The following is a 144,179-nucleotide window of genomic DNA, read 5'->3' as shown; positions in this document are numbered from 1 at the left end:
AAGCAAGTGGTAAGCATGTGTGGGATACCACCATGAACATCTTGATGGTCATGGTGGCAGTTGGTTTTGTGATTTCCTATTTTGGACTATTTGCCTGGAAGAATTGGGATGTTCTGAAGGAAAAGAAGAACCTCGGGCTATAGGACTGCCTGGATAATTATGGGTCGAGCAATGTGATAGGGTGTATGAGGCATTTGTAAGACGGTACCAGGCTGGGCCGGGCTTGTTTCTTCTGCTGCGTCAGTTCGTGCATTTTGCTTTTATAGTTATTTTATGTTTCAATTGGTCTTGCTGGTACTTGTGAATCTGTTGCTTCATATTAAATACTGGTTCGTTCCGGTTTCCAAGGCTCCTGAAATTCCGAGCAATTTGGAAGAAATTTGTTTGGTAGTTACCGCTTTAGGGTGTTTGTTTATTTAGTGGAATCGTGCAGAGCTCACTGCAGTATCGACCCAGTTTATAGATGTGATATTCTTCTTAGTCTTTCAATGTAATATGTAGTCATTAGGTTCTTGGGCTTTCAATGTGATATATAGCCATTAGATTTGATAGTCAAGTACTACTTCTGTTCTGGCTATTCGGCTAGGCGGATCTTAGGATTTCAATGTAATATATAGTCATTAGGTTTGATAGTCAAGTATTATATCCGTGCCTGATATTCAGGTACCAGATCAGATCATCTTCAAGTTGTTTCCATAAGGTTTTTAAAGTAGTTTTTTAATGGAAACTTGTTCGAGTGAAAAAAAAAAACTTCAGCTCATTCGTAGCTACTTTTCGTCTCTTTCACATCTTTTCAACGGTCAAAATCTTTTGGGCATCGTCAACATGGATCCAAGATATGAGAAGATTTAAATCCCTAGGACTTGAGGATTTCTGAGGGTACTTGAAGATAGAGTTTTTGTTATCAGCCAAGGAAGGGGATTCTACAACACAATCTCTTAGGGTTTACAGTTCCTGCGCATGAACAAAATTGTAGTTGCCTATTCCATAAAATAGTTCGAATTCTCACTACCATAATATGTCCACTTCGAACTCGAATACGCGTGGATCTTTGGTGATGCACAACTAAACATTAAGATGATTGATCTCATTCGGGCAATTTTGAAAGGTGAGACATTTCCGTTCCAGGAAGTCCTTAGCAAATCTATCTACCTTCTGCATTGGTGCTCAACTATTTCTGCTTTTAAATATCTGGAGTATCTTGAGCATATTATACTTGATGTAGTCAATGACACTGCCATAAATTCTTTGAAGCTACTAGCCACATTCCTATTGCAAGCTAAAGGATCCTTTTTCTTTTTCTTATTTGGAGATTGGAAATCACATATACATTGAATCTATGGCATGTGTATCTTGTTGGAAAAATGGTTAATAAACCATTTAAAACCAAATTTTAATTGATTACATATGTAACTCATATATGTTATGATCTTTTGATTTCTATAACAGCCATCTTATTCATTGCTGATTGCAAATCCTCACTGTATAAATAACCACCATCATTTCTTTGTAAAATCATCTATTCGAAACACAATCTGCTCTCCACTCTCAAAGTTCTTAGCTGGTCTCTGGTGATAGAAAGAGGTACCTTTCGAGTTCATTGAGGGTTCTAGTTAGTAGTGCAACTTCCTAGAATTGTTTAGTTGTTATATCCTGGGAGACAAGCGCCGAGCATCCTTGCAACGGTAGAGGAGACGTAAACGTCTTAAGGACAGTGTGGTATCACACACGTCTCGACTAGTTCTTCCATCACCAAGCGTTCGGTATTTTGGTCGAATTTCTTTTTCGTGTTCTTCGTTATTAGAGTTACATGTTTGGTTTCTGCTTTATAATTATTTATAATTCAGTTTATTAAATTATATATGCAATATATCACTGTATTTTCTAACAATCTTAAGACGTTTAATTTTGATATTGCTTATATAATTTGTATTCGATATGTTTCTACAAATTTTCAAGAAAACTTACACCTTGTGTGTGTGTTTCAGTTTCCGAAAATAACTAACGGAGAAAATTTTGGAAATGACAAGGGACCTTTGGTGCCAACTGTGCATGTTGTTTCCGCTGTACCTGTCTCAGTATCCCATGGGGAAAAGCCTGAGAAGTTCAACGGTTTGTATTTCAAGAGGAAGCAACAAAAGATGATGTTTTATCTGACCACTTTGATCTGGCAAGATTTTTGACGGAGAATGCTCCTGAGTTCAAGGAAGATGACCAAGGCGATTAAGCAAAGATTGCTGCTGTGAATGCATGGAATAATTATGACTACTTACGTAGGAATTATATCATGAATGGTCTAGCCAACTCATTGTACAATGTGTACATTAGTATGGGAACGACAAAGGAGCTATGGAAATCCTTGGAGAAAAAATATAAGACCGAGGATGCCGGCGCCAAGAAGCTTATCGTGGGCCGCTTCCTTGATTATAAAATGGTGGATTCCAAGACTGTGATGAGTCAATTCTCTGAGATTCAGCTAATCTTGCATGAGATTCACGCTGAAGGAATGCAGCTAGGTGAAATTTTTCAAGTGGCATGTGCTATTGAAAAGTTACCACCTGCTTGGAAGGACTTCAAGATTTATTTGAAGCACAAGCGAAAGGAAATGACCATGGAGGATCTAGAGATTAGGCTTCGCATTGAGGAAGACAACCGAGGATCCGAAAAGAAAGCATGGATCAATGGTGTCTCTGTCAAGGAAAACATGATGGAACATGGTCAAGGTTCCAAAAACAAGAAAGGAAAGTATCAAGGGTCCAAGCTGGGGCCGAAAGGAGGCATCTCCAAAAAGCCAAGGTTTGAAGGCAAGTGCTACAACTGTGACAAGACTGGTCACAAGTCTGTCGACTGCAACAAACCGAAGAAGAATAAAAAGAAGGAGGCAAACTTGATTGAAGCTGTCACTCAGGATGTTGCGGACATGAACCTCTGTTGCATGATATCTGAGATGAACATGGCGGATTCAAACCCCAAGGAATAGTGGATGGACACTGGAGCCACCAAGCATGTCTGTGCTGACAAGAAGATGTTCTCCACCTTCGAACCATCTGAGGAAGGGGAGATTCTGTACATGGGGAACTCTGCTACCTCCGCCATTAAGGGGAAATGAAATGTGATTATGAAGATGACCTCTGGAAAGGAGTTTACTCTGAACAATGTCATGTATGTTCCGGAGATCCGTAAGAACTTGATTTCTGATGCACTGCTAAACTCTCATGGGTTCCGCATAGTGATAGAGTCTGATAAACTTGTTTTATCCAAGAATGGAATGTTTGTGGGTGAGGGCTATGTATCGGGTGGGATGATCAAAATCAATGTAATGACTATGATCAAGAAAATGAATAAAGCTTCTACTTCCACCTACATGATTGAGTCTTCCAATTTATGGCATGGTAAACTAGGACATGTTAATTATGATACTTTGCGAAAGTTAATTAACATGGAACACTTACCAAAATTCCAAATTGATTCAAAACATAAGTGTGAAACTTGTGTAGAGGCAAAACTGACTAGATCATCTTTCCAAAGTGTTGAAAGAAACAGTGAACCCCTTGATCTGATTCATACAGATGTGTGTGATTTAAAATCAACGTTATCTAGAAGGAATAATAAATACTTTATTACCTTCATAGATGATAGCACAAAATATTGCTATGTGTATTTGCTAAAATGCAAAAGTGAGGCTATAGAGAAGTTCATTTTCTATAAAAATGAGGTTGAGAACCAACTCAACAAGAAAATTAAGGCACTAAGAAGTGACCGAGGGGTGAGTATGAATCGCCATTTGCTGAGATTTGTGCTCAGAATGGGATTATACATCAAAGGACTGCTTCATACTCACCACAATCCAATGGTGTAGTAGAACGCAAAAATCGTACTATAAAGGATATGATGAATGCTATGCTACTCAGTCCACCCAACATGTGGGGAGACGCGATTCTCACGGAAAATTACCTTTTAAATAAGGTACCCAAAAAGAAAGAAGAGAAAACTCCATATGAGTTATGGAAAGGGAGAAAACCATCCTACAAATACTTAAAAGAATTGGGATGTTTGGAAAAAGTGAAAATTCCTAAACCTAAAAAGGTGAAGAATGGGCCTAAAACAGTTGATTGCATCTTTATTGGATATGCACATAACAGTTCGGCTTATCGATTCCTAGTCCACGATTCGAATATTCCTGAAATCCATAAGGATACGATAATGAAATCGAGAAATGCATCCTTCTTTGAAAATGTATTTCCACTGAAGTTTAGAGAGGAATTTAATTCTTCTAAACGGGCATGAGAAGACAACCGAGCTGAAACTGATGATGCTCAGGATCAAGAATCTGAGTCGGAGTCTGAATCTAAGTCTGAGGCTGAGGTTGAACCTAGACGAAGTAAAAGGGCAAGGACCTCAAAAACTTATGGACCTGACTTCCTATCTTATATGGTTGAAGGTGATCCCTGTACCTTCAAAGAGGCAGTAAGCTCTACTGATGGTCCTATGTGGAAAGAAGCAATCAAAAGTGAGGTTGACTCTATCATGCAAAATCACACTTGCGAATTAGTGGATTTTCCACCTAGGTGTAAGCTTTTGACTTCAAATTGGATTTTCAAAAAGAAATTAAAAGCTGATGGGTCAATAGACAAATACAAGGTTAGACTTGTTATTAAAGGCTATAGGCAAAATGAGGGTTTGGATTATTTTGACACTTATTCTCTTGTGACGAGAATAACCTCCATACGGATGGTACTTGCAATTGCAGCGTTGCGCAAACTTGAAGTACACCAAATGGATGTAAAGACGGCTTTCCTAAATAGAGATGTAGAAGAAGAAATCTACATGGAACAACCATAAGGTTTTTCTGCTCCTTCTCAGAGTAAGAAGGTGTGCAGACTGGTTAAGTCATTATATGGCTTAAAACAAGCACCAAAACAATGACATTAGAAATTTGATAATGCCATGATCACCAGTGGATTTAGAATAAATGAAGGTGATAAGTGCGTATATGCCAAAGACACTGAAAATAGATATATCATACTATGTATGTATGTGGATGATATGCTTATCGTTGGGAGCAACGATAAGATGATCAAGTCCACTAAATACATGCTAAATTCTAAGTTTGACATGAAAGACTTGGGACTTGCTGATGTCATTTTAGGAATTAAAATTACGAGAACATCAGAAGGGCTTGTGTTGAATCAAACACACTATGTGGACAATATTCTTGGGAAATTTGACAAAGAAGGTTATGGAATTGTCAGAACTCCTATAGATATGAATCTACATTTGTCCAAGAATAAAGGTGAAAGTGTTTCACAATTAGAGTATTCAAGAATAATAGGGAGTCTAATGTACTTAACAAGTTGTACAAGACCAGATCTAGCTTATGCAGTTCATAAGCTAAGTAGGTACACGAGTAATCCTGGAGCTATGCATTGACAAGCGATTGGAAGAGTACTCAAATACCTAAGGTATACTCGTACCTATGGGCTGCACTACACATCATACCCAGCTGTTATAGAAGGATTCACTGATGCGAACTGGATATCTGACATGAAAGACTCAAAGTCTACTAGCGGATATGTATTTACGCTAGGTGGTGCAGCTGTGTCCTGGAAGTCCTCAAAACAAACAGTTGTAACTAGATCCATAATGGAGTCTGAGTTTGTAGAACTAGACAAATGTAGGGAGGAAGCAGAATGGTTACGCTAGTTCATAGAGGACATTCCTAAATGGACAAAACCTGTACCTGCGATTGGTATACATTGTGATAGTCAATATGCAATTAGCAGGGCACAGAGCAAGATGTATAATGGTAAGACAAGACACATTCGTCAAAGACATAATACCATTAGACAACTACTCTCAACTGGAGTTATCTCTATAGACTATGTAAAGTCTAAAGATAATATTGCTGATCCTTTAACCAAAGGGTTAAACAGAGAGTTAGTTGAAAAATAATCGAAGGGAATGGGACTAAAGCCCATTGGAAATTAAAAATCACTACAGTGGATATCCAACCTAGCTGACTGGAGATCCCAAGATCAAGGTTCAAAAGGAAAAACTAAATTGTGGAGATTAGTTCGGATTACTGTGGGGAGTTCCCCAAGTCCATTCCTATGATGAAAAACAGTGATACCCGTAAGGATGAGGTTAAGCTAAAACTTTTAATGATTCTTATGCGTCGAGAAATCGAGCAGAGTAATGCTGGTCACTCTTAATTAATAGATCACATATGCAAGAGAGAAGTGGGGCCGCTTCTAGGGGAGTTAATGAGGGCATAACTCTTATCAAACTACTTGCAGAACCAGGCGTGTGTTCCATGGCCAAAATGGGCACAAAAATGAGAACCGAAGTGTACCAGGGAGACTCCTGTGTGAAGTATGTCATCATTTACACAAATGACGAATAGTTCAAAGACATCGTATCTACTATTTAGTTAGTAAAGTAAGCATACTTTTATAAGGGAAGGTTCAAAGGGTCAAATATACCTATCCTATGCAGGTTTCAACCGTAGAAATCTATCACCAAATTCTATCGAGTCTTTAGTGACCAATTTCATTCATGTGGGGAATTGTTGGAAAAATGGTTAATAAACCATTTAAAACCAAATTTTAATTGATTAATTAAATTAAGTTAAATTTATAATTAATCAAAGATGAACATAGATTTGAGTTCTCCATAATGAGGGTTACAAGATCATATGTTTGTTTGTGTAATTTGGTTTGTGGGTGAATAAGAAATTGTCACTCAAAGATGGCTATTTAGAATGAGGGAAAAGTGTTTGTCCCACATTGGAAAAGAGAAGTGTTGAAAAGACTTTATATAGAATCCATTGTGTATGGATTGTAAAGTGTGTAAGCCCCCTTATACCCTCTCGCGCATGCGCATGTGGGGGGTGCAAATCTCAGGTTACAAGGGAAACTCGTATATGCCCGTGCGACCTGCGGACACGAATGTAACACCGAATTGAGGGTCGGAAGCAGATTCTTTTTGCATTTCCGAAAATTCGTTTTGGACGTTTCAAATTCTCTTGACTGTTCAAATTTTTCTTTTGTAACAACTGTGTTATTGTGTGTTATGGAGAATTATAACAAATTAAAATCAGTGCTTGTTACATATGTAACTCATATATGTTATGATCTTTTGATTTCTATAACAGCCATCTTATTCATTGCTGATTGCAAATCCTCACTGTATAAATAGCCACCATCCTTTCTTTGTAAAATCATTCATTCGAAACACAATCTGCTCTCCCACTCTCAAAGTTCTTAGCTGTTCTTTGGTGATAGAAAGATGTATCTTTTGAGTTCGTTGAGGGTTCTAGTTAGTAGTGCAACTTCCTAGAATGGTTTAGTCGTTATATCCTGGGAGACAAGCGCCGAGCATCCTTGCACCGGTAGAGGAGGCGTAAACGTCTTAAGGACAGTGTGGTATCACACACGTCTCGACTAGTTCTTCTATCACCAAACGTTCGGTATTTTGGTCGAATTTCTTTTTCGTGTTATTCGTTATTAGAGTTACATGTTTGATTTCTGCTTTATAATTATTTATAATTCAATTTATTAAATTATATATGTAATATATTACAGTATTTTCTAACATATCTCATGTGAATAAGAAGTAGCATTAACATGTTTCATACTTTCTTTAACATCTCCAATAACTTAAGCCATTAGCTATATCCCTCTCACATAGCATGACGATATCGTCTTCATTCTTGATGGTTTTGTTATGATATCCTTTAACACTAGGATGTGACTACAAAAGCAAGCAATAGGAAGAACCAACATTGTACTAGAAGTATTTGTATACAGCTCATAGTTATAGTATTGTACCTGATCATCTTTTTTTTTTTCAACAGTCTAGTAATCATACCTCAACATAAGCATTCTAAATTTCTAGGTTTTTAGCAGTGATTGTAATAATCTTTTTCTCCCCATCCGACACAAGTCCACTATGACCTCTAATGTCTGTTATAATCGCGTAATGTCTTTTCCAACCCTTGAATCTGGTCTTGACATTGTCGTTTGTTATACCAAGTTGTCATTTAGCATTTAGAGTAGGGCTGGGACCGGTACGGTTCGGGATTCGGCCGATACTGATACCGATACCGATAATTTATTCGGTATCGGTATCGGTTCGAGATCGTAAATTTAAAACTTAATACCGAACCGAACCCGTACATATTGATTCGAGATGGGTTCGGTTCGGTAAAATTGTACACTTTTGCATGTATTTTTATCTATTTATAATTATTAGCTAATGTAAATTAACATTCTAAGCCTTTCAAAGTACAATGTAGACCTAAAAAACTAAAAACAATATTGAAAATGCATATATTTAATATATTTTATACATTCGGTACGAATTATACATATACCGAACCGTACCGTTTATAAAATTTCAGTATTAGGTTCGGTACGGGATGAAGATATTTTACCGATTCGTCCCGACCCGTCGGTATTCGGTACGGGACGGTCGGTTTCGGTACCATTTTTTCGGTACCAACTCCCACCCCTAATTTAGAGTATTTACGACTGCTTGATAAACTTGAGGTTTCTGGTCTCCATTAGCAATATGTTATGCAATTATATTGACACATTAATTACATACACATATGAAGATATAATAAAGTAGATTCATAACTACATAAATATCCTTACAAATGCGATCACTTACTCCCCTGTAATATGACTCCCCTCATAGAAGCATATACCAGATATTGAGTTTATTAATTTGGCTGAGATAAAAACAAGAGAAAAAGCTTATTAGCCTAGATTTTAGGAGAATCTTTTCCATTAGTAAAACACAACAAACACAATTGTTTTTCTCCAAAACGGTCTCTAAGTTTTTCTCCAAAACAAACAATTGTGTCTAACCAAAATAACACAATTTTTTGTCTTTATATTTATCGTATATCTCAAGGAATGTTTACTTATTTAGAATGAAAAATAATCATAAGTTAGAGTTATAAAGAGTGAGAGAAGATATGAACATGTATCGTCTCTGGATGGTTAATTAATGAACACATCATCAAATTAATGGATGAACAAAAATTGTATAATATGAACCATATATTTAAGATCATACTCACTATCTGATGTATGAATACTTTAATGGTCTTCAAATTAGATATTTGCAAAGATGATCTACTCACATTATACATGTAAGAGTAACTACATCATTAACTAGATTTATAAGTATGCATAATCATTTGCAAAGAGGTTGTGAACTTATAGCTTGAATTATTAAGTTAGCTTTAGCAATATCAGATATTATGAATGAAAGATCCTATACAGTTGAGTCTGTTAAGAATAGAATTCAAAGTATAGATCATTAAGATATTTGGATTACGACAGCAAATCAGTTGGCAGTTTCTTAATGGAAGAAACTGTCATGTAATTGTAAATGGTAGTTGAAATAAACTGCAACTATTAACCAATTCTGATCTCTTATAGCGCACGTATATAAATCATTCTCATTATGTTATTGTCCCATCAAGCAATAGAGAAATAAAGGTGTAAAACTAGAAGAAGGTCGAAATGGATTATGCAGTAAACAAAACAAGTTAGTATCTATTGTTTTATCCATTGATCTAAATCTCATATAGTTATTTACATAGTTACTTTAATAGTTACAAATGCAGTTTCAAAAATTAGAGCTTACAATGTGATTGTAGATTAATTTATAAATAGAGCATCAAATCAATAGATGAACAAAAATTATCAAACATGATCCATATATTTAAGATCATAATCACTTAATCATATGTATGAATACTTTAATGGTGTTCAAATTAGATGTTATTTGCCATGCGGATGACTATTCTTAGCAACAATGTCAAACTTGACCATCGGAAAGCCTCTAGTAAATATATTATTTTTCTTTCCTTCTCTTTCTTCTTCTTTCTCTTCAAATCTCACCTCTCTCCTTCTTCATAAAATATATATTTGTTTCGACAATTTTGTTGGAGTGAAAATGTCTCAAAATCCACCTCACATGTTAAATTCGAATTTGACAAAAAATTAAATCTTTCATTGGAGATGTTCATAGGGGATGCTGAAGAAGCCATATCAAAGCCTGCCATTTGGACTTATTGATCACCAGTACTTAATGAAGTACTGAATCTAAACTGTTTTCAGTGAATCCCACTAATCTTTCATGTGTAACGACATATTATTGTGTTAGTTAAACTTCATTTTTGGAGATGAGAAATTTGGATGCAACTGCTAAAGCTTGTAAGATTCTGGAGGGTATGATGTTTTAAATTGTTGAAAAAGAGAAATCTCACATCTGAAATGTGATAAATAATATACAATTTATAAGTGGATGGATAATACTCAATTGTACCGATGACTTTTGAGATTAAAACCCAACACCTTAAAGGTGGTTAACTTATGACAATATCGGTGTATTGGTGATCCACGGGCCACGCTTTTCTCTGTGCAACATGGTATCAGAGCGGGTCCATTTTCAATTGCTTTTCCTAACCGTATGGGGATTCCCCAAGCATACTAAGCCTAAATTTGGGTTCATCGAATTCCATACCAAGTGTCCGTAGTGGGCCTTGGACTGTAATGCCAATTTTCGAAATGGGAATTGGAGCAAACCACCAAATCACATATACCGATTTCCGATGTGGAAATTAGACCAAAGGAATTACACGTGTAGACCTAAAAATTAGGTTGCACATGTTAAAGAAGAGAGGTCCTACATCTGAAATGTGACAAATAATTTACAACTTATTATTGGATGATAATACTCAATTGTACCGAGACATTTTGAGATTAAAACCCAACACCTTAAAGGTGATTAAGTTGGGATAGTATCGGTGCATTGGTGATCCACGGGCCACGCTTGTTCCTCTGCAACATAAATAACAATATCCAAACAGACCAAACCGAATAATGGTATTGAACAAAGGGAATTATATGGTGTAAGAAGCTCTTAACTGTTCTTATTCATATTGATCATGCTAGAAACTTGCAATTTGCAAATGATATTTCCTTTTGTTATCTTAAAACGTAACATAATAATATATAAGAATTGCACTGAACTTCTAAGGAATGGCTTGTTTCTCCCTTCTCCCCATTCTCCCTGCCCTAGCCTGCCTCTTTGGTGGCAGTAGGTTCAAGGATAATTATAAAGGCAACGGTCGCATCAGCAAGTTTTGAGGTGAAAGCTTCGACTTGGTTCTAGGGTTGGGGTGGCTTTGGTTATCTATCAAGATTCATAGAGGTAGTAGTCTCCTAGGGTTCTTGGATGGCAACTCGGCAAATTCAATACGCGACGGTTTCACGATCTCGCATGTGGTCAATCGAGGTAGGGGTGTCAAGATTCCTTGTCACTGCTTCCAAGTTCGGCAGGTTTCCTATTGCTTTGAGATTGGCGATTTGGCAAGCCGAGTCTCTTCTTTCTCACACTTCAGATCTTGTGGTCTTAGCGCGGTGTGTGCATGGGTTAGTACTGATGTCAGGTGGTCAAGACCGGTCGTGATTGGATTGACCGCTGTAATCGAGGAGATAACGAGGCCGGCATTGTTGCACTCAAATCCTTGTAAGGCAGCTCTAATGTGTGGGTGCCCAGTACTCTGGGTGCTCTTAGTACATGGTTTTAGGCTAGGGTTTGGTCTCAAATGTTATCCTGGGCTTCACTAGTTGCTGCGATGTAAGTGGATCCTTTGCCTTCAGCAGAACTTATTAATTCGACCAAACATAGGAGTAACCCCGGCGATGTTGTTTTTGCGGTCTCTGTTCAAGGGATCTCCTAGGAGTCGGAAAGTCTCTTTAGATCTTGCTAGGTTACATCCTCTGAGTATGATGGCCCTAGTGGAATAATAAGTATGATGGCCCTAGTGGAATAATAAGTTAATAGATTCTCATTTGGTTCTGGTTCTAGATTCTTGGTTACTTTGTGTATTCTCATTGATGGTTTGGTAGTATAGAGTTAGATATGTATTCCTTATTTGGCTCGCATAGTTCAATTATTTCAAATTCCTAAAGAGTGTTTCTATGTTCATGTTATGTTTCTACGTTAATATATGACTCTATCATCAATTATAAAAAAAATAAAAAAAATTGCACTGAGGGTCTCAATACATGCATGTTAATTATCTGTTTTATATTGCTATGTGTAATTAACTACTCATACCTGTTACCATATTTTAATTGCCTGCGAATCTCCTCAGTAAAGTTAAATTAGTTCTTTCAACTGTCAAAACGGGGTTTGTCTAACAATTATGTTGAAAAATTCTGAACTTTCTCTTAAAGCTGAAGAACTTTTTATGCATTAGATGATTGCCAAATTTTCATTAAAAAGTAATTCCAATTTCATATCAATTAAACTTACTGGAGACAAAAAACAACTCCAAATTGTGTAAAATGGTATATTGAACTCCTTTGAAAGAACTCTATACTGGGAGTTTATAAGCTTTGAGTATTAGAAAATCATGTATTGATAATCTGAGAAGGATCTCAGCCTATCACTTGGGAGCAGTTCTTTCACTTGACTGATGCATCGCCAAATTTCCTTGCATCCAGTTTGTCAACATTTGTAAGGCAGCTTTTGGTTGATCCATTGGAACCATATGACCAGCATTATGGACCTGTTGTTAAAACTTATGTAATTAGAGAAAGATTCCTGGTATAGGTAGGGAACACAAACACACACACACACACAGGGATGGAGAGAAAGAGAAACCTTGAGGAAAGCAAGGGGTCCGTGGATTTTCAGCAGTCCTGCTTCTGCACCACCAACCTTGAAAGGAACAGTTGATGATTCTCCAAATGCTTTCTGACCAGACCATTCCATTGCATGAACCCAATTTGAGTTCCCTACAAAATTTTAGAGAGATATCAGATAATATAAGTGTAGTTAGTTGTAGGCACAAGAGTGACAAGACACATTAGCCTTATGCTGGTCAGGAGGGACTCACCTAGCCAATTGCAGATTAGATCGTACTCTCCGGCATACACTAGCACCCTAATTCCATCTTCAAGAAGAGCAGGAATGCCCACTTCCAGATTTCTCATCCAATCTGTCAGCATAGCTTCATACACTATAGAGCTGCATGAAACGAAGTCTATGTCCCCTACCCCTAGGGCGTCTCTAACTAGTCTTTCGTTCAAGAATGTCTCCAAATTTGAGAAGTCATAACACAGATCTCCTACACATTGTTTTCTGATATCATAATACTGCACGCGAAACAGAAAAAAAAAATTCTCATCATACTTGGATCGATCTCATTCCTTAAATATAACTAAATCGTTCTCAAATATTATGGAAGCTTGCCTTTGCTTACATTTTTATTGCCGATAATATCCATGATCTGGGAAAATATGTCATTACAAACGCTGTATGCATCTAGACATGGTTGTCCACCAGTGGCGCCTGTCACAGTTGTACTTATAAGAACAGTTCATTGTTACATAAATAAGTTAACAACACAAAGAAACGAGTAGGACATACCACAAGTCTTGATTGCTTGTTCACAGGCTGGAATTGACTTTGTAATTTTGTCATAATCAGGTTTTTTAATCAAACTCATCTGTAGTGCATAATCAGGGTATGCCTTGTACTGGAAAGTTGGATTGGTTAGGCCATTACCTATTGCAAATCCCTGTTAGATCATAGAAGTTGGTTAGTTCCTTCATGAATCTATGCAAGTCCCAGTATAAGTATTAATTGGACAGGACATCACATACCTTGAAGTTTATGTGAATCCCCTCCTTTTCTTTGTTTCCTTTGTGAACTCGAGAAGCAAATGCCGGAATGTAGTGGCCAGCATATGATTCTCCAGTGATGTAAAAGTCATTTTTAGCAAATTGAGGATGTTGAGTGAAAAACCCCTGTGATTATTAACAGATGTCAGCTGAATCGAGCCAAGGAAAGACGTATAAGCTTCCAGCGTATTCATTGATAAATTTCGTTTCTAAATGACTAATGACTAAATTGGCATTTCAACACTTGCATTCGGATTACACAAGTTGGTAACAATTAAAGTTCTTTTTAGCAGCTTATGTTAAGTGAGTTTCATATAAGGAATGATTAGGACCTGTAAGAAATCATACAAGTCGTCGCTAACACCTTCTTCATTGTGACGAGTATCACGACTATCTGAACTATAACTGAAACCAGTTCCAACAGGTTGGTCAACAAAGATAAGGTTTGACGCCTGCCAAACAAAACCTAGCTTGTTCAGAAAATCTTATACATGGGAAAAACAATTGCTAAAGAGTTACAAACCATGACAATAGTAGTACCTTGTCCCAGCCATAGTCATTCCAAGTCAGAGACAAGTTATTTGCAATATGGAAAGGACCATTTTCATAAAACACAGCTAGTTCACTGCTGCATCCTGGTCCTCCAGTCAACCAAATCACAACAGGGTCATTCTTGTTAGTCCTTGATTCAAAGAACAAGTAGAACATCCTACACAAACAAACAAAATAGATTAAAAATATGAAAGACTACAACCTTGGTTCCAGTGGTTACATGGAAGTAGCCATTGTCATATTTAATTTGTATTTGATTCTGTGGAGGTTGAAGACATGTTGATTGCTTAACTTGCACAGACAGAAAGATATAAAGCTACAAATATGGACCCATGAAACCACAAAATTAAGAAATAACATTTATTGCTTCTAAGCGTTTCATTTATATATATCAATCATACAAAAGTCCTATTAAATGAGAAATGTTGCAATCAACTCTGTTCATATTGTCTTTTATGCAGCAGTAAATGACAACATTTTGAGGCATGGTTTGTGTCTCTTTGCTCAGTAAGAATGATAATAATTTGCAGATGGTTTACTGGGTTCAGTTTTCCAACCTATGAAGAAAACTTAGATTAATTACCTTGCAGCGTGGGAATGTGGGAGGCGATAATAGCCGGCGTGGTGTCCAAGCTCTTCAACACTAGTTCCATTGGCAGCACCAAGGTAAGGCATCTTGAACCGTTTTTCGACAAGCTTTGGTGAATACAATGAAGAGTTGTGATGAGCTCCGGTGTTAATCTCATCGTTGGGGAACAAGTTGAGGTCCCGGATGAGCTTTTCTGCTTGGAGTTTCGGAAAGAATGCCGGTGAAGACAAGTGAGCAAGCTGGTTAGGCTTAGTGTTGGGATCATATGAGGAAGAGAAGAAGGGTAGGAGAAGCAGCAAGAGAAAAGAGAAGAATGTGTGAGAAGAAGTAGATGCCATTGTTGTTCTTGTTGGTGAAGAAAACAGAGTTGATTTGAGGGATTATATATATAGGTGTTGAATATGAATAAATGATGTGAAAGAAGTCATAGGCCAAGTCTTGGCTGAGAATACAATGATGGAGTATGCAATGTTCAGCCTTATTGTGAGAGGTGAGGTGAGAAAGAAGAGGAAGAAGAAGAAGGTTGTAACTGTCTTTCTTTTAATTCAAATACAATTTGTTTTCTATTCTCTCACGGTTGAAGTTTTGCACCTCTTTTTGTTTTCTACTATGAAGAACAGAAATGGGAAACAAAAAGGGATAAGGCAGTTGAGTTTTGAAACTAATCTTATAGTGGGAAATGAGATCACATTATGCTCCAACTCACTTTTATCTGTTTGTTGTTATACACATAATTTACTAAATTGTAACACAATCATACTCAACTACCTTGCAAGAATGTTAGCGGAGGGGTATGTTAGACCAAAAGTGCAAAACTAGCAATTACCATTTTCTCAAACACTCTTGCAAGGTGGTTTTTGAGGGAAATCGCCAAGGATTTTATAAATCTGAAAAGGTCAGGACAATAAGGCAAGTATAATGTGATTTTATAAATCACCAAGTATTTTTATTACATTGAAGTATTTTTTTCGTAAATGGTATTCGTTGTCAATACCTATTTTTCTTTTCTGCGTTTTACTTTTCGCGTGAAATTCTACATACAATTTCGCATGCATAAAAATACTTCAATGTATTTCAAAGACAGAGTGGACAATAATTCTTGAGGACCTTTATTGAATAGTTATTGATCATATGGTTGGTATAAAATGATTAAGATTTAGCACCTCGGCACCTCGCTCTCCTGCTCTTCGTCTCTTCTTCAAGTCATCCAATAGGCTCATCCAATTTACGAAAAAAAGAAAGATGAATTAGAATTTTAAATGTTTTGTCTTTTTGCAAACTAGGGAGCTTGATGATGTACAATTCAATCATTTACATAGTCGTTTTCTATTAGCTTATTGACAAATTTAGTGGTCCGACAATCTTACAAAAAATTTCCTATAATAGCATTTGAGATATAGAATCTCCTTGAGGTACAACTCACGAGAATTGCAATACTTTGCACTATATGCAAGTAACAAGCGTAATGATATAGATCATTAGCATTTTCTCAGTAGAGTGCAGAGGTTTTTGACGAGTGCTCATAGGACTAACCTCAATTTGAGGAACAAATGGATTTGTTTGGTTCAGGAATTTTCTCTTAGTGGTGAAATTTGGTGCTAGATGAGGATTTGTGTGAATAGCACTCACCATCATTCGAGGGATTATGTTTGTTGGGATATATCTTTTAGTAGCATTGTCCTTTTATACATCATATCACATCAATATTTTCATTAATTTGAGCTGATAGGCCAAAACAAATAGGGAATTATACTTGCGTGCAAGACATTATATTTGCCTTTAGAGCAACGCAATATTTCTGATGTTAATGGAGTTGAGGAAATTCTCAAATAGTTGGAGAAAAGCTTTGAGTACATCGAGATTTGCAAGAGTTGGAGTGACTTAAAAGAGAGAACCATCTTCCTATCATCTTTAGTGATCGAATTGTGCTTAGAAGCGAGGAAATAAAGGGAGATTGGATCACCCACCAACAGTTTAAAATTAAAGCAAGGACTTTAGCAGTTTAGCTTGATGCACGAGGCACATGGTGATCTCAATAATCATTAGGCCACTTTCCAGCAATGTTAAACCTGCGTGAAGAAGATAGTAGTGGTATAGTTTGACTATGGAAGCAGTGCTTCTCCTAGCAGCAGTTTTTAGAAGAAGCAGAAGAGTATTTTCCCAAAAAGAAAAGTGAAGCAGTAACACCACACAACTAAGCAGTTTTTATTTTATTAAGTACTACGGTAATTTGTTGAAGATTAACGAGCACTAATACAATGATATTGCTATGGTATCCGTCCAACATGACCAAAGCAACTCCAAACTTTAAACCCCAAACTGACCTTACTGCTGTTTCCCTTGGATCATTATACTATCATGAGTAACTTTCAACCAATTTGAGTGCTGAGATCCAAAGATCTTAAACATGAACTCGATTGAGAAAGTAAACGATTATTGGCCATGATAGCTGAACGAAAAGAATGTGATAATGATCATCTAGTGCTTTACCCTCTGTATCCCACGTAATAAAACATCAAAATACGTTATGCTATGTTCTCAACTTCTCAAGCTCAGTTACTCGAGATACCACTTTTATGGAAAAGAGCAAATGCAAGGTGCACAACTTGGACTTCATACACATAGAAAGGAGGTTGACAAACTAATCTATTTGCACTATAATATTGCACAATTGCAGCTTACAGTGTAAACTCTTTAACAAGCTGCTTAAATATAATATACAGTAGACAAAACATCTCTGGTGTTCTCTGTCAGTAGTAAATGGGGCCTCAGTTATGCAATCTCAAACTGGTCGAGATGCTACATTCAGGAAGTGCATCTGCCTCGGTTATGTAATGCTTGGGGAAGAGAAAAGGCAGAGAATGAGGCTAAATCTACCTTATGACCTAACTTTGGCAAGTCTGGCTCGTATTTCTTCCAACTCTTCCTCATCATCAGCGCCCTCAGCTATTGCTTCTTCCTGCAGACGTTCCATGACATTAAATGCTCTCCTGACTCTTCTAAAGCCAGGAACTAATGATTGAAACTGGAGTTTATTACATGATAGTTAAGTCACACATACCTCCTGTGCAGTTTGGGCACTAGCAGGTTGCTTCAACTTCTCTTTCCTGACAGCTTCTGGAAGTTGTGCAGCAGTCTCGCCAGCTATAGCAGTCAAAACCTTATCAACTTCCTCCTCTATCTCGTCTTCAATGTCCTCCGAGTCTAGTGCTGTGTCAAGGCTATCATTCACCATCTCTTCAATTACCCCTGCCTGCACATCACAAACTATATATCAGTACTTATTCAGTAGGGGACCTGATGAAGTTCAATAAATTAATGGAACAGCTAGACAAGGCAGCAAGCATAAGCTAGCACACTAAAAAGGTTTCCTATGATGAGCTTTTGCTGCCGAATCAGAAGGTGGGCTTTGGGATTCAAACTCAGCTTTTATAATTCAACATTTGTTGAATGTTTAAGCAGTTGGACTGCTAAGATTTATGCCTATCACTAAGATAATTCAACATTTGTTGAAAGTTTAAGCATTTGGGATAGTATTTGAGAGATCCGCCTTCCCCAAGTCTTATTCTGGAATCGGACAAATTTTCTTAGATATTGAGTACTCTAAGATTATGGATACTTCAAAGTGCATAATATTGGTATAGCCCCTTTACATCCCTCTGGTTTTACAATTGGCATCCTTTTGGGTATTTATCTCCTCTTGCTTGAGGCTAAAGTAATTTTTGAAACCTGTATTTCACATAGAAATGGTACGACATGTTCTAACTAGATGGTCACCGCCCCTCATTCTCTTCTATCTTACTACTTGAAACCTGCATTTCACATAGCAATGGTACGACATGTTCTAACTAGATGGCCACCGCCCCTCATTCTCTTCTATCTTACTACTTGAAATTCATGTACCCATAGACAGCTTGATATCTGGTCCTCGTAGGGATGATAAAATCTGGCAATTGCCCTCTTCTGCCTCTCTCAGGGAGAAGCTCAAAAACTCTGAACCTACACTTTCCTCTCTTCTGTTCCTCTAGATAGCTGGAACTATATATTGCACGCCTTTGTTGTCCTATATATCTTCTCTATATTTCTGATCACTTCTCATATTTGATGTTTACAGGTTCACTTATTTTAATTAGAATCCGGATATGCAGTCCATCACAGCAACTCTAAAAGCACTTCATGTTCATGATGTGAGTTTACTTTTATACGCCATACAAATTGCTTGTTATTTGTTTTAGTATTATGAACTACAGTTTTAGTATCCAGCACCTTTAGCTGATTTACCAATACCAAGCTTTACAGGGAGATCCATTGATGAGAAATTGAGGAGAATATTTCCAATAACTTGATCTAATCATGCAAATTTGAGTAGCAATGGCATAGATAAGTGGCCTCAAACTATCACTACAATGGTTGTTAATTCACTTTTGGGTTAGATTCAGTGAATCCTGCACTGGGTATGTTGTGTTTTTGGCTCATTGATACAATTTGGAACTGTAGGGTTCATTAGGCAAATCTGAGTTTAGAATAGAAAGAGGACAGCACTGTAGCTTTTCTATAAGCTGTAGGAAAGTTGGTCTTTCAGGATTCTATAAGGATTTGTATAATAGACTTGGTCTATTAGGTTTAGGAGTCCAAAACCATGTTGTATCAGCAACCCCTATTGATATAAATAGGAGCTGCAGGGGGTTTTCTAAGGATAAGGCAGAGAGCACAGAAAACCGGGAGCTAAGGGTGATAGAGAGATCTAGCAAGGGGATGGGAGTAGCATAGGGATTCCAATAAGTGCTTGTAATCAAGTTGTTATTCTCCATAGTGCTAGTGATTCTCAAGAGAGATCACACAGAGGACGTAGGCATTGCTGAACCCCTATAAATTTCTGTGTGCTGTGTTTCTGTTTTCAAGTTCATCTGTTAGCTTTGCTTATATCGTAAAGTACCTAGTAAAAGATCCAGGGGAGTCTACACAACAGAGTATACAGAGAGACTCAAATGATGTAAAAAAAAAAAAAAGATAGTGAGGGAGGGAGGGAGGGAGGAAAATGTCTAGCCTAAATCTCTTAAAGGGCATAACAGGGGAAAAAGATTTACTGGAATTTAGGGAGCTCTTTATAGCAAACGTAGAAGTCTAAATAGCACCACCCAACTCTATTTACTTAAAATGATGAGTTGTGTTCTAACTAGATAATCCGGCCCTTCATCCTCGTCTAGCTTGAAAAATGAAATTCATCTCTTCGAGCTGATTGGTACTTAATGGAATCTGGCTTTCACCTGTACAGTGTTATCTCTTCTATAGGCTGACAGAAGGTCAGAATGTCCCAACTGACAATTTATTGGTTGAACTGGGTTTAGTTTGGTAGGATGGAATGGCTTGTGCAGCTTCCAATCAGGGCCGCAGGGATAATAATGAACGGAAAAAATTTCTTTTCTAGGACTTAAAAGAGTTTTGTTATAATGAAGGTAACAATTCATTGGTTAAAGTGGGTTTAGTTTGGTCGGATGGAATGGCTTGTGCAGCTTCCAATCAGGGCCACAAGAGATAATAATGAACAGGAAGATTCTTGTTATAATGAAGGTAACCCTATTTCCATAATTTCTTCAACTCTAAAATAACATAAAAATGGAAAAAAGGTTGTCTGAATAATAAAAACTGTCACAATTTAATTTTTAACTGCACATAAATGAAAATAAAGTTTTTCAACCCAAGTATATTCTATGTCTACATACAATCTGAAGCCAAGAAAACAAAACCAAACAAAGTTATGCTTATTTGTTAGATGAAGGGGTACCTTAGTCATCTCCTTGCTGAATTCTTGCATTGTTACAGCTACTTCAGGAGCCTTCATCAGGTTATTAACCAGCTTCATGACCTCAGCACTTTTGGATAAATGGCCAACAGTACGGGCAATAGCTGCAAATCAACCACACATATGAGACGAATTAAGACAACACTAGAACTGAACATAGGGGGATAATTAACCCCCAAAGAAAAGTGTATAGCAGAAAGATATGCTTGTCCTTGATATTCATTCAATCTAACCCTCATTCTCAACTCACCATTTCATTTTACTCAACTTAACATCCTCATAAAACTTAGGAATTATCTTCACCAGCTATGAAACATTGACTAGCCTTAAAAGAGTTCCAAGATAACTTTGAGTCTTTGACTGTGTTCTAAGGTGCTGGTATAATTCATCAATAAGATGTAAGGTTACATTAGAACCTATTACAGAAGATTCCTCCTCAGTCACTAAAACTTACGAGCGCAACTCTGGAAAAGTAGTATCTTTTAATCGGTTAGTTAGTCGTTAGAGACAAAATAAGCTGCAAAATTACTATACTGTTTGGCCACTGACTAGCATTCTTCAAGTACTGAAAGGAGATTTTAGATTCAAAATCATAAAGTAACCACAAAGCAGGGTGCAATTAATTAACGGACAACACTAGCACCAGTGCAAAAATGTAAAAAGGAAATACAGAACAATGAGCTCAAGTTTCAGAAAATTCATACCAACGCTCTCCCCTAGGTGCATTGATATCGAATTGAGTTGTGCCTTATTTTCATGAAGACGGTTCACTGTCTTTCTAGATCTCACAATTTCTACAGCAAGTGACTGACATAAGGAGATATAAAACATGAATCAGAGATCAAATAAAGCCAATGATCTAATAAATACAACATGATATCAAACAAAGCCACTTGGCAAGGATCAAAATCAAACTAGAGAGCCCCCCTATATTGCACTATCTTCAACCTGTAACAGCTTCAAGTATATCTAAAACTTAGCTCCCAACCAGCCTTTCTAAAGAATTGTTCATGATTGAAGTATGTTTAAAGCTACCTAACATTAAACCTTCAGTAAAGTATACAAACGAAAAGAAGTGCATGTCTTTGGGATACTTCCATTTGTTATAGCATGATAGATATGATTTACTACCTATTTCAACAAAGTTGAGTTTAACCAAAACATACATTCTCATGAAGTCTAAATGTCATTGACACCAATTAGGGAAAAACAATGCTCAAATTTGAGAAATTGTACGTAAAAAAACATGGCTAAGTACCTTTGCAGAACCCATGTCATTTCTCTTGGCAGCATCCTTAATTGCTTTCTGAACACCTTTCTCTTCTCTTTGTATATCTGACGCCAACAAAAACAAACCAAACCAAAATCAATCCAAATTTTCATGATCGATGAATCCGGAAGGAATCAACCAAAGTTTCGATTATTAATGAAAAAAGGAGAGGAACTTGAGAGGGGGGAATTGGGTACCTCGAATTTGGCGTTCGATGTTGCGGCACTCTTGGCGAAGTTTACGCTGCCAATCTCGCAGTTGCTGCTGTGGGTTTGGTTTGGGTTTGATGATGTTCATCACCTTCTCCATTGGAATGTCTTCTGTCTTGTCGGGTCTCTCTCTGTGATATGGTGAGGAAGGAATCCAGATATGTGTTGCTCTCAGCTTTACTTCGTACTTTGCCTTTTGTTCTATGAACATTGATTTTGATCAAAGTTCAGGATAAAACGAAAAGAAGAATGAAATTGATCTGTTATATAGTATTTTGGATCGAAGCTGGAATAGCTCAGTTGGTTAGAGCGTGTGGCTGTTAACCACAAGGTCGGAGGTTCGAACCCTCCTTCTAGCGCAATTTTTGAATTATGATGATAAGATATACTTTTTTTTTTTTTGGTTGGTGGTTCAGAAGTTTGGATTTGCTTGAAACTGATTCATAAACTCCCACAGCCCAAGAGTGTGACGCTATTCATACAGCAAACCCCCAATGTGCAAAACTGCAAATGTCCTTTCTTTCTGATAATTCGAAACTGGAAGAAAGTGAAGAAAGAAAAGAGCGAGTTAACTAGTTGTGATGCATGTAAGGCTGTAACTTTCACAATACATAGAAAGAAGTAAAAATGTCAATTCATTTGAACAAACACATACAGAGACAAGTACAACAACAACAAAACAGCCATACTTGTATGCTACCTTGTGTGGCTCCTCCTGTTGTGGTATTCGGCCTTCCTTTTATTTGGGCCTTGTTGGGTTATGGCAAGTCATAGGTGTTTTTTAAGTTGCAGAAGCAAGAGGCTCAGTAAGATCAATTTTGATTAATTGAAAAATCGATATGTTTTAACTTGTAATAGATTTTTGTTAGGGAAAATTTTGGTAAGAGTACAAGAACTTTGGGCCATTATGAATTTCAATACACCAAATTTTAAAACATGAATTTTGATACATCAGATTTCATGTAAAACCTACAAAAAGTACAAGACGTCATTAAGGCTGTTAATTTAGAAATAGAATGTTGTATATTCAAGGGTAATATGGTCAGCCCATCCCTGATCTTACTAGCGGGGCAGCTTTCTCTTCATATGTCTTTGTTTTCTGCTGCTAGTCCTATTGGTGATAGTGATAGTATTTGTAGCCACATCCCCACAAAGCTTCCATTGGAAGAACACATAGATGAATGGGATGTAGGACGCCTTTTGTAATACCCCGAAAATTAGTAATTAATTTCTAAGGACCTTGCAGAGTTTTTTATGGTCTAATTTCATAGTGCGAGGGTGAAAGTAAAGACGTTCGGGCGATTTATTTCTCGAAAATATTTAATTTAAAGAGGTTAAGAGTTGACTTTTTATTCGTTGGGAATCTAATAAAAAAATTTCATGAAAGTCGTAGAGCTCGTCGATACGAATTCGTAGACACATGACACGCGTAATTTGGAGAATGCATGAAGAAGTTGTTAGTAACAAAAGTTTCAGGTCCCAGAAAATTAAGTTTAAATATGAATTTTCCCCTTTAGGTTTTCATTATTACACATCTCTCTTCCTTTTCTCTTCCTCTCTGTCACGCTTCCTTCAGAGTCAAAATTTTCCTTTTGACCCGACCCTAACCCGGCCGACCCAACCAAGTTTTTCCAGCATTGTCCGGTGATTCCAGAGGCCGGCACTAGTCGAAAATTGTTTGCCTCCTATGTGCGCTCCTCCTTGTAATGGTGACAGACACCAGTTTGAAGGTTAAAAGGTGACCCAACGACCCTGTCATGACCCGGTTTCTGCTCAGCCTTTTCTAGTGAATTACGGCGGTTCTCCGACGTGAAGCTTCCCATTTTTTAACGTTTTCTTCCTTCTAAACACAACCATAGAAGTATTGAAGCCCGATTTGAAGCGTGGAACCTCCGATTTCAAAGTTTTCCTTGGCGGTTGTGTTTGGCGTCGATTCCAACTTAAAGGGTGGTTGTTTCAAGTATGAAAAATGACCCTTGAGTTATGATTTTTGTTTAGGTGTAGTGAGTAGTGCTAAATTTGAAGTAGAAGTAGGGTAGTGTGTGGGACCCACATGCAGCCTCTTGCGGCGGCTTGTGGTGGGGTAGCTGACATTTGAGAGAGTTATTAATACCAATGTTGACTAGTGCTCGTTGGTACGAGCGTTTCGGCATATAAATTGTAGGTTTTGGTTTCCGTTTGAGCAAGTTAGGCTTTTTTGAATTTATTTGTGAACAATTGAATTCGGTGAGTATCGCTATGTTGTTGCTTAGTTAAGTGTCTAGAGATCTTGGGAGGTCTCTGAGGAAGATTTACCTCAAGAGACAATTCTTCAGGTTAGGTTTGAGTGTTGGTCCGTGTAATATCATTTTGTTTCTATTTATTACTAAGTTGTAGTATTGACTCTTACGTGATTGAAACAGATGCATTGTTATATCTTGTGTTGATGAAGATCCAGCCGGAGCTAAGGTGAGTAAATCTTACAATAATCATCATGCTCAAAGTCATTTTATCTTATAGTTGTTAAATCGCTAAATGTGAAATTGTTTTACAAAATAATTTTTGTTTTAACTCATATGAACTTGATCGACTATGATTCATAGATAAGTAAAATAGTATATTATAAAAAATGATTTTGAAAGGTTAGCGATTGTGAACTATAGTTGGTATTAGTGGGTGATTCTTGCGTGAATGCATGTGTGTGTGTGTGTATTTACGTGTAACATATGTATTGATGGTGTGGAATGGTGAGATGTTATAATTGTAATATATGGTGTAATTGTTAATGTTGGCAGATGAGACCGAAAGGGAAGAAAATATACATTCCGGTAATTTTGGTTTACTGACTATGATTACTTGTTAGTGTTGTCGGAAGGGACCGAAAGGAAAAAAATATATCTTCATGTAGATTAGTTTATTGGCATGTTTTTCATGTTTTGTTGTGATAAGAGTCGATTTCTGTTAATGCTGTGATTATACTCTATTTAGTACGCCGTACTCCTCATGGATATGGTACGCCGTACTCCTTGTCTTCTTCCTGCCACAGGTAGCACACGTCGTCAAAGTAGAGACCACGGCGGCGTGGTCTTCGACTCTCCGACGCTTAAGTTAGGGCGATGGTAATTTATGTAGAGTTACGGTAGGGAGTTCAGTGTACTTACCTTGTAAGGTCAAGAGTCTGACCTTTTATTGTTGAGTTGAGGTGGATCGTTTACTTGCCATTCGATGTGGGACGTCGTCCGATTAAGGTACTCTCTGGAGCCTTCTTTGAGATGCGCGTGAGGGCGCGTCCGTAGTCAATTTGGGCCGCGGGGAGGCCCATTGCGTAGCTAGTGCGGCTGATTTGCTATTAGTATTGTCAGACTGTGCTATACACTAGCCTTAATGCGCTGATAGTTTTGCTGATTATGGCGGGCATAAGCCTATGCCAACAATTTCCAACCATATATCATGGTTGGATTGATATGTTGTAGGAAGTTTTTAACGTTGAGTCGTATTAAAAATGTTTTTGTCTTCGAACGACCACACTGGTGACTGTGGTGAATACAACATTATCATGGTTGGGTTGAAATGTATACGAGCAGTTTTTAACGTTGAGTCATGTTAAAAATGTTTTTATTTTCGAACGGTCACCACTGTTGGTTACGATCAGTTAGAGCTATAGTTTGTCTGCCGGAGCACTACATATGGGGTAACATAATAGAATTATCTGCTCATTAGTGCATGTGTTAAAAGAGAATTTATTTATGATATTTTTTTGGTTGTTGAGTTGTACAAAAAAAAACAAGAGTGAGTTGTTTTCTTGGTTTGAATGGGGGTTCTTGATTTCGGGTTGAGGTGTTGATTTTTCTCATTTGTAGCATCTGGTGATGTACTTGTGACAATTCATAAACTATGTTTTCATACAAGAATCACTTATCTTTATCTTGCGTTTTGTTTGAGTGTGATATATGTAGTTTAATGTTGTTGCTTATGTTTGAGAAACATTGAGCATGTATTCTGTAGTTTAATTTACTTATACGAGGTTTAAAACCTTACCGGGTTTGTTCGTTGACAACCCGGTGCACAAATCTATGGTGTAGGGTTATATGTGCAAGTGTTGATCTTCATGCTTACGGTGAAAGAGTTAAGGGAAGTAGTGACAATGATAAAATGATCGTATTTTGAGAGTGATCTTGTAACCAGTTCTTTGTAACAGTTGCATTTACCTTGTAGGTTAAGTTTTGTACAAGGTGTAAATGCATTTATTTGAAATTGATTCGAATTATCACGTGAGTGAATTTGAATTTTTATTGTTCAAAATTCAAGACATGACACCCTTAGTGATCGATGTAAATTTGTCTATATTTTCATAGCATACCTACCTACATTTCATGTTAATTTTCTTATCTTTATCAATTTGACTTACTTTTGTGTTTTAGGTTTCTAAGAGTAAAATAATCAACAAAGAAAGAAAATAAGAGGAGGTGAGGGCATGCAAGGGAAATGTGTCTGAATTGAGCTAGGAAATCATTTTCCTAGTTGAATCAAGAATGCATATGGTAATAGAATAATGGATCTATCTCAAGTATGACTCCAAATAGGAGAAGAAAATGAAATCCAAGTCCAAGAAGGAAACCTCTCTTGCATTAGATTTGTTATGAAGGAGAACGAGATAATTCTAGAAGATGACATGACTTGCACAAGTACTATTAACGTGTGAAGGAGATGGATAAAGCCCAAATTATGACGAGTTTCGATAAGGGCATGGAAAAGGGAGAGAAATTGATTGAATCTAAGTCATACAAGGAGTCCTTATTGCATTAGGAGATAATCAAGTCCTAAAAGAAAGGGGATAAGGATGTTACACACAAAAGATGTTGTTTCCCTTTAGGGTTTGGATTCTACTCTCTTTTGATTGGTTGAAACAATTTGAAGAACAAACAACCTAGGCTTGCCGACTTCTATATATAGAAACCATTGTATATCAATCTAGTCACCACATTAGACACAACCAACGCACAAGAGAAAGACACTCTGCCCTCCTTCCCTTCATCTTTGAAGCTTTGAGTATTCTCAAGAGTTTCAACGGCTAAGAGCTTCACCATCACCGATTCAACATCACCTCATCTCTTATAGTGATTTCGATCAACAAGTTGTATTCTTTATCTTGAACTTCTTGAAATCGATATATTTTTGGTTATCTCATTCAATGAAATTTCTTTTAGATTTTATTCTTTGGTTGTTTCCCATGTCTTCTAGATATATTAAAGTTTAATTAGTTGTTTGTTAATCGATGCTAGCACATTTAGGATTTCTTAGACTATATGTTTTCAATGTATGTATGCTTGTGGTTGATTTTGTGCAACTTCCAATATATTTTTATTGCGTTTATTCTAGAATGCATGTTAAGATTTTTGTGATAGATATGGCTGCTAGTAGTTTGGATGCCATCATCATTGGGTTCGAATTGCATAAATAGATGGATTTCAACTTGAGTAATTAGGGTTTAAAGGTATTAAGGTTGCTTATAATCAATATGTCTTCCACGTTCTTATTGTGTTTGATATGTTTGGATTGTGATGTCACATCTCATTGTTCTATGCATGTTAGATAGATAAAGTTTTCTACACAGGTGATACCATAGCTAATCTTGAAGTTGGAAAGAGAGTTAAGTTCAACGACGAGACATGAGGGCTTATCTTCTGATTGATGGCTTGCATAACATATGTTCTATTTCAAAAACAATAGAATGATCTAAGACTACTTGTGTGCATGTTAATTACTTCTATATCATCCATTCATCTTTTGAAGTTGTGTATTTGCTCTATGTCAGTCAATCCAATTGTAAATCCCTGATTCATTGTATTGTGTAAATTGTATTTGAAATATATTAATACCTAAGAGTACCCTACATCCTAGGGAGTGAACGATAAAACCTGTGTTTACTCTTACTACAATCGATATGGTTTTTCAATTTGTGAGGTCTTGAATACCTTTTGTATCTAGGATGAAACCACTTAGCTTTCTTTTAGTGTCGAGAATAAAACTGGGATCAGTGTTGCACACATAGAAATTCTCCTCCACTTTTGTTGTTGTTTATGGTGACCTAGCAGTGGTGTTGCAACAACCAACACATCAGAACTCATGAGAACTATAAGAAAATCCTAATATTCCTTCCACTAAAACTCGTCTAAATGTAGGGAGCATGGCCTTCATCTAGTAAAAATAACACTGACAATTCTCTACCAAGCTACCCACGAACCCAACAACCCAAAAGTCTCGAGCTTTCAAGAACATGAACAAACCTCACACATCCCAAAAGACTCATAGACCACGATTAACAATGGGTTCACTTTAAATTTCAAAATTCAAACCAATTGAGCTCTTGAAGAAGAGCCCACCCACCCCATAGTGCTAGCTGCATGACAACAAAGAGAGAGAAAATTTGAGGTCCAAGTCTATATATGCTATAAATTGACAACCCAAGTTCTAAGATTTCAGCTAATTAAACACAATACAGTAGACCCAGAAAGCTCGAGCCTCCAATTAGATGTTGCTTCAGATTGAAAGAAGATGCAACTCATGGCGACTGACCTTCTTTGTATGAGGATTGGAGTACCACTTATTGAATTTTACCTATGAGGTTTCTTAAAGTCGGACATGTCGGTTGTAATGTCACCGTGCTATAGACAATAGACTGGTAGATCTCCAAGTTCCAAGGGCAGTGGTGACGAGTTTCAATCTATATCTCCATATATCATTTTGTTAATTAATGTTATAGCCCTTGTTTTCAATTAATCTATAGCCTAAGGTTATAAACGTATATCCACATACATTTTCTCTCTACCTAATTGTTTTCAATTAATTTATAATCTAAGATTATTAACGTATATTCACATACATTTTTCACACACCTATAATTTCTTTTTTTTTTGTCTAATAGTGCCTCTCATAACGTGGAACAGGATATACTAGTGGTCGGTTGGCAATCAGACTATCAAGGTTGGCAATAGATCTCATCATTTAGCCTGCGGAGACCTGCAAGCCCGATGGGCTTTTACCCGGTCCGGCCCGCGAGAAAATCCGCCAAATCTCGTTTCTGTGGGTAGAGAGCCAAGCTCAGTTTAGAGGTATGAAACCCAGCCTGGTCTCCACCAAAATCTCGCAAGTCCCGACCCGTAAAAGCCCTCCAAGATATCAATTATATGTCTTTTTTAGTAATAATTATACATAAAATATTATATATGTTAATAATGCTAGATTTAAAATTTTATATTTATGTTCCGGGAGAATCACTATTTTACCCTTGTGTGTGTCTTAGCCTAATAGGTTTCCCATTAGGAGATAGATTAGCATCTCCGTAATAGATTAGGACTCCGAATCCTACGAGATTGTGGTTTTGTAAATGCCTATATATAGGCCACCATATCATTCAATAATACACAATTATTTCATCCTGAAACACGTTATCAGCACGTTGCTCTAAAACCCTGAACTTTTAAAGCCCTAAACATGTTTTCTCTTCTCCACCGCCGGCCGCCGTCGTCTCCGGCGTTCGGCATCTCCTCGTCGGCGCAGCCCCTGCTCGCCATTTTTGCAGCCCCCCCCCCCCCCCCCCGCAGCCCCGCATCCCTGCACGCAGCCAGCCTTGCTGCCCCTGCAACTTCTGCCTTGCTGCCCTGCAGGCCCTGCTCGCTGCCCCGCGACCTATGCACCCCCCGCATCGCAGCCCCTGCATCACCCCTGTAGCCCCCGCATCGCAAGCCCTGCTCGCTGCCCCTACACGCACACACGCAGCCCCGCACGCAGCCCTGCACGCTGCCCCTGCATCAGCCCTGCACGCACCCCTGCAGCCCCCGCACGCAGCCAGCCCCGCACGCAGATTCTACCCTGCGGCCCTTGCTGCCCCTGCACGCAGCCTCCGCAACCCCGCAGGGTCTCTTCTGCATTCGCTCCGCAAAAACATCTTTTTGCCCCGCAAGACCCCGCATCAGAAGATTCAAAATTGCTCCTCCCGCATATATACGCAAGGAACGCGAACTGCACAAGCAAACTCTTTGCTTAAGAGAAGCTACTCCCTTCTTCTCTACCCTTTTGGGCCTATGGCCTGACGAGCCCGATAGTTTTTTGGGCCTTTAAACTATTTCTCTTTTTTCCTTTTTCTTTTCCTATTGCTTATTAAATCATTTATTTGCACGTTTTCATTTTCTAACTATGTTTCACGTGCTTGCATAGGAAAAGTGATCACTCGTCGTACTATGGTGATGACATTCATGCCGAGATGGACGATACTTGTGTCATCTACATATGATTTTGATCGTATCCTCCCAAGATTTTTATGTCATCGGACGAAGATCGAAAAGGAATTCAACAAGCAACTTCATGCATGACGATCGATTTGCAGAGCAATTTACTTATATGCGGTCTATTTGGCAGACCAACAAGTATGTTTTTCTTAAAGTTGCTGCTTTTGAAGATATATATATAAATTATCGGGCGCTATTAGCCTTTTTCATGTCTTCTTTTCTGGCCTTTCTTATAACGCCGATGAGACCAAAGAGGGATATGATTCCCCTCTTGGTCGACGTTTTTCGTGTGACGGTCCTGGGGGAGTCATGTTATTATTTAAAAAGAAGAAATCGATTTCGTGTGGTTGTCTGAGTACACCGCTGTTTTGGGTGCGATCATGAGAATCGCCGATATGCATCGATTATTTTGTGACCATATACATCACAACCCTTCTAATTCCGGTTACATACTTGTATAGTTTCGATTATTCGAAACCTATACAACCCTCGTTTCTTATGGATACATCGCCATCGCGACTGTTATTTGAATGTTTGAGTTTTCTTAAACTCATGTCTATAAACGATAATCCCAAGGTCTACGTACTCATTTATTTGAATTGATTCATTACTCTGATGCAACACTATTTGCTGACAAAAGATCCCAAAAATAACGAATTCTATGGGACACACTTAAAGTGATTTAATGAACGTCTATGACGTTGTATTATCAGAGTTGACCTTGATGCATACTCCACACCCAAGAAACGCATGCCATTTTTGGCACCTGTATCTATTTATTGAGGGAATTTTGGAGATGGAAAAGTAACATTCTTCCATTCTCAAGTAAGCAAACATTTTTGAGCCTCAGGCTAAGGCTCCGCCCGATCCGATATGCAAGATTTTGTTGCTACGGACTTTTGCTTAGTCAATCTATTTTGACTATGTTTTCTGCTTACTATTTTTCAAGTATGACGTTGGCATTGCCATGATTATTGCTCGACTTTAGCTTAAGTCATCTATTGGAATTGGAAGCTTGTTTGTGTTGTATTAAATATTAGCATATTATATAAAATTTCTCATATTTCTTGTTTACAAAATGGACTCGTGAGAATTTTATCTGCCTTGGCTTAGCATGCATGGTCAACGTTTGCAACTCACGTGGTCTTTAAATTGGCCGCTTTTGGGTTACATAGGACCTCAATAGCACTACATTGTGATTTTGGACTTTGAAATTTGGAAAACGGACCTCGGAACGTTAAAATTGACATCGTTTTTTTTCGGTTACTGTTCCGGCGTTTTCAAAACGTTTTTCGGCGTATTCGCCGCCTTCCGGCCATTTTCCGGTGTTTCTGGCACCGCCATCCGGTTCCGGACAGCTTTCCCTATCGGACCTGAAGTTACGGCCTCCATACCGACCAGGTCCGGCCACCGCCGGCCGGATTTCCGGCAATCGGTGTCGCCGGCTTCCGACGAGTTTTTCCGACCTTTTTTCCGGCATATCTCAGTAGTTCTTGCTGCCATGTTTTCCTAGTCCAAAATTCACCCGGTTTTGAGTTAATTTGACATGGTTTTCCGGTTAATTTTCTGGTTTTCTCCAAGTCGTTTCATAGCTCAAATGATTTTATTATTATTGGTGACCACCCGCACCAATTGGATGGTTTTTACCACCCAAATGTTTTGGTATTCAACTGCTCCAATACCATGTTTTTCTAACTCTTGAGTTGAAGAATGTAGTTCTATTGTCATGTGATACATTCGATGGGATTGCCATTTGTTTCAATCCCCTCTCTTACAATATCCTACGGCGTATTGTGTAGAGAAGTTCACCGCGTCGTTGACTCTCTTAATCTTCATTTTGAGAATGTCCCGCCGTGAAATTGAGTGTCTTGCTAATTGCGTAACCACCCACACTGTCCTACGGCGCAGGTAGTTTTTTTACGGATCTCGTGCGGAGATTGTGTTCTATATCTTCGTGCCTTGCTAAGTTTTATAGGCCATACATGCCAATGATGGATTTTCATCTTGATATTTGTGTTAAGAATTGAGAGGAATAAATCTGTCAGATTTCATTGACAGTATCTTTTTCAAGCTTCGACAGTAGCTTTGTTAGCCTGCAGACATCGTTTTGCTTGCCTGCAGCAGTAGCTTTATGTAACTCAAGATTCTTTGAATCATGGGTTCGGTTTTACTGTCTTCTCGGTTTTGACATGATCGTTTTTGGTCATTTTAAACAAGATATGATGATTCGAGTTCTTTGAAATTCACATTATCATCTCTTTTTCATGTTCACGAAGCGATTGGAGGACCACCTCACCCATGCTCTACACGGTGAGACCAAGCTTGCCTATTTCGGCAGCTCCATGGCATTAAGGTCGTCGGTGGTGGCATCCCCTCCTTCACAGGAGCTTGTGATGCCTCCCGTGTTTTCTAATGCCTCCATGGTAATCTCTGATGCTCATCGCTCATTTTGCAAAGTTTTTCTTTTGCTAGATTTCAAGGAAGTCCTTATTTGCTAATGCTCCAACCGAGAACATTCCATTCTTACGAAGTATTTAAGGTGACATTAGTGGACCCTATCCAACCGAATGCAGACATTTTTCGGTATTTTTATGGTATAGGTTAAGAGCATCGACGCGTTGGTCACACGTCGCTTTGCTTTCCCCAACAAACGCTGCATTCGCTAAAGTTTTTAGTTATGATCATCATCCTAAGGGCTCACCACCTTTCCTATCCTCTCAAATCTATTTGAATGGATACCATTGGAGAGTTCACCCCCACGACTTTGATGATTTAGTTTTTCATATCTACTGGGATCGTCATTGAACATATTATTCCTCATGTTCATTCACTGTACGATCTAGCAGAGCTCGGACTTGGTTATGGGTACTAACCTGCCGATTTTTGCATGGAGATATGTAATGATGTTGCATGCAGCGACACTTATTCGTTTCAGACCCACAACTTGCCAAGCGTTTAGTGCGTACCAGATGGTCACTGGATACGATCCCAACGTTCTTTTCACTAACGCCTATTTGGTTAAAGTTATTTATGTGTCTCTATTGTAGTTATCTCAATGGGTCTACTTGAAACGATTGAGTATTCTGGTTGGTTATGATTTATGAATCACCAACACTTGTCCGCTATTTCCAATCTACAACCGTTGATCTCTATCCTACGATATTAGCAGACGGTCACTTTGATGAGACATATTTCCAATCTACAACCGTTGATCTCTATCGTATGCTGTGGTGTTGTCGGCGCCCGTGGTATTGTACCACAAAACAAGGGCGGCAAACGCAAAGATGGACTAGTAAGGGTCATAGCTTCGGTCTTGGCTCCTGCCTAGATGAGGGGGAGACCATTATTCTCTGGAATCAAAACCAGAAAGAAGCGAAGTGCGTAGGCACAAGTATTTCGCCCATCATCAAGAGATATTCTCTAAACATGTGTATCAACTCAATTTTTGTGGGATGCTACAGACTCCTTTTGTTGATGTTAGAGAATAATAGAAATCTCACGAATTGATCGTATACAGCGCGCGCGCGTGTTTAATGGATTGATCTCCCATGATTGATGATGTATTCGCTTATGCTCTTATTCCGTTGTAAAGCATCAACGATGAGCAACTTGACCGAAGTGGAAAGAATCAATACAGGCTGAACTAGACTTGTTATGTTGGTCGTTGTTCGTAAGTGTAATGAGAAAGATGAAGTCATGCGATATATACGGGACTTATGGCGCAAAGATTGTCTCATTATCCTAGTATTGACTACGATGAGTTATATTCTCTCGTTATGGACATAATTGCTTTCCCCTACTTGATCAGTAGTAGTGTCCATGAAAACTGATTTACAGCATATGATAGTGGTCATACAATATCTGTAAAGGGATCTTGACGCAGCTATGAGAGTGCCCGAGGGACTTTAAATGCCGCTAGACCATGGAGAGCTTATGTAATCAGATTGCGACGTTCGAGAGAACGTAGTACAATCGGTTGCAAGAACTCATACCCATGTGTTTATATGAAGCTAATTCTTGATTCTCTATTCCGTCTAAGTATAGATGATGAAGAGATTCAATGAGCTATACATTCATACATGTTAGTGTTGTTGGGACACTATTGCTTTCATTATGACGTGATTAACTATGCGCCTATGCATTGTCATTGAACTTGCATTGCTTCTTTGACATGAGTTAAGTTCTACACTTAGTGAACCAACACAAATCCTATCCACACCAACGCCGCCAGCCGCTCCAGCAACATCAACGTACGCCTTGGTGTAGCAGTCGACACTGGTAGCGTAGAGGATGCTTACGGTTCAGTCTCGGACCAAAATCAGTCCTTCATTGCTCTATTCCCCCATTCTTTTTGCAAAAGACACATTAAATGTGACAAAACAGAATCTGTCCAGTTTCGTAGGTCAACTTCAACGAGACCTACAAGACAGCTTGCTCGATGAAATATGGTGAAATTGGTACCGTTGGAAAGGTCTATGTGTCTAGATTCCAGGGCTACCAACCATTTGTTCATAGCTATCATATTGAGTGAGTTATGGCCGTTTTGGCAAAATAGGACAGTTCTGTCCGGAAATTTGCAAGTCAGTCAACTTCGACAGAGCATTGTGAATTGCAAGTCAGTCAACATCGGATGAGGTTGTGAACCTTATGCCACTGGAAAGCCACGGGTGTCTATTTTTCAGAATATTTTACGGTTCACTGATACCTATTTTGACGAAGAAGTTATGGCCATTTAAGTGAGTGAAGGTCATTCTATCCGAGAATCTGATTTTCATTGCAAACTCTTGTTTTGAATTGTTATGCAATCTTGTTTCCTAAGATCTAAGTTTGGCTAAGTATAGCATGTATGATCTAAGGATGTGTGGCTAGATTAATGATTAATCATTGGCCCAAGACTACGTTTGAGAAGTATGTAATGAACGTTGTATACGTTGTTCTTTGTACTCTATGATTATGGCACTAATCAAGGGGAGTTGTTTCGTAGACTTCAGGGGGAGTCTAGCTCACATGATTCTATCAAATGTAGACGGTGCGTTGTGCTCTTTTTCCCTTCGATCAAGCCTTTGTTTTTACCCAAGAGGTTTTTATTTTGCTTGACAAGGTTTTTACCGAGGCAACGATGTGTGCACCATGCAACCTAGGCATGCGACACAAGGGGGACTGTTCCGGGAGAATTACTATTCTACCCTTGTGTGTGTCTTAGCCTAATAGGTTTCCCATTAGGAGATAGATTAGCATCTCCGTAATAGATTAGGACTCCGAATCCTACGGGATTGTGGTTTTGTAAATGCCTATATATAGGCCACCATATCATTCAATAATACACAATTATTTCATCCTGAAACAATTTATTTATATTATAAGTTTATACTAGATTTAAAATAAAATTGTAGCATTATGAAGCAACTATATGAAGTATATGAAGTAAACTACCCGGGATTAATCGACACAAACTTATGTTATCGGTACTAATATTTAGTGAGCCTATTAAAACTTCATCTAATTCGGACTTCGTCTCACCGTTAGAATTTTCGGTAAACTGAAAACACTACAAATATGCCCTAAGGGAGGACCCATTACCAAGATGCGAACGTCGAAAGCCGTTTGCATTTATGAAATCATCTCATTTTTGTCACTGATCATGTGCGGTCGCACCGAGAAAACTCATTTGGCAAAGCCCGGTCAATGGGGTGTTAATATGTCAAAATGCCTCTTTTTTTATTTACCGTAGGTACGGACAGTCAAATTATGTCCAAAACTGACGAAATTTTTACGGGGTCCCCAATATATATACTTATCACTTCTGCTGGTGTCGATCTACCGTATTTAGAACCAGAGTTGTCAATCGCCGAAGTGTCCACTAATGTATCATAACCTTTATACTATGTTTAAAATAAAACTATCGCATTATAAAATGACTATATGAAAGAAACTTCTCGGAATTAATCGACACAAGCAAATGTGATCAGTACTTATATTTAGTGACCCTGTAAAAATTTCATCCAATTCGGACTTCGTTTGACAATCGGAATTTCCGGTAAACCAAGAACACCACTAATATGCCCTAAGAGAGGTCTCATTACAAATATGGGAACGCCGAAATCCATTTGCATATCTGAAATCACCTCATTTTTGTTACATATCGTGCGCGGTCACATTGGAAAAACTCATTTGGCAAAGCCCCGGTTAATGGGGTTTCAATATGTCAAAACACATCTTTTTTTATTGACCGTTTGTACAAACGTTCAAACCATGTCCAAAACGGACGAAATTTTTACGGGGTTCCTAAATATATATATCGATCACATCTGCTGGTGTCGATCGACCATATTTCAAACTGGAGCTGTCGATCGCCAAAGTATCCATTAATGTATCATAACATTTATATTAATTTTAGAATAAAACTATCGCATTATGAAGCGACTATATGAAGGAAACTTTTTGGGATCAATCGAAACCAGCCGATGTGATCGGTATGCATATTTAGTGTCCATGTAAAAAATTCATCCAATTCAGACCTCATTTGAACGTCGGAATTTCCGGTAGACCGAAAATACCACTATTATGTCCTAAGGAAAGACCCATTACAAAGATGCGAACGCTGAAAAACGTTTGCATATATGAAATCACCTAATTTTTATTACGTATCGTCTGTGGTCGTATCGAGGAAACTCATTTGGCAAAGCCCCTATCAATAAAGGTTTTAATTTGTCAAAACGCCTATTTATTGGTTGACCGTAGGTACGGACGGTCAAACCATGTTAAAAACGGTCGAAATTTTTACGGGTTCCCTTTATATATATATATATATATATATATAACCAATCACATATGATGGTGTCAATTGACCATATTTCGAAATGGAGTTGTCGATCGCCAAAGTGTCAACTAATGTATCATAACCTTTATATTAGGTTTATAATAAACTATCGCATTATGAAGTGACTATATGAAGGAAACTTCTTGGAATCGATCAACACCATCCAATGTGATCGGTATATATATTTAGTGACCAATTTAAAATTTCATCGATTTCGGACCTCGTTTAACCGTAAGAATTTCCGATAAACCAAAAAACCACTAATATGCCCTAAGGGAAGACCAATTACCAAGATGCGAATGCCGAAAATTGTTTACATATTTAAAATCACCTAATTTTTGTCACTGATCGTGCGTGGTCGTAACGAGGAAACTCATATGGTAAATTCCCGGTCAATTGAGTTTTATTATGTCAAAATGCCTCTTTTTTAGTTGATCGTAGGTACGGACGGTCAAACCATGTTCAAAACGGACGAAATTTTTACAAGGTCCCTAAATATATATATCGATCACATTTATTAGTGTTGATCGACAATATTTCGAAATTAGAATTTATTTGTGAAATTTTTTAGAATGTTTCTAATAATTCTTTTATTGTTCCAAACCCTTAAATAAGAGTATTATGTTTTTTTTTTCAATAAACTCCAGGAAGATCCGGCCCACTAAAGTCCATAAGACCGATTTTAAATGGACGTGGTTGAATCTTCATATTTATGAAAATACCCGGCTCGTTGATAAGGAGAATCATGTTGCTTTTAGATGGTGGGCCCAGTAGGCAGTAGCTGCTAATTCTTCGTTGTGGAACTAGGCCATTCATCGTGGGTGTCGATTCAACAGAAGGTTGGCAGTGTGCGTTTGATGGTGCACTGAAGTTGCTACAAGTGGGTTCATGGGGAAGCTTTTTTGCTCAGGATGGGTTTGCCTGATCTTTGTTAAATGGCTTTCTTTGTCATTTGATATACTGATTGAGAACAAAAGTTGATGCTTCAGCTTGCTTGGACAAGGGGTGAACCTTTATAGTGGCAGTTGCAGTGATTTTGCTTTGGAGAGGACAGCTGCGTCTAGGATGTCTCCTCATGAGGTCCAACGGCTGGGGGTTAGGCCTGGAGTCCCAGCCTAAGTTTGTTATTTAGAGTTTTTTTTTAAATTTATTTCTTACTTGTATCACCAAACTGTGAGTTTCATTTGTACCCAAAAAAAAAGTGAGTTTCATTGTCTCTCGTCTTTGAAGCAAGAGTTTAGGTTCTTGGTTTGGGTTGGGTTGGGTTGGTTTTTTCGTTCTTCCTATTTCAGTTGGGGTTTTGGTAGGTAGGTAGGTAGGTGGTGATTGTGGTGATTGTCACAGCGTGGGGTGTGTGATGACTATTGCGTCGTTTTAAAGACCTTCTTATGTCAGTTAAATCTTGTTGTAAATGTAATAAGGAGGTTTACATGTGTATATATGCTGCTAGTTTTCACTTAGTGTTTGAAAGTGTTATTTCTATTGATTGAGTTTGTCCATGGTAGTTGTTGATCTTTAGGTCAGGAAATGAGTGAGGGTCTTCGATTACCGCTAATATTTCCCTCGAGTTGTAATTTAGTTTAATATATGATAAATATTTTTTCTATAAGAGAAAAAATAAATAAATAAATTAGTGTGTTAAACTGTCACAAAACACATCAATCCCATATTCCTATCTTACATGTTGATCAGCAATTATGGTGTATATAACTTCATAGGATCAATAAAGCAATATAAAGGGGAACTTACTCACTTAGTGGTTGTAGACATCTAAGAGCATCCGCACCGGCGAGCAGTGGAGGAGCTGGTGCTCGAGCAGCGACGGGGACCGATTGGTTTGCTCAAGCAAATCGATTTTCGATCTCGCACCAGACGAGAGGTGCTTGCCTAGTCAATCGGAATGGTTTGCTCGCCCCTCCGCTCGAGCAAAATTTGCTCCGGCGATTGCTCGACCGTCTGGCAGAGCCCACGACATGTGGGTGACATCATGCGTGGGATTAATTTTTTTTCTGTTTAGCGAGCAGTAAAAGATAATAAAAAAAATTTAACGAGCCAATGAATGGCTGACACGTGGCTTACCGAATGGACCAACGGTATAATAGATCTGGGCCTTCCATTTTGAATCAGAAATTTTGATCTAACGGTTAGAATTAATAGGCAACGGTTACTATTTGATCATAACGGATATAAACTCAAAAAATAGTAAACAAATCCCAAAATTTTCAAAACTCTCCCAAAAAGTTGCCTATAAATACTACTTCAATATTTGATCAACTCACACCAATTTGTGCACAACAAATTTCACATCTTCCTCCATCTCCTCTCTCATTTCGTTTAGCATTTTTTTTCCAAAACAATGGGCACTCATTGGCTTCCTTCCGAAGATTTACAAATGTGCATTTTTTTGTCCGTCATAGCATTGATGAATATGACAGTAACAAACAAAAGAGGGAAAAATTGTGAGAGACAATTCATGGCGATTATATGCAAAATTGGGTGCTAGCACCGGGTGAGAAACCTCTGAATGAGCCGAGGACCCGAATTGCGCTCGCTTCTCACTACAATAAGTTCAAGCTAATCTTGCAAAAATGGGGAGAATGTTTGGCGGCGTCACGACAACGTATAGCTAGTGTCACTTCGCTAATGGACGAAGTAAGTACATTATTTTATCATATATTATAAATTTTTATTTGATTATATGAATTAAATTATGTAATTTATATCTAATTTTTTTAAATATGTAGCATTGTTTACATTAATTATTTTGATATATCTAATTTTTTTTACATTATTTGTTTTATCTAATTTTTTTAAATATGTAGCATTGTTTACATTATTTGTTTTAATATATCTAATTTGTTACATTATTTGTTTTATCTAATTTATTTAAATTATGTAATTAAATATGTACCTAATATAAGTTTTTTACATCAGGAACGACAAGTTCAATCATGTTACTATAATGCTAAGAAGAAAAAGTTTACACACTTTGAATGTTGGGAAGTGGTTAAAGATCATCCATATTTCGTTGCGGTGCTACCTACTACTCCATCTCCATATGCAAGTAGTTACCACGGTACTCCTTCCGCAACTGAATCATCTTCAACCATCAATTTGGATGACGACCAATTCAATGAGACACCTCAAAGCAACATGGCAGCTCCATCGAGTCCACCTAGACCAATGGGAACCAAGGAGGCAAAGGAAACTAGGCGCCAAAAGAAACAGGGTAAGACTCCTATTGAGCAACGAGTGGAGGTTTTGCATACCATTGCGAGTGACCAAGCATCATGGCATACCAAGAGGCTAGCTCATAATGAAAGTGAGCTTAATTATTATGCGGAGTACATAGACATTCAAAAGCGGAAAGAAGCAAGGGCAGAAAAAGAGTTACGATTGAAGAAACAAGAGAATGACACAATGTTCATGACAATGGATTTGGAGGCTATGACCCCAATCTCGAAAATCTATTTTACAAAGAGGAAACTAGCAATCCTTAATGAAGGAGAAGCTAGTCAAGATCAACCTACCGATGAAACATATTCGGATTGTTATCACCCAAGTCGCGTGCTTTTTCCATAGTAGTTATAGTATTGTACTAAGAATAAATCTGGGTTTGGCTCGTCATTTTATGTAATTTACATTTTTCGAGAAATAAAATGTAATTTATTTATTAAGTTAAAATTGAAATACTTATTGAATTAAAACACATACTGAAATTAAACACAAGCTTAATAATTAAACACAAACATCATGAAAACACACAATGTAACATATTTAAAGTATTTCACCGGTTTCCACCCTCCAAATGTGTTTCACCAAGTCTCTCTGGAGCTCTCGATGGATGTAAGCGGATTCGAGATCGGAAACACGGTCGTGAAACCGTTGTATATTAGCTTCATCTCTACTGATTGGCTCAAAAGAACTCGATTCCCTTGTGCATTCACCGGCCCATCATAAACCCGGAAAGCCCTTGATGGGTTTTGCAAGTTTTCTTCTTCTTCCTCATCATCATCCTCATCATCCACATATTTTTCCTCAACAATCATGTTATGCAATATAATGTAAGCTAACATGATGGTAGTCATTACCGATTTGTGGTGCAATGTACGACTATGACGTATAATTTCCCATTGAGATTGCAATATGCCAAATGCCCTCTCCACATCTTTCCGATATGCATCTTGTTTCTTTGCGAAGAGCTTATCTTGCGGCGTCTGGGGATTGCAAATTGTTTTGACAAATGTACAGTACCTTGGATATATTCCGTCAGCCAGAGAATAAGCTGTGGTGTACCTCTGTCCGTGGATTTCGTAGACGACAGTTGTGCCTCTTCCAGCAAGGATCTCTGAGAGCACATTCAATAGGTGGAGCACATTAATGTCATTTTTAGCTCCAGGACACCCAAAAACACTGTGTCATATCCACGTATCATATGAGGCCACTGCCTCTAGGATAACCGTTGGGCGACCCTTTCGCCCCGAGTATGCCCCTTGATAGGCAGTTGGGCAATTCTTCCACTCTCAGTGCATGCAGTCGATGCTTCCAATCATGCCTAGAAAATCTCGGCGTTCGCCTTTAGCTAGTAGTCGCGAGAGGTCTGCCGGTGTTAGACTGCGGAGGTATCTTGGACCATAGAGATGATCCACTTCGCTGCAAAACTCCTTCATACATTCCAGGGTAGTCGATTCCCCCATCCTTGTAATTTCAGTACACTAATCTGCGGCTGACCCGTACGCTAGCATTCATAGAGCCCCGGTCATCTTTTGTTGGGGAAGTAGTCCTAGCAAACCAATGTCGTCTTCTCTTTGATGCCAAAACATGTCGTGGTTGCAGAGGTCCGTCATGATAATGTTGAATCGGTCTCTGCTCATCCTGTACCTCCGGCGAAAGTCTTGAGCATTGAAGATTGGACGTTCGATGAAGTAATCTTCCATGAGATTGCGTCCCCTAGATAGCCTCTGACGTGGCTTATTCGGTTTTTTACCGCGACGTGAACCGCTTGGTCGTGTTTATTCATCATCGTGTTGTGCTTCCGCCATGACCACCTGATTCATGAATAATTGCTCCATATTGTCATCCTCTTCTTGTTGACATTGTCTCCGCCTGAAAAAATTGTGGAAGCTGAAAGGATTCATCAGAGTGATGAACAAGGAAATGTTGCTAAGTGTTTAGATTGAATGATGAGTTATATGCTCGGATTCTTCACAATGGTGTGAGTATAAAATGAGTGATATTAGACGTTTTATAGCAAATTGGTCAAAAATCTTACCAGAAATCTGCTCTAATTATTTTACCGACAATGACACGTGGCAGTGACACCTGTCAATTCTCTATTAGTCAAAAATCTTATCGGAAATTTTGGATAATATCGAGTCGATAATGACATGTGGCACATTATTATTGGTTAAAAATATATCTGGTAAAAAAATTAATCATTTCACAACAAAACAAAATTGAATTTCTCAAGCAAATTGTAAATGGGTGTGTGAAAAAATTGATTTGCTTGAGCAAAATATGAAATCGATTTGCTTGAAGCAAAATTTGCTTCTGAGACCACCTTTTGCTTGAGCAAAACCATTTTATGGGTGCGGATGCTCTAAGTGATGACTTGGGAGAGTTGGATCGTACGACCGTCTTACGACCAGGTAGCAGACCCAGCCAAAAGATAAACTTATGGAGAAGTTTTTTTTTTGTTTTTGAGCACGTAAATCGGTTCAAACATCACTCAGGCAGGGCCGGCCATGAGAGTGCAAGGGGTGGCAATAGTACACAATTTCATTCTAACCAATTTATATACTAACCGTACTAAATATATTGGTATACCACCAAATTAGTACATTGTACACTGTACAGTATACCGTATCATACTTCAAAAGATAGTTGGTATGTGATACAAATTTTTCGTGTACCATGGTATGCCGTACCAACCGAAATAGAAATTTTATGAAAAAAATCCTAATATATACATTCATGGTGAGTCAAACTTGGTCTTTTTCCATGCAAGAAGAAGCCAACTACCACTAGGCTATCATTGCAATTACAACAATTCATGCAAAACAATATATATATATATATATATTCTAAAACTATATATATTCATAAATATTTCAGCCGTATATTTAATGAAAAATAAATCTCAACCGTAGATTTTTATTAAATTTATAATTTTTGGATTTTAGAATGTTTAATTTATGACTTTGTACTTGGTAATTTGGTTGAAGTTGTATAAAACTTTGTATTTGTGTTGTTATTTGCTATTACTTATTTTGATTAGACCTTTAAATTTTTAGACCATAAACATATTGGTAGAAGCCCATTACCAACCGAGTACCAACCGTACCAATTAGTTGGTATACCAACGTTATTGGTTGGTTTAAATGGTGGATTTTTCATACCAATTATATGTTGGTTGGTACATGGTATTGGAAAAATGAGGTTTGTATACCTACCAATCCACCCCTAGAGAGTGCCCCTAGTGGTGCGGTAGCACAAAACCCCTTCATTCGGCAAAGGCCCCATAATCAAATTTTACTAAAAATTAAAATTTTAATAAATACTGATTAAAACTATTTTATACATATTATGCAATTCCGTCATGTTGGCAAGAGAGCTTACCTTTTCTTGGCTAAGTTTGCAAACATCTTGGGTTCAAGATCCAACACTCACATTGTTTTAAAATTTTATTTCCTAAATTAGTATATATTGTAATTTTCAATCGATAATTTGATATCCTAATTTAACTTTTGCATAGAAACTAGAAACTGACATAATTACTAATGGCTCACTCATACTAGAAAATATCCACTAAACTCATGAAAAAGAGAAGGATCAATGAACTAATTCATATTTCAAAAGCGGGCTCTTAATGATTTCTTATTAATGAACCACAAAATCTAACCAATGAAGCCACTGATTTAGAGTAAAATTTCAATGAAAAATCGAATACCTACCATCTTTTTCTAATAATTATTTTGGTGTAAGCCTCATTTTAAGTTTCATAGTGGGTCTTCAAATGCTCAAGAACTCGAGTTCTTTATCACGTCGATATAATTCATCGATGAAGTAGACATCGAGAAGGACATAAAATTCTTGTAGTCACCATGTAGATATTAGATATATGCATAGTTACACATCAGTTATAGACTAATAGACAGTCTTCGAAAAAGTACTTGTTTGATTAATTAGTTTTGAACGGAACTAGCTCGAGGGAACTGAATATTCAAAGTTATGAGTCTTTTACAGAGTTCTACCACGCATGTATTGAAGGGCACCGGCGGTTCTAATTGTCGGTAGGGCATTCCCTATTCGAGTATTGACTTGAAGCTGATGGCATAGTGGCATATTATATACACATAGGTAGTCACATCATACATAAAAAAAAGTCATATAAACTCCTTTCGAAGTATAATCAAAGACATGTTGCACATATTTTCTACGTTACATATTGAAATTCGATTCTTAAAAAATTCAATGATCTAGCTCTCTTACGTTCTTGTTAGACTTAGACATGATGATCACATGCCAGCCGACCCTCTCCAAAACCATTGAAAATAACACCAATTTCGGATCATATATACGTCTTGCATGCAAAAATTTATGAATATCATAATTGATTCTAATGATCTAAAATAGTAATAAAATAGTAATGAACATAACCTAAATTATATTATCTTTATTTATTTTTCAGTTGAATATGTCTGTTTATATGTATCCTTATATTGTTTTGAAGCATATATGACATACTGGGCAGGTGGAATGTTATGATCAAGAAATTGTAATATTGATTCGGACTGTGTCGTATGTGTTAAACTCAAATTATCTCATCAAATCATGTTAAGAAACAGATAACGTGAAATGGGGTATTTGACAATAAGCATCGACCTCAATCATACCAGACGAATTTGATGATAATATTATGTGGTAGCTATAGCTAGCGTGCACGGTAGGGTTTTGCTTCATTTGAGTGAGCAAAGAGGGTTTTGGATTCATGCAAATGCGTACCTCGAGTACCATTAATGTGGTTTAAATCGTTACTGTTGTGGGATCCAATTTGGTCTAATAATTTGGAAGGCCGTACAGTATTAGAAAATTCCTCATATATGAGTATATGATTGATTGAATTTGAACCCACCTCAGCAATGAGCGGATAGCAGGCTTGTGTTTGATTAAAGATATATATTGTACTATCAAAAATAATGCATTGTATTGTTTGGCGGACGATCAAACAGCAAATATTAATCATATGTGATGTATGCCATTATCAGCTGCTAGTCACATTTTCTTAATCCAGGATTCTCCATAGAGAAATTATAGATTCGGTTGGGATTGTTGGGGTGAATGTTAGTACTGTTTGGCAATATTGGTTTTTGAAGCAAGATAGATAGACCCGCTCTTTCACTTACCGAAAATGTTTTGGCCGTCAAATCAAACGCCATAATCACATTTGAAATGCCACATCATCATGATACGGCAATAATTAAAATATCATAAAATTTTAATTTTTTAAAAAAAGACAATTATATTTTTATAAAATAATTTAATTTTTTATATTTTATTTATTAAAGATAATTTTAGCAATAATTAAGAGATAGTTAATCACCAAAAAAATGATCTTAACAAAAAAATTTCATCTAAATTGAATTAGTCAATTATCTTTGAATTTGTGTATCCTCTTAATTAAGAATCTTACAAAAAAAATTATTTTTCTGTCACTAAATATGTCAAGATTTATTATTAGATTACAAAAATATAAAAAAATCTTTAACAAAATTATTTATGATACACATGTCTATATTTTAATCGGATGAATTTTTTTTTGAATTTTTTTTGCGTGCGTGCCCGCACACACACACAATATATATATATATATATATATATATATATATATAATTTAACCATACTTTTTATAATGATATAGAGTCATTAGATTAACCAGAATATGATTGCCTTATGCATGTCACATAAAATTATGACGCTAAATCTGACATCATATTGTGGCGTCCTAACAGTGTTCTTTACTTACCATGAAATTAGCATTTAAATATCTTCGGTCTAATTATCATGCCAATTGTTCCTTTTTTATTTTCAATGAAAAAAATAGTACATCGTTCTGTGATTTGTGCATGCATGCATGCATGCGTTGTGGAGAGATAGTGTGCTTCACAAGGAGTCTAGCTCACTTGAAAGTACACATATTGCCCTCCATAATGTTGATGAAGATCCAAAGAAGTGGATGACAAGTCGTTGGAATAAAAGGAAGATTCAGATATGCTAAAACATATATTGATGGAGTTTCCTAGTTGATCTACATACCATAGAGGTAGTTTGAGATATATTTGAAAATGTGTGTTCAAATATATTTTCAGCAAAATAGGGAATAAATTTGAATAGAGATTAATATAGAAAAGGGATTTTGATTAATGGATATATTCCATATTTATGTGGGTTGTTCCTTTTATAGATAATCTAGATGTAGAATGTTGGGAATTCATTCTTTATCTTCTATCTTTAAAAGGTATGTCTAGATATATTTGGAAGGGTGTTTTCAAATTTATTAAGAGATAAATTATGATTAGGGCTAACTACATAAAATGAAATAGATGTAGTGTTGTATCCTTTTATTCATTCGGTTTTGTAAGGATGATTCCTTTCTAGGTGAATGAGCAATAAGAAGGTTGTAACAGGTGAGTGTGAGTTCCTTTCTAGGACAAAGAAGATGAAGGCTCAGCCTATATATATATATATAGGTAGGTGTGTTGCAAAGTGGACGTCGAACATGCATGCAGAAAAGACAAGAAATATTCATTGAGGAGAGAAAAGTTTAGTACAAGGAGATCTTAGTGACTCCATTGAAGAAGACCTTAGTGGCAACATCGACAAGCTTAGTGAAGTCGACATACGTGTGATTACAACGATCTTAGTGAGGTTGTATCGACACTTGAAGCAACGATCTTAATGAGGTTGTTTCATACTTAATTGTTAAGTAAGGAATATTTTTCTTTTAAGAATAATATTATCATAGATTAAGGTGTAATCTTAGAATATGTATTATTCAATAGAAAAGTGAAATTCTTCTACATATTCCGCTGTATTATTCATTCTTGTTATGTCTTGTATTTTCATCACTTCTTCGCTCTTCGCTCCTTCGTGTTTATATGTGCTGCGCAGGAAAAAAGGATGTTCTTTGATCGTCCGCGTAAGTGCTTCCTGTTTAAGAGCTTCTTCAATTATAACCCTAGCTAACTAGGATTTTCCCAAGTCTAACTCCTCTTGATGCATACGAAATACAAAATATACCACTCAAGGACTAGCAAGCTCCTTATCTTCATATATTATAAAATCTGTCAGCTTAGCAACATGCATTATAATAACAATTCCTCACAATAACAACGTACAACATGATGATTAATTAGTAGTTTATATATGAGTCGAATATTAAATAAAATTGCGGATTGGCATTCTACCTCCTATTTAAATTTGTCACAAGTCATAAGCGTGATATATATGAGAAAGAGAAACCCAGCCGCTTCTGGATTTGTCGGTCCTTGGCCCTTGCATTGAATCACGTAGGCCACAGAGGGCAAGACAATCAAACACACACCCTTTTGTTTAATCTCTCATGCAAACCTATAGGACGACAGATATGAATAAAACGTATATATCATGACGATAGATATGAATAACTAATATGTTCAATAGAAACTTGTACGTAGATTTGACTCTATCGTTTGAATCAGACCAGAAGCACACAGTTCGGAAACCGGTGCCGTTAATGAGTTGGACAGGAAATATAATGCACCTTGAGCCCTATATGAGTACACATGCAAATACAAGACTCGTAAACTCCATTCACTTCACTCTTGTTTATTGACTAGGAAAGTGATATATCTGAATTTAACTATCAAACTAATTAAGGATTTTGATTCTATCAACTGGAGTGGATAAGATAAAATCGTCGAATATGCGTGTGCATGGAACAAAAGCCAACTCGAGTATGCATATGTACGTATTCCATGTGCTCTTTGCTAGGAGATCTAGCTACTAAATATTTGTAACAATGACTGCTTTGTTTGCATATGGTAAACTAAAGATATTGGAAGTACTTGGAAAATTTTCAAATAATAGTAGCTATAAGTTAAATTGACGTATCATACACATGAGATGACAACGTAGGATCAAGTAGAAATCAAACTAGTAATTTATAACCACAAAGAGTACGTGCGCTAAAGGGTTTTATTAGCAGAAGTTTGCTAATTCATATATAAGTCATGAAGTCGTAAAGTTAGTTTGCTAATTCTCATATATATGTCATGAAGTTGCAAAGTTAGTTGAGAGTCGAGCTAAACTACCACCAAGTGACCAAACAATATTCGTTTCACTTAAAATACAAGAAGCATCTTTTCTACTATTTGGATTAAGCATTGTTGCTTTGATCAAAGAGACTTACAATTCGACGATATCGGCAAGGTGTTCGGCCATTACGTATTTACGTTATGTGAAGAAAATTAAACTAGATTATTTTCAAAAAAAGAAAAGAAAATTAAACTAGTTAGAAAGTAAAGCCTTGCAAGTCGAAGAAAGAGAAAATATGTGTGTTCTGTAGTCAATGCGTCTTGTCAACAGACAAGGGGTAGGTTGTTCATCAATACTGGTTCATATTATCCAAATTTTAGACTAATTTTTTTTGATAGACTAATTTTGACTGCCCTTGAATTTAGGTTTTTCTTCGAATGAGATTAAAAACAAATGAATAAATGTCTATATCAAATCTTATGAGTTGATTTACATAGAATCTGCACAAATGACTGTTTGGAACAATTTGTATGAATAGTACATAAAATATGGTCCACTACTAATTTCACTACAAAAATTCTAAATCATAAGTTTTAATACTCAAATAATGAAGTTTGACAAAATTACATATATTCCGTTAGAAGGCAATATTGGTTTTGTGTTTCTCAATGCCTTTTCTCTTTACTCTCTGTTCAATCTCCCTCTCGAAATTAGTCTGCAACTCTTGGATACCTCAACCCCCACGCGCGCCCACTAGCTCATCATCTGAAGTTTTTTCATCTTACTGGCCATTACCCATATCTCTTTCCAACTTCAAATCAAAAGACTCTCCTGCAAGAAATTACGATTAGGTTCATTTCAAAATTTCAAATTAATTGAGCTTGAGAAGAGTCGAGTCCAGAGACGAAATTGCCCCTAAAAATTTAACACCGAACAGACACACCGACAACGTTATTAATGTTGTGTGTATTTATTGGGTTGAAGTTGTAATTTGGTACACTGAAGTTCATATTTTATAACTTAGCGTACATAAATTAGTAGTTGACCTAACTTGATGTACCATTCTCAAAATTTTTCCCAAAGAAAATTGCTTTGACAAACTCCGTGGCTTGCTCCGGTCATTGGTATTTGGACATTATGTACTCTAATTTTTCACCTTAGATCAATCTAACAATAAAAAAAGGAATTAAGAAAGAGCATTGTCATTCTCCGTTTAGCTTACTAGGTAAAAACATTATCAGTATTGCGTAAATGGATGTTGAAGAAACAATGTCTTTTTTTTGCTATGAAAGAATATATGGAGAAGCTTTTAGGACAACCACAACAGAGTACAACAAAGAGCAAAGCATTCCTTGCTTGGAACTTGATGATCAAATCAAATCGACTAAATCATTAAAAAAAACTTATGTTTTAATATTATGACTGCATCAACTACAAAATTTACTTCTCAAAAGACATATTTAATATATTTAGCCTCATAAAAGAAACAACTTATTTATGTACATCTGCAAACTTGAATGCTTAGAACACATGATTTAGGCTTTAAATTTGGCAAAACAAACATCATTAGATAATGGATGATTAGCATGATTAGACTTGTTCACCTAAACATGATATACTTATGCAATGCATCCTATAATGAAATGTAGGTACATCAGTAAACTTGATAATAAGTAAAATTATATTTTAGTCTTCCTAACATCAACATCATGACAAGATTAGTATAAAATTATGAAACCTAATCATCTTGATAGTTTCGTTTATTGGCCAAATACAACTAGGGGAAGAAGAAGAAAACACTTGATATCAAAAGTTCAAAACTGGGTTGAAATGAAAAGGCAATTGAAAATTAATCCTACGTTTGATATGATCAAGGGTCTTCAACACTCGTGACATCCTCAAACCCTATTAATCGGACGGTGAAACTATTACTCAAGAACTTGTAGTAGTAACACACCTGAAAGTATATATAGCTCTATTTGCTTGAATCAAATCATGATATCATTTGATCAATTGATGAAAAATAGCTAGCTAGCTAGCCTTAAAAATCAAGCAAGTATAACCCATACTTCCAAATTCCCCAGTTCAATTTCCCTATATTATACTTGCCTTATCCACAAATACCATCCTGCTTGGTCAGGATAATTAGTTACACTAGAAAAATAAAAAATATACACGCACCATATCCAGATCAAATTGATGCAATCTCTGCAATTTTAGCCTTAAAATTAAGAGCTCATGGCCTCATGTTAACAACTTAACGGCCTCTCTTAATTAATTTTTGCTCAAGTAGTTTCCCTTCACGTCTTCACCTGTTACTTTCACAATCAAACCCGAACATGCAGGTTTCTTCACATATTTGGAAGTTAGTTTTCAGTTTTTCATCACAAACCGAAACACCAGAGGGACCCTGGATAAAATCGATCAGAATCCGAAAGTTGTGCAATTTCTTGCTTCACATCTATTCCCTCACAGTAAACTTTGTCTCCATACTTATTTTCCCCATCAACTAACTTATCAACTTTCAGCCGTGGGTTCCCACTCGATCCTTCTATATATACCCGACTGTAATGCCATACTTCTTCATACCATTTACACCTTCAATACTTTCAAAGGAGCAATAATAGTGCTTGCTCTTCTTCTTCTCACTTTCGCTTGTTCATCGTCATGGCTCCTCCTTTTCTCTCATTAATTCTTTTATTCCTGATCAAGATTGCTTCGAGTTCAGCTCAGGGTCCACCCTCACCTGGATACTACCCAAGTTCCAGAATTAGGTCGATGGGGTTTGATCAGGGTTACAGAAACCTTTGGGGACCTCAGCATCAAAACGAAGACCAGGGCGGTTTAAGCATCTGGCTTGACAGAAGCTCAGGTACTTCCTTCTCTTTCATACATACGATCTTAGTTAATCAAGTGAATATATATCTTCTTAATTATATCTCTGGTTCATGCATTAACTTCATATAAACATGCATTTTTGAAATATTTTAGGAAGTGGATTCAAGTCAGTTCGTCAATATAGTTCTGGGTACTTTGGTGCAGCCATCAAGGTTCAGAGTGGTTACACCGCCGGAGTCATTACCTCATTCTACGTAAGCCAGTAAAAATTCTCGATATTTCATTTTTCGAGTGACGAACTGGAAGTGAGAATAACATCGTCACTAATTAATTTGTGAAACAATTTGGTATATATACGTTCTAACTCTCTGACATGTTTGTTCTCATGAAATAGCTCTCGAACGGTGAAGAACACCCAAGCGATCACGACGAGATCGATATCGAGTTCTTGGGCACGACGCTTGATAAGCCCTATGTTCTGCAAACCAATGTGTGGACTAAAGGAAGCGGAGATGGGAATAAACTCATTGGGAGGGAGCACAGGTTCCATCTCTGGTTTAATCCAACACATGACTTTCACAACTATGCTATAGTGTATAATCCCAGCGAGATCATGTGAGTATATAGCAACTACGACCCCTCTTTTATATATGCTCATGAGTTTAATGATCTAATTTGTTTGTTGTGTACTTGTGTATGTTACATGTATGTATATGGGCAAGGTTAACATCAACCCAAACAGTCTAGTACGTGTTTTGTACCCATCGTAGGAAAAATGCGCTAGAGACAATCTTTAAATTTTGATCCCAGAACATAAGTTTCCAATTTTGTTCTATTATGTACGTGGTCTTTGATTTGTTGAGTTGTTACATCAAACTAATTCATAAGAAAACAAATTCCCAAAGATTACTGCCAACTTTTACGTAAGGAAGTAAAGGAACTGAAGTAATTAAATTCAGAGGGCGTCCACAACTCCTCAAAAGTGCGGACATCTTTATTTTCTCAGTCATCACAGTCCGATGTTGGCACCTTTCTTGCCAGACGGCGTCCAGGCCTTTAGCGGAAGCTTCTTCTTGATAATGGAGTGCCAATTACCAGTTTCTAATAAGCCTTCGACCGATTTGAAGCTGTTGGCGCTGGATGTAGCTGAGAAGAAAGACGTCCGCACTTTTTCGGGTATGCGGATGTCCGCTTCCAAACCTTCCTCATTAAACTCATAAACTAACATTAGCGGCACTTCTTTTAAATTATATCTCGGATAAATTAGGAAGTTAGATGAAGTTGTTTCATATATATGTTGCAGCAATCAGTTAATGATATGTCATTTTTATTTTTTTAACAATGATACGAATATTACCGTACGAATAATAATGTGGCGTACGTAACTCCGGGAGAGAATTTTTGCATATATACTATGTAAGAAAGAGTTTGAATTGATTTTTATAAAATAATATTATGCTTCATCCTAAGTCTTAACAACCATATTGATTATTTTATTTCTTACATATGATGTAATAAATTGATGCACAGATTCTTGGTGGATGATGTGCCGATAAGAAGGTACCCAAGGAAGACCGATGCCACATTCCCATTGAGGCCGATGTGGGTGTACGGATCCATATGGGATGCATCATCATGGGCCACAGAAGACGGAAAATACAAAGCCGACTACAACTACCAGCCATTCATTGGTAGGTACAAGGACTTCAAACTAGGCCCGGGCTCCGCTGCCTCTCCCTCCGGCACCACCGGCCTGAGTCGGCAGCAGTACGCCGCCATGGACTGGGTGCAGAGCAATTACAAGGTCTATGACTATTGCACCGACTCCAAGCGAGACCATTCTCAGACACCCGAGTGTTAGGGTTTTTGCTAGCAAACTGGAGTTCGGCAATGCCACTCAGTTATACTAGCTCTGGTTCAAGGGTTAAATACATATATCTCTATACATACACAAAAGAAGATATTGTGATTTGGTTTACAGTTACATGTAAAGTTGTAAAAAGATCGAGGGCATTGAGATGAATCTCACACTTGTTAAAAATAGGTGGCAAGAGTCGTTGAACGTCCAAGCCCTCGATCAGTTTCAGTAGTGTTTGCATTGGCAGAATGCAATGCGTGCCAGCATTTTCAGCGTTGCTTAATTTTGATGTACCAACAAAAGTTAGTGCATCACATAATAAATTTTTGAAGTTTGAGTTTTCGTTATGCTGCTTTAATTTTCATCTTGAAGAACTAGTTAATTTGGAGGAAGTCAAAACTTCAAAATTCGGCAGCTGCTAAAAGTCAAAGAGGATTTGTCGTGCAAACATAGTAGTATTCGGGTGAAGCCTCGGATTTTTCATTGATGAACAGAGTCCAACGCTAGCTTAACCTAACTTTATCGAATAATGAATATACATACACGGATACACCCTACGAATAACAATGTTAATAGGGTCAATATTACAAAATTCACTCTCCACCTCCTCAACAAAATTAGCATAGTTGACTATATTTCTGATTATTAGTGATATACATAAGTTAAGATAGTAGCAGATGAACAAAATAATTATATTACTGAGTACTGTCTGTACTAACCAATTTATACATACTAATTATCAGCTAATTACTATAGGCTGGCTAACACCCTCCTCGATCAGCTTATTAGTAAAGCCTAAGAAACGAGAATCAAGCTGCTGCACATGCAAGTGATTATATTATAGTGAACACAGTGCCTTGACAAAAATATTAGTTGATCTTTTGGAGGAAGCAATTGAATGCTCTAGATGTATGTGAACTTTGATGTGCTTAGCTGTAAACGATTGGTAGCAATAGCCAAGGCCGATGAAATGTACGTAATATTACAATTATATGTGGGTTCCCTCTTTCTCATGTAATAATGGAACCCAGAAAATTTCAGAACTAAAGTTCATTAATGTTCTGTTTTCATTTTAGAGAAAATTAGAGAAAACTTCAAAATATGAGACTTATTTTAAGATAAACTCACACCTTTCATTTATACCGAATTCATATTTTAAACTTTTCATATAGACTATATGTTTGTAATTAATATTTTTACAAAATCTAGTTTGCCCTTTAGACACATAGAAAGCTAAAACTTAGCATCTAATCATTTAAATATGAGATTTTTAACTGAATTTAGATCTTATTAACTCTATTTCAATCAATTTCAACCAACCTGTAAAAATGGACTGGGCTAGCCGGCCCGACCCATGGTTTCTGCCCTAAGTGTAAAATGGACAGGGCAGGGTCAGCCCTATCACAATATGTGAATCACAAGCCCGTCCTATGGACGAATAAAGTTTGTGCTTAAAAAGACCGCCCATAGCCCGGTCTACATTTGGCATGTGATTTTTAAATAATAAAATATTTTAATTTTCATTTGAACAAAATTTGATAGATATATGAGTTGAACTCATGAACTCATTCTTATAAGAATAACACATTTACCAATTGAACCAATATACAATTAATTCTTAATATTTAACATTTTAAATCTAAAGCAAAAAAACATTTATTACTAATATAGGCTGAGAATGGGCGACACTACAAGTCGGCCCTATAATATACCATATGGGCAGGAATTTGGGTTGGTGCAGGGCTTGAAAAAAGTGTTGCCCATACCCTACCCATTCCAAAGCGGACCGAGTAAAATCCGCCCATCAGTTTGGGGCGAGCCAGCCCACAACTCATTTTTTGGGCTAAGTTTGAGTATGTCCATCGACACTAGGCTTAATTTACAGTTCTAATATATACTCATTACAAAACTATTCCATTTGTAACAAAAGTTTGTACTTTTTTTTTTGAATATAAGGTTAGTGCGGTTGCCCTAAAGTCTTCATAAAACCAATGACTAAAATATCCATAATTTCCTCGATATTTTTCGCGAAAGTTTCTATTTTTTGGCATATGAATATATTTATTACATACTAAACATTTTTTGATGGAAATTTTCGATATTTCCTAATATATCTAGAAACTTGCGAAATTTCCTGATATTTTCATAATATCACCACGTATCAGGCTAACTTTAAATAAAATAAAAATTAATGGTTAGAAAAATCGAACATCTGATCCATTCTTTTGCAAGCACAAAGTTATAGCCAACTTTACTACACCAAGTTATTGTTGTATATGACTCTTTTAATTATATATTGTATTCCATGTCTCAACATTCACCTAAAATTGAAATAAAACTGAACTAATTGTTGAGGAGAATCGAACCCCTTTGGTCTATGAGGAAGCAATGATGGACCTTACCCTTATGGGGGAAACTCAACATGCCTTATCCACCATATTTATTCTCTAATGAGATGCAATCAAATGAAAACATATGGACACAATTTGATGCACAATCTTTCCAAAGCTATGATTATGGTCAAAGTCGAGAAATGCTTGATTCAAACGGGAACTACTAGTACCACAACCCACAGTTAATCAGCCACGACCCCTATGGTTGGTATATAAGTCAATATATGTAAAATTAAAAAGGGGATGTATCATTTAATGACTATTTTTCACAATATACTCAGGATTTTACTCAAAACACGATGAAGATAATGAAAATTTTGTAACTCATAGATTCTTTATGTGGTTCCAAAGCACTCATGTAATTTCATATTTAATGTATCATATGTAAATAAGGCGTGATGAGCTAGTCTCCATTTGAGTAAATATATATATATTTTTTTTTAAGTAGATTTTTAATAATGCTCAACGATTATTTCATCTTAAATTACTATAACTCACTATAAACTAATAGTTATATAATATTTTGTTATGACATATAGTAGATAATTAATCAAATAAATATTTCTCAAAGTTTCATTCAAAATTTTCATGTTTTTATATAAATTTCTATGAATTTACTTAATTATGTTTTTTAAATCGAAATTTCCCTTACATTTTCATCGAAATTTCCAATTTTCGGATCCTCGATATCTCCATTCTCGCCAAAATTTTATTCCTTAAATCAAACTATCAAATACAAAGGGGGGACATAAAGCCTAAACCTCTTATTACAAAGATCTGAAATAATATCAGACATCCCTTTAAACAAGTACTCAACAAAGCACCAACTAGCAAATAACATTTCACTAACAGTGACATAATAGAAAGATCAATAAATATGTAACTCCATTACACATTAATGTTCCATAAAGTAGCTTTCCTATTATGTTGCCACCGGAAAAACTCAACGACACTTAGTTTCATCTTGCCACTTAGAGGTTGCACACATTTGACCAAGCAGAACAAGCGTCGCCTACCAAGAGCAAATAAGGCACACAATGTGCATATACCGGCACAAGGCCCTTTTAACCCTACAATGAAACGATAGGGCATTATCCGTGACATAAAGTCACATCTTAGTAAAACTAAATAATAAAATAAAGCATAACTAAATTAAAATATAAAAAATTAATTATAACAAGAGGCCAAACCCAAGTACATGCCTAGCCCAACTCTACCCAACAAGTTGCAGAGGTGCCGACGCACCTCTCCTGTCGATGCCTCTGATGTCGTTCCTAGAGTAAGAATATCATCTCCACCACCTACCCATCATGCCACCTCTCTCTCCCTCACATCTGAACTGAGCTGCCCAAACCAAGTCGGGTAAATCCTACCAAATCTGGATTGTGAGGCTCCTAGTGATATGGCCACATCGTCATCACCCTCCGGCAATCTCAGACACCGCGCCACCGCCTCAAACCTCCCCCCAAGTCATCCTTGTTCCTTTGTAAGGTAGATTGACGCCAACCCAATCTCTACATGTTGCTTGACATCCAAAACCATTGTAGGCACCCGAAGACGCAACATCGTCACCCTTCCTCCAGCCTCTTGAGTTGACCCACCATCATCTGACTCAAGGCCCCTTTTAGCCCGTCCGGTGACGATGGCACAAGGGCATGCCTCCAGACTGGGCATACACTCGTTCAAGGAAGTCAAACGATGCCTCCTAGGTTTTTCCTCTCAGTACAACACGACTCTTTTATGGTATGCCACTTTCTTTCTCCTCTATCCAAATGTTTGTAGTTCTTGTTTTCTTTAGTAGATACATTTTTTCTAATATAGTTGCAGAAGAAAAATTGAGAGATTTTGATATGAAAACGGAGAGATATGCTTTGAAGAAATGATGAGGGCAACTATTAGTGAATTAGGTAGGTTGCAAATTTAATTTCAATGGCAACTTTTATAATATTGAGAGAATAAATTTTTTATGTTGTAGAAAAATTACTCCCCGTAATCTTTCGGTGTATCTTGTCCTAATTAGTACTGTTAGTCTAGATAAGGAATGATATATAATCATTGATTCTATGAGATACTCAATGTAATGCATATATAAAGGTTCCCTTATCAATGAATAAAGATGATGTTTTTTCCTATTCTGATGCGTATTATATTTTTCTGTAACATGTTATCAGCATGTAATTCTAAGCCTAAGTTCCTAGGTCTAGAACCCTAAATTTCTTTTAAAAAAAATTCCTTCTGCCATGAACGAAAAATTATTATGTAGGAAAAAAATTACAGAACAGATGAAAAATAAAAATAAAATCATTTTGAACTGGTGCACCTCGAAAATTAATCTGGGCACCCCCAGTCATCTTGTCCCATCTCTTCCGACGTTAGTCCGCATTTTGCTTCGACGACGCTTCAATATTGAAAGCTTTTCGTTGACGCCGCCTTACAACCCAAAACTCCGGCCTTCGCTTTGTTCTTGGGATTCACCCTTGAATTGGTTCTGGTGTATGACCAGATCGAGATCAAACCAATTGACGCAGATCAGGGTCGCTTGAAGATGGTGAACCTCGCCTGGAAAGATCAACGCAGCTCATCGGTGCCTCGGTCCGTCGACCCAACGTTGCAGTCCTAGCCTAACGCGACCTGGATTCAAGGGATCCAACCCGGGTCTTTGTGGCATGACCTGACACGGTTAAAAAAGGTTTCTACTTCCGGGTAAAAGAGTAATTTTGTAAAAAGCGGTATAGTAATTTTACCCCAGGTAACAATGTTTTTACCACTATAGTTCCAGTAATTTTATATTTATATTAATGTTTTTATTTATGTGATGAATTTAAATTAACCATATGTTTTCATTTTGGTGAAATTTATCACATGATGATACGAAATCGAATGGCAAGAGTTACTTCGTAACATATATTCGTGGATTCAAGCATGACCGTGGAATAAAGCAAGAGCAACTATTACGTTGTTTATTTGGCAACCAACCAAGTATGTTTTAATTAACATTGCTACTTCCATGCAATTTAATTTCCTCTTAATTTTGTCTTTCATCGAGGACTTTCAACTTCCCTTTCCTTTTCAACCTGATTCTTTCGCTTCTTAGGTGGTATACAGTGATATGATTCCTCTGGTACCGAGTTTTAGGAGCGGTGATGAGTGCCACTGTTACCATTCGTAGTCATTGTGTGTAGCTACAAGTTTGAAAAAATAGGACAAACATTGGTTTGCAACGGTAATTGTCGCTTACACCATCGGTTTGTGACTAAAATTATCACGTATACCATTTGTGATATTTGTCCCGGTTTATTAAATTGAGTTATCATACTTTGTGACTTGCCCTACAATTCAGTACTCTGAAGTTGTATCGGCTATTGATACTAATGAATCTTCCATCTTGTTGACCCAACATATGCCTGAAATTTGGCCTATTTGTGTTGGATGTGTTTATGCACTTTGTCCAGATTAATTTCTTTTGGTGCAACATTGTTTTATTGAAAGACAGTATTATGTTCAAAAATCTATAAGAATTAGACATGAGAAGCTCTTGAAACAAGACACCCACTATATGGAAAAACATGAGAATATCTTCTCACAATTACGGATTCTTAAAGCACTCACACTCACACTCACACTCACTATATGTAAGCCCCCCTTAGTTGCCCAGCAACCCCCTCCCTCCCCCCCTCCCGGCCCCCGCATGGCACCTTTGCAACCCCGCGTAGGCACCCCTACCTAGGCCTTGCAACCGAGTCACGATCATGCAGTCCTGCAATCTAATTCATTGTCTTTTGCCGATCATAATTTTTGATCAAATGACAATATGCTTACTGTTTGACACACACTCAAGCTTTATATTGTGATGATTTATATGTCTTGACCTAAGACTACTTATCTCTATATTCTTGTGAATATTTTAAAGCGACGATGAGTGCATAGCTAAAATATAGCTATTAATGTATTTAGTATTATAATTCATTCTTGCTATGATGACTAGGTCATCACATAGAAGCACGAGCGGTTTAAATGCTCAAGTTAATTGTCTTATGATGTTATGATTCACGTCATATGCTAAGATGTTATATTGATCAAAATAATTCATCCAACATAATGGAGATGTAATTTATACGTTGACAAGTGCATAAAACCCATCTCTGATCCTTCATCGACTATGCTGAACATCCGAGCATATTCTTTAGCAAAGTTTAGGAGTAGCACTGTCCATCGCTAAAGAGATTGAGATATAAGATGGAAGCCTAGATTGGCTTATCATGATTCACTTTGAGGATAAAATATATTGTGGTGATATATATATATATCATGGTTAAACTCAAGTCATAACACGTAGATGTAATGGAGCACCCAAAATAATGACAAAAAATTGAAAAAGCCTAAAATTTTAGGATTTCCAAATTGCAGACTTGTCATTGTGAGGACTGGTTAACCTACTTCTAGGTGAGATATTGGGGTGCTACTTGCGACCACTGATTTCTAATACCCAAGGCTACATAATCACAAAATTTGAGCCTATTTGAAGACCTAGAGCATGGTGAACTGCTCGACATAAGTGGTGACTAACCTCCGGCGAGTATTCCGACCAGTTCAATATTTTTCCGGCGGGTTCCAGTAGTGAGGCCAGTGGAATTAAATTCCTAAATTCATGTTTACTTACTCCTGAAATTTGGTAGCATTTAGGGTTTGGAAATTCAGTGAACCATTCAAGGAAGTGTAAAACAAAGGTTTAGTATTGGTTGTTGATGAAAACAAGCTTCCAACAATAAACCTACAATTCGAACGATAAGCAATGGCTCTAAACATGTCTTGTTTTATGGTATCCATGTATACCATCATTATTGACGTTACGGTTGTAACGGTTAGCATGTTAGTGTTTAAATCCTAACGATATGCATGGTTGTTAACAGATTATGTTAACGGGTTATCGTCCACATAGTTTATGTGCTAAATTGCATCTACACAAATCATAATAATGGGTTATTTGATGTTGAATATTGTCTTTAACTAAGACATGAACTTCCACCTATGTCCACTTATATAACAATCTTAACAGGCAATTTCGTTTAGTTACTTTGATGAGCCAGTCTTTATGTCGTTAGGGGGAGAGAAGAACAAGTTTGTTTAAGTTAAACGAGTGAGTTTTGTTGTGGTTTGTCCCAATGTACCTTATCATGTTCACAATAGTCCCATAAATTAAAGTGACGAGATCACATATACATGCTGCAACTGTGCTTGTACGGATTGATGTCCGACAAATGGACATGTAGTCACCCTTTGTTGGTGACGTGGTGACTCCATAAATATGGTAGATGGTGTCACTAGGCCGTGGTTTTTTATAAAAATGTAATGAGACCATTTTGTTCAATAATACTTGTTGAATGCGAGTTATGACACAACTTGATCAATGATCAATGATACTTACTCGTCTGTTTTCTAAGATGATGGTCATCATTAGGGAACGTCTCAATTTTAATACCATTTCAAAGAGAGATATCCACAAATGACGATGTTGAAAGAGTTTGATGCCAAACCATATATACATACTACGTTGAAGCAAAATTCCAACATTGTAGATTGGTCTGCGTGGAAAAGTATTATTTAGCCGGAATAAATGGAGATGACACACCGGTAAATAACCGAGTCGCCTCTTTCGCCACCTGGAAAGCCGTATGATCCAATTTAAATAAAGATATAGGTCATTGGTCAAGTAATGTTAACACCACAAATGAAAATTCTATCAGTTATACCTTTGTTAGGCGTAGTGAGAAAGATAAGAGTTTACACTCATTTTAAGGCGCAAACTGTCTGACAAAATGCCCTGAAATCAAATATAAGAAGGTTTGCTCTCATAATGGATGTCGTTGCACTCCATTGCCTTGTCAGTTAGGTATTTCCAAAACAACTGAATTTGCAGCTTATTGTCACAAATCATCTCTATTGGAACTATTTAATAAATGTAGATAAAGATCATGAATGGACTAGTTTTCACCCAATTCAAGTACCTCCAGACCATGGAGTGCGTTAACCTGATTATGGTAGGGATATTAAAATGAAGCGTGATTGACTCTTGATGAATCAAAAGCCGAATGTTGCATTTTCCGAAGCTCTTTGCTCAAAGCTCAGGGCTCACCACCCTAACCATCCAATCAAATCTTTCTGACTCGATAATGCAGGATAATTCACTTCGAAGACTTTTAATTACTATTGCATGGGATAGATGTAGAACATCCTGTATCCCCATGTTCATTATACAAAATGGATGAGCATGAGCGATAATTATGCAATTACAACTTATAGCTTACGACCTCGTTACACATAAATAATTTACCCATAATTGTCTGGAGATATGAAATATTGCATGCAACTATACTTAAGAATGAAATGATCTTGGAAGTACTAGGTTTCGAAAGTGATGACCGTTATTGATGATGTTATCCATTAGTTGGATAAAGATAACAAATATGTTAAACTAATGCCTACAAGTATCCCATGAATAAGTTGAAGTCATGAGAATACATGTTTCCACCGTATGAGCGATGATAAGTCTTAGGGGATGACACTTTCCATTTAAATACGATATGTGTATGCATGTACTTGTTGTATTATACTTTACTTGACATCTCATTCAGTTTAAAATTCATAAAGACAAGATGATGGCTGAGTGCACCCACACATATGTCAATGTTTGATCACAACACGTTTATGACATCAAATCCTATATTCGAACACAAAAGACACTTTAATGAAGCGATGTCAGAATCTGCATAGATTTATAGGTTAACTTCCACGGAACCTATATGGCAGCTTACTTGTTGGAAAAATAGTGAATTTTGGTACCATTGGAAAGCTTTATGTATTTACTTTCTGGAGATGTCAACCATTTGGCCATATCTATTATATTGAGCGAGTTAAAGCTGTTTTAATCAAGATATGACAGATCTGTCCAAAACCTGCAGCTGAGTCAACTTCGATTGAGCATTGTGGTCAGCTCAAAACGAACTAGATTACATATCATTGGAAAGCCACAGGTGTCTATTTTCCAGAACTTTTAACGTTTTGTTTATACCTATTATATCAAACAAGTTATGACTATAAAACGTGAAAGTCATACCATGCATGAATCTGTTTTTCATTGCAAACTCTTGTTTTGAGTTGTTATGCAATTCTCTTTCTTTTGATTCATGTACGAATAAGTGTACATGTTTAATTAAGAATGTTTGGCTATATTTGATGTTCAAGTCATTGACCTATTGCTAATTTTGAAGAATGTGAAAAACGTTTGTATACGCTTTCTATCTAAACTCCGAGATTGAGTTACTGATCAGAAAGAGTTGTTTTGTAGACTTTTGGGAGAGTCTATATCACATGTTATCTTTAACTGTAGTTGGTGCGTTGTGCTATTTTTTTTCTTTCGACCAAGACTTTTATTTTACCTAAGAGGTTTTTGTTTTGATTGAAAAGGTTTTTACTGAGGTAACAGTATTACACCATGAAAAGGTTTGTATGAGAATTACTCTCCGTAATCTTCTGGTATATTTTGTCCTAATTAGTATAAGTTAGTCTAAATAATTAATAATATATATTTTTTGATTTTACGGAATACTTAATATAATGTTTATATAAAAGTTCTCTTATTGATAAATAAACATGATGTTTATTCATATTTTGATACGTATTACATTCTTCTGTAATATTTTATTATTGATCTTATATGACGTGGAATTATGGATGATCTCATGATTAAGTGCAACTTCATCTTTTTTAGAAAATCAGTGTAATATGACATCAAAGACCTGGTCGAACAGTCCACCACCATCATCTTCACAAAGACATTCAAACCCCGCGCCAGTCTCCATTCTCTTGTCCAATGTCATGCACTGGCTATAGGTGTATATCTCACTGTGAACATCCAGTTTTTGCAGGCTTTCAGAGTTGCAGGTACAGTGAGGTACTTATACGTGTGTAAGAGTTCATATTAGATTCGATGTGATAATCACAAGGATTCTAACAAGCAAGATATCTGACATTGAATCAATGATGTGAGACACTGTTCACACAACCACTAATACATGAAAACCCCAACCCCCCACCAGTTCCCCTTGCCTTATTATAAGTAGGGAGCTCTTGGAAGTCTATTTGTATATCCAACACAGGAATTTGTCTAACACAACCCTTTATTGTGTTTAGTCTCATATCTCTAGCTCTCAATTCTCAACCAGGCAATGTCGAGAGCGCCTGGAACACACTACTGTGGAGTCATCGATTGGGTGCCCTCGAGCTCGAGCAAGAGATCAACTCAGTTCAGTGAGTCCGCACAAATGGAACCTGAGACACACTATCATTACATTGGAGGCATCGATCGGGTGCCCTCGAGCAAGAGATCGTCTCATTTCAATGAGTCCACACAACTGGAGAAGAAAGTTCGAACTAGCTACAAGGACGAGCAACGTGGAGGTTGGAGCAAGTTCACTGAGAGCTACAAGGCGCAAGAGTACGTGGACGAGAAGACTGGAAGCATGGGTTACAAGCAAGAGGCTAAGTATACCTCTACTGACAAGTATGTGGACAAGGAGCAAGGCTACACCACCGAGTATCAAACCCAGGTGAAGATCCAGAAGTCTGTCTACCCCAACAAGAGCTCAACCAGCAAGTCCAAGAACAATAAAAACTGTATCAGCGATTATTAATTTGAAGCCAGCCTTTATTTTCTGAGTAATGAGCAAGTCCATCTGTTTTCATCAACCAGTCTTTGCTAGTCTCAACTCTCAAGTACGCTACAAAGTATATGCTGTAAGATCGATGTTCATCTACTATTGGAATATCGTTATGTTCTCCCAAACTAGGTTAATGAATTTACTTATTTCGATCTCCTTGATTATCATCTGCAATCATAAAACTTGTCTCGAACTTATTTGATGAGGAAAAACCGAAAAACTAATGTTTGGGTAAAGTTCATTAGACCTTGAGTTTTTGGAAATCAAAATGAAAAATTATGAGAAGCAGGACGTAGGCGTTAGGCGTATGATCCAGTTCATCCACAACGACAGGATGTAAACCCAGTTTTATTCTCCGCAGAATAATACGTGGAGCGGACCAGAATCTTATATCTTCAACAAGTTTATTGGATTGTATGTAGAAGTATTTTTAATGCAACTAATTAACTAGAACTTGAGATCATCTTCTAGTTAAAACAATTATGAATTTACCCGTGGGTTTGGTGCAACGGTACCAAGTTGCACGTGCGCGTTGGATGTGATACTCTGGTAATAAAAGGGGATTTGTAAATGAAAAACACTATGAAAATGGTTTACTCTTCGACCAGTCCACTATTTTTGTATTTAAAAATAAAATATTTATAAATTTGAATGATTAATTTTTCTAAAACTAGCTTAGTCGGCTATATATAATTTTAATTCCGCACGTATAAAGAAAAAAGCTAGATTTTTTTAATAGAAAGCTGAAACTAAACGTTCTAATCTAGATTTCCAAACCCTCTCTCTCTCTCTCTCGGAGCGGGGCGGTTGCCCTTCATTGTTTTTAGTTGCTTCTTCTCCTTCAATATTCCAAAACTAAAAACAGAGCTTTACTTCGTTTTGCTTAGTTAATTCTCTCTTTCTCTCTCTTCATTCTCAAGAGAGATTAAAATGGCGAAGCAGTGTATGACTGTATACGTCATTATTTCACAGAGGTTTCCCTCACTTACTGATTTTGATGAATCCAAGAACAACAAGGATAGCGCGAGTTTGCAATTAGCTATTGCTAATCAGGACTGAGAGCCTAGCTCCCCTTTGGTTTCTGAGCAATAATGATCGAAGCCGTCTCTTTTAGTTCAATTCATTAAGTCTTTTGTTAGTGTTAATTATGTGTCCAAGCTTTACCGAGTCTCAAGTACGTACGTAGCAATTTTGTTATGTAACTAATGTTCTCCTCAACTTAATAATGAATTTGCTTAGTTCGATCTCTTGATTTTCATTGCAATAATAATACGTACCTGCCTCTTACTTTTATTGTTCTTAATTGATGCGGGAAAAGCTTATTGGACGAACTATAATGTTAAGATATCGAACTCAAAACTCAAATGCAGAACGAGAGGTCAGAGGTCAATTGGTCGTGACCCAAGAGGTGTTGTTACGAGTGCCAAATCCGGAGGACCTAACTTTTCGTAGTCTTGTATTCCGATATATCAGCTCAGTGGTACCTGCACACAACACGTGTCAAAGTCAAAAGATCAGCGATGTGCCGACATTTGACTCTCTGAAACTTATGTTCGAATCCGGAACGAAATTTAAGTTCAAGAGTTAAGGAGTTAGGAATACATTACATTTTTCTAATGGTCTAGGTAGACATTTTATAAGCGCATTGGGAGAAGTGTTGAGTTCTCCTTCAATGTGGGAATGCGAGCTAGCATAAGATGCTTTTTTATTATTCAGGTGTGTCACCTTGGGCGACGTTAATGGCGAGGTTCAAATTGGAGATATTGCTACATTGCTAGTTGTTACAACTCCCGGCGTTACCATGTTGCCGGTCACCAGTCCGGCGACCGGAATCAGAGGAGATTTGGGTGGGAATGACTCAATTAAGGGGGAGGTTTTAACAAACCCCAAGTTCCGAGTCTAGGAGATTCCTTGGGTTCCCGTCGCAAATATCCGAGTTCAAATTGCTCGGAATCCGGGCCGGCCAGTTGTATGGCGTCGGAGCTCAATATTAGGCTCATGGGTTAACTAACACTCGGAGCGTCTATGTCGGAGAGTCACCTAGGACCTCGGGGCTAGGCTCAGGGGTTATCTAGCCTTCGAAGCGTCCATGGATTCAGAGTGTGACCTAAGATGTCAGGGCTAGGCACGAGGGTTAACTATCCCCCGAAAAATCTATGGATCGAGTGGTCGAGGATCTCCGTATCAGTCGAATGAGTTATCTGAATGATCGAGCATCCTTGCACCTGGAGTGAGGCCTTGGACCTGGAGAGTAGCCTAGGGTCTCAGTGTTAGACACATGGGTTAACTAACAACCGGAGTTAGGCACGCAGGTTAACTAGCCTTTGGTGCACGCATGGACCTGAAGTGACCTATGATCTTGAGGCTAGGCACGTGGGTTTATAACATCTGGAGCATCCATGGATATGGAAATTCGTCTGGGTCGGTGATTTAACTCAATCTGGCGTATCGTGGTGAGTTTCCAAAGTCTCCAGCCGAGGGATGTCCCGAACAAAACACACCGAAACTGGACGGGGCAAGTGGCCAGCGTGCCTCGGGGGATTTGACATTTAATACAAAGGACAAGCGTGTGACCTTTGAGGAAACGAGGCAACGCTGACGTAGGCAGCCATGATGACGTCTGGGGAAGTGTAGCGAGTGGGGGTCAGTTATGGGCACATGGATTTATGTGCCCGCGTGGGGTGTGTTGGTTTGAGAATCGAGGATTTATATGGGTAGTGGGGCACTTAGTGGTCATCTGACTGGTGTTGGCGTTTGGGTTCGATAGCCCCGATGAAATCGAACGTGTATAAATAGAGGGAAAGAAGATTGGATTTTTTATCGTAGTTGTTTAAGAGTGAAAGTAGAGAATAAAATTTGAATTAGGGGAGAAAGAGAATAGGTAGAGATTTCTGGCAATTTTACTCGGAATAGTGGGAAGAAATCGGCATTTGCAACTATCGTCGCCAACGTCAACTCCCAATTAAACCACCATTGGTACACTACCGAACTAATTCTTGGTTGTTTCGTGTTTGGGGTGAGTATTTGGGGATTTGGGCTAATGTATTGATCTCGGGGTTGTAGCAAATGAGGAAGTCGGCCGGAGTGATTTGGAGTGGGGACGATGTTTCATTGAGTGTCCCTGCTTCAAACACGTCGGAGCGGACTATGAGTTGGAAAGAAGGCCACACTTGGAGTTTGTCTTTTGTGAGCGATATGGGGTCGTCTAGTAATCCGCTTGGTAATTTAGTGCATGTAATTGAAGAAATGAAATAAAGGAGAGACACCGAGGCAGGTCCCAGCGGGGCACAAGAACAAGGATTTTGGTTGGAGGACCAACATATAGACCCATATCGAGAGGAGCGCCACAGAGGAGGAGATAACGGCGATGCAGGCGTTATTCAAGATCCTAAAGGAGGTTAGTGTGAGGCTTCTGGCAGAGGGGTAACTGGCACACGATCCGCCATTGGGCACGTGCTACATGTCAGAGCACGCCCTGGTATGCGGGTTATCTTTCCCGCTACCTTGGTGTGTGCAATAATCTAGACACATTTTATTGTGCACGGGTTGTTTCAGCCAATAAGTAAGTGTATCCCTCTATCCATGGAGTTGTTATGTAAGGTAACACGCAGTCAAACACTTGGTTGTGTTTGCAGTTCCAATAAAGACAAGTCTCACGTTACGGATGGAGAAACATCTAACCAGGTGTATGTTGGAATTCCCCCTGGCGAACTAGTCGACCTTCCGGTTATGCAGGCCGCCGGTGTACAATTGCTACTACATCGGCAAATCGCCCGGTTAGTCGTTGTATTCTAGGTCCGGCGTTACTGTTCAAATTTGTATTTGGATCTGATAAGCTATTGTTTTTTGCAGATGTGTCAGTGGAGGCCACGATGCCCCAAAGGAAAAACCCTGATCCATATGACATGCTTACGGATCTTGATGTCCCAGTGGGGCTGGAGGAGTACTGTAAGGAGCAGTGCAAACTGGATGTAGACGTCAAAACCTTGCAGACCTTCACAACTCCGGGACGACAAGGGGTTCTACCAGATGCTGCTGCCAGTGGATGAGTACTTGGAGTTGCGTGAAAATGTGGCGACATATTGGGGAGTAACTCCGGGCGAGGAACCCTTGGGTGGGCCTGAAGGCATGGTGGAGCTTACTGAAGGGTCGGAGGCTGTGAATGGTCATGTCCGGTCGCCAGGTGAGGAGAGAGGTCGTGGAGTTAGAGTCGGATCGCAAGGGAAAATGGGGATTTTGGGGGAGTCACCTATGGAGGAGGTTGTGCCGGAGGAAGCGCTGCCGCTAACACAATTGGAGGGGAGTGAGCAGGATACGGAAGCACCGTGGGTAGTAGTGGAGGATGAGGAGACATGCATCGGTGCCCTAGAGGCGCGCTAGAAGAGGGACCATGGTAATGGGTTGGATCAAGGGGGAAGGAGGACTAAAAAATCAAAGTCATCTAGTGGAGAGATCCGGTCAAATATCCTGGCAGGGCTAGCCGTGGTAGAGGAGCTAGCACCCCACTTTGCCCGCATGGTGGAGCACATGGGGCATAGGTGTCAGGGGCCCACTCTTCGGCACAACGAGAACCCATAGGAGGTTCTAAGAGGCTGAGAAGAACCTGGTCCGGGTATGTCACTGTCCCCCATTTCCTTTGCATATATCTTTGAAAGTTGGTTTTCACTGACTGGTTTTGGCTTAGGCGGCGGGACGAGTCCTTCACGCTAGGGACTTCTTGGAAGCACACGCCTGTGGTGAGGCAGAAGACAAGGAGAGGACTGTTGAGGAGTATGTGGCGGCGAACCAACGGCTCGTGATAAGGGTGAAGGAGTTAGAGGACCGACAAATAGTAGACTTAATGCAGATGGCCGAGGCGAAGGCGGTGGTGGAGGAGCTAAGGGCAGATCTCCAGAAAAACAAGGAGTCCCTTACTGCCAGCGATACGAGGGTGGCAGAGCTGGTTGCGGAGTTATCGAATATGGAGGAAGAGTTGGCGATCACCAAGGCAAAGAGCGACAAAAGGCAGAAGTCGGTCGCCACGATGGAGAGTCGTTTAAAGACGTGGGAGCAGAAGAGGGAACAATGAGAGGAGGAGAAGACATGCGGCGGCGCTGAACGACGAGATCAACCGACTAAAAAGGCAAGTAAAAGCCTCCGCGACGGCCTAGCTGAATATAAGCTTTTTGGCTATATAAGATAAAAAGTAATCATTCATTATAAGATAATTATAATTTTAATTAATTTTAAATTTCATAGTTTTTTGGCTATATAATTATAGAAAATACAAATGATCATGAATACTAATATTTTATAACTATTTAATTTTAATTTATCAAAATAAATTTTAAATTTTCATAATACATTTATTAATTTATAATTAATTAGAGTGAAATTGTAATTAAATGATATTATAGAAATTAAAAGTACAAAACACATAAGTATATTATTCCAACATTTATAAACCCTAGCACAACGCCGCTCTGGTGTTGGTATCCATCTAGGTTGCATTCAGGTGGTTGTCTCCGACGCCATTCTTGATTTCCCACTCCCCTCGTCAACGTCTTATAACGAACCTAGACTCATTTTCCCATAACTTTGCACAACAACTTGCTTTTGCGAGCCAAGATGTGTTTTGACATCACAAACATCCATGATGATGAAGACGACCAGATTGCTGGTCAAGCCTTTCTCCTTGCGCAGCTTGTGACCTCAAAGAAAACCTCGATAATGGCTCTACATACACACTTTCGTTATCTATAGACCCTTGAGGGATCTTTTTAGGTACAAGCATGCCCTCCAGATCGATATCTCTTTACTTTTAATCATGGAAACGATCAAACGATGCTAATAGGGTGATCAATGGCAGACCCTAGTACTTTGCTAGGGCACCAGTTGTACTTCAAGAATATGATAGGATTGTAGATGTTTCTTCTATCCCTATGGATCTCTTATATTTTTGGGTGTATATGAAGAATTTCCCACCAAAGTTTGAGACTCCAAACCGTATCAAATCAGTGGCAATGGTAGCAAGTAATTTCATCCATTGGAATGATAAAGTGGAAAGCCCTTCGCAAAATTAAGGTTAGGGTTTCCCACAGCCTTGGCCGCCCTTTTGTGATGCAAAGGATGATTAAGATCTCATATCAAGTCGAGAAAGAAATTTTATTCTACTATGACAAACTACAAGGGAGATGTAAAATGTGTATCTTGATATGGCATGAGGAAGGGTAATGCTACAAGCCTCCTTTTGTTGAATCGATGAGTATCTCACCAAAAACTAGGTTGCCAAATCTCTCGAGCCTTCTGGCTTATTCGAGGTTGGGTAAGAAGCATGGTCTATTCTGTTTTTTTTGGTACTAATAAGTTACAGTCTGCCCTGAAAATACATCCCATGTTTAACCTTCTTGCTAGTGGTTCGTGTACATTCTTAGGCAGAGCCTCATCATCTCCGCAAACCAGTAGTTCTTCAAAGGAAGAATTTATTCGATGTCCCTGATGATAGCTTGGCCATTGTTCCATCTAACTGTCAGCCTGTAACAGGGGAAAAGGGTAAGGTTGTTATAGATGAAGAGGGGCAAGATAAGTTGTTGCGCACGATTGAGGACTTCTGGTCGAACACTCAACGGAATGCACCACCGAGAAAGTTGAAAATGTCGGAGTTTCCCATGAAATTCACTCCAGGGTCGCTAGGACTGTTTGAAAACCCTAATGGTGTTCTCGTTCAAGCTCATTCTCGGAATACTGTTGTATATCAGAGGATAAAGAATCAAAGACCTAGTCGCCCCATAAGCCAAAAGTATAAGACTCCGGCTCAAGTAAAGAAAGTCATGGGTGATCAAGTCCTAGGGTACCTCTATGACAGCGCACCCCCTCCTGCAAGTTCCAAGGGTAAGGAACCGGTTTGAGGCTTTTGCCTCTCTAATTTTTACTTTTTTTGTTTTGTATTTGTTTTTCGCTTGAACGCTTGATTTTCTTTTGCTTTGGTTTTCTTTAGCCTGCATTGGGTGTCCTTCATGGATAGAATATGGTGCTTACTACGTATCCCTTTGGTTCGGGTTATGTTATATCTACCAGAATGTGGTAGTTGGTTGAGTCATACTACTTGTCTACATTGATGTGGTAGCGGTTGGATGTGTAGGGTATTTAGTCTCATTCGCTTTTTTATTGAATTATTTCCATCATAAAAGAAAGATACAAAACACATTAAAAATTATTATTAAAAGACTATTGTAACACACTTATATTAGAAACGATTAATGTCAAATCGATAAATAGTTTCAATTTAGTATGCCACAATGTAGCCCAAGGGCTACAAATAGTTCTTTGAGTTGGAGAAGACCTTTAATATGATCAATTGCCACAAATTGGAGAAACATTATTTCATCTACATTTCAAGGTGTTTAAATTACCTTTTTCATATGTATTACATTTTGTTGAAACAAACAAGTGCATATCAATTGCTTAGTTTATACGAATATGGCAAATTGGGATTTGATTGCATTGTAAACTTAACATTGTTCGAATTTTGAAAAGAAAAAGATGCACGGATATTTTTTGGCTAATGCATGATTCAAACAGCACATTTTTTGTCTATGATGATAAATATTGGAGTCGCAAAACCTACATCACATTCTTAATTCAGTATACGTTTAGTGTTGTGGTAAAATTTCCACGAAAAGAATGTGAAGAAAGTGTGTGAATCATAGATTATTGAGTGTGAATTATATTCACAGAAATGTTGAGCGAAAACACTTATAATCACGAGTTACCTGCCACACTCAAAAACAAAAAATATAAACATGTAAGATCACATACAAGTGCAATAGATTCCATGTAATCCAAGCATGGCCTAAATTCTGGAAATTAACAACGTCCCAATAATTCCCCGGGAAAAACTAATACATGAACGCGAATAACGCAGCAGAAGCAGCATGGCACAAAAAACGGGTTTGGAGTAGTTGGACATTCTATCCGTGACCACTGACGTCAACCCCACACCATCCCTTAAATTCTTCTTTCCCCCCTCCCCACCTCTGACACCTCCCCGCTGGCACCACTCTGGCACCATTCACTCTCCCTCTCTCTCTCTCCACCCGATTTCATATTCCCGCCTTTTTACACCCCAACGGTGAACTCATTTTTCACTTTTTACTTCACCTTTCACCATTTCCAACACCTCCCCATGTATGAAACCAAATAAAAAGACAACATGACTCTTAAAAATACGAGAGCCTCCGTTGGCCCCGAGATGAATTAATATGTCCAAACCACTCTGGGTCTTGGACTCTTGGCCTCTTGGGTACGTCAAAGCCGAAACTGATCAACAATAATAATTGAGATTAGTTAATTATTAATCAAAGTCCACTTCAAAATTTATTCCACTATAAAATATCGTCAAATTTGGAGTTATTGTTGTCCCAATCTTAAATTAGACCAATTAACAAACATGACACGTTCAACTACAAAGTCTGCAAAAAGAACGAAGAGTACAAATATTGGATTTACATTAAAATGAATAATCCTAATTTAACCTTAATGATTCGAAATCAGAACAGAAATATTCCTAGACGGGATAGGAAATGTGTTATTTTATGATTTATGATTTACATATACCTCTTCAGTAATCACACATGGACATCAAATTTTATGAATCAGTGAAAAAATGGACTCGTCTATTTTTTTTTACAGTATAGCCCTTTAAGAATTGTACAGATCGTATTTATTTGTATTTACTGCCCGAGCGCAGTGCCAGGCAATCACAGCCAGCCACGTCAATCATCGCTCACCGGCGGGCCCCACCCTCACAAATGTAATGCGAAACCCTAGCTGTCTTCCACCTCATATATACACATGCAAAACCAAGAAAGCCAGACCCCTCCGATCCGAAGTCCGAACCTCATTGGCCGGCGGACCCCATTCCCACCTTCTCTCTCCTCCCACAAAAGTTTTCCCAAGTCCCAAAATCCTACGTGGCCCCACCTTACTCGCTGGACACACCATTGCGCCTGTGGGACCTCCCGAGCTTGTTCTCCAGGGCGGACAGCACCTGCCACGTGGCGTCGCCTGGTTGGATACGATCGTGGAAGAGCAGGGCCCGCCTCACGGTCGGGTCCCGTATGTTCTTTTGTATGGCGCTCAGGTTCGTCGCGGCCACGTGTTCGAGTATATTTCCCAGTTTGCCCACGTCTCTCTCCGCCACGGTCAGCGAAATCTCCGCCCACGGAACGGCGTCGTCGAAGGGCAGCCTTATCCCGTCCGCTATTATCACGGGGACACATCCCAGCGCAACCGACTCGACCAGCCTCGGACTCCACGGGGCCCACCCAAGCGGGCACAAGCAGAATACCGACCGTACGATCTCCGACTGATAACCCGCGAAACGGCGCCGTTGGAGGTAGAATTTCCGGTCGCCGTTGTACTTCCGCCATATATTCGTCCTCACCTTCCTGATATAAACAAAAGGGTAAAAAAGTAAGTTCCCAGTGCAATTATGGAAGGGTTTCTGATTATTAGTTAATGAGTATAATAATTGGAACTTCAGATCAGAACTCACTTGCTGTAATATCTTCCGCTGACATTTTTCGGGTGGACCTCCATTTTTCCCCGGAAGAACGCGAAAATGTCCCGCCGGCCGTCCGCCGGAGCTATCTCCAGCGTTTTCCGTATACTTTCCGGCGAAATGTACGGTGGAATAACCACATTCTCAACCTCTTGACACGGGTGCTTGTGCTTCACCCCGAATGTCTGCAAAACTATCGATTCCTTCAGAAATTCCGGCACTCCATCTGCGATGGCTACATTCTCCTGAAAAATGCCCGGAAAAAAACTCAGAAATGCTCTATATTAGAGAAACGCTTTCCGTATTCAAGTTCGGAAGTTCATTTTGTTTTTACCATTGTGTGAAAACAAGAGCCGAAATCGTGGGAGGCGACAAAGACGTGGTCGGAGCCTTGTGTCCGGTCCCAAAACGGGTACCGGGTCCTGATGAGCCGGATGGCGGAGGCTATGAGGGTTCGAGCGTGGCCAATGGCTGGGAAGCCATTGACGGTGCTGAAGTTACAGGACACGTAGACCGGAACGAAAAAGAAGTCGGCTTGGGACGGGTCAACGGTAAAAAAGTCGCTGGTCAACAGCGCGCGGTGAACTGCCACCTCGGCGGCGAACAAGTGGGTTCGGCACCGGTCGTTGGAGAGCCAGTCCGTGTTGTATTTGGCCGGCAAGTCGTACACGAATACCTTCAAGCCTTTGAACAGTTCTGCAAAACGTTAAACAAAGCAAAGTTAGTAAATTTTGAAAGAGTTAAAATTTGTGGACTTCTGAAAATTTGTTCGAAAAAATTATTCACCTTCGTGTTTGAGGAGGCTGGTGGTGTTTTCAATGGCGGATTCGAAAAGGGCACGGGAGGGTAAGGTGGAGAAATGGGTTGCGGAGAGAGAGGTGGTCTGCTTGTTCTGATTTGGGTGATTGCTAATGAGGTAGGAGCTGAAGAAGTATAGGGTTAGGGAGAGCCATAGGACCCATTTGCAATATGTGTAGAATGAGCTTTTGTTGTCCTGAGGCCGGCCGTGTTTGATGTTCTGGAGCTTCATTCTTACATAGAAGCCCCGGCTCTTCGGGGCTCGCTTCTGCTCCAACATCGCATTTAACACCCCCAGAAAGCACAGATTTGAAGGGTCTTTAGTGGTTGCGGGATGGCTTTCGGTTCTAGGTGGGTTTAATTTGTGAAGTGAAATGGAAGGAAAGATTTGAGTTTGTGTTGGGGTTGGTTGGTGTTTCGTTTTAGCTAGCACCAGAAAGCTACAAATCTGAAAGGAAAGCTTGAGTCTTTGGATCTAAAATGGGTGAGATGAAATGAATAGGGGTTGAATAGAGTAATGGAGAAATTGGAGACAAGAGAGTCAGAGAGGTAAGAGCTGGGTTTCAGGCTTCACATGGCGAAGAGCAGAGAGAGAGAGAAAGAGAGAGAATGGACCTCGGCGAAGGTCCCGGTGTGTGTATAAAATGCCTCCCTCCTTTTTTGGTCCCAGCCAGGTCTTTCAGAGGTTTCCGACATTACAAAATGACTAAATCACCCTTATAATCCAGGCCATAAGCAACTGTTTAACTAGTGACATTGTCATTAACTAATAATAGAAGTACACTGTTTGTTTTCTTAACGAGAAAACAACTAGAAAAGCTGTGGGGGAATATGGGAATCACAACGTGGGCACAGAGAAATGGGGCACTAATTAGAAAGTGGCTTTGAACTATGAAGATCTGACGCCCCCTCCTTAAAAATTTAACATAGAAAGTGGCTTTGATGCATGTTTATCAAATCCAAGATTAGATTGATTGGTAATGGTTTCTTAATCTAGGATTAGACTGCCCACTAAGTAGTAAGTACAACCTGATTTGGTTAAAGTTGAACTACACAGTTTAAATCTTTGAATTTTAGTGATATGTGTGGATGAAACTTTAGTAAAAAGTCCAAACAGTGATCCATATAGTTAGATTCTATGTGCTTTGGTAGGTAAGTTTTGGACTTGCCATTTTATATCTATGTTGTAGATTTAAGGGATATTTCCTTGCCTCCCATAACTAACTGAAATTGTTATGGCTTTCTATGGATTTGCTATTTATACCCTTCTTATTTGCTATCTGTAAAGTACTTATTGATAAATCACTTTCATCTCTCTGGTTAGTTTACATGATCTTTAACTTGTACATACAAAATGAAGTTATTATTAGTTATTTTAGTTGTGCTGTGTTCTCTGTCTTCATTCTTCATTAAGGATATTGTATACGCATTATAACATGATCAAACAATAACATCAATTTAATTTGAATTCTCGGGTTGCTAATCAGTCTCATTGAGGATTCTTGTAACGTTGCTAGTGTGCCCGGGAGTTCTAGCCTCATGTCCGCTCCGAAGGTTCGCAATCATATTCATTCAAATAATGAGAGTAGAAGTTAGCTTGTTTTGGGCTGGTTCCTATACCCTTTGGTCTTCAAAAAAGAAAAGAAAAAAGAATCAGTCTTAGCCAACCATAATTACTAATACTCAAATTTAAGATTTAGTTAAGGTATCGGAGGGGAATAGCTAGCACAGCGATAACTCCCATTTGACTGCTGCTTTCCTATTGTCACCAGGAGGACGCCAACCCAAGATTGCAGAATGCCTAATCTAGTACCGCGAGTCCTATATGATTCAATAAAAACAAATAATAAATGGGTAAAATCAATCTCTAATGCTCACCTATAATTAGGCCTCATTATTTAGCCCGCGGACCCGAAAAGCCCAATGAGGCCCGCAAGCCCGACGGGCTTTTACCCAGTCCGGACTGCGAGAAAACCCGCCAAAGCCCGCTTCTGTGGGTAGAGGGCCGGGCTTAAATTAGAGGTCTGAAACATGTCCCGTTCCGTGGGCCCGGCCCGGCCCGTAAAAACCCGCCAAATAATAAAATATTATACATACATATTTTATTAGGTTTAGAATAAAATTATTCCATTATGAAGCAACTATATTAAGGAAACTTCTTGTGATCGATTGACACCTGTAGATATGATCGGTATATATATTTAGTGACCTTGTAAAAATTTCATCCAATTCGGAACTCGTTTGACCATCGGAATTTTCGGTAAACCGAAAACAACACTAATATGTCATAAGGGAAGACTCATTACCAAAATGCGAACACCAAAAGTCGTTTGCATATCTGAAATCACCTAATTTTTTTCAGCGATTGTGTGTGGTCGCATCAAGGAAACCAATTTGGCAAAGCCTCGGTCAATGAGGATTTTAATATGTCAAAACGCCTTTTTCTTTGTTGACCGTAGGTATGGACGATCAAACAATATCCAAAACGGACGAAATTTTAACGGGTTCCCTAATATATATATACCGATCACATCTACTGGTGTCGATCGACCATATTTCGAACTAGAGTTATTGATCGCCGAAGCGTCTACTAATGTATCATAACCTTTATATTAGGTTTATATTAAAACTAACGCATTATGAAGGGACTATATGACATAAACTTGTTGGGATCGATCGACACCAGCCGATGTGATTGGTATATATATTTAGTGACCCTGTAAAAATTTCATCCAATTCGGACTTCGTTTGACCGTCGGAATTTTTGGTAAATCGAAAACACTATTATGCCTTAAGGGATGACCTATTACAAATATGCGAATGCTGAAAGCCGTTTGAATATATGAAATCACCTAATTTTTGTTACCTATCGTGCGCGGTCGAACTGAATAAATCTATTTGACAAAGCCCCGGTCAATGAGGTTTAAATATGTCAAAACACCTCTTTTTTAGTTGACCGTCGGTACGAACGGTCAAACCATGTCCAAAACGGATAAAATTTTTACGGGTTTCCCTAAATATATATACCGATCACATCTACTAGTGTCGATCGACCATATTTTGAATTTGAGTTGTCGATCGCCGAAGAGTTCATTAATGTATTATAACCTTATATTAGGTTTATAATAAAACTATCACATTATGAAACGACTATATGAAGGAAACTTCTCGGAATCGATCGACACCATCCGATGTGATCAATATATATATTTAATGATCATTTTAAAATTTCATCCAATTCGGATCTCGTTTAACCGTCGGAATTTCCGGTAAACCAAAAACAACACTAATATGCTCTAAGGGGGGGGACCAATTACCAAGATGCGAATGTGGAAATTTGTTTATATATTTGAAATCACATAATTTTTATTACCTATCGTGCACGGTCGAACTGAAGAAATCTATTTGGCAAAGCCCCGGTCAATGAGGTTTAAATATGTCAAAATGTCTTTCTATTAGTTGACCGTTGGTACGAACGGTCAAAGCATGTCCAAAACGGATGAAATTTTTACGGGTTCCCTAAATATATATACCGATCACATCTACTGGTGTCGATCGACCATATTTTGAATTTGAGTTGTCGATCGCCGAAGTGTTCACTAATGTATTATAACCTTATATTAGGTTTATAATAAAACAATCACATTATGAAGCGACTATATAAAGGAAACTTCTCGGAATCGATCGACACCATCCGATGTGATCAATATATATATTTAATGATCATTTTAAAATTTCATCCAATTCGGACCTCGTCTAACCGTCGGAATTTCCGGTAAACCAAAAACAACACTAATATGCCCTAAGGGGGGACCAATTACCAAGATGCGAATGTGGAAATTTGTTTACATATTTGAAATCACCTAATTTTTGTTACCTATCGTGCACGGTCGAACTGAAGAAATCTATTTGGTAAAGCTTTGGTTAATGAGGTTTAAATATGTTAAAACGCCTCTTTTTTAGTTGACAGTTGGTACGAACGGTCAAACCATGTCCAAAACTGATGAAATTTTTACGGGTTTCCTAAATATATATACCGATCACATCTACTGGTGTCGATCGACCATATTTTGAATTTGAGTTGTCGATCGCCGAAGTGTTCACTAATGTATTATAACCTTATATTAGCTTTATAATAAAAACAATCATATTATGAAGCGACTATATGAAGTAAACTTATCGGAATCGATCGACACCATCCGATGTGATCAATATATATATATATATATATATATTTAATGATCATTTTAAAATTTCATCCAATTCGGACCTTGTTTAACCGTCGGAATTTCCGGTAAACCAAAAACAATACTAATATGTCCTAAGGGGAGACCAATTACCAAGATGCGAATGTGGAAATTTGTTTACATATTTGAAATCACCTAATTTTTGTTACCTATCGTGCGCGGTCGAACTGAAGAAATCTATTGGGCAAAGCCCCGGTCAATGAGGTTTAAATATGTCAAAACGCATTTCTTTTAGTTGACCGTTGGTACGAACGGTCAAACCATGTTTAAAACGGATGAAATTTTTACGGGTTCCCTAAATATATATACCGATCACATCTACTGGTGTCGATCGACCATATTTTGAATTTGAGTTGTCGATCGCCGAAGTGTTCACTAATGTATTATAACCTTATATTGGGTTTATAATAAAACAATCACATTATGAAGCGACTATATGAAGGAAACTTCTCGGAATCGATCGACACCATCCGATGTGATCAATATATATATTTAATAATCATTTTAAAATTTCATCCAATTCAGACCTCGTTTAACCGTCGGAATTTCCGGTAAACCAAAAACAACAATAATATGCCCTAAGGGGGGACCAATTACCAAGATGCGAATGTGGAAATTTGTTTACATATTTGAAATCACCTAATTTTTGTTACCTATCATGCCGCGGTCGAACGGAAGAAATCTATTTGACAAAGCCCCGGTCAATGAGGTTTAAATATGTCAAAACGCCTCTTTGTTTTGTTGACCGAAAATTCCGACGGTTAAACGAGGTCCGAATTGGATGAAATTTTTACATGGTCCATAAATATATATATCAATCACATATATTGGTGTCGATCGACAATATTTCGAAATTAGAATTTATTTGTGACTTTTGTTTTAGAATGTTTTCTAACAATTCTTTTTTTGTTTCAAACCCTTAAATTAGAGTATTATATTATTTTTCTAATACAAGCCCATAAGGCCCGGCCCGTAAAATCCCGGCCCGCAAAAGCCCACAAGGCCCGCCTTAGGTGGGCGGGATTGGATCTTCATATTTTTAAAAATACCCGGCCCGGCTCGGCCCGCCACTTATTTAAATTTATTAAGGCCCGGGCCCGTCACTCATGGGCCGGGCCGAGCTCGGCCCGGCCCGTTAACGAGCCTTACCTATAATGAAGATTAGCTCGGCCCGGCCCGTTAACGAGCCTTACCTATAATGAAGATTTTACCTTTTTAAAATACGATTTTAGGTATTTTATGGTAATATGGTATTAATTTTACTTGGCTTCTTGCAGTCACGTCTTTACTCCCTTGCCGAAGTAAAAGTATTGTAGCACTAAGCCACTCACTCACGCTCCTAGTTTCGATTGACTCAAGTGTACAACACATTTCTTCCACGGCAACCTATGGTTTTTAACTTGGTTCCTTACAACAGCAAAGCTTTAAAATAAATTAGAATGGTGGATTTGGTAGAAAGCTTGTTCATTATGATATGAAGAATTGAAGATTGCTTGTGTGAGTAACCAAGTGAAGGGCTCCTAATATTTTTAAAGGTGATTTCATTAAACGGTACCCAACTATCGGTCACTATAAATTTTAGTATCTCATTGGTACCTTAAGTCTTCATCTTAGCCTGATTTTGGTTCATTTCGTCAACTAACACCGTTACTGATTTCATCTCACACCAATTTTCAAGGACATTTTCTTCACTTCATTTCATAACAAAATAAATTAACATCTTTCATTTACCACACCTATTACAAATAAGCTAATTAGCTGTTGAGGGGTAATCTTATCGGCATCGTATTAGTTGAGGAGTAAAACGATATATCAGAAATATATTGAGGATATATCAGATTGATTGGATTTGCTTATTTTAATTAGATTTATAATATTTATAAATTTATAATTCAATTGGCACCAAGTAATAAAAGAGGTGTCTAAAAAGGATTGGTTGGGCTCGAAATTCATCATAAACATTTTTTTTAATAGAAGTTAAAATCGGAGAGAAATGAAAGTTGAAATCGGAGGGTAATAAAGTGACTAAAATGCCTTTGAAAATTGGTGTGAGATTAAGCCACTAACGGTGCTAGTTGACGGAATGAATCAAAATTGGGCTAAGATAGAGACTTGACGTACCAATGTAATTGTTTCTAAATGTGAAGTACTAAATGTTAGAATAGTAATAATTTAGTGAAATCTCCATATTTTTAAATGTGCTTCCGTCATGAGTAGTTATCACTTATCTTTCAAGACTTGGTGGTCTACCTATATACCCTATATATATGTGTAGCGATGATGGGAGGATTTATGAGGATTTGGCAGAATACCCAACTCGATCTGTTCGAGAATGAAACACAAAAACACCCAACTCTCAAGGCTTTTGTAAGAAGAACTTGTTAATTTTTTCCGATCTATTGGGACCTAATGTCGAGCTCTTTTCTTTTGAGTTTGAGGTTGTCTAATGTCTTTACTCCTCTGTCTAGCTAGCTCGGTAGTAAAATGAATTATGTGGAATCACTATATATATATGTGTGTGTGTGGGTAGGTAATGCCTCTATGGTTGGTGAAAGTGAAATAGGATGATCTCATTCTGTGAATGAATGATTGGTGAAGAGATTTCTAAAGAAGTAGTCTACATATATGTTATGTAACTTTTGTCTAAGCAGGATTAGGACTTTGGTTCTGATATCTTTTTGTACCACCAATTGATACTCAGATACAACGCGTGAGTGAGCAAAGCAATCAATTGGGAAGTAAGGAGAAAGCACAAAGGTTAGCTAAGACGGAATTCTTAGCTTTGCTGGTTAGTTCGGCTGTTGTTGCTGCATTAGCAGGGGTAGTGTATGCATTGCGGATCTTGAAACAAATTATCGGAGAGGTAAATATACCAAAATTCATAAATAATATTAATTTGTACACAATTTATAACTATATGTAGAGTTATGGTATAAATATCAATTAGCAATAATATAATTATTATACGTAATTATACTATAATTAAAGGAAAATAATAATTTAACATGGGGCCACCAATCCCCTCCCACCCCTTAGTGTTGGCCGGACTGTATGTTGCTCCGAAGAGGCTGAAAGTTAAAGTATTCATTCCATAATATTCAGATCGGCCGTGGAGGGAATAATTTTCGTATTCAGATCTTTCAAAGTTTCCAACTCTTTATATGTTTCATCCAATTCATAAAGGGCAACTTGATAAATAGAAAGGTTTCCGGAAGGGTTTAGTCCATACGACAGTAAATACGTTTTTTATTTTGTTTTGTTACAACCATACTAAACAAGTTTACACATTCTTTAAACCAATTATCAACCTATAAAGAGAAAGAAGATCAAAAGAAAGCAACTTTTAGTCTCCATATTGTTATTGGCCATTCAATAATTGGGTGATGTATTTCAGAATTATGATTACATCCTTGTCCACCATGAGTGAACTGTACTCTGAAATAAATTCCAGAAAGCATTGTGACCCATCCAATTATTTTTGTTATGAAGAAAAACATAGGTTTTAATTGAAGGAACAAGGACCACCAAGACAATGTGTAACATGTTACAACGAGCTGTTCCATGTTTTTTTCTTAATCCAATCACACTATGGTCATAGTTCCATACTTCCATAGGTTCTCCAGGACAAGGACCTCTCATATAATATATGGGAAAGCAAGAAAATAAAACCCACATTTGTTTCTGGTTTTGTGGATATATATATATATATATTCCTTTGGCACATGAAACATTCAGCAATATTGATTATGTCCAACTTCCCACCATCCAAATCCCTTCAAGTTTAGGTACTGCTTATTATGCCCTAAAGCACTAGGATTTTGGGTCCCAAAAAGTTGGACTTCGAGCTGGAACACTGGTGGTGAAACGAATTTGGGGTTATTGGCCCTATTACTCTTATTATTATCTGTAGTGAGCTGTATAAGCACATGCTTTGCCTACATTTTCCTACATTTATGGCTTTCTCTGTGTTTCTAGGAGTGTTTCTATATGCTGAATTATTGGGTAAAATCCGGTTAAGTTGTGTGCCCAAGAGGGAGCCAACAAGTGATTCTACGGTTCAACCGACTTTTACCTATTTTAAAATAAATAATAACAATTATACTACATGGACCCTTCCATTAAGGTTTTTTATAAAAATAATAATAACTCATTAATTAACTTTTCGACTATATTTCTATAGCACACTATTTAATTTTAGGGTATAATGTATAAATAACCTTGGTTAAATTTTAGCCAAAAAAAATGATTGTTAAGATACCAAATTTAACGAAAGCAATGGACGCGTTAAATTTATCAAAGTTGGACCGTTCATGCTTATAAGGTTAAATTTTTAGTTTTGAATGCCTTAAAACACCTCCAATTTTGTTGAAATTTTACAGAGCTGATCTACATATTAAACCTTAAAAGTTGAACGGTGGAGATAATAAAATGTAATCGAGAAGTTGGTCCAGTGACCTATCCATTTTTAAAACATAAAAAATAGATTCCTCACTAGAAGAGTCTTAAATATACCATAATGTAAAAAATTGTAAAGTCACGTAAAAAAGAATATGAAACAACATACTAAAAAACATATTTAGACCAATATCATTTGGTCTAGCGATACCAATCTCTTTACTTAATTCTTTATAAGTGAGACGTTGTGAGTTCGACTCATAATATACACGTAGTATTTGAGTTATTTGTTCGATAAAGAGAAATGTGTTTGAATAAAAACTCACACTTGTTGAGCCAAACAACACCTTTACATTTGTCGCAAACATGCAAAGTTGCAAACAGTCAAGTGCAAACATTAGGGTCTTTGATAAAAAATAAAAAAACCCCTAAATATAGCATTTCCTTCACAGTCAAGTGTGGTAAATCCCACATCTAACAGCAAACGGAACTGTACTGTTCTTGCTGCAAATGCACTCATTACCATTGCGATCTTGAACGACCCACTGTTTTGTACCTTGCATCAATGAATCAGTTGCGCCATAAATTTGAAGTTCCAACCAATTCGGATGGGGATGTTGCCATTGCTGCAACTTCATGCGATTTAGGAGGGTTTATTTGAATTGTTCTTCATCCAGCTTCATGGTGCTACACTCCAGCAGTCTGAGGGTGTGATCAGATCAGATTGTGTGACACTGGAATGAATTATGCAATTGGGACTGAATGCTTATATTCTGGGTATTGCGTACGATAACATTCACAAGAAAAAGGTATTGCAAGCCTGTAGTTCTTTGTATCTTAATATTCGTATTCTTAATTGTCCAGAGATGCGTGAGCCACTGAGCCCAAATAATGTATATAGGAACAGTAGGATTGTAGGTTCTAGCAATAGTTGCAACTTAAGCTTAACCAGTTAACCGGACCGGTTTAGTTCTGGATTTGAGAAGCTTAACCACTTGCCTGGAAAATGTTTGTGGTTGAATACTTGCACTAGTCAAGATCCTAACACACCTCAAAATCAAGAAATTTATGCCCCGAAAACGAAAATGTGTTCAAACCTTCCTCCCAAGTCCTAAAAAGTTGGTATTGTTTTTTTTTTTTGAATGGGAAGTTGGTCATTTCCTTGCAACAGAGTTGGATGCATCTCTTTACCTAGCTTATTCTGGAGTACATTTGTATTTCTTTGATTTGGATCTAACGATTCCAGACGTTACCCTGTATTTGATGTCCATATTTTAGTTGTAGTTTGTTATATCAGTATGAGGTAGGAGGTAACAAAAACTTAAACAGATATCAATTTAAGCTGACATAGCTCAAGAAGATCGCAGTCACATACGAAGTTTGAAAGAAAGGATTGTTCACTCGGTAAAACCTAAGAACAACATGAGAGAACTGCATAGGTTTAGCAAAGAAATGCCAACGCAATGTATACTCTAGAGCCGTACGACTACTAATCTACTATAATTGGCATAATTAATCTTCAATATCAAAATAACAAGCCCTCAAGCAATAATGTCTCCGCTATCTACAGTTATTTTTCCAAGTATAAAGGAGTGGAAAGGGAAACACTTGCAATGTCTCCGCAATTCTCTTTGAATTTGCCTGAGTTTGGTCAAACCCAAAAATGAAGGCCGGGCCAAAATCAGCGAGCTAGTTTGATCTGCATCAGCATCAAGTACAAGGTATCGTATATTTTTGGCTGTAAGATCACCATGTATGATTCTCCATCAGCTTCATGTAGATATTCCTCAAGCAATCTTTCATGATGTTGTGACAACATGACCAATCTGTCTTGAGAGTCTACAAAAATCATTGAAATTTAGTCGAGTCAAAACTAAAGAAACTTCATGTTACATAATGCACTAATGATCTCCATCTGCAGGCAACACTATCAGATGCACTCATGTACTTCAAGGTAAAGACAGATTATATCATTTCTTTTTCTTCCAGAAAGAAAAAAAATGCCAATAGCAAAACCAGAATTTCTTGATGGCTACTACTATATACTAATCTCTTTCCAAGGTTTTTCTGCAGCTTGGAAAGAACATCTTGATAGTCTCTTGACTCTCTTCACAACTATATTATCACTTTCGGAAGTATGCCTTCTGCAAAAAAACTTACTCATGTCAATTTCTAGACTGGTTATTTTCACATAGATTTTACTATATGTTTGCTAAAAACCTTCTTAAATCAGTTAATCTGCAGCTTGGGATTTTTTGAGCACGGGCGCAATAGTACCTTGTAATATAAATGGTTTCAACTTACTGGAGAATGCTTGTGGACATATATGATATAATGAACATGCTTATATATCTTTCAGAGTTGAAGTTACAAATGGTCAATGTGCTTTGCAATTTTGCCAAACCTACAAATCCTCTTATTCCTCTCTAAACTTCTTATATATATATATATATATATATATATATATATATATATATCACTCTTGTAGAACTCCCTTGTCCTAATCACCAAAACCAATGAAACTATAGCACCAAAGAATCAGATATAATAGATGATTGTGATTCATACAAGTTCAAATCATACATTTATATGAGACCTATTTAATATGAACACTCAACACAAAAGTCAATTACTACAACTACATAAATACATATGTTCGTAAGTCAAGAAGTTGTTGAGCTAACAATTGCATAAGTCAAGAAGTTGTTGAGCTAACAATTGCATAAGTCAAGAAGTTATTGAGCTAACACTATAAGTCAAGAAGTTGTTAAGCTAACACTTCCTCTTAAGTTGGTGCATACACATCAATCATGCCCAATTTGTCAAGCGAGTCATAAAAAACATTTCTCGAAACATCTTTAGTTAATATATCTACCAGCTGGTTTTCTGTAGGAACAAAAGGAAATCTGATAATATTGGCATCAAACTTTTTTTTATGAAGTGACGATCAACCTCAACATGTTTAGTGCGATCATGTTGTACCGGATTATGTGAAATATCAATTGCTGTCCGGTTGTCACAATACAATTTCATGGTAGTTTTTGGTTTGACACCTAAATCACATAACAAGTTTCTCAGACACAGTAACTCACACAGACCATGAGTCATACCTCTATACTTAGCTTCCACACTAGACCATGCCACCATCTTTTGTTTCTTGTTTTTTCATGTAACCAGATTACCTCCCACAAAGGTAAAGTAACTTGATGTCGATCTTTTGTTTGTGATACTTCCAGCCTAATCTGCATCTGTGAAGCCACAAACTTCAAAAACATTGTTGTGTTTAGAAAACATCACTCCTCTTCCTCGAGCTGATTTCAAGTACCTTAAAATTCTCACAACAACATTCATGTGATCCTCACTCGGATTATGCATGAATTGACTTGCCACACTTATTGCATATGCAACATCTGGTCTAGTATGAGTCAAGTATATCAAGCGCCCAACTAATCTCTGATAACGAGCTCGATCGGTAGGAACTTGATCTGGATATTCTGCTAAACGATGATTTTGCTCAAAATGGGTGTCAATAGGTATACAGTCCAACATACATGTATCTTCTTGTAGATCAAGGCTGTACTTCCTCTGACATAGATATATACCCTCACTCCCCCTGGATACCTCAATGCCCAAGAAGTACTTGAGTGTACCTAGATCCTTCATATCAAACTATGTGGCTAGCTGCTTCTGTAATCTATCCGTCTCAACAATATCATTACCAATAACTACCATATCATCAACATATATAATTAGGGCTGTTACATTCCCTTGTTGGTGTTTGAGAAATAATGTGTGGTATGAATTACTCTGTTTGTAGCCAATGTTCCTCATGAATTGTGAAAACCTTCCAAACCAAGCACGAGGTGATTGCTTAAGACCATACAAAGATTTTCTCAATCTGCATATGAAGTTACTTAGAGAACCAGCTACATACCCTGACGGAAAATCCATATACACTTTCTCTGTAAGTTCTCCATGAAGAAATGCATTATTGACACTAAACTGTCTAAGTGGTCAGTTTAAGTTAGCAGCAAAAGAAAGCAATACCCGGATAATGTTCATTTTTGCAACAGGTGCAAATATCTGATCATAGTCTATGTCATATGTCTGGGTGAATCCCTTCGTTACTAGGCGTGCTTTATATCGACTTACTAGCTCATCTGAATTATGCTTCACTGTAAACACCCAGCGACCTCCCATAATCTTCTTTCCATGTGGTGGAGATACAAGCTTCCAAGTATTGTTCTTCTGTAATACTTCAATTTCTTCCTTTATTGCGGGTCTCCCAATGCATCATGCACTTTGTTAGGTATTGATACAACGGATATTTGATTTACAAATGATTTATATGACTCAGACAATCTTTTGGTAGACACAAAATTAGTCACATGATACTTAGCGTTGGCCTAAATGGTAGGTTCATACTTTTTGTTGGTTGACCTCGAGTAGACCTATTTGGTAAAGTATATTGCCTACTATTAGCCTCACTAGTATTAACTTCAATATAGTGACTAACCTCATATAAGTGATCTTTTGTTGCATTGTCAGCTTCTGATACCTGAATCTCTAGAGCAACTGTACCAGAATCATCTGGTGGTGTTATCGGAGCTGATGCATCAATAATCTCAACTGAACCTATCTCAGCCTATTTACAATACAGCTCTTCAAAATATGAATGCCCCCCTGAAGAGTAGTATCAAAAGAGGTAAAATAGCTCATGTCCTCAAAGAAAGTAACATCCATAGTGACATAGTATTTCCTGGTAGGTGGATGATAGCACCTGTACCCTTTCTGATGTCCTCCATAACAAAAAAAAACACATATTTAAGTGCCCGAACATCCAACTTTGACCTCTGACTTTTTGGAATATGGACAAAGGCAACACAATAAAAAACACGAGCATATAGATTATGAAATGAGGGCAAGGAGACATGAGATGCAAGCACCTCATATGAAATGTTTCCCTGGAGGACACTAGATGAAAGACGATTAATGAGGTGGGCATAAGTTATGACAGCATCACCCCAAAGATATTTAGGCATGTGGGCACTAAAGAGAAGACAACGAGTCATATCAAGTAAATGACGATTTTTCCTTTTGGATACCATGTTCTACTCAGGTGTGTAAAGACACGTTGTTTGATGAATAATCCCTTGTGTTTGAAAGAACTCTTGAAAGACACGATTCACATATTCCCCCCCATTGTCAGAACGAAGAACTTTAAGTTTGGCATGGTATTGTCTTTGGACATTGGTATAGAAGGTATGAAAAGCCAGAAAAACCTCATTCTTGGTTTTAAGAAGAATAATCCATGAAAGACGTATGAAATCATCAATAAATCACACATAGTAGGTTCTTTCAAAGGTCCCCAAACTTCATAATGAATTAATTAAAAAAGAAGAACGCTTTTATTAGAAATACTAGGGGAATAAGTAGCTTGATGACTCTTGCCCAAAACACATATTTCACAACGTAAAGTTGACTCATCCACACCAATAAACAAAGTAGGCATTGATTGTTTTTATAATACTAAAAGATTGATGTCATAAGCGAATCTGTCATAACCAAAATTCACTTAGCTTATTAAAAGTGAAGATTAACGCGATCCGGGACTGTGCTCCTGGTTTCTCCCCTGCATATGTCTGATCCAGATGGAACAACCTGCCCCTCAGATATCCCCAACCAATTAACTCACCGGTGAGAAGATCCTGACGTATCACATACATGGGACAAAAAATCACAGAGCATTTAGCTTCAGTATTCAGCGGTGGGACATATATCAAATGATGAGATAAAGCGGGTACATATAACACAATATGAAGTTCTATTGTGGTAGTAATACGAACTGACCATTTTCCTAACACAGGGAATGCCTCACCATTAGCATTAGTAACATAGGGTACTGGTAAAGAGGATAATATGGTAAAATAAGATTTGTCATAAGTCATATGATCTGAAGGACCATAATCGATAATCCATGTATCAGTACCAACAAAGCTAGAAATATTTAAAGGCATACCAATCTTATCACGACCCGCTATTGATGATGTAGATGTTGCTTCTCTGGATGTATGATGATCATATTCGACCATACCATAGATATCTGGTTCTTGGACCAACCGAATGGATGCATTGCCTTATGACGATAATTAGGCCTTTTAGGCCTAAGATGCGGATATAACTTCCAACAAGTCTCACGGGCATGGTCAGTATCATTGCAATAAGAGCAAGGAGGACATGGTTGATTCCTAAAAGCCTGGTGGTGGTCCTTGCTTATGAAGTGGAACTGAATTTGATTGCTGAAGGAGTGGTACTGGAGATCTTGCCTGAACAGTAAGGCTAGAAACTTCAACTTGTGTCTGATTAAGGCTTTCCTGCTGAGACTCATCCTTACAGATATATGTGAAAGTTGTGGTTAGGCTAGGGGGTTCTGTCATTCTGAGCAGCTCTCATTTAGCACTGTTATACTTTGCATCAAGACCTCTCAAGAAATGGTGAACTCGTTCATGCTCCTTTTCCTTTTGGTACCAAACAATATCCTCTTGATTCTTGATCTTGCAAGGACGTTTCATATCAATCTCAGCCCAAATATTCTTCAGCTTGGTGAAATATTGTGTCACTAGTTGCCCATTCTGTTGTATTGTTGAAGCGGTGCACATGAATTCATGAACCTGTATGAAATTAGATTTGTTAGTATAAAGGTCTTCCATAGTCTTCCATAATGTCTGCGCAGTGTCACATGCCTTCACCAGGTCAATTATATCTTCATTCATAGCTTTGTATAATACAGACATTACAAGACCATCATCATATTCTCATTTAATGTATGCATCAACATCATCTTCACTAGGGGCTTTAGTTACCCTAGTTACAGGCCCCATCTTGTGCATTCATATGAGATGAGCTGTCATAATTCTTTTTCATTTACGGAAATTGGGTCCATTGAGTTTGGCTCCCCAAAAGAACTACTTTCAAAATTCTTGACAGATACTTTAAACTTGTGAACATCATTGGCCTGAAAACTTTCTTCTGTTCCAGAACCCATTGTAAAAACAAATCAACATATCAGTAGTGATGCAGCGGAAAATAACAATAACAAACTGCTTCAGGTGAACCTGCACTATCGGTGTACTTGCACTGACATGGGTAAAAACAGGTGAACCTGCACTATCGGTGCACTTGCACTGACATGGAGAAAACATGTGAATCTACACTGGCGGTGTAAATGCACTAAAAACTGGTTGAACACTGAAATTGGGTCGGAATATTGGAATCGGGTCGTTGAAGCTGCAGCCAGGTCAGATTGATTTTTTCCAAGAGGACGATGACGTCTGCACAACGGTGCTTGCTTTACAGCCTATAAGCTTTTGAGAAAAGAGCCGAACGATCCGGAGGCTTCGACTACGGGCCTCAACAACGGCCTGAGACACATATGTCGGACGACCTGCTCGAAGAACACTGCCGAACTTCACACAGCAATACCGGGACCTTTAACACTGTCTGACAAAAACACCAACGCAAGACGTACACAACACTGATTTGAGACAAGAAAATCCTAACAATGAGGATTTACTTGAAAAAAAAAAAAGAAGGAGAAGGAAATAGCAAACCCTTTTGGTTATGCTCTGATACCAAATCTGATATGATAGATGATTGTGATTCATACAAATTTAGATCATACATTTATAGGAGACCTATCTAAATGAACACTTAACACAAAAGTCAATTACTACAACTACATAAATACAATATGTCCATAAATCAAGAAGTTGTTGAGCTAACAATTGCATAAGTAAAGAAGTTGTTGAGCTAACACAAAGAATGTGATAGCAGCTAAAATTGAGAAAGACAGCCTATAACACTGTCCCAATACAAATAAGCTCCTTCACCGAAGATCTTATCATTCCTTTCTTTGCCAACACCTTCAACGCTTCTCGATCATAGAGCATTCCGTTGACCTTCACATTGAGAATGTAAGACCCCAGAGGACTCGCTAACTGTCCACAATTGAACAATGTGGAGTAGTACTTGAGCCCAAACAGCTCGGAAATGATGGCGAAAAGTAACGGCATTTGAGCACCAAAGGAGAACCCTATGATCACTGATGCCACATAAACTGAACCAGGTGCCGGAAAAGCAATGAGGAGGTGGCCGACACTAGATAGAATAAGCACTATAGTCATCATGAGTGGTCTCGGCATTTTCCACCTTACTAATAAGCTTTCCGAGACAAACCCGGAAAACACCGTCCCAAAGTAGTTCCATATGCTCACTAATGATACGAAAGAGCCTATAGTCTTAGTTGGGTATCCGAGAGGCTCACCGATCTGCCCCAAGTTGTCGACGGCTGTCAAGCTTGATCCGAGACCACATAGCGTTGCGATGAAGAGAATGAGCATGTCAACACTAAGCAGGGCTTGTAAAATCGTGTAGTCTTCTCCCCTTGGTGGTTTGTTGCATATCTCACCAAAACATGGCGTCTCTGTTTTCTCTGCTTTTGGCTTCTCAATTGCTTCTGGTTTCTGAACCGCCTAGTTAGTCGGAGGATCCATTGGTTGCTTCTTCAGGTTCCAGAGGAGCAGCTCTTCTCTATACGATATACAGGCAGGGAAATGAGATTAACACCAATTTCGTATGAAAATTTACATAACAACGTACGCATCTAATTTTACTTTCGCAGTGAATTAGGCATTGCTTTTACTCCACTGACCCGGTAGTAAAACACTAAAACTTGATGATCACCTACCAAAAAGAGGAATGGCTTCGACTTTTGGAGGAATGGCCTGGTAATATCAAATATTGATGCAGCATGTACTGACGAGGATATTGTTTCATGGACTCATGTATTGATTTGGAGGGGCTCAGCTAGCTTTATCACATATGATGAGGACCAAATGAAATAGTATGTAATCCAATCATCACAAAATTGATTATATATCTTTGATATGTATTGAAATCCATTGTGGAGAAGGCAATAACCTATTAATTAGTGGTCGCGATCGACAACTGTGGAATCTTCTTTGTGCTGATCGAACAAAGATCAAAGCTACTGCTGCAGCATGCAGAGTCTTAGACCACTAATTGTAGAAAGAAGCAACTAGCAACTAGCTAGCAAGGTCAAATATTAGGAACACATCCTAAACCCTAGCATGGATCGATCCCATGCATGCATCGCTGAGTCCCAAGTTGAAACTACTTTATTTCGCTGAGTTGCCTTTTTCCAATTGCTTATCTAAGCATTAAAAGTTGTCTTAATAGCATGTTCAAATATTCATTTCTGACTTGTTAATTATGTTATTGGCAGGGAGGTAGTCAATCCGACTTACGTCGGTATATTTTTGGGGATAAAATAAACCAGATCAGCACATCTAAATATGTCATTTATCCATCACAATTTTGCTAAGTAATAGCACTCGCTCAAAAAGTTTTCCATGATATCATAAATCTTCAATCATTCACAATCCCCTCTGGGAGTCTGGTATCTATATATATATGGTCCATCTTGGAGTATTTCTCCACCCTAATTGATAAACCATGAAAGCAAATGATCGATCAGCAATGGATCACCCACCATGCACCACCAGGTCCTCCAAATTACTGTTATATATGGAGAATGCATATTCCACAAACCACATTGGACCAAAAATTCTCCAGACCAATGATAACTATAATAAGCTTGTGTTTTCCTTCCCACATATATAATTCTACTCAAATTCATCGCCAATTTTTATCGATTATGACTATGACGGATAATCAGTAACGCGCATACCTTGTTTTGAATTTTTTCCAAAGTGATCAACATGAATTCACACAGCAGGCTTGCTTTCAACAAAATATCTACACAATCATTTGTCACGGGTAGAGATCAATATATAGCAGAATATCTTCGATCACACATGAATTCCCCCAACTCACTTTTGGATTCAGTGGGTTCGATTAGACCATTTCGACAAAAATGCATATACACCACTGCCATCCATAGTTCCAAACTTCCAATATCATCCCCCTCTTGATCGAGTTGTTGTGAGTTGTGACAGTTCTTATAGTCCTTTATACATACGTAATATCAGCATGCAACATCAGATTATCTATTAGGCTAGGACGACTCTCGATCTAACGAGAGAACTCAAGAGTCAAGACCGACCAGTAAACCAGGCGTGCATCTTATAACTCGCAATCTCGAGCGAAGAAGGAAAATACATTACGTAATGTATATCACTACGTAAAGAGGAATACAAGAACAGTTGAGCAAGGTAATCATCAGCAATTGCATCTCTGTCTCTAAAAGTATCAGAGCAACGTTGCTCCGAATTGGAATCACCTTCCATTGCGCGCGACCACACCATCCACTTTCTTAGTTGTGTTACTTATTTAACTTTGATACTGGGAAGAGAGTCTACTGGCGGATCTAGCCCAAGACAAGTCTTGGGTTGGAGCCCGTGCAAGATTTTTTAGCCTCTATTATTTTTCTATATTAGCGTTAATAAAAAAATAGATATACATATATATTATATGTATAAAATTGGATTTTTGTAGCATGCATTTATTCTACACTAGCCAACACCGTGCTAATGCACAGATTCAATATTGGGATGGAACTGATTATCATCATGTTCCTTATTTTTCTCAACTACAATCTCATATATTTCACATTTTTATTTTTATTTTGTGTTTGTTTACTATAGTACTCTTCCAACATATCTGTTCCATTAACTAATTTATTCATAGCAAATGAGGTTTTTTAAAATTTTAAAAAATTGGTGAAATTGTTGACATTAAAGAAGAGGGTCTCCCATTATAGTAGTGGAGATTGAGATGAATGTTTTTTTTTTTTGAATCGAGGATTTTGTCATATATAGAAAAAGTATGAAGTAACATGAACATGGAACACCCTCTAGGGCTTCGAAACAAATTAACCATGCGAGCTAAATAAAAAAAACATATCTAACTCAATGCTACAGACCATCAATGAGAAGGCACCAGAACCAGTATCCAAATGTGAGACTACTAACTTATTATCCCACTAAGGTCATCCTATTCAGAGGAGAACCTAGCAAGATCTAAAGAGACTTCTGACTCCTAAAGAGTCACCGCAACAGGGACCGCAAAAACAACATCGGCAGGGTCTCCCCTACACTTAGTCGAATTGATAGGTTCCACTGAAGACAAAGGATCCGCCTCCATCGCAGCAGCAATTGAAGCCCAAGGTAATGCTTAACACCAAACCCTAGCCCAAAGCCATGTACTAAGGGCACCCAGAGTATTGGGCACCCACCCATCAGATCTGTTGCACACAGGTGTCATGCACTACAACGCCGACCTTGATATCACCTTGGTAACAGCGGCAAAACCAATCACGACCGGCCATGAACCCTGACCTGCACACACTGCACTAAGACCACAAGATCTGAAGTGTGAGGAAGAAGAAACTCGCCTTTCCAAATCATCAATCTCAAAGGGATAGGAATCCAACCGGACTTGGAAGCGACAAGAAATCCCGACACCCCGACCTCGATCGACCACTGGTGAGATCGTGGAATCGCCGCATATTGAAGTTGCCAAGTCTGATCCAGGAGGATCTTACGCATGATAGTATAATATAATTAATATATTATACTATATTATTTAATTAATTATAAAAGATAATATAATATTAAATTTATTATATTATCTAATTAATTATAACCATTAAAACTTTTACGGTTTTAAAACATTCAGTTTTAAACCGATAAAACTTAAAGGTTTACATTCATTGAAGAATGTAAACCATTTATCTTTTATGGTTTATAATTCATTTGTTATTTTTAGTTTCTATTTTAGGAAATCTGTTTTCTATATAAACAAACAGATTGTAATGAATTAAAGAAAAAGCAATTAGAATCAGTTTCTTAATCAGCTTCAATCTTCTTCTTTCTCCCGTCTATTAATTAATTATCCTCTTGTATTAAGAAGTCCACTACCAAGAGAAGTAACGACACTTCTATTTCCTACGAAAGTTCTATCTCCTAGAAGTTTTGGATCACGTGGTATCAGAGCCCCAGATCAAAACGGGGTAAAGGTGGTTTATGGTCCTAACTCGCAGCCGACGTAGAACTTCTAAAGAAGAACTTGTAGGTCCTTTTCTCGTTCATCGAAAGCCAAGGATAAAGAGAGGAACAATGACAGGGGAAGTTCCAAAATTAGATGGTGAAGGTGAACGTATCACCAATCTTGAACGACAGGTGGAATTGTTATCTGCATCAATTTATGAGCTTGTGGAAAATTTGAAAGCCTCTAAACTTCCACATGCATCGCCTTCCAAAAGAAAGGTTGAAGATGACAGTGAAGAAGAGGAAGACACAGGTGAAAATATCGCCGGGGATACAGGAAATCAGAAGAATCCTGTAAGTGCCTTAAAATTGATTTTAAGGTAGAAATTCCTACATTTAACGGTGTTATGGATGCAGACAAACTGGATAATTGGATAGACACATTAGAAACATATTTTACCATACATAAATATTCTAATGTCGAAAAGATCCAATTTGCAAGCTTGAAACTCTCAAGCCATGCTGTTACATGGTGGAAGTCATACCGAAAACGGTACAACGTTGCGGAATTGACATGGAGTAGGTTCAAGAAGTTATTGAGAAAACAATTTTATCCTGTTGGATATGAAGAAGAAAGATGGTACAGATGGCAGCACTTCAATCAGAAATTTGGTCAATCGGTACAAGATTATACCTCTGAGTTCCACAACCAAGCTTTGGTGTTGGATATAGATGTTGACGATTATGAAGTCTTCATGAAATACATTGGAGGTCTTGCCGATTACATACGGAAAGAACTAAAATTTTTTTCCGTAGAATCAATTGAAGAAGCTACAAGCAAGGCCATTGCCATTGAGGCCAAATCCAAAAGGCTTGACAGGAAGGACGACAAACAAACAACTGCAAACAAATCTGATTGGAAGAATAAAGGCAAGCAGATCAATGATGGACCAAAACAGAAGAACTACTGTGAACACTGTCGTACCAGTAAACATGTCACAGACAGGTGCTGGATACTTCATCCTGAGTTAAAACCCAATAACCAGAGGAATAACCAGGGAAGGAATGACAGGAAGGCCACATTGACTGTGCAACAGGCAGAAGAGCTTCCAGAGTTGAAGCAACCTGACACAACACTTGCCTTAATGACTTCACCAACAGAAGTTGCAGATGCCTACAACCGTGAAGAGTTGTTTCATTTAAACATTCAAGTGAAACAAAGTGTTGTACAAGCAATTGTCGATCCGGGAAGTCAAAAGAATCTGATTTCAGAAGCTCTAGTAAGGAAGGTAGGCTTAGAAACAATGCCTCATCCTAAGCCTTACCCACTAGGGTGGATTCAGAAGGACATTGACATGCAAATTACAAAACAATGTACCTTCAAATTTGCAATCACTAATCGGTATATCGATGAAGTGACATGCGAGGTGGTTCCGCTGGACGTATGCCAAGTTATATTGGGTAGTCCGTATCTTTGGGACCGTGATGCAATTCACTATAGAAGGCTTCGCAAGTATCGTATGGTGAAGGATGGAAAAGAGTTCCACATCAACGCTTGTAAGCCACAATCTACAAACACTTTATTGACAGTTAACCAAACCAAAAGATTAGTTAACTCTTGTGGGCGGTTTGTTTTATTGATGATTCGACCACAAGAACAACATATTAATGTTGTTACTTTGTCAGCAGTAAGCCTAACACCTTCACAATATTCTGATATTGGAAAATTACAAAAGGATTTCAAGATACTTTTTCAAGATGTACAGGGATTACCACCGCGGAGAGCTATAGAGCATGATATCCAGTTGGTAGGAGATTCACCTCTGCCAAACTTGAGTTTATATCGTACTTCTCTGACGGAGAGTGAAGAAATCAAGAAGCAAGTACAAGAACTTCTTGAACAAGGAGTTATCAAGCCTAGTTGCTCACCTTGTGGTTCACCAGTGCTCCTTGTACCCAAGAAAGATGGAGGTTGGCGCATGTGTGTGGACTATAGAGCACTCAATAAGATTACTATTAAGAATCGGTATCCACTACCGAGGATTGATGATCTTCTAGATCAATTGCATGGTGCTCATTATTTCACCAAATTAGATCTCAAATCTGGTTATCACCAAGTACGCATCCATGAAGAAGACACTTGGAAAACTGCTTTTAAGACAAAGCAAGGATTGTTTGAGTGGTTGGTGATGCCATTCGGACTATGTAATGCTCCAACAACCTTCATGCGGTTAATGAATGAAGTACTTCGTCCTTTCATCGATAACTTTGTCATTGTTTATCTAGATGATATACTAATCTACAGCGCCACATGGGAGGACCATCTTCGTCATATTGATGAAGTTATGAAGGTTCTGCAAGCGAGTCAACTACGGTTGAACGAGAAGAAATGTGAATTTGGGAAGCAAGAGCTTGTCTATCTAGGGTTCATTGTTGGTGCAGGAACGCTCAAAGTGGATCCAGACAAAGTCAAAGTTATCACTCAATGGCCTACACCCCGTTCAGTTACCGAAGTTCGAAGCTTCATAGGTGCATGCCAATATTTGAGAAAGTTCATTAGACATTTCTCTCTAATTGCAGCACCATTACACTCTCTTACAAAGGCCAATAAAAAATTTGAATGGTCAAAGAAACAAGATGAATCTTTCCAGTTGTTGAAACGGAAGATCACAGAGGCCCCAGTATTGGCATTGCCAAATCTGCAGAAAGCATTTGAAGTTGAAGCAGATGCATCGAATTATGCAATGGGAGCCGTATTACTTCAGGAAGGTAGATCAGTGGCATACCATTCTGAGATGTTTAGTGGACCGGTTTTGAATTATCCGACTTATGACAAGGAGCTTTATGCGTTGCATCAAGCAGTAAAACATTGGAGAGCTTACTTGTTAGGAAAAGAAGTCGTGGTTTACTCAGATCATAAGCCTCTTCAGTATCTAACTACACAGTCGAAGTTACAGCAAGCTCGACATATGAAGTGGATGTCTTACCTACAACAATTCAATATTGTAATCAAGTACAAAAAAGGGACGACTAATAAGTTGGCAGATATGTTATCTCGACCCCCTGCACCAATAAGTTCTGCATTATTGGTTGCAATGCAGATCCAACCTATTGTTCCTTCTGAATTTGCCAAAGGGTATGACACTGACGCTGATTTTAGTCCAGCTCATGCTAAGCTGCAACAAGGAAAGACTAGTGAGTTTCAACTGAAAGATGGGCTAATGTACAAAGGAAGCCAATTGTGCATACCAGAAGATGGTGACAGGCTGCAGTGGATTCGAGAAGCTCATACTTCCAAAGTAGCAGGACATTTTGGAGTAGAGAAGACTTTATTGAATCTTCGTCGATATGTCTATTGGCCAAGGATGCACATTGATGTTTCAAGATACATAAGAGGTTGTGTTTTATGTAACACATCAAAGCCTTCTAACAGGAAGTTAGGGTTGTATCTTCCACTACCGGTACCTAGCCGACCTTGGGAGAGCATCTCAATGGACTTTCTTGGAGGATTGCCTAAGACCAAGTCGGGGAAAGATTATTTGTTTGTAATCGTGGATCGTTTTAGTAAGATGGTGATACTCATTCCGTGCAAGAAGACTGTAACTGGCGAAGGAGCAGCTAAGCTATTTTTCGATCATGTTTGGAAACATTTTGGTCTCCCAACATCGATTATATCAGACAGAGATAGTCGATTCTTAAGCTATTTTTGGAGGTCTTTATGGGGAATGATGGATACCAGATTGAAACGAAGTACTGCTTTTCACCCACAAACTGATGGACAAACTGAAGTCGTTAACCGAACTATGGTCCATTTACTACGGGGTTATAACTCCAAACACCCAAAAACTTGGGATGAAAGTCTCCCTTATTTGCAGTTTGCTTTTAATCGAGCAATTCATGGCTCCACGATGAAGTCTCCATTTGAGTTATGTTTAGGTTACTTACCTCAAAGTCCTTTTGATATGGCGTTCACTATAGGTGACAAGCCATTGAATGGAAAAGAAGAAGAGCAACATGTTCGAGCACAAAAATTCCTCGAACGAGTTTCAAAAATTCATTCAGAAGTGGAAGCCCAATTGAAACGCTCTCAGCAACGCTATAAAACTCGGCATGACAAGCATCGTGTTCCGTGTACTTTTCAAGAAGGTGACCTAGTATGGCTACACCTAGATAAAGAACGGTTACAAGGTGAAGGAAAGAAACTCAAGCCTATTCGATATGGACCGTTCAAGATCATTAAACAAATAGGTGACAATGCTTTTCAGCTCGATCTACCACCATATATGCATATGTATTCGGTCATTAACGCCGAAAATTTAAAGCTCTTTGAACCATCTCTATTGGATGATGATCCCGACGAGGATACCCGTCTTCCTTCAGTTGATGACTTGAAGATGGAGCGAGAAGATCCATTAGAAGAAGACTGTATCTTAGAGCACAAAGTTCGAGAAACTCGGAATGGCAAGTATGAGACTTTTCGCATTGGAAGAAAAGGTCAACTTCCCAGCAAATCCAAGTGGTACCTACGGAACAAGGCCGTCCCAGAGTTTCCTCATCTCAACATACCTTGAACAGGAGCTCAAGGTTTCTAAATGGGGGAGCCATGATCCAGGAGGATCTTACGCATGATAGTATAATATAATTAATATATTATACTATATTATTTAATTAATTATAAAAGATAATATAATATTAAATTTATTATATTATCTAATTAATTATAACCATTAAAACTTTTACGGTTTTAAAACATTCAGTTTTAAACCGATAAAAGTTAAAGGTTTACATTCATTGAAGAATGTAAACCATTTATCTTTTATGGTTTATAATTCATTTGTTATTTTTAGTTTCTATTTTAGGAAATCTGTTTTCTATATAAACAAACAGATTGTAATGAATTAAAGAAAAAGCAATTAGAATCAGTTTCTTAATCAGCTTCAATCTTCTTCTTTCTCCCGTCTATTAATTAATTATCCTCTTGTATTAAGAAGTCCACTACCAAGAGAAGTAGCGACACTTCTATTTCCTACGAAAGTTCTTTCCAAATCATCAATCTCAAAGGGATAGGAATCCAACCGGACTTGGAAGCGACAAGAAATCCCGACACCCCCACCTCGATCGACCACTGGTGAGATCGTGGAATCGCCGCATATTGAAGTTGCCAAGTCGCCATCCAAGAACCCCAGAAGACGACTACCTCTACGAATATTAGTAGATGACCAAGGCCATCCCACTGGAACCAAGTCGAAGCTTTCACCTCCACACTTGTCGTTGCTACCGTTGCCTCCATAATCATCCTTGCACCCACCGCCGCCAAAGAGACAGGCTAGGGCAAGAAGAATAAGGAGACAGGAGAACATGTTAATGTATTCATCTTCTTTAATCATAAAAAATCCTCAAGTATAACTCTTCTAATTTTCTTATTATTTTATATATTGAATTTTGAAATTGCAAGTATGAGTGATTGAGTTTCAATCTAATTAATTTGAGAAAAAAATTTGTTCAGTATATTAATTTGTCATTGATTTTCAGAATATTCTTCTATATTCATAAACACTTTGGATGTTTATATACTTGGGGGGAGCTTCCATTGGAGACCTTATAATGAGGACTTGATGAAGACTTTTAAATGGACGGTTAGATGACATGCACATTAAAACTTGAGAATATCAATTAAACTTTAAACCATTCATCTAACTATTTATTTGAAAGTCTTCACAAAGTTCTCATTATAAGATTCTCAATTGAAGTTTTCCATATATACTTGTACTGACAAATATTTAAAGCCTACTCTATGTTCGACCAAATTTAAAATTCACCATATTTTTCAAATCCTAGATCCACCACTGGGAAGAGCAATATGATTTACTCGACAATAACCAGGGAAATGAACTAACTCTAACCTTTCGAAATGGACTAAGCAATTAACAAAATTTGATCAAATACATCACTCATATCAGCTTCACCTTTTCTAGGTGACTCTGAGTTGTCTTACCCTGTCAATCCTCCCAAAACACAATTGAGAAACTATCCTAATTTAAAAAAAAAATCAGTCACACCATATATAATAACTGAGTTGTACTCATATGAAATCGAATTGAACTAATTCACAGGAAAAGAAAAAATGTTGCTTTTTTCCCTCTTCTGTTGGAACTTATTAACTAGTCATTGTTTCATTGTAAATATTCGAATGGACCTGATCAACTAACCATACATAAAACCATGTTCTAGGCATCAAAATCGGATCTGGTTTATAATCGACAAAAAGAAAAAGAAAAAGAAAAATAGAATTGGTTTAAATGTGGTAAGAGACTCCAACGTATTAACGTAACGAAGATGGCTTGTCCTTTCTTTTGTTGCTATCTTGCAATAGACTTTCACATCGGTACCAACGTCACACCTATTCGCTTTGCATGCAATTATGCAAACAAACTTCTTCAAGACTTCAAGTGTTTTGACTTTTGACAAATGCCAAACACTTCTGCTATGAACCAAAAGAGGTTCTGCTATGTAACAAAAGAGTTTCGCTGTGCGACTTGTGTCAGATACAGATTGTAATAACGTTACAACTTCAACCAAAATTATTTCCCTGAACCAAAAAAAAAAACCATAATTACCCCAAACCATATAAATTATAGAAGGATAAACAGATAACCCAAATTAGGAAAATGGATGAAGTAGTTGGATAAGTGTAAAACAGATTCCACTGATCCAGCCTTCATTAGATTAAGCTGATAATGAAAGAGGCTTAAAGAATGTGAAACACAAACCAACTCTACATCCTCTTTAGCAATTTTAAGCAAGAATCTCTGCATCCACGGTTTAAATCAAGTCTTATGGATTGGTCTCTATATCCAATTTAGATATCCTCTATTATTATTTGAACCCCATATCCAATCCAAACCATCTTCAGTTTTCATTTCTCTACCAAAACCTCTTTAGCCATGGGATGCCAATTTGCTGTGCAGGTGATCAAAGGAAGATGGTTCACAGTGTTTGCATCGTTTCTGATCATGGCTGGGGCAGGTGCCACTTATCTGTTTGGTTCATATTCGAAAGACATCAAGTCCACTCTTGGCTATGATCAATCAACTCTCAACTTGCTTGGCTTCTTCAAGGACCTTGGTGCAAACGTGGGAGTCCTGGCAGGCCTAATAGGTGAAGTAACTCCAACTTGGTTTGTTCTCCTAGTTGGCTCTGCCATGAATTTTGTAGGGTATTTCATGATTTGGCTTGCTGTCACCGGAAAAATAGCCAAACCTAAAGTCTGGCAGATGTGCTTTTACATATGTGTTGGGGCCAATTCTCAGAATTTTGTAAACACAGGAGCTCTTGTCACTTGTGTCAAGAATTTCCCAGAAAGTAGAGGGGTCATGCTTGGTTTATTAAAGGGTTTTACAGGGCTTAGTGGTGCAATATTCACCCAAATTTACTTGGCCATTTACCCAAATGATTCGAAGTCTTTGATTCTCTTAATTGGTTGGCTTCCTACTGCTCTTTCAGTCATTTTTGTCTACACCATTCGCCCAATGAAAGTTGTCAGGCAACAAAATGAGCTCAGGGTCTTCTACCACTTCCTCTATATTTCACTTGCACTTGGAGTTTTCCTCATGGTTATGACTTTACTTGAAAGAACGATTACTTTCTCTAAGGCTGCCTATGCAGGAAGCACCACTGTTATTTGTATGATCATGTTCATGCCTCTTGGAATTGCAATCAGAGAAGAGCTTGCACTGTGGAATCTCAAGAAACAACTTGTTGATTCTCCAGTTGTGGAGGTGAGAATTAATAAACAACCAAACACAATTCCAGAAATTCCAGAATTAGATTCGATCCCACCCAATTCCTCATCAGGCCAGGAAAAGAAAGCACAGATTACTACTGCTAATACTAGTGACACTGACACTACATGTTTTTGTGGTGACATATGCAATAAACCAGAAAGAGGGGAAGACTATACAATATTACAAGCACTTTTGAGTGTGGATATGATTATTCTATTCATTGCAACATTCTGTGGCTTGGGGTCAAGTTTGACAGCAATAGACAATTTGGGGCAGATTGGTGAGGCTCTGGGATATCCCACAAAGACAGTAGGCACTTTTGTGTCATTAGTGAGCATTTGGAACTATTTTGGGAGGGTCTTTTCTGGTTTTGTATCTGAAAGCCTAATGGTGAAGTGGAAAATCCCTAGAACACTCATGATGACCTTCATGCTGATTCTATCATCTATTGCATATATGTCCATAGCCTTCCCATTTCCTGGTTCAATTTATATGGCTTCAGTCATGATTGGGGTTTCTTTTGGTGCTCAATTGACTCTGCTCTTCACCATCATATCTGAGCTATTTGGGCTCAAGTACTATGCTACATTGTTCAACTGTGGACAATTAGCGAGTCCTCTCGGGTCTTACATTCTCAATGTGAAGGTCACCGGGTGGCTCTATGATCAAGAAGCTCTGAAGGCGCTGACGAAGAAAGGGATGACAAGATCTTCAGTGAAGGAACTGATTTGTATTGGGGCTCAGTGTTATAGGATATCCTTTACAATTTTGGCAGGTATTACATTCTTAGGTGCTCTTGTTTCAGTGGTTCTGGTGGTTAGGACAAGAGAGTTCTACAAAGGTGATATATACAAGAAGTATAGAGAAGATGTATAAATTCTGGTTCTGGTAAAACTTAGAAACTCAGCATCTTCAAAGTTATTGCCATCTTTGAAGCCAACAACTTCTGAAGTGGTTACTCCTACCATGTTCTTTATTTCACTCTTTTATGGTAGATATGTTTGGAGAATTTCTTGTGAGGTCTAAGCAATATATAGTGTTATTGCCAAGAATTTTAGCTTTCTTTTTGCCATATGATTTACATCTTTCAATCATAAATCTCTTCATGTTAAATCCATTCTAACATCAACTATTCAGAGAAGACTATCTCACTCCAATTTACAAGGGTTCTAACTGACGCACTGTTGTGAGCCTGTGTATCAGACTCTAACAAGCACATAGCAAAGGGAAAAAACATTGCCACCCGAGACACTGAATATTCAGAGAAAATTTATATCAGATTCCGACGAAATGTTGAAGTACAAGACTGAAAAGCGAGAGTTATCCAGAACAGATCCTTCATGCATCATTTAGATCTTCAGTAGGGACATCTAGTGCCCCATCAACCTACGCTTCAGAGGATTGGTTCAGCATCTTTAGCTCTATTAATCACGTACCACCAACAATTAGATCATCTCACTAGGAATTTATGTTAACACATCTCGATCATTCCATGTCTGTATTATATGGTAGTATATTTGGTACATACCACAACTGTGTATTACATGGCACATACCACCAACAACTGAATCGTCTCAGTGATCTCACTAGGAATTCTATGTCAATAAGACATCTCACTAAAAGTCTTAGATATACCATTTTATTTTTTCCTTAATCCATGATATTAACCTTACCTCGGTGTTGTATTACGTACAGAGTTCTTGAACTACTACATAGTATGATTGAGATGCTTGAAGAAACATTGCATTAGAATTTAGAGGCAACAACCCATGATGGTACAAGGTCAGGGTACCTATATGAAAATCAGAAACTCTTATCGATCACAAGATACAATACCGATAAAGACATCAGCGTCACACCTGTAAAGATATCTTACAAAATCAAAGCCCTTTGGCACCAACTTTGGAGTTTTCTGTGGCATGAAGCAGAGCCAAAGCTTTCCAACGTAAATTTATTAAGTGTTAAGCTAGTAAACTCTGTATTAGGAAGATATACAATGCTGCAGATCAAGCATGTCCTAAAAATATAACCTTCAATCACGTCCAAATTGAACCTCCATGCAAGTTCCTAAGCTAGCCTTTGTTTTCACCAATAATGGGTGCTTCTTCCTCTCTATACTTCTTATATATGTCACCTTTGTAGAAGTCTCTTGTCCTATACACCAAAAGCAGTGAACTAAGAGCACCAACGAATGTCACCACAGCTAAAGTAGTGAAAGACAACCAGTAACAGTTTTTTCCAAGGCAAGTCAGCTCCTTCACTTGTGACCTAATCAGTCCTCTCTTTGCTAGCTCTTTTGTTGCTTCTTTATCGTAAATCTTTCCGGTGAGCTGCACACCTAGAAGATAAGACCCCAAAGGCATCGCTAATTGCACACAATTGGACAAGGTCGAAAACCGCTTGAGCCCAAAGAGCTCAGAAACGATTGCGAAAAGCAATGGCATTTGAGCTCCAAATGAAAACCCGATGATTATTGTCGCCGCGTAAACAGAACCAGTGGTGGGGAAGGCGATGAGAAGGAGCCCGACACATGATATGAGAAGAGAAAATGTAACGACCCCAAAATTTCGAGTTTAAAAACTCAAAATTCTAAAGTCATTAAACACCAAATAATCTCAAATAAATCGAAATCATTAAAGCGTAACAGCGGATCACATCTGAGTTTAAAATATAACTCAGTTAAGCCGATTATTACAAACCCAAATGATAATTCAACATATAACAAATGGGATTGTATAATCCTCACAACAACCTCACAAATAAAATCACACCAAATCACACACACAATCCACGCTGGAACCTCACCACGACTGGATGCGATCGACTTCGAGTCCTCGGGTCGTCACTCAATCACCACTACTCAGCACCTGCGGAAGTATCCCCTACACCATTGAAATTGGTGCACCGGGATTGCAACACAAACCCGGTAAGCTTTACAGCTCGTATGAGTAAAATATTAAAATAACTCTCGTCTCATAAAAGACACAACTCCAACAACACAGTAAATGAAAATCATGAGAAAACGAGCAACCCATCTGGTTACTCTAAAACTTTCACAAAATGGTAACTAATGAGCGCTGGTACACGTCCGTTACCCCTCACTTAGCATACCGCTGATGTTGGGTAACCACCCGCCACCCAACATCCAAAACAAGCTGAGTACCCATGATCAGATAACCACCCGTTACCTCATGCAGTACTATGGCAGACAGACTAGAGCTCTAACTGTATCGTAACTTTCGCCCGGCCAAAGGCTAGGTTCCGACTTGCCGAACATGTACAATAATCTCACATCATATTGTACCACACATCACGTCCGAAGACAAATCACAATATTTCACATTCTTCGTGATAAAATCATGTACAATAATCACACATCATATTGTACGTTTTAAAACTTTCACGATATATCCACAATAAAAATCATAACAGTATATTATATAGCAAACTATATATATTCGTATTTATTTACCATTTATACAATATATACATAGTCCACTATATCCTATACATGTCATATTTCATGAACACCTGAAAAATTATGTACGATAATCTCACATCATATCGTACCATTGAAATCACATACACATGCACAATTTTTCTGTCACCGAAATGACTTTTCAAATGAATTAATAACAGTAAGTAATTTAATGAACTATATATATATATGTACTTATTACCATTATACTGTATATATGTAGCTCACTAAATTATATACATGTTGTAATTCATTTAATAAACACACTTGCAAAAATGTTAAATCACCGCGAGGGTAGATTTGTAATTCCGTGAGATTTTACTCACCTTATTGACTTGAGCGTAATTCCTCAATTTCCGATAATAATCCCTTTCCTCGATTTAGCGATCACCTTAAAAAGATAAAACAAGAATTTAGAATCGTTTCGTAAACCTTTAAATGCCAAAACAGTAATATACGGTACTGTTCAGCAATTTTGGTTATACGAAGTTACTGTTCAATACTCCATTAGTACGTATTTCTGTACGTATAAATATTATATACGTATTTCTGTACGTATAAATATTAATACGTATTTCTGTACGTATAAATATTAATACGTATTTCTGTACGTATAAATATTAATACGTATTACTGTACGTATAAATATTAATACGTATTTCTGTACGTATAAATATTAATACGTATTTCTGTACGTATAAATATTAATACGTATTTCTGTACGTATACGTACGATTTAATGTAAATACAAATTCAGTAAATAAAATTTACTAAATTACCCTTTTTACAATTTACTTTTTACATTTACTGAAAGTAAATTATAATTACATTTACCGTAGGTAAAACTTAATTACATTTACCGCAGTAAATAAAAATTACATTTACTTTTACCGTACACAGTAAATTACCAAAATACCCCTATCGGAAAATATTTTCACACCGCCGCACGTGGCGGCGCGTGGGGCACACGCGCCACCCGCCGGCAGGCGGCGCGTGGGGCTCACTCGCCGAAGCCACCCACGGCGCGTGTGACGCCACCCCCGGCCCAAAATCACTCCCTTTTCTTTTCCCTTCCTCCTCCACTGCCTCATGCCGCCCCTAGACTCTTACACACTCCCACACGCGCCGCTTAAGGCGGCGGTGTCCCCCTCCTCCTTCCTCCGTCCCCGATCTGCAACCAAACCTCCCCAATCCAACAAAACCACACCAAACAATCAAGCAATCGACTAAATCAACTCACCCTTACCTAAACCACGCCTTGGAGTCACCGGTGATCGTCGGAGGAAGGTGTGCCAGCGACGATGAAATCTGCAGGTCTCGGGTTGGTGCGGAGGGACTCACGCCGGCGCGGGGAGGTGTGGCGAGCTCGAGGGTGGCTGAGGGAGTCCTTGCGGCGATGCTAGGCTGGGCGGTGTACTTCACGGCGTCTTGGAAGGAGGCCGATCGGTGAGAGGATTTTCGGAGAGAGGGAGAGCTCGGGGTGAGTGAGAGAGAGAGAGAGAGAGAGAGAGAGCGGGGAATGAAAGGAGAGAGGGAGGGTTTCTGATTAAGGAAACCCTAATCCCCTAAATGTCTATTTATACTAGTTTCCAAATCGGAAACTAACTTCCGGCGTTAATAACTTTTACGTACGTCGTCCGATTAGAACGCGTCACATATCCACGAACTCGTAACGACGAGCTCTACAACTTTCATGAAGGAAGTTTTTGCAACCGAGCGACGGAATAAAAGTCGATAATTTAGTTCGGAAACGTAACGTTTTTCTTAATAAACGTTCCGAAAACGTTTCCGTTTTTTCGTTTCAAAACATCGCAAACAATCACATTCGGTAAAAATCAACTTCACGACTTAATAGAATTCAAATCAAATCACACATTGTTTTTGAAAATCTAGGGTTATTACAATCTACCCCCCTTAAAGGAATTTCGCCCCGAAATTCAAGCTCACTCAACAAATAACTGTGGATAACTGGTCATCATGTCTGACTCTAGCTCCCAAGATGCATCACCCTCATCATGGTGACTCCACAACACCTTGACTAGCCCAACTTCCCTCCTCCGTAGCTTCTTTGTGGATCTATCCAGGATACGAACCGGCTCGACAACAAAAGTGGCATTTTCCTTCACTTCAATGGTGCTATGATCGATCACATGTGACTCATCTGGTACATACTTCCTCAGCATGGAAATGTGGAAGACGTTGTGTACGCCCGACATGCTAGTAGGCAAGGCTAGTCGGTAAGCTAGTTCGCCCACCTTCTCAAGTATCTCAAAGGGTCCAACGTACCTCGGTGCCAACTTTCCTTTCTTGCCGAATCTCACTACACCTCTCATAGGTGAAACTTTCAAGAACACATGATCACCGACCTCAAATTCCACATGTCTCCTCTTCGAGTCTGCATAGCTCTTCTGTCTACTCTGAGCGGTCCGGATTCTATCCCGAATGATCGAGATCTTCTCAGTGGTTTCCTGAACCACCTCTGGACCCATCAGTGCCTCGTCACCAACTTCGGCCCAACAGATCGGAGATCGACATGGCCTACCATAAAGTGCCTCATACGGTGCCATGCCGATGCTAGAATGGTAGCTGTTGTTGTAGGCAAACTCAATCAATCTCAAATGATCTTCCCAGCTACCCTTGAAATCCAACACACATGCTCTCAACATGTCTTCCATCACCTGATTCACCCTCTCTGTCTGTCCATCCGTCTGAGGGTGAAAAGCTGTACTCATATCCAAGGTAGTACCCATCGCCTTCTGCAAACCACCCCAGAACTTCGAAGTGAAACGTGCATCTCTATCGGAAACAATAGAAACTGGAGCACCATGAAGTCTCACTACCTCATCCACATATAGTTTCCCAAGCACGTCCACTGAGTACTTCATCGACACTGGGAGAAAATGAGCCGACTTCGTCAATCGGTCGACAATCACCCATATGGCATCGTGACCCTTCCTCGATCTAGGCAATCCGGTCACAAAATCCATGGATATCTGCTCCCACTTCCAAAGAGGAATAGTCAGTGGTTTCAACATGCCAGCTGGTCGTTGATGTTCTGCTTTCACTTGCTGACATGTAAGGCACTTCGATACAAACTCTGCTACATCTTTCTTCATACCGTTCCACCAGAATTGTCTGTATAGGTCCTTGTACATCTTGGTGTTCCCTGGATGGACGGTATAGCGTGAACGATGTGCCGTACGAAGAACTTCCTCCCGAAGATCATCACAATCTGGGACACACAACCTTGCCCCAAACCTCAACCCTCCATCGGGTCCAACTCTCCACTCAGAAGGACACTCATCAAGCGTATCAACCACAAGATCCGCCAACTTAGCTCGTGAGAGTGTATCCTGCGCCTGACCCTGTATGATCCTCGTGATCAATGTGGGTTGCACTGTGACACTACCAAGAAAGACCCTCGGTTCTCCTCCCGATGGTACCAAATCAAACTCTGATGCAGCTTCTAGCATGAACCATTCCTGGACCATAAGTGAAGCTACTACGCCTCTCGGTTTTCTGCTCAAGGCATCGGCCACCACATTTGCCTTCCCCGGGTGGTACTCTAATGTGAAGTCATAGTCCTTGAGGAGTTCCATCCACCTCCTCTGCCTCATATTCAGCTCCTTCTGTGAGAACAAGTACTTCAAACTCTTATGATCTGAAAAGAGTTGAAATTTCTCACCATACAAGTAATGTCTCCAAATCTTCAGGGCAAATACAACTGCCGCAAGCTCTAGGTCGTGTGTCGGATAATTCTTCTCATGAATCTTCAACTGTCTCGAGCCATATGCAACGACTCCTCCATGCTGCATCAACACACAACCCAAACCCTGGAGTGAAGCATCACTGTAAATGACATAGCCACCACCACTAGAGGGAATCGTCAACACTGGAGCTGTGGTCAGTCTAGTCTTTAGTTTGTTGAATGCTTCCTCACATGCATCCGTCCACACAAACGGAGTATCTTTCTTGGTCAACTTGGTCAATGAAGATGCGATACTAGAAAACCCCTCGATAAACCTCCTGTAGTAACCTGCCAACCCGAGGAAACTACGTATCTCTGTAGGGTTCTTTGGACGACTCCAATTCTTCACTGCCTCTACCTTTGCTGGGTCCACTAGTACTCCATCTTTTGAGACAACATGACCAAGGAATTTGACCTCTTCTTTCCAGAACTCACACTTCTCTAGCTTGGCATACAGTCTCGCCTCCTTCAAGGTCTGCAACACTGTTCTCAGATGCACCACATGTTCTTCTTGTGTCTTGGAGTATATCAGAATGTCATCCACAAACACCACTACGAACTCATCCAAGTATGGACTAAATACTTGGTTCATCAAACTCATGAAGACAGCTGGTGCATTCGTTAGACCAAATGGCATGACAACAAACTCATAATGTCCATACCGGGTCCTGAAGGCTGTCTTCGATATATCTTCTTCCTTCACTCTGAGTTGATGATAACCGGATCTCAAATCAATCTTTGAGAACACTGTAGCACCTTTGAGCTGATCGAACAAGTCATCAATCCTAGGTAAGGGATACCTATTCTTGATGGTCACCTTGTTCAGTTCTCTGTAGTCCACACATAACCGCAGAGAACCATCTTTCTTCTTCACGAACAAAACAGGTGCTCCCCAAGGTGAAACGCTAGGTCTAATGAACCCTTGATCTAATAACTCATCGATCTGCACCTTCAGCTCCTTAAGTTCATTCTGCGCCATTCTATATGGCGCCTTTGACACAGGTGCTGTACCGGTTACTATATCAATGCAGAAATCTACCACTCTTCGAGGAGGTAGCCCCGGTATCTCTTGGAACACTTCACCAAACTCAGATACTACCACAATGTCTGTGATAGTCACTTCCTGATCCACTGACTCCACATGTGCCAAAACTCCTGATCTCATGGCGTTGTCGGACTTGAGACAACGATAACGAAACACTGGCTCTCCAGGTCTATGAAAGGACACTACCATGTCGAAACAATCAATCACAGCATGCTGTGGTCTCAACCAATCAATCCCCAAGATCACATCATAAGTGTGGTCCGGAATCACAATCAACGAAGCAGAGAACTCTCTACTCCCAATCAATATAGGACAAGCTTTGCAGATTGTCTCTAACTCAAGTGACACTCCAAGGGGTGAAGTGACACATAAGGCGTCCCCGAGAGGTGTAGGAATCAATCCTAGCATCTCCACTACCGAACTAGCAATGAACGAATGCGATGCTCCCGTATCAAACAACACTCTAGCAAGGTAGTCAAAAAGTGATAATGTACCTTCCACTCCTGTGTCTCGCTGACCCACTGCGAACACTCTAGCTTGGCCGGCTGGTAGCTGTCTCTGTGGCCGTTCCTGTCTACCCGGAAGTGGTCGGGTACAATCTCGAGCTATGTGCCCCACCTGCCCGCACCGGTGGCACCCTCCTCTCTTCGGTTTCGGACATGCTGAGGCGTAATGTCCCATCTCATTGCAGCCATAACACCTCACTGCTGCTAATGGTCTGACTGGTGCTGCCCTGATAGCTAAGGGTGGTGCCCTTGTCGGGGCCTGATAGTGGGGTCTTGGCCTCTTCCATGACCTATCCCTCTGCCCTGAGTGCTCGCTGCCTGTATAGACTGCCTTGCCTTTCCCCTTCGCATCTCTGTTCCCCACATCACCTGCTCGAGTCTTCTCTGCTTGCTCCAAACTCATAGCACTCTCAAATATCTGCTCCCGTGAAGTCAGGCAAAGGACTGATATCATGGTCTTGTACTCTTGCTTCAGCCCACGTAGATACTTCTGAGCTAAAGCAGTCGCACCCATAGGCCTGACATACCGATACAGTTGCGAGAATCGAGCATCATACTCTCTAATGGTCATGTCTCCCTGCACCAATGCCAGAAACTCCAACTCTAAGTCCTCCTGTACTGAGGCTGGAAAATACTTCTCTTGGAATATGGTGGTGAAATCTCCCCATGTGAATGTAGACACATCCACAGTCTGTCTCATGCTCTTCCACCAATCTAGAGCATCACCCTTGAGAAAGAATGTAGCTATCTTTCTCTTCTCAATCTCTGTGCACTCCATCAACTCAAAATAAGCCTCCATACCCTCGATCCAATGGTCAGCTACCATATGATCTAGTCCCCCATGAAATGTCGGGGCTGACAGTGCACTAATATCCTTGATCAACTTCAACACTCGACCGTCATCTCTAACCGCAGGAGCTGGCTCATCCTGCTCCTCCTGCGGAGCAGCCTCCTCATAGAGGTTCTCCACGTTGCGGACTCGACCTGTGGCCCTACCTCGACCTCGGCCTACCCGCTCTACCTGTGGAGCAGCCTCCTCATAAAGGTTCTCCACGTTGCGGACTCGGCCCGCGGTCCTACCTCGACCACGTCCTCTCGCCCGTCCTCGGCCCTGTCCTCGGCCCTTATCAGCGTTCATCACCTTCAAACAACGAAACACTTAGTTAATACTTGTGAAATCTCGAATTCAACTAAAACAGATTCAATAGGTATTAACATGAAATTTCAGGATATGATGAATCATCGAAGTATCATCACGATACTTCTCGGAGGACCAAACCATTAGGTATGGCTCCTAAAACACTCTCGCGTACCCGACGACATATCAATACCGAGGAGCATGTGATGGGGGCCCGCCTGCAGTCGGATCATCGCTCCCGGATGATATTGATAATCGCCAAATACGCACTTAGGCTCTGATACCAACTGTAACGACCCCAAAATTTCGAGCTTAAAAACTCAAAATTCTAAAGTCATTAAACACCAAATAATCTCAAATAAATCGAAATCATTAAAGCGTAACAGCGGATCACATCTGAGTTTAAAATATAACTCAGTTAAGCCGATTATTACAAACCCAAATGATAATTCAACATATAACAAATGGGATTGTATAATCCTCACAACAACCTCACAAATAAAATCACACCAAATCACACACACAATCCACGCTGGAACCTCACCACGACTGGATGCGATCGACTTCGAGTCCTCGGGTCGTCACTCAATCACCACTACTCAGCACCTGCGGAAGTATCCCCTACACCATTGAAATTGGTGCACCGGGATTGCAACACAAACCCGGTAAGCTTTACAGCTCGTATGAGTAAAATATTAAAATAACTCTCGTCTCATAAAAGACACAACTCCAACAACACAGTAAATGAAAATCATGAGAAAACGAGCAACCCATCTGGTTACTCTAAAACTTTCACAAAATGGTAACTAATGAGCGCTGGTACACGTCCGTTACCCCTCACTTAGCATACCGCTGATGTTGGGTAACCACCCGCCACCCAACATCCAAAACAAGCTGAGTACCCATGATCAGATAACCACCCGTTACCTCATGCAGTACTATGGCAGACAGACTAGAGCTCTAACTGTATCGTAACTTTCGCCCGGCCAAAGGCTAGGTTCCGACTTGCCGAACATGTACAATAATCTCACATCATATTGTACCACACATCACGTCCGAAGACAAATCACAATATTTCACATTCTTCGTGATAAAATCATGTACAATAATCACACATCATATTGTACGTTTTAAAACTTTCACGATATATCCACAATAAAAATCATAACAGTATATTATATAGCAAACTATATATATTCGTATTTATTTACCATTTATACAATATATACATAGTCCACTATATCCTATACATGTCATATTTCATGAACACCTGAAAAATTATGTACGATAATCTCACATCATATCGTACCATTGAAATCACATACACATGCACAATTTTTCTGTCACCGAAATGACTTTTCAAATGAATTAATAACAGTAAGTAATTTAATGAACTATATATATATATGTACTTATTACCATTATACTGTATATATGTAGCTCACTAAATTATATACATGTTGTAATTCATTTAATAAACACACTTGCAAAAATGTTAAATCACCGCGAGGGTAGATTTGTAATTCCGTGAGATTTTACTCACCTTATTGACTTGAGCGTAATTCCTCAATTTCCGATAATAATCCCTTTCCTCGATTTAGCGATCACCTTAAAAAGATAAAACAAGAATTTAGAATCGTTTCGTAAACCTTTAAATGCCAAAACAGTAATATACGGTACTGTTCAGCAATTTTGGTTATACGAAGTTACTGTTCAATACTCCATTAGTACGTATTTCTGTACGTATAAATATTATATACGTATTTCTGTACGTATAAATATTAATACGTATTTCTGTACGTATAAATATTAATACGTATTTCTGTACGTATAAATATTAATACGTATTACTGTACGTATAAATATTAATACGTATTTCTGTACGTATAAATATTAATACGTATTTCTGTACGTATAAATATTAATACGTATTTCTGTACGTATAAATATTAATACGTATTTCTGTACGTATACGTACGATTTAATGTAAATACAAATTCAGTAAATAAAATTTACTAAATTACCCTTTTTACAATTTACTTTTTACATTTACTGAAAGTAAATTATAATTACATTTACCGTAGGTAAAACTTAATTACATTTACCGCAGTAAATAAAAATTACATTTACTTTTACCGTACACAGTAAATTACCAAAATACCCCTATCGGAAAATATTTTCACACCGCCGCACGTGGCGGCGCGTGGGGCACACGCGCCACCCGCCGGCAGGCGGCGCGTGGGGCTCACTCGCCGAAGCCACCCACGGCGCGTGTGACGCCACCCCGGCCCAAAATCACTCCCTTTTCTTTTCCCTTCCTCCTCCACTGCCTCATGCCGCCCCTAGACTCTTACACACTCCCACACGCGCCGCTTAAGGCGGCGGTGTCCCCCTCCTCCTTCCTCCGTCCCCGATCTGCAACCAAACCTCCCCAATCCAACAAAACCACACCAAACAATCAAGCAATCGACTAAATCAACTCACCCTTACCTAAACCACGCCTTGGAGTCACCGGTGATCGTCGGAGGAAGGTGTGCCAGCGACGATGAAATCTGCAGGTCTCGGGTTGGTGCGGAGGGACTCACGCCGGCGCGGGGAGGTGTGGCGAGCTCGAGGGTGGCTGAGGGAGTCCTTGCGGCGATGCTAGGCTGGGCGGTGTACTTCACGGCGTCTTGGAAGGAGGCCGATCGGTGAGAGGATTTTCGGAGAGAGGGAGAGCTCGGGGTGAGTGAGAGAGAGAGAGAGAGAGAGAGAGAGAGCGGCGAATGAAAGGAGAGAGGGAGGGTTTCTGATTAAGGAAACCCTAATCCCCTAAATGTCTATTTATACTAGTTTCCAAATCGGAAACTAACTTCCGGCGTTAATAACTTTTACGTACGTCGTCCGATTAGAACGCGTCACATATCCACGAACTCGTAACGACGAGCTCTACAACTTTCATGAAGGAAGTTTTTGCAACCGAGCGACGGAATAAAAGTCGATAATTTAGTTCGGAAACGTAACGTTTTTCTTAATAAACGTTCCGAAAACGTTTCCGTTTTTTCGTTTCAAAACATCGCAAACAATCACATTCGGTAAAAATCAACTTCACGACTTAATAGAATTCAAATCAAATCACACATTGTTTTTGAAAATCTAGGGTTATTACAGAAAAAGCCAGTACTAAGGGGCGAGGAATTCCGTATCTCGATAGTAGGCTTTCAGAGAAAAACCCTGAAAAGACTCTACCAAAGAAACTCCATATGCTAACTAATGATACAAAAGTTGACACTGTTTTAGTGGGATACCCAAGCGACTCACCGATTTGCCCCAAGTTGTCTATCGCCGTCAGGCTAGAGCCAAGTCCACATGCTGTTGCGACGAACAAAATGATCATGTCAAAGCTGAAGAGTGCTTGTAAAATGCTGTGATCTTCACCTCTTGGAGGTTTATTGCAAATGTCAGCAAAACAGGCTGTGTCCTCCTCTTTTGTCTCCAGTTTCAGTCCTGCTGCATTCTCTACTTTGACCTCGTTTGGAGGATCAATAGGTTGTTTCATTTGGTTCCACGACACTAGTTCTTCCCTAATGGCAATTCCAAGAGGGAAAAGTAATAAAAGAACAGTAACCGTTGCACTGCCAGCATAGGCGGCCTGGGAGAAATTAGTCCATCTTTGGAGTAGATTCATGGCCATTAGATACAATGCAAGTAAAATAGACATGTAGAGGAAGTGGTAAAACACATTAAGCTCATTGGGTTGCCTGGTTAATTTCATTGGACGAATTGAGTAGACGAAAACAACTGAAACCGCGGCCGGAAGCCAAGCAATAAGTAGAATCAACGATTTTGCATCATTGCCGTAGATGGCCAAGTAAATCTGTGTCAATATAGCGGAGCTGAGCCCAATATAACCCTTCAGCAAACCAATCATGGCACCTCGGCTTTCTGGGAAGTTTCTGACGCAAGTGACAAGAGCTCCAGTGTTAGCAAAACTTTGAGAGTTAGTACCCAGGAATATGTACACACACATGTGCCAAACCCTAGGCCTGTCAATTCTTCCAGTGACGGCCAGCCACATCATAAAGTAGCCCACAAAGTTCATTGCTGCTCCGATCAGGAGACCAAACCAAACCGGAGTTACTTCTCCAATTAGCCCTGCTATAATTCCAACATTTGCACCAAAATCTTTGGCGAAACCTATAGTGTTGATTTCTGTTTGGCTATAGCCAAGGGTGGCCTTGATTGCTTTGGAATATGCAGCAAAAAGATATGTGGCACCAACTCCGGACATAATGAGGAAGGAAGCGAAAACGCAGAACCATCTTCCGGTGATAACTTGCTTCGAGAATTGGAGGAAATCCCCGCCTGACATCCCTCCATTACTGCCCATAGAAGAACTTGTCCTTTTGGATATTAATTAGTTTAAGATATGTATAATAATGTATGCATGCGTGCATGTAATTAAGAAAGGATGAGTTTGAGTTGAGATTAAATGAAATGGAGATTAGGGATTCAATTTGTTGGTATATAAGAGACTGATTGAAGTAGTGGATGCCACAAAATTGGCTACACTGCTAGAGTTAAGGCTATGGAGAAGGGTGATGGAGTTTGTGAGCCATATGTTGTTTATTCGGAGGTTATTGTTGTAGGAATGGAGTGAGTTTGCGATTTTGATGAAATATTGACTGCATCACTACTACAATCATAGCCAAGAGACACATACAACGTCCCATAGCCACATATGTATGTGTCAATGACTCATAACCACAATGCAGCCACATTTTTTAGTTTAATATATCCACCTAACGTTATTGTCCAGCAATTTAGACCTATATATGTACTCTAGTATTATAGATACATATATCTGTTTTGTTTCCAATTCGTATTTTTCAATGGTGTGCTTTATTTCCATCACAATTGCTTTGGCAAAATACCTATAATCAACTGCGTACCAGCTTTATATTCATTTCATTTCAATGTAAAACATTACTGGACTAATCAATGTAGAACATTTTTATTACTTAAAAACCCTAGGTAAGAGTAGTTGATCAATACGACACACGCGCAAACTCGAACTTGACAATTTTGATTACATTAGTGCAAATTTTTCTTTTTGTTGAATGAAAGTGTTGTTTTATATCATCAAATCGAGTGAATAGCTTCCCTGTTCATCTTCTACGTACTTAAGCTGGACAAACATATTCAAAAGCATACATATTGAACCAATCATAAGAGAAGCGGCGAACTTTCATTCTAGAAACTTTGTAAAGCTAGGCCTAGGCAAAATCAATGAAAAGTCATACTATTGTGCATAGTCAAACTTAGTAGAAAAGACTAACTTTGAGAATAAAGAATTGAAGAATTAAGTAGAAAGGTTGTACGTGGTACAATTCTAATCTATAGTTACCTCGGTAAGGTTGGATAAAGTTTGAGAGCTTCTATTCATACCTCTTAAAATGATATTTGGACCTTCATTTTTTTTAGATAGTTTTGACTTAGACAATACATATGAAATTACCAAAAAATATATAACAATAAAAATTCAAGAAGGGAAATAATTTTGAACTTATCTACTTTAAAATACAAATGTAGATAATTATATTTTATATTTATTGCTAGAAAATCCCAAAATGAGATATCAAATTTCATTAAATGATTTAATTGAATTTTTTTTTTTACAAACATCATTAGTCAAAAATTTAAAGTAGATGATTAACATCAAATTTTATGTAGACGATTTAATGTATAAGCTATATAACTATCTAGAATCTCTTATAAACTTTAATTTGAGCCAAAGAACAAAACTCATATTCATCATTAGAGGTTAGAATATTTCATATACGTTAGTTAATGTTACTTCTTGTTGAGTTGCATACATATATATATATGTGAATGAAAAAAAAAGTGTACCAATTTTATTATGAATTTAGAAAATGAGTGGAAGAGTGAATTAATTCGACAAGATAATTTGTGTGATTATTATGTTTTTTTCGAGTTGTATGTAATAAATAGATTTGAAATAAAGTATGAAAAAAATTAATAAGTAGTAGTCTGATGTGATATATTAAATTAGATAATGAACATTTTAAGAAAACTATAGAGGTCTAAATAGCATTTTAGGTATATGTAAAAACAAAATAGAGGTCCACTGAGTAAAATCTAAATAACGTTTTTAAAGATATAAATAGAAACTCTTTAAAATTTTCGTTTAATTATTGAAAAAATAGAGCAACGTGAGCATAATTGGACACCAATTTTTCTTAAGAACTAAGATATTGTCAGTTTTGAGCATCCATGAAGTGCTTTCCAGGCCGTCACACCCCGCCTTAATTTGTTGAATGACATTACACAGATCATGTCGCCCCAATTATTGTTATATATATGTAGCGGATCATTTGATCAAATTTTGTATTCAGATAAAGCAAATTTTATTGAGAACTTATTTATAAGGATCTCTGATATTATTTCAGGTCTTTGTAATTAGAGTTTAAGCTTCATTCTCCACTTGTGTTTGACAGTTACATTAATAAAGACTTGAGACAGCTGCTCCTGCCTTTTATTTCAAAAACAAAAGGTCTTATGTTTTTTATAATTATGATTCATGTGGTTCGTGCTCGAATTCTATGTAGAACGTATACGTTTGAAATTAAGGATTAATTAACATATTGTGATTCCATTTACAATATTGATCACATACCACCAACAATTAGATCATCTCACAATGATTTATCCGTCAACTTAGATCTATGTACCGTGTATGTATATATGCGCGCATGGTACGTGCATACAATACATGCACATAGCACACCTACCAACAATTGGATATCGATGACTATGTCAATAAGACCTCATTCACTCATTGCCTGTTTGTATATATGGTACATACTACCAGAAAAAGTGACTTAGACGACGATGATATTTTGTCACCTAAAAACTATATTTCGTCGTCTTACAGTATAAGATGACGAAAATATTGTCGTCTAAGTTTCCTCAATTAACTTTTGTCACTAAGTACTTAGATGACAAAATTAAGTTATTCGTCACCTAAGTAAAAAGCAAGACGACAAAATGGCTCTTGACATCTAATAAATAAGATGACAAATGTAGATACTTAAATGACAAGTCTTATTCGTCACCTCTTTGGTTAACTCACAAAAATTATTAGCAATTTTAATTTATTTCTCATAATTGTGATATTATTTTTGTGATCAATTTTGTATTTATAATACGCTTTTATACTATATTTTCGATATTATTTAGTATATTGAATACGATGGGTAATCAGCTGATTTAGAAAAATTAATTTGGTTTTATAGGTCATAATCATCCTTAATTTACCACCATACGCCTTCACATCACCACATCGACTTTCACGCTATTAAAACCACCATCACCACCACCCACCAAAACCAATACCACAACCACAACCACAACCACCGCCAACAATAGTACACCACCAGCACCTCCCAAAACTAATACCACAACCACCGGCACCACCATAATGAATACAACGACCACCACCTAACTACAAAGTTTTACACCAGATCGATACCATCGGACCTCGGCGATAACTTTGGTCCAAAATCGAACAAAACCTTTGATCTAAAGTCATACCACACCTCAATCAAATTTCAAGTTGAAACTCATTAGATCCTGATCTGGGTATGGGGTTCATTAGACGAATATGACGAGATTGGTCGGTGGCGGATATGCATCGCTGTGCGGAGAAGAGATTGGGAACGAAAGAAAAAGGAGATGACAAATCTCTAAGTAGTGGAGTTTTTGGGATCTCAATGGAGAAGAGATTGGGAAGAAATCGAGATAATATATGACACGACCCGCCCCAAAATATACCCTACTTTCGAGGCAGATCGTGCGGGGACCACTATCAAAGGAGATTTACCAAAATTTCGGCATAGTCTCCCTTGAAAGTAGCCAACCCTACCTGCATGAAAACGACACTTCAATATCTCAAAACCACCCTGAACTCCCGGAGCCATCTGCTCCTCCAGTCAAAACGGCCTCCACAACATTTAGACAAATTCAAGCATCAACAATAAAAATTCTCAACCTATAACATTCATAAAAACGTCCATTACGCTATGAGACGTTAGGACATGAGACATCAATCGATCCCTGGAGCTTTCCGCTCCTCTTACCACAACCTCCAAACCCACGTTACGACCACCAAAGTCGTCATTTAACGTAATATATAATTCCTGAAATAAATTCTAAAATCCCGGAACTATCTAATCAATTTAGGGGATTTCCCAATCTCGAATAATCATTCGGTAAATAATAATAGACTAGCCCCGCTAGTCAAACTAATAAGTCAATACACAACTGGACTAGCCCCGCTAGTCAACTAATAGTATCTGATCATTCTAGGGAGCTGACTAGCCCCGGTAGTCTACATAAATAATTAGAGCTAGCTAGAAATCGACTAGCCCCGCTAGTCAACTAAATGACAACGTCATACAATAGGCCCCCGGCCAAAATATATATACATAACAAATCTCAAGTTTTCAATACCGTCACGTCACGTTAACGGAGAGGGTATTGAATCATCCTATCCTAGCCGGCTATATATATCCTCGCCTCTCAGGCGGCATCACCATCCAGGCGGAAAAATGATATCATATAACCTCGCCCCTCGGGCAGCATCGCCCTCCCGGCGGAAAAGTGATATCACGTAACCTCGCCCTTAGGGCGGCATCACCCTCAGGCGGAAAAGTGCTATCGAGTAACCTCGCCCCTCGGGCGGCATCGCCCTCCAGGCGGAATAGTGATATCACATAACTTCGCCCCCCGGGCGGCATCGCCCTCCAGGCGGAATAGTGATATCACATAACCTCACCCCCCAGGCGGCATCGCCCTCCAAGCGGAAAAGTAGAACAATATGCTAACATAGTCACAAAAATAAATATCATTCATATATGTTGATCATTGCCCCCTTTTTGATGTTGCTAAGGAGAGGATACCGGATAGAATGGAATATGATTCGGTTGATCGTGCCTCCTTTATAGGATTAAAGGAGAGGATACCGGAATAGGATAGAAAATCATTCTTATCCGTTGATCGTGCCCCCTTTAACTTAACAAGTTAGAGGGGAGGATACCGGATAAGAATAATTAGAACGATTACGGTTCCCAACCGTACGTATAAATCTCAATATGAATATAACAAATCCCGAGAACCCCGTTCCCGGATAAAAATCCACACTTTCCGATTAAATCAAATAAGGCGTTATAAATATATATATATATATATATATATATATATATATATCTCTCATATATATTTCCAAGTCAGCCAAATATCATTGTATAGCAATTAAATCATATAACACCCGAAAAATCACATAAATAAATATCCATGCATGCATATATTTAATTGAACGTCCACTCGTAGCCCGAAACCTAGCATCAAATTTAGATACTTGCAAACGTAAACCGATATCTAATCTAAAATAATTGTGGCTGCACCCAAACCTTGTTTGGGCTGCCTACGTACCCTTTTTCGAGGGATCAAGTCATTCGTAGTTCCCTTAGTATTTAACTAAAATTACTATGGACACCCAACACACCGAGTTTACCAAATCACTCCTTCCGGCATTTCTAAGCCCATGCACCCTTGCACCATTAATATCGTAAACCTTTCCCAACCAACACACATCAACACAACCATCATCATAATCATCATACACCAAGTATACCATAATCACAACAATCACAATAATCCTTTATACGATAATCTAAATTATCAACAACATACGACAACCAAATTCATCGATTAATATGTCGATAAGTTCGTATCGATGAATACTACACAAAGGAGCAACCCACTGCCCTAACAATGTCACCACGCCCCGCCGCACGCGTCGCCACAGTGACTGCGCGTGGGCCCCACACGCCACCCCTCTCCGACCTCACCAAAACGACTCGACTCCAACATCAAAGTTGTAGATCACAAGAAACCATACCTTTTTCACCACGGCGTCGAAGTCCAGATTGGCCGCGAAGTGGCCGGAAAACGCCGATGAAGGTCGGAACAGTGCCCCCGATTCCAAGATCACGATCTAGCCCGATTCGTCGCCCAACTCCGGTCGATTCGTGCCCAGAATGGAAAACCAAGTCGAACGATGCTAACCCCGAGCTCCGGAGTCGCCGGAAAACGGACGCACGGCGGCGTTGACTTCGGCCAGATCTTTCGGGCGTTGCTGCGCCGTGCACGGTGGTCGGCAGGCGTCGGGGCCGGTGCCAATCGACGGAGAATGGCGAGGCGGTTCGAACGGGACCGGTGGCGCCCCGATCGGTGGCCGGACGGCGGAGAACGGCGCCGGCGAAGTCTCGGGGTCGGGGATGAACAGTGGCGGGAGAAATTCGAATTTTTCGGATTTCCCTTTTTTTTTTCAATTTCGACCCCTATTTATACTAAATTTTAAAAAATGGCCCAAATACATTTTAATTCGTAACTTCTTCATACGAAGTCCGATTTAGGAGTGCCGCGTGTCCACGATTTAGGCGTGCCGCGTGTCTACAACTTTTGTGAAGGAATTTTTCTCGGAAAACTTACGCATCAAAAACTCAACTTTTAGAGTCGTCACACTTAGTACGACTCTCGTTCCGAGTAAAAGATTAAACTATTCTGGCCACGAATCATAAAAGATTCGGGTCGTAATAATATATCTGGGTTAGAATCATACCTTTCATGAATTCATGTCGATTTAAGGAAGCAGGAAGGAGGGAAGGAGGAGATCGATTGGGTTCTGTTGAGACTGGTATGGATCGTTAGATTTGGACCTATCCAACGGCTTATATTATGATCCGCGCCATGACTTTTAATTGGACCATCTCAAAATCGATCCGCACCTATATCAATCAACTACGCCCAAATTTTCTACTTATATACAGTACTAAGATTGAACGTCCTTAATGGAAAGTTTACTTTTCAAATCTGTTTTGTATTCATATATATAGAATGAAATAATAGGTCCTTAATTGCACAACTATATATATAGATATACATATATATAAATCCAACTACTACTATTTTTTTTTAAATTCCTAGTTCGCTACTATTTAAAAAAAATCCATATATATAAATCCAATTACTACTTTTAAAAAAAAATTCCTCGTTCGCTACTATTTTTTAAAATCCATATATATATAATCCAATTACTATCTGCGTGCATGCGTGTTTGAATTTGTTTTGTTAATATTTATGCTAAGGTTGAACTTTAATGGAAAGAACCTTCTAATTTAATTATAACAATGTCAATGCAATAATGTGTTCCCTATTAATACCCTATAATTTATATTTGTAATAACCCGATTTCTCGGATTCAAATTGTATGAATTCTTATAATTATTAAACTTGGAAGATTTATTAAATCCCATTTTTCGCTTCACGACGATGTCAAATTGAAAATTGAACCGCCTTCGAAAATCTAAATTGGAAAAAACGTTATGTTTCCGCGACGCGAAAGTTGACTTTTACTCCGTCGCTCGTTTCCAAAAACTTCATTCACAAAAGTTGTAGAGCTCGTTGATACGATTTCGTGGACACGTCACGCGTTCTAATCGGACGTCGTATGTGAAAGTTAGTTTCCGATTTTGAAAAAATGTATAAAAATGAATTATTAGGAGCTAGGGTTTCCAAAAATGGAAACCCTCATTCTCTCTCTCACCCCGCAACCCTCTTCTCTCTCTCCCCGACCCTATCACCTCTCCTCTCCTCATCGCCGGCGATCTCGCCTCACCGGCCACCGTGGCTCTCACCGTCCACGACCTTCGCGAGCTCGACCGCATCAAACCCCGAACGAGACGTACTCTCTGTCGCCGCCGTGAAGCTCGAGCGACGACCCGAGGATTCTGCAACTTCCTCCGCTGTCAAAACTCGTCGCCGGCGAGACCAGAGCACGGGGGCTAGCTTGTCACCTCCGATTCTCACCCCTAGTGCCACCTGCTAAGAGATTGGAGCTCAATTCGCGCCGCCGCCTCGCCAATGCTCGATCTTGACCACCACCTAAGTTCAAGCTTCTCCACGACATTCCGGTGGTTTTAAGGTTCAATCTAGGTAAGGGTTTGTTTGATATGATTGTTGAGATTGATTGTGGTTGAAATTGTGTCGATTTGGAGGAGTTGAGGAGAAAGAGGGGAGGTTCGTACCACCACCTAGGGCGGTGCTTGAGGGAGTGTGAGGGGGGGGCAGGAGGCGGCATTAGACCGTGGAAGGGAGGAGGGGAAGAAAAGGAATGGTTTTGGGCGGCAGTGGGCGAGCTACGCGCCGGTTTTGGAAGTGGCGCGTGGGCCCCATGCGCTGCCACTGTGGGCGGCGCGTGAACATTATTTTTCAAACAGTAAATTTTTTAAAAAGGTGATTTCTGTACAGTAATTGTAAAAGTAATTTACGTACAGTAAATATAAAAGTAATTTAAGTACAGTAAATGTAAAAGTAATTTACATACAGTAAATATAAAAGTAATTTACATACAGTAATTGTAAAAGTAATTTCTGAAAGGTAAATCATTGATTAGTATTTACTGAAATAGTAATACGTAAACAGTATGTACATGAACAGTAATTACGTAAACGTAAATTGTTGATCATTAACAGTATAACTGATTCGGCATTTGAAGTTTTACGTAACGTTTCTAATCACTTCTTATCCAATCTAGGTGATCGACTAAACAAGTGAAGGATTTGCTTTCGGTATTGTGGAAATTACGCTCAGGAAAATAAGGTGAGTAAATCTCACTATGACGAGTCTACCCTTGGTGCTGATTCATAGTTACGCTTTATTTTAAAAGACCGAACTATGATATGTATAAGATATAGTGGGTTGTGTATGTGTATAAATGGTAAAATCGATACATATATATGAGTTGCTATATTATATACTGTCATATTTCTATTTTCAAATAAGTTTATTTATAGCATGGATATTTATTTTATTTAAGCATGAATTGCTTGTCTTTTTGTACAATAACATGTGAGGAATGTATTGTACGTAGTTTTAACTTGAGTTATGTTAAAACGTTTTTCTGTCTTCAGACCTGTCTTATGATGTATTGACATATCGGTACCTAGCTTTGGTCAGGCGACAGTTATGATTCAGTTAGAGCTCTAGTCTGTCTGTCGGTGTACTGCATGAGGGATAACAGATGAGTTACCTGCTTATGAGTACCCATATTTTTGGATATTGAGTGACAGATGGGTTGCCCAATGTCTGACGGCGTACTGCATGAGGGGTAACAGATGAGTACATATGTCTCATGAATACCCGTATTATAAATGTATTTGGGTAAACAGATGGGTTGCCCGATTTCACATGAGCACTTATATTTTTCAGATATTATTGGACAACCAGATGGGCCGTCCTGTGACTCATGAGTACATCTATAATTAAATGTTTTCAGTATTTTCTCTTGTATTACTATGCGTGTTATATTGTTGTTTTACTCATAAGAGCTGCAAAGCTTACCGGGTTTGTGTTTACAATCCTAGTGCACCTATTCGATAATGTAGGGGATAGTTCTGCAGTTGTGAATTAGCAGAATTGGCGGACTACTCTGAAGATTTTGAAGTTTCTTTATTTTATTTTGTGGTGAGGATTGAGAGGATTTTACATTTCTATTCATATAATGCTTGAATTATAAATTGGTTTTGTAATAATCAATTTAACTGAGATGTACTATGAACTTAGTAACGATACGCTGTGACGATAATATTATTTCGATTTATTGTGATTGTTTTAGAGTTTTTCATGATTTCGATTTCGAGTTTCATACTTAAAATTTCGGGGTCGTGACAATATTTGATACATTTAATTACAATCTAAATTTCCTTATTAATTGATGCATATTTAGAATATTATGTTGATCTATACTAAATCGAAGCAACATTGAATTTTTTACATAAAGAAATGAAATCAAATTCACCGTGGGCATAGCTACATGGACAAAAGAGGGGTCAATTGACCCTCCTCACTAGCTTAACAATTGTGTTATGCCTTAGATTTTTACTTTGATCTAAGAGCAATATAAGCCATTTACTCACTTTTGACTAAATTATTAGATTGAAGCAAATCAATGGTTTTATAGAATTTTCTCATCATTGTTGTTCTCTCTTTTATTTGGTTTATCTCATACATACTATAGTGTATTTCCTATTCTTTTTAATTTCTTATTTTTATTAATATTTTGACAACAACAACTAATTTGTACCTACATATTTAGGTCATTTAACTAGTAGAATCGCAACTATATATAAGTTTAAAATTATAATTAGAATTACAATTACTTTATTTGTACCCATCTTAACAAAATTCATGGCTACGCCATTGAAATTTACCATTATCAATCATAATTAAATCTATTTAGGAATTTTAGAATTATAATTATTATTGTCCTCAAACGTCAATGCAAAACAATAATATGCTCGTCATCTAAGAAGACCAACTCGTCACCTAAGTATCACTAAGACGACAAATTTTAAGTGTGTCATCTAAGTGATGAGTTTAAATGATAAAAACACTAATTCGTTGACTTAGTTGCCATCTTAGCCGACGAATATCAATGTCATCGTCTTAGGGCTCCCACTTAGATGAAGATATTAGTTTTCGTTGTCTGAGTGTCACTAAGTTGACGAACTAGGTGACAAAATATTTTAAATATTGTCGTCTAAGTTACGTTTTCTAATAGTATACATATATATATCATTTGTATGTACCTGATTGATTATCAAATCGATTCTCTGACATTTTTTTCTTTTTCATGTGTGTTAGGAACACATCACTACTAGAGATAACCCATTTAGAGACGGTTATTTTAGGATAGAGCAAATTTTCGTCACCCAAACACTGTGTTAGAGACAAATTTTTCGATTTTGGCTCTAAAAATTTTGTTGTTGAGAAATTATCTGCGGATAAATGTTTGAGACAGAAAAAGTCATAAGAGGGACAAACAAAAAAAATTCCCAAAATTTAATTAGAGATAAGATTAATTTTGTCTCCTAAATTTATTATTTTATCCCAAAATTTGAGCAGGAAACTAAGCAAATTTGGAAGATAAATAATATAATCAAAATTAATAGCCTCTATTACGTAACAGATTTATTTCGCCTACAAAAAGATACATAAAGTGAGATTTAATTTTTAGCAGGACACTAACAGTTAATCAAAATAAGTAGGAGATTTGGTTACCTTATTGTTGAGAATATTCATATATGGAAACAAAAACATTAAAGGCTCAGATGGAGTCAAGCAGGTTTAGTTACCTTTTACATGTATGATTCTTAACTGATAAGAATCTAATTCTCTCTACAAGACGTGGTGGACTCTTTGATTTGGTTAGAGAATGAAGCCCAAGCACGGCATGCATAAAAGATAACAAAACTTAATCAAAATGCAACAGAAATAAATTTTGGAGGTTGATTGCTACCATATATATCTTTTACTCCATCTTTTTGGCGGGCATCGTTAAATCTTAGTAAGATATGGAGGGAAAATTAAGCGGCATCTCCTCATATATATATCCCTCATATATTTCTCAGAATATCAGTACCATTTGCGCCAAGCATCTTCTCCATACAAGGTCTTTACCATGATATCCATCTTCTCTCCTATTTTCTTTTATGTTGTCCTTATGTACTTGAATTTAAATTCTTCGTTTTTCTAATCATATTTGAGAACATGACCAATTGATCGTTTATTATGTACTATTTTATTGTAGGTATCAATCGTTGATTCTTGCATTACAATGGAAAGGTAAAGTTCCGTTCCCAAGTTCTACTAGTCTTGCATTTTATTACTATTTTATTGTAGGTATCAATCGTACAAATTATTTGATTTTGGCTCAAATATGTGTTTAGTGTGGTTGTAGGGAAAAAGTGTTTTCTAGGAGATAGATGGAACTAAAACATACGAGCAATAAGATTGAAAGTATTTGTTTGAATTTAGCAGTTCATTTTTCGTAATGGGACCATGCTCTGTACTCCAATCAGTGGATGTTTAGTGGGTCAATTTAATGGAACTGGGTTTCTCAAACTGTTTTTGCTGCTCGAGTTTAGTATAGGCTGATAATTTACATAATGTTATTTTTTTTTCAAACCTCAGCTTATTGGATAATTAAGGTTGTTAAATTATTTGGTGTCTTTACCTTTATTCTTTGTTATTGATAGGAATGCTAATACGTACAGCAAACAAGAAAGAAGAAGAGTATTGAATTAATGTTGTCAATTGTTTGTATATATTGTTACTTAATGCATTACTTCTTTTTAACAATGTATATTAGGATGTTAAAGTCGAACAACAATAAAGAGGTTCTCAATGGTAACAAGAGGAGGTTTTCAATGGCAAGGCAGCCACAAGAGTTCATTCAATCTCAGCTACGTAGTCTGAAACAACAACGTGTCCAACCACTGCCTCCACAACCAACTCATGCAAGTAGGACTGAACACCTAATGAGTAAGTCGTATGTGTTGGTTGCTATAAATTACAAACACTATTTTTATAGAATATAGTCGCTTAAAATTAATTACTTGTACTTGTTTCTCATAAGCAAAGTGGATCACGAGGTGCTGCATTCACAAGTCAAGAAGACTTGTGGGATTACAAGGGGTCTAGGAGCTCATAATATTGTCAATACAATTAAAAAGAGAATTCCGATTCGGATTGATCATGAACATAAACTTCCAAAGACCGTCGAAGCTAATGCGATGTTTAGTTCTGATATCGGATCGCTAACTCGCAAACTTGCTCCACTTACTATCAAAACTTGGAAAAGTCTCTAAAAGTGATAAGACTACTATTATAACAGCTCTGTCAGTAAGTATCTTCATATTTTCCTATTTTGTAAATTAGTTTTATCGTAAGATTCACTTGTTTTTTGTTTTTGTATTAGACAAAGTTTGAATTTGACAAGATAGACCCTGATATAATGAAGTACATTGCGGATCACATGGGAAAGTCGTATATATAGACAATAGAAGTGTAAGCTTCACAAACACTTTAAGCTCCGTGGTAATGACCCTAAGTATGCCCGTGCACAACCTCCTTCAGAAATTTGTGGGGTAAAAGACAAATGGCTGAGTGGGAATATTTATGCAATGAATTATTTAAGAAGGAAGATTATCGGGTATGTATATATACTTAGTTAAGATATTGATTGGTTTGTTATCGTTGTAGCTGCATGTAAATATATTTTTCCTCATGTAAAATCGTTGCAAAACTAATGCTAAGAACCGAGGCAACTTAAAATATCATCATTGTGGGGTTCACGTCCCTTCTAAAAACATATGGAAGCTTCATTAGAGGTAAATTAGCGATTTTATTTCTCGAAGTTAAAATTTTGAGTACATATATTTGTTCATAATTGTACAATGTAATTTATTTTCAAGCAAATGCAGAAGGGGAAGAATTTAACAATTCTTGAAAATTGGGGTATCATGCATCAACATCAAGGTGCCTTAGGTACATGGTCAACGATGAAGCAGCAAATAGAGGGGTAAGTATATATGTTTTAAATATGATTGCATTATTTACTATAAAAAGTATTTATGATCTTTTTTAAGGTGTAATAATAATTTTTATTGTTCATTTTCGTAGAAGAAAATGTTGATGCATTGGAGAAGGAAAAACAAAAGTTGGCTGAAATTTAGAGTGTCTCAACTGATCAAATCTCACTTCCTCTTTCAACACAACTAGAGATTTTGGAAGGAGTTGGAGTCATGAAGGGCAAGACCATTAAAGGTTTAGGAACTGCATTTGAGGAAGATCATGGCAACATGCATTAAGTTTATTAGGTTTTAATAAATGATATTTGTTAAGATATTATTTATTTATTTCAGCATATGGATATTCTTTTTTGGCAATTTTTTTTCTGGTCGAAGATTTAATTAATAAAGAAATTTCATTTTTATGTGAGTTATCTTATTGAGATATCTTTATTTGGTCATAATATGCAGTTGAAGTGTGGTTAAGTCTCTAAAACCGCAACATAGTTGTTGAATAAATGGTTTGTTGATCCATTTCAGTAGAGTTTTTGTTTTGTTGAATAAATGGCTCTATTTAAGACATTCAGTGTTTGCATCCTTACTCTCTTTAATGGAGCCTGCAACAGATTTCAATTTAATTCCAAACACTTTCAAGCACAACCAATATTTGATAGATACAAACAAGAAAAGAGACAAATGCCGTGCTAGCTCCTCGTACCTGATATTTTTGTACTAATTCTTGATATGTTCAAGGCAAGTTCATATGTGTATCATTGATGTCAAAAGGAATGCTTTGCTTGGTGAAAGCATCTACATGATTAATGGGATCAGTTGGAGAGAAAGCCTGGTTTCAGAGCCGGATTCATATGAAAATCTATTAATAGAGGGGGATATTGATCATGTTAGTTACTAAATAAGCAGATATGACATAACTATACTGCCAACATAATATAGAATATTGTAAATAAGTATATATTGCAAATGATTTATATCCTATTAAATTACGTTTTTACCTTCCTGAATTGATGTGGTTTCATAGTATGTGTATGAGGGGTATTTAGATGAAAAGAGACGATAACTACCTTCAAAGTTTTTAAACTACATAGTACAGTGAGTTTGTGCAAAAACATGGCTCCATCGACATTAATCTCCTACATACTTACTTTGAGGAGGCTTTCCTCATTTGAATTGAATTGCTCCCTATTTAAAATTTCCTCAAAGCCAAATTACTTTTCACCCATATATGATGTGAAAATATTTCTCCTTACCTAGATATCTCCTTACTTCTATTACACTCAAAGGGAATACTAGTTACTTACTCGGATTCGACTTAAAGGAAATACTAGTTACTCAAATTACAAGAAGACATGTTTCTCCTCACCTAGATCTCTCTTCACTTCAATTACACTCTAAGGGGAATACTAGCTACTAACTTGGATTCGTCTTAAAGAGAATACTAGTTATTTAAATTACAAAGAGCCAACGACTTCATATGAATGCCCCACTCCGCACTAGGATTTCCTATAGAGGGATACTCCTCAATCACTCATAAGATTTGAAGAGATTTCTTCCTCACTTGGATTCCGTTCCTCACATAGATTTCCCAAAATAGAGTGTCATTAGCTTAAACTATGAGGATGAATATTCACACTTTCATTTAGAGTTAAGAGTTTCGAATTTAGAGATTGGGGTTTAGTGTTTAGAGCACTTTTCAAATTGAAAATCTTATTAGAAAACTAAATTTAATTGAATATAATTTACTCGAAATTTTTATTATTTAAGATTTAGAATTTAGTGTTTAGTGTTTAGAGTTTTAAACACCTTCCCTTAGATTTTCTTTTCATACTAAGAAACCATTTTTAATCAAATATATAATTTACGTGAATATTTTTAATTTTCCGTCTTCTTTTTCTGTGTTTTTTAATATTTACTAATAAATTTCCCATAATATTAGTCTACAATTACAAGACTCTCAATCCTAATTGCCCTTCGTATGTGTAACCTATTCGCTTCCAACACAACAAAACCCAAACCCAATCCTTATTAAGATTCGTACTCTTCCCTGAAAATCTCCAGGTTCGTTTTTCTATTTCCATCTTCAGGTTCGTTCTTGTCCTCTCTGTAGGTTTCTTAATTAATTGAATATGTGTAGTTATGGTTCATGATGTTTACCAAAATTTTGTTCATTGTTGGAGAACCAGTGGGACTGCATCTTAAATAGGTAGATGTCAAAGCAGCACAATATGAAGTACTTCGAATCCAGAAAGAATTCCAATTTCCACATCTCCCTCGAAGACATCTCTCTAATTGACTCCATGAAGCACCGTGGTGATGAATTGACCATTCTTTGTTGTTGACGTCGTACCAAAGTAATTGGTGATTTGCAAGCAGATACTGTGTTTGGTAAAAAGCTATAAATTAAGAGTCAAATTTTATTTTTTATTCAATTAGTTATTTAAAGTTCTGTTTTGGGAATCTGTTGGTATCTTTGTGTCGGTGCGTTCTGCAAAGAGCCTTCGCTCCAAGAGCCCAACAGATGTTTGGGAACGGCGTCAGTTTTGTCTTTAGCATAACAGTAGTTGAGGTGAAATTATACGAGTCACAGTGTAGGATTTCACTGCCTTTCACCACCCGCATGAGGAGGTCATGTTCTTATTTCGCATGAGAATCAACCCTATCGCCGACATCAGCATCATCCAAATCGGATCTGAAACCCTAAGCCATCAGATGCCTAGAGTTACTGGAAAGCAATCGTTGGTTGCAGCCACAACAAGCATATCTCGCCCAACCTAATCAACGGTGCTTCTGATGAAATTGTTAATCTGCCCATTCGCCCTTCCCAGATTAGTTTATTTGAACGGGTGAGGAAGATATGTTGAGATTGTTAATCTACCCAGTCGCCGACGCCATCATCGTCTTCTTCCACCTCTTCTTTGCCTCTCGTTTTCGACTATCTGATCCGTACAGGCTCGCCCCCAAAATCCTCAATTTCATCAACCATTTGATGGATCAAACTATAACATCCGATCGCGATAGGCATGCAGCTTCTTTCCAGAACGTCGGGGAACCGAAATCCAAATTCTGAGATAATATTGGAACATTTGCGGCTCCATCTCAAACACAGTAGCTGAGTTCATCTTAACAACCACACACGTGTGGCAATGTCAAACTTACTCTCCTCCACTTCCATAACTAACCCAAGCCATTTAATTTGACTAATTCACCTGCATATCACGTGACTTTTTTTAATTCCCAAACGTCTGAGCAGTTAACAGAGATTAGTGGGACCAACTGGCTTGCACAATAACCAGTCGACACGTATGAAAAAATTTGATTGGGCTCTTGAAGCATGGGCGCTTAACAGAACGTTCCCTTTGTGTCCGCATTTGGTTCTGCAATTTATATTATTATAAACTACAAATGTGTAAATTTATAAGATACATATTCATTGCTTGTATTTGTCAGGGAATCCAAAATGAATAGAAAGTGGATTCATTCTAAAAACAAACTCAGCAAAGAATACAAGGATGACATTGAGTCTTTCATTGATGTTGCACAACATTATCTCGATGCGAATAACGAGACGGTATGTCCTTGTGTTAAGTGTCAGCTATATGAATCACATCCTCTCTCAATTATAAGATACCAGTTGGGTATAATGGGATGGCAGTGACTAATGAGAGATGGACTGAACATGGAGAAACATAAATGCCATAAATGAAAGTTGGTCAAGCAGAGCATGGACCCAACAATGAAGTGTTTGATATTTTAGAGGATATATACCCACAAGTAGATCTTATATACCGTAAATGGATGCATAGGAGATAAATGATTCTAGCGGTGAACATTCTGAGGTGGAAGACGACCCCAACATGTATAGGATCAAATCTGATGAGTACGGAAAATTGATTTCTGAGGCTCAGAGAATTCTTCCTTGGTTTTGAGTTTAGTGTTTTAACAACTATGGTGAAGTTGATGCATTGTAAAGTCCTCAATCAATGGACTAATAAATCCTTCAACATGTTCTTAGAGATATTGAAACAATGTTGTCCAAAGCCTAATAACATTCCACCATCATTCTATGAGGCGAACAAGATATTGAAGAGTTTAGGCTTGGGATATAAAAAAAAATCCATGCTTGTAAGTACGATTGTGCATTATTTTACAAGGAGCATGCATATAAAGTCAGATGTCCGGAGTGTGACGAGCCAAGATATAATTGTGAGTTGTAATTCCTTTTGTAAACTGAGTTGAATGTTTAAACTCAGGTTTGATATACAACATCTATAAAGTAATTTCAATTATATTGAAGTTATTTTAGAGTGTTAGCATTCTAAATTTTGAAATTTTATTGTTAAGAATTTAATGATGTTACAGTTGGTATATGATAGGTGCACAAAGTGACGTTCTTAATGCGTTTATGCCCTATTCTTACTCTTTGTTATCTCTTATTTAGTATGTTTTAGTTTCTTTTGTATGAATAAGTGTCTAGGTAGAACTTATATCGGTTATGAGTGAATTGATGATAAAATCGTGCTAAGTGTTAAGAATCCTTCTTGAGATATGATTCCTTGTTCGAGTAGGATTCATCCTTTCCTATTTCTTTGTTTCTAACATACTTATTCTTATTAGGAAATATAAATCCATGTTGGAGAAGGAAAGTAATCATAGTTCCACAAGGAAAGAGAAGAAGATATGCACTTAAAAGCCCAATCCATGCAAGAATCAAAATGCTGTCAAGATTCGTAGTCCAACTTCAACGGACTCCCCTGGATAGCTCCGATCGAATTAGAAGACGTACCATATATGGATAGAAAGCTGTGTGAGTCTAGTTTCTGTAGGATATGGAATCAAATCAATATCTTATTCCTACAGGGAGATATGACCGAATCATTACTCAGAGATCAAGTGAGCACTGCAAAATTATCTCATCCATTGATTTGCTTTTGATCCGAGGGCTGTGAGGGAAACTTGGGACCTTGTTTCTCCTATGTATAGAGGCATGAATATATATCAGAATCACCATAAATTCCTGCACCAAAGAATGTCAAAGAAGACATGCAACAAATTAATGAGAAGAGGTAAGAAAGTCAAAGAATGCATGCAGCAAATTAATAAGAAGAGGTAAGAAAATTCAAACAAGGTTGCAACAATTAAGACTCTTGCTGCCTCCCTAATTCAAATGAAGAAATTTGTGCAAAAGAAATCAGCAATAAAGAAGGAAGAAGATATGCAATTAATGTCCAATCCTTATAGAAATCAGAATTCTGGCAATGCAGATCATCCAACTTTGACACGCTCCCCTAGACAGCTCACAATGATTCAAAAAATGCATGATCTATGGATGAAAAGCTATGAGAGTATATTTTCAAATGCCGTTATAATCAGCTTAATATCTATTTTCTAGTGAAAGTTATGGTTAGAACAAGACACAAAGGTCAGATCTGCCGAATTGAGAAAATCTAGGAAACCTCAACCAATTTGGTTTCAACTTTGTGGACTTTGTTGCCAGCCTCCCTTGGGTTTCTTCCTCTATATATATCACCTCATTTCCACAGAAAAACATGATCAACCTTGCTCACAAGACTAGCCAAAGCTCTGCCTTAAACACTACTCATCATCCTCATAGTCATTCAAGCCAAAAACACCATCTTCCTTTCATTCCATTCGATCCAAAGCGCTGCGTCTAGGATTGCGATTCAAGTTGAAGCTATGCTGCTTTTTTTTTTGATACCGCTAAGGAGATTTACAAAGTGTAACTCGTTACTTCTTCACTTATGTTTTCGGTTTGGATTCATTGTGTGATGTTGTGCTTCTGTTTCTGGCTAGTTCCGAATTTGTGGAATACTCTCATGTAGTTTACGATTTTACAAGATGTTATAAAGTAGTTCTGATTTTATTTTCTATGATTTCTATGTCGATGTCGTGAGTTTATAATTCAATGATTTAATGATTCTCTTTCTTGTGCGTTAACTATATGTGATTCAAGGCGATAAGTTAGTTTTACATATAGGATTCTTAAGTGTTTTTGTTAACTTGTTAAAATAAGTGACAATGTTTGACTTGTTAGTAATCACTAGGAATTAACCATGATCAGTTCCTTCTTGTGTCGAATTAAATAGGATTGTTGATCCTATTTGTCAACAGCTCCTATTCTTAGGTTCCATTTTTTTATCATAACCTTTTTCCTATTTATCATATCATGTTTAAGTAGTGGACAAACAAAAATATGGGTAAATTTATTGAACAAATAGAACTTCTTCAATGAACTTCTAAAATAAAAAAGGAAACTTTGATTAGATTAAGATTAAATAAATTTAAATTTTAAATAAGTTGTTATGTAAGATGCGCTAAGTAATTAGATAAGAAATGAATCAATGAAGTAGTAAGATTGAGAATAACATGTTACCTTGTAATTTGTAAGCGCTAAGATAGGATTACCAGACCATGTTTCGAGTTAGAGATGCGCCAAGTAACCTAGTTCGGCATTAGGTTGTTGTTTGTTCACTCAATACTTGTCCGCTAAGGCTCGATGTTTGCATAGGATGAGATTATGATTTTGAAGTTACTTGTGACATTTTGTTTGGTGATGTTTATGTGTTGGTTGGTTGATCACATGTATATATTAGTTTAGGATTTATTTTTATGTTCTTGATCCGATCCTATATCAAATCTTTATATTTTTTATGAATTCGTTGTTAAATGTTTGTGATTCTTTACCCTGGTTGGATCCCCGGTTTGTAAACGATACCATCTTGCTTTATACTACTAACGATACTTATAGGGTTAATATTGATCTCGAGTAATTGAACCGATCATTATCAGAGCGTAGGTTGCATATTTGGTGATAATTAGTACCACCCGGAAGTGATGGTCTCGTCTGCAGCGGATCCCCATCATATATTTTCCGGTATTAATATGTCTTTGGATATGCATGAGTGTTAGGTCTGGCCTTAAGATTAGGTATTCTGAGTCTGGTTAGTAATTGGATTGTGATATCCTTTTATATTCAAATCTCGACCAAGCCTTGATTGTGATTAGGTGAAGGCTCCATGAGAAGGTGGGGCTAGAGCTTAGGGTCGACCTAGGGGTCGACGCCCAGCTAGAGGCGGAGGCTGGGTTCCTCATGAGGAGGAGGAACCACATGTGGAGCAGCCTGTTCTAGAGATTGTCGTCCATGATGAGAGACGAGTCCTTAGACTGATCATGGATATCACTAGGTTGGCATCACCGATATTTCACGGAGGTCTCGATCATTTGGTAGCTGACCATTGGATTGAGAGCATGGAGACCTACCTGGATCTGGTAGTGTGCTCCGAGGTGGAGAAGAGGATGATAGTCACCTTCTTTCTAAAAGATGAAACTCTCGATTGGTGGAAGAGTACAAAGAGGACAAGGGATGTGTCCACTCTGACTTGGGGGGAGTTTGCAGATCTCTTCAGGGTTAAGTACTTTCCAGCTACAGTGAAGGAGGAGCTTGAGCTATAGTTCCTGGCACTTGAGCAAAGGAGTATGACAGTCAGAGAGTATGAAGCTCGCTTTGTGAGACCTATGAATGCTACCTCATTGGATCATAAGTTTCTACGGGGACTTAGATCTGAGTACAAGAACATCATTGATGCACTTTGCCTTGCTACCAAGGAGCGTATATATGAGAGTGTCATGAACTTGGAACAAGTGAACAAGCTCCATGAGAGTGAGGGAGTGCCTAGAGAGGTACAAGAGAAAGGGAAGGCTGTTGTTTCGAGTAGTGGTTCTATAAGTCCTAATGGTGGACTATGGAAGGAGTAGAGGACCCATCACCATGCTCAAGGGTGGCAGCTGCACCTATAAGTGCTACACATATTCAGCAGGTGACACCAGTGAGATGTTATACTTGTGGTGATTAGGGCCACCATTCTTCGGCTTGCACAAAACCTAGGAGGCAGGGATGCTTTAGGTTTGGTCAGGCAGGATACCTTGCTAGGGAATGCCCACGGCGTAGGGACAACAAGGACACCAATATAGGTAGTTAACTGTAGGGCAAGCAAGAGTGTTTGCCATTGGATAGGGGAGCATAGGAGATGAAGGTGCCCATTTTATTTGTGGCTACCTTGCTAAGTATTGTTAAGTGGTGCAAGTCATTCTTCCTTATCTAGTGTAGTATTATGTGATGTATCATCTATTGTGTGACATTGGAACATGTGACAATCTGCAATACTTATCTTACTGTGATTTGGAGTAGATAGTTCTTGTTTTCCGCGATTGTGAATCTGGATTACATATATGATGTGATTTTGGGAATTCTGCGATTGAAGCCACATCATGTCTCGTCATGAGTGTTGTCTGTGTTCTTGGAAAGCCATCTTTTAGTTATCATTGCTTAAGTCGATTAATGCAATGAGGACGGGAGTCTTGGCACAAGTGAGTTTGTGGATAGTGAGATGGCTATTACAGACGTTGTAGTGGTGTATGAGTAAGGTGATGTGTTCTAGGAGATACCGGGTTTATCTCCTCGGAAAACAGTGTACATTGTTATCGATGTGGTACCAGGTACCGCACTGATGTCGAAGGTTCCTTATTAGAAGGGACAAGATAAACTTAAGGAGTAGAAGGTTCAAATGGATGAGCTATTGGACCAAAGTTCATTAGACCTAGTGACTCATCTTGTGGGTAGAAAATAGGGAGGTCCAGTTAGTAGGGACTGAAAAGTGAAGTGGTAGGTGCAAATAGATTTTTTTCCTTCTATTGGGATCCTATTAAGAAGGTTGGAGGAACGCAGAGTGTGATACAACTTGTTGTAGTTATGCCACAGTCAATTGTACGGCTTGGTTAGATCAACAAAGCTCCATAGGAAGGAGGTGGAGTTGGTGAAATTGGTGTGGAGTCACCATATTAAAGGTGATGCCTCTTCGGAGTTGGTGTTGGATGTGAAGGTTAGGTACACATAGATTTTATGGAGTAGGGCACGTGAATTTCGGGACGAAATTCTTTTTAAGGGGAATATAATGTAATAACCCGAATTTTCGATTCCATTTATTTTAATTTCTCGAAAATTAAGGGAATTGTAATTTGATTCAATTATCATTCTACGTCTTCCATTTAGCCTTGGTGCGAGGTAGAATTGAGTTTCGAGAGGCAAAAGTGTGTTTTCTCAATGGTGCAGGGGGTAGTGTTGCATGTATTACATAGTTGTCATCGGAGGAATGAGAAGATGTGCAGTAGTTAGATATGAAATGTACACTATGTTAGAGGAGGAACGAAATGAGAATAATAACGACGTAATGGAACATAACGTAACCGTTTATTGATTGATAATGAGGCCTATATATAGGCATTACATAACCATAATCTCGTAGGATTCGAAGTCCTAATCTATTACAGAGATGCAAATCTATCTCTAACAGGAAATCTAATAAGGCTAAGACACACAAGTGTAGAATAATAATTCTCCCGGAACACTCCCCTTTGTGTCGCATGTCTAGGTTACATGGTGCACACATCGTTGCCTCGGTAAAAACATTGTTAAGTAAAATAAAAACCTCTTGGGTAAAAACAAAAGCTTGATCGAAGGGAAAAAAGAGCACAAGTCTACATTTGATAGCATCATGTGAGGTAGACTCCCCCTGAAGTCTACGAAACAACTCCTCCTGATTAGTGTCATAATCATGGAGTACAAAGAACAACATATACAACGTTCATTACATGCGTCTCAAAATTAGTCTTGGACTAATAATTAATTATTAATCTAGCCACACATCCTTAGATCATACATGATATACTTAACCAAACTTCGATCTTAGGAAACAAGATTGCATAACAACTCAAAACAAGAGTTTGCAATGAAAATCAGATTCTCGGGTAGAGTGACCTTCACTCACTTAAATGGTCACAACGTCTTCGTCACAATAGATATCAACGAAAAATGTTATGGAAAATAGAAACTTGTGGCTTTCGAATGACATAAAGTTCACAACCTAATTCGATCGGAGCAATTCACAGTGCTCTGTCAAAGTTGACTGACTTGCAAATTCCCAGACAGAACTATCATACTTTGCTAAAACAGCCATAACTCACTCAATACGATAGCTATGAACAAATAATTGGTGTCCCTAGAAAGTAGACATATAGACCTTTCCAACGTTACCAAATTCACCATATTTCATTAAGCGAGCTGTTATGTAGGTCTCGTTGAAGTTGACCTACGAAACTTGACAGATTCTAATTTGTAACATTCAATGTGTCTTTCACAAAAGAATGAGGGAATGTATCAATGAATGACTGATTTTAATCCGAGACGGAACCGTACGCATCTTCTACGGTACCAGTGTCGACTCCTACACCAAGGCGAACATTGATATTGCTGGAGCTGCTGGCGGCGTTGGTGTGGATAGGATTTGTGTTGGTTAACTAAGTGTAGAACTAAACCTATGTCAAAAGAGCAATACAAGTCCAATGACAATGCATAGGCGCATAGTTGATCACATCATAATAAAAGCAATAGTGTCCCAACAACACTAACATATATGAATCCATAACTCATTGAATCTCTTCATCATCTTTACTTAGACGGAATAGAGTCTAAAATTGGCTTTTATATGAACACGCATGGGTATAAATTCTTGCAATTGATTGTACTACATTCTCTCAAACGTCACAATCTGACTGCATAAGCTCTTCGTGGTCTGGAGACATTATCATATGCTGCAAATCAGTTTCCATATACACTACTACTGATCAAGTAGGGTAAAGCAATTATGTTCATAACGAGATAATATAACTCATCGTAGTCAATACTAGGATAATGAGACAATATTTGCGTCATAAGTCCTGCAAATATCGCATGACTTCATCTTTCTCATTACACTTATGAACAATTACTAATATAACAAGTCTAGTTCAGCATGTATTGATTCTTTCCACTTCGGTCAAGTTGCTCATCGTTGGTACTTTACAACGGAATAAGAGCATAAGCGAATACAACATCAAGCAAGGGAGATCAATCCATTAAACACACGCGCGCGCTGTATACAATCAATTTGTGAGATTTCTATTCTTCTCTAACATCAACAAAATGAGCATGTAGCATCCCATAAAAATTTAGTTGATACACATGTTTAGAGAATATCTTTTGATGATGGGCGAAATACTTGTGCCTACGCACCTCGCTTCTTTATGGTTTTTTATTCCACAGAATAATGGTCTCCCCCTCATCTAGTTAATCTTTGTGTTTTCCACCCTTGTTTTGTGGTGCAATACCACGGGCGTCGACAACACCACAGTGTACAATTGTCCCATCACCGGCTTCCTTCCCACTATCAAGGATGGTGCCAACGATGCTAGGACCAGGTCATATGAAATTCTCCCATATATTGAGAGTTATAACATTACCGGCACATCACAACATTTATGTGTGATCTCGTCACTTTCGCAATATCAATAAAGTCATTGAGTATCGAATCTTTGACTTTCTGGAGGTCGATAATGCGTTGCACTTTTGCTCACTTTGAGTAGTGCATGATTTGAATGAGACATAGTGCCACACCACGTCAATTCCTGGCGTTAAAACCGGAATGGGAGCATGCCATATCTCCCCCTAACGACGAGAAGTATGTCTCATCAAAGTAACAATATGCGGATATCGCAGGATAGAGATCCACGGTTGTAGATTGGAAATAGCGGACAAGTGTTGGTGATTCATAAAGCATAACAAACTAAAATATTTAAGCGTTTCAAGTAAACCCATTGAGATTACTACAATAGAGGCACATAAACAACTTAACCAAATAGGCGTTAGTGAAAAGAATGTTGTGATTGTATCCAGTGACCATCTAGTACGCACTAAACGCTTGGTGAGTTGTGGGTCTGAAACGAAGAAGTGTCGTTGCATGCAACATTACATATCTCCATACAAAGACCGGCATGTTAGTACCCATAACCAAGTCCGAGCTCTGCTAGATCGTTCAGTGAATGAACATGAGGAATAATATGTTCAACGACAATCCCAGTAGATATGCAAAACGAAATCATCAAAAGTCTTGGAGGTGTAATTGTGATTTTTGATTTCTCTCTCTCTCTCTCTCTCTCTATTTTCTCTTCTGACGGTTAGAGCGTCGTGCTGATAACGTGTTGGAGGAGGAACGAAACGAGAATAATAACGAGGTAATAAAACATAACGTAACTGTTTATTGATTGATAATGAGACATATATATATAGACATTAAATAACCACAATCCCGTAGGATTCAGAGTCCTAATCTATCACAGAGATGCAAATCTATCTCTAACATGAAACCTAATAAGACTAACACACACAAGTGTAGAATAATAATTTTCCGAAACATACAAATGGTTATTCATTTATAATATAAAAAAACTGTAAATAATTTTCTCGGGTTCTGGGCCTCAAATAGTGCCCGTCAGAAGAGAAAGTTTTAGGCTAAACCAAACAAGACTTTAAATGCTGCCACAAAACTTTGGCGCTTCTCAGTTTCTGAAAATTTTCACAAAAACCAAAGACAGAGAGAAGACCAAACGCTTCGTCACTCAACCGATGATGGACTTGGATCAACTTCTCGAACTCGACAACGACGACCCAGTTCTCAAACCCCTTCCTAAGAAAAGGTTGCTCCTTTCTTCCCTCTGGTACTTTGGGTTTCTTGTTCTTTTCATTTTCTTGTATGGATGAAGTTTGCTCTGTTAGAACTTGAAATTGCCTTAAATTGTCGGACTTGGGGTGAAAAACTGAGAGTCCAAAAGTTGGTATGGCTTAAATGTCGAGTTAAGTGTAGTGATTGTGTTTTTGTGAGTGATGTGTCTTGTGTTTGTGTTTTGTTAGGAAGAAGGTTATTGGGTTGGATGATCTTTTGACTGATTTCTACAAGGAAGAAGGCAAACTTGTCGAAAAGGCCGCAAGGAAGGCAAGGGCAGCGGCGAGGCAGAGGGATGATTCAGATGAGGAAGATGATGATAGAGAGGCTTCCCTCTGTCAGTTTGTTGATACATGCGAAAACAAGGCATATAAACTTTTTTTAATCTAATTTTTGCCGTGTTTTTTTTTTCAATTATTGTTTATTATGTGTTCTTTGTAAATGTTTACATGACAATTTGAGGTGTTCAATGCAGATAAATGGTATAGGTGGTAAGGACGATATCTTTTTGTGGGGGATATGTGTTTTCGGAGACCAGGTTTGCAATGGATAGATACAATGTCAATTGCATCACTTAGTGCTTTGCATTTTGATAATAATTGATATGAATTGATATCTGAGTCATTGGTATTGACTTTGCTATTGCAGAAATCACCACCTCCTGTAGCTTTTCCCGAGCTTGAAAGTTGCACAATCTTGCAGTCTTTCATGAATAACAAGCTGAATTCTGAGTTTGAGATCTGTACCGACAATGGTGAGTTAAACTGTTTGCATTCTATCAGTTAGTTCTGATTATTCGTGATGAACAGGATTTTTTTTTTTTTTGCATCAACTTAAGTTTCATTATGCTTACTGTAGTTTGTTAGAATCATCTGTCCTTCTATAATGCGTATCCATTCTTTTTGTCAGGAGACACTTTGCTAGAAGGGTTACTAGTAAATGGCTGGCTTTCAAAAGTGGTTTTTGCTAGAAGTCATGTGGAAAAGTCTGTAGCCATGTGGACCTTTAATTTGAGTGAGTTTGTTTCTCAGTTCTAAATTT

General features: G+C 38.1%; 7 protein-coding genes, 1 non-coding gene and 1 pseudogene across 10 annotated transcripts in view; 4 read left to right on the top strand and 5 right to left on the bottom strand.

Moving 5' to 3' along the window:
* Positions 1 to 12,400: 12,400 nt before the first annotated feature.
* On the bottom strand, positions 12,401 to 15,318 carry LOC126788008 (serine carboxypeptidase-like). The gene is made up of 9 exons (XM_050513955.1): positions 14,851 to 15,318; positions 14,256 to 14,424; positions 14,048 to 14,167; positions 13,698 to 13,841; positions 13,462 to 13,612; positions 13,295 to 13,383; positions 12,929 to 13,187; positions 12,694 to 12,827; positions 12,401 to 12,598 (listed from the first exon to the last, which is right to left on the bottom strand). The coding sequence occupies exons 1-9, from the start codon at positions 15,192 to 15,194 to the stop codon at positions 12,476 to 12,478; spliced, it is 1,533 nt and encodes a 510-aa protein (XP_050369912.1). The 5' UTR covers positions 15,195 to 15,318; the 3' UTR covers positions 12,401 to 12,475.
* Positions 15,319 to 17,391: 2,073 nt separating this feature from the next.
* Positions 17,392 to 22,327, bottom strand: LOC126787597 (vacuolar protein sorting-associated protein 24 homolog 1-like). Of its 2 annotated transcripts, XM_050513452.1 has the most exons (7): positions 22,127 to 22,327; positions 21,918 to 21,994; positions 21,364 to 21,466; positions 20,642 to 20,763; positions 17,918 to 18,109; positions 17,734 to 17,815; positions 17,392 to 17,655 (listed from the first exon to the last, which is right to left on the bottom strand). In XM_050513452.1, the coding sequence occupies exons 1-6, from the start codon at positions 22,236 to 22,238 to the stop codon at positions 17,735 to 17,737; spliced, it is 687 nt and encodes a 228-aa protein (XP_050369409.1). In that variant the 5' UTR covers positions 22,239 to 22,327; the 3' UTR covers positions 17,392 to 17,655; position 17,734. The 2 variants fall into 2 exon arrangements, with proteins under 2 accessions (XP_050369409.1, XP_050369408.1); XM_050513451.1 differs by having other exon boundaries at positions 17,392 to 17,815; positions 22,127 to 22,326.
* A 96-nt stretch (positions 22,328 to 22,423) lies between these two features.
* Positions 22,424 to 22,497, top strand: TRNAN-GUU (transfer RNA asparagine (anticodon GUU)). Its single transcript has one exon. It is a non-coding gene; the product is annotated as a tRNA-Asn (tRNA).
* A 28,602-nt stretch (positions 22,498 to 51,099) lies between these two features.
* On the top strand, positions 51,100 to 53,563 carry LOC126786617 (probable xyloglucan endotransglucosylase/hydrolase protein 32). The gene is made up of 4 exons (XM_050512491.1): positions 51,100 to 51,392; positions 51,512 to 51,612; positions 51,753 to 51,973; positions 52,889 to 53,563. Exons 1-4 carry the CDS (start codon positions 51,188 to 51,190, stop codon positions 53,217 to 53,219), a joined length of 858 nt encoding a protein of 285 aa, XP_050368448.1. The 5' UTR covers positions 51,100 to 51,187; the 3' UTR covers positions 53,220 to 53,563.
* A 19,305-nt stretch (positions 53,564 to 72,868) lies between these two features.
* On the bottom strand, positions 72,869 to 75,295 carry LOC126787718 (probable glucuronoxylan glucuronosyltransferase IRX7). Its single transcript, XM_050513616.1, has 4 exons — positions 74,654 to 75,295; positions 74,202 to 74,563; positions 73,862 to 74,112; positions 72,869 to 73,754 (listed from the first exon to the last, which is right to left on the bottom strand). Exons 1-4 carry the CDS (start codon positions 74,943 to 74,945, stop codon positions 73,289 to 73,291), a joined length of 1,371 nt encoding a protein of 456 aa, XP_050369573.1. The 5' UTR covers positions 74,946 to 75,295; the 3' UTR covers positions 72,869 to 73,288.
* A 9,693-nt stretch (positions 75,296 to 84,988) lies between these two features.
* On the bottom strand, positions 84,989 to 91,919 carry LOC126787311 (protein NUCLEAR FUSION DEFECTIVE 4-like; annotated as a pseudogene).
* Positions 91,920 to 102,280: 10,361 nt separating this feature from the next.
* Positions 102,281 to 103,996, top strand: LOC126788661 (protein NUCLEAR FUSION DEFECTIVE 4-like). Its single transcript, XM_050514671.1, has one exon. It carries the CDS (start codon positions 102,281 to 102,283, stop codon positions 103,994 to 103,996), a length of 1,716 nt encoding a protein of 571 aa, XP_050370628.1.
* A 1,196-nt stretch (positions 103,997 to 105,192) lies between these two features.
* LOC126787310 (protein NUCLEAR FUSION DEFECTIVE 4-like) lies at positions 105,193 to 117,407 on the bottom strand. Its single transcript, XM_050513216.1, has 2 exons — positions 116,195 to 117,407; positions 105,193 to 105,674 (listed from the first exon to the last, which is right to left on the bottom strand). The coding sequence occupies exons 1-2, from the start codon at positions 117,402 to 117,404 to the stop codon at positions 105,193 to 105,195; spliced, it is 1,692 nt and encodes a 563-aa protein (XP_050369173.1). The 5' UTR covers positions 117,405 to 117,407.
* A 25,562-nt stretch (positions 117,408 to 142,969) lies between these two features.
* LOC126788005 (uncharacterized) overlaps positions 142,970 to 144,179 on the top strand; it is a 5,887-nt gene continuing 4,677 nt past the window's right edge. Inside the window, exons 1-5 of one of the 2 annotated variants that reach the window (XM_050513949.1) lie at positions 142,970 to 143,112; positions 143,327 to 143,504; positions 143,614 to 143,676; positions 143,787 to 143,892; positions 144,048 to 144,152. In XM_050513949.1, the coding sequence (XP_050369906.1) occupies positions 143,042 to 143,112; positions 143,327 to 143,504; positions 143,614 to 143,676; positions 143,787 to 143,892; positions 144,048 to 144,152 (523 nt within the window). In that variant the 5' untranslated portion in view covers positions 142,970 to 143,041. The remainder of the gene's footprint in view (positions 143,113 to 143,326; positions 143,505 to 143,613; positions 143,677 to 143,786; positions 143,893 to 144,047; positions 144,153 to 144,179) is intronic. The other variant, XM_050513950.1, reaches the window with a different exon arrangement.

Source organism: Argentina anserina, chromosome 3 (assembly GCF_933775445.1).
Source record: "Argentina anserina chromosome 3, drPotAnse1.1, whole genome shotgun sequence".
Taxonomy (NCBI): Eukaryota; Viridiplantae; Streptophyta; class Magnoliopsida; order Rosales; family Rosaceae; genus Argentina; species Argentina anserina.
Note: the sequence above shows the minus strand (reverse complement) of the source record. Positions and strands in the feature narration are given on the sequence as shown.

What these genes read in the sequence shown, in the direction of transcription:
- LOC126788008 (XM_050513955.1), bottom strand. Translation starts at nt 15,194, where the DNA reads ATGGCATCTACTTCTTCTCACACATTCTTCTCTTTTCTCTTGCTGCTT. An exon ending in ATATTATCGGCAATAAAAAT is followed by an intron (nt 13,188 to 13,294) that starts GTAAGCAAAGGC and finishes TTTCGCGTGCAG; the next exon opens with TATTATGATATCAGAAAACA. An exon ending in TCTAATCTGCAATTGGCTAG is followed by an intron (nt 12,828 to 12,928) that starts GTGAGTCCCTCC and finishes AAAATTTTGTAG; the next exon opens with GGAACTCAAATTGGGTTCAT.
- LOC126787597 (XM_050513452.1), bottom strand. Translation starts at nt 22,238, where the DNA reads ATGGAGAAGGTGATGAACATCATCAAACCCAAACCAAACCCACAGCAG. An exon ending in CATCGAACGCCAAATTCGAG is followed by an intron (nt 21,995 to 22,126) that starts GTACCCAATTCC and finishes TGTTGGCGTCAG; the next exon opens with ATATACAAAGAGAAGAGAAA. An exon ending in TCAGCAAGGAGATGACTAAG is followed by an intron (nt 18,110 to 20,641) that starts GTACCCCTTCAT and finishes TGTGATGTGCAG; the next exon opens with GCAGGGGTAATTGAAGAGAT.
- LOC126786617 (XM_050512491.1), top strand. Translation starts at nt 51,188, where the DNA reads ATGGCTCCTCCTTTTCTCTCATTAATTCTTTTATTCCTGATCAAGATT. An exon ending in GAGTCATTACCTCATTCTAC is followed by an intron (nt 51,613 to 51,752) that starts GTAAGCCAGTAA and finishes CTCATGAAATAG; the next exon opens with CTCTCGAACGGTGAAGAACA. An exon ending in TATAATCCCAGCGAGATCAT is followed by an intron (nt 51,974 to 52,888) that starts GTGAGTATATAG and finishes ATTGATGCACAG; the next exon opens with ATTCTTGGTGGATGATGTGC.
- LOC126787718 (XM_050513616.1), bottom strand. Translation starts at nt 74,945, where the DNA reads ATGTTGGAGCAGAAGCGAGCCCCGAAGAGCCGGGGCTTCTATGTAAGA. An exon ending in CAGCCTCCTCAAACACGAAG is followed by an intron (nt 74,564 to 74,653) that starts GTGAATAATTTT and finishes AACGTTTTGCAG; the next exon opens with AACTGTTCAAAGGCTTGAAG. An exon ending in AGCGGAAGATATTACAGCAA is followed by an intron (nt 73,755 to 73,861) that starts GTGAGTTCTGAT and finishes TGTTTATATCAG; the next exon opens with GAAGGTGAGGACGAATATAT.
- LOC126788661 (XM_050514671.1), top strand. Translation starts at nt 102,281, where the DNA reads ATGGGATGCCAATTTGCTGTGCAGGTGATCAAAGGAAGATGGTTCACA.
- LOC126787310 (XM_050513216.1), bottom strand. Translation starts at nt 117,404, where the DNA reads ATGGGCAGTAATGGAGGGATGTCAGGCGGGGATTTCCTCCAATTCTCG. An exon ending in AATTCCTCGCCCCTTAGTAC is followed by an intron (nt 105,675 to 116,194) that starts TGGCTTTTTCTG and finishes ATTTTGGGGTCG; the next exon opens with TTACATTTTCTCTTCTCATA.